Raw genomic sequence first — 144179 nt, 5'->3', positions numbered from 1 at the left:
GTTTCATAAAGACCAACCCAAAGCCTACGGTCTTTACTGTGTCTTTGTTGTGCCTTACAAATACAAACAATCTGATTTATTCTTCTGCTATTAAAGTATTTTTTTAATTCTAATTTCATGCAATATGATACTATTTAAGAGCATTTATTACTAGTTCCAATTATGAGGTGAGAAATATTTTTTTAAGTACATTCATGTAGTAAGAATGCAAAGATGTTGGTCTGTGGCACCAAACGGAAGAAAATGGACTGAAACAAGGGAAGACTACTTGGACATATACTGTAAATGTTTGGAGGCTTTTACTACCCAGTTTTCTCTCACATTTCTCACAACTCGTTAGATTGTAACAAACTAGAGACACATCTGAATGTAGTAGAAACGACCATTGAAAATTAAGTGGGAGGGGGAGACATTTATCAAACTGTATTATTTAATATGTACTACACTTATGAAGTATTTCCTCAAAGGCTTTTTTTGTGTAGATTATGTACATAAGAGTTTATCTGAAATAGGATGTCGATTGTGAAGATACATTTAGTCATGTTGCAATGAAATTACTAAACAATGTAAAGAAAATGTTTTTGGATTGTAATGTATGACTTTACCCCCTCACATTTACTTGTGAATAAGTCTTTAATATTTAAAGAGAATTACCTTCAGTATATTTAGTTATCTTTGCCTTGTTGACAACACTTTACCCACATGGCATATTCAATAGTGAAACACATTAACTTAGTTTGTAACCAAATGTACACATTGTTGATTTATATTTTACGTTTTTGAACAAAGGAAACTATTTTGATCTTTGTATACCTTTCTACCTACTTTTTATGCTTTTTTTTGTCACTGGAGACATATAGTGTATATATATTCAACAGTGCACTCACTTTTAGTGTATGTCTACTGTTTCTTACTCGAAGATTGAAATGTGAACTATACTGAGATGGCACAGATTGAACATGTCTTCATAAAAACTGATTGTGATGCTCTAAAGAGATTTTTAATTGTATTAGTCAGTATCACCAACTAACACTTTTTTGTTGTCTCAAATGGCATCCTATTTCCTATGTAGTGTACTACTTTTGACCAGAGCCCAATAGGGCTCTGGTCAAAAGTAGTGCACTATGTAGGAAATAAGGTGGCATTTGGGACTCAGTGGACAAACTTATGTAATGGGTTGAAACGAAAAGAGAACCCTCCTTCCCATCAGGATATTCCAGGCGTCTGTGTATTTCTGCTGCTTGAAAAATGTATCCTATTTAGGAGGCCATAGAAAACTCATTCAGCAAATAACTTCCTTCCTGGTTAGTGTCTGACTCAGGGCTTAATTGGGCAGCCAGAGAGGGTCAAGAGGGTTCTCTCTCACTCACGCTACAACACTCACATCAATAGGCCAACTGCTCCAGTTCTCAACCGTAGTGCACAGAGTACTCGGCTCTATTGTCCCTGTGGAGGCTCTATCCCTCCTAGGTACGCTTGATGGGACAAACAACATGCCACTGCGAAAAAATGCGTAACAGAGACCATGTCCTCTCTCCATTCAGAAGATACCTGCACATTTGCATCCCCATAACTCCCATCGGGATATTCTTGGGCTTTTTAGTATCGTTGCCTTTTCCTGCTGCCTGCAAACATTTCCCCTTTTAGAAGGAGACCATAGGAAGCTCATGTTCAGCAAATGACTTCCTTCCTGGTTAGTATCGGACAAGGCATAATAAGGCAGCCAGAAAGGGTCGTGCAGTACTAGATGACTGGAGCTCAGAAGCCAGGAGGTCAGGCAGTCTTATGCAATGCCTGTCATCATATCAAGTACAAAGTGTTCCATACCCCCACTGAGCTACTGTTCTGTTCCAGTCTCACAGGCCCTGTTTATGGACATATTTTTTTCAAACTACAGCAGGAAAGAAAGGATGGATAAGAATATAGAATAAAGGGCGCCTTCAGTCTTCTTTGAGAGAGCGTGTTGTATGACCGCTGGTGGAGTGTGTTGGGGAAATAGTTTCTTCTGATCATTTTATCAGCATCTGGAGGATATGGGAAAACATAATTGTTTTTCCGCTGCTGCATATATACACACACAAAAATGACAACCAAATAACCGAATCCTTTCTCGGTCTCATTCTCTTTTGCTCTCACACCTACGCACCCAGCTGAGAGGAACACTGAAACACAAATAGAACCCCCGCAACCCCAGCTGCCTTGGTTTTCTTTTGACCCTGGGGCTCGACTGGAGGTTCAACCACACGACCGAATGTGGTCAAAAAGCACTGACCTCCACAAAAGGACCACACCACGACCTCAGAGTGACAGTGACATTTGGCCCATCAAATTAAGCTTCCTTCAAGGGTCCTTCAAATTCTCTCCATCTCCCAACATCTGGTCATTTTAACTCCACTGCTAAATCAGAGTTTTCCAAACAGTTCCAGACCATTAACTAAAGAATACACATCCACCATCCTTCCATCTGCCTTTTCAGGCTTTCAACTTACTCTTGAAAGTTGCAATAATAGAATGCACAGGGTGCATTTTCAAAATTGGGAAGTGCATGAGGAGTTTTCCTCGTCATGTTGGTCATGGCAGACCTTAGAGATGATTTATTAATGTCCAGATCAACTGCCCACTTGCCACAGATGTCAGTTCAATGTCTATTTTTGATTTAATTTGTTAACTAATGTGAATTTAATGTGAAATCAACAAAAATTACACAATGACATTGGATTTAGGTTCAAAGTTGGGTGAAAAAAATATGAAATTCCCAAACTCCCAAGTGGCTCAGCGGTCTAAGGCACTGCATCTTAGTGCTTAGAGGAGTCGTTTTGGTCAATTTCCTCAACAGATGATCAGATCTATATAATTATCAAACATATATTAGTAATGGAAAGTAAACACAGACTCTTTAAGTATTAAAAATCTCCTTTAGTAATACAATTGTAGGCAGAAGTTGGTACAGAGTACAGTATATGATAGCTCTCCCCAGGTTCTGCAAAATGTCTAAGAGATCCTGTAACATATAGCCTCCCCAGTCCTCCTTGTGTGACTTTCCCTGGCAACAAATTATTATTATTTTTTCTCCTAAAGAGGAGACCTTACAGTTTATTCACTACAATTTATTAACCCTTTAAAAGGTATAAGGCCTTGGTTTAACCCCTTCAGTCACTACAGACACTGGTTCTATCCCGGGCTGTATCACAGTGTCATCTGGGTTTGGCTGGGATAGGCCTTCATTATAAAATAAGAATTTGTTTTTAACTGACTTGCCTAGTTAAATAAAACATTTATAAAAAGTTTTCCATGTTGATTCGACATCATCACATGTAATTTCTTTGTTGAAATAGCGTGGAAACAGCGTTTATTAAACCAGTTTTTGCCCAGTGGGTAGCCCGTATCTACCCCCAAGCCATAAGACTGCAAAATAGCTACCCGGACTATCTGCATTGAACTCTTTTGACTCATCACATACACTGCTGCTACTGTTTATCTCTCATGTTGCCTAGTCAATTTACCCCTAACTATATGTACATACCGTGCATTTTCACATTTTGTTACGTTACAATCTTATTCTAAAATTGATTAAATGATTGTTTTCTCCATCAATCTACACACAATACCCCATAATGACAAAGCAAAAACAGTTTGTATAAACAAAAACAAAATATCACATTTACATAAGTATTAAGACCCTTTACTCAGTACTTTGTTGAAGCACCTTTGGCAGCGATTACAGCCATATCTTCTTGGGTATGACACTACAAACTTGGCACAGCTGTATTTGGGGAGTTTCTCTCATTCGTCTCTGCAGATCCTCTCAAGGTTTGATGGGAAGCATCACTGCACAGCTATTTTCAGGTCTTTCCAGAGATGTTAGATAGGGTTAAAGTCCAGGCTCTGGCTGGGCCACTCAAGGACATTCAGAGACACTCCTGCATTCTCTTGGCTGTGTGCTTAGGGTTGTTGTCCTGTTGGAAGGTGAACCTTCCTCCCAGTCTGCTCTGGAGCAGGTTTTCATTAAGGTTCTCTCTGTACTATTATCCGTTCATCTTTCCCTCAATCATGACTAGTCACCCAGTCCCTGCCGCTGAAAAACATCCCCAGAGCATGATGCTGCCACCACCATGGTTCATCGTAGGGATGGTGCCAGGTTTCCTTCAGACGTGATGCTTGGCATCTGGCCAAAAAGTTCAATCTTGGTTTCTGTTAGAGGAATTCTAAATTCCTATATGTTTTGTAGCCAAAACCAAATTCACACTATTTCATGATAAGTTGTAAATTTATCATTTGCATGAAATAGAAAGGGACCAGTCTTAAAAACAAGTTCAGCATTTATTCTTGATGAGTACTGACCCAAAATACAAAGAACATTACATTTTAAAGAGAGAACATAAAGTGACGTCATCAGTTTCTCACACTCTCTCCGATCCACACAATAGCGCAGTGTCTTCAGGTCTGGAGATCGTCTTCTACTCCCCTCATAAAACAAACATTCCAATCTGTCTAAAAGATATACTCTTCACTAATGGAACATCAAACAAACATTTTTATCTGTCTAAAGAGATATGCCATCCCTCTCCCTTAAACCCGCAAGGTACAGACAATTAATTAATTTTACTTACAAAGTCACCCAGTAAAATACTACTTGAGTGAAAGTCTAAAATAATTTGGTTTAAAATATACTTAAGTATCAAAAGTAAATGTAATTTCAAAAATATAGTATAAATAATTTAAAATTCCTTATATTAAGCAAACCAGACGGCACAATTTTCTTGTTTATTTATTTAAGAATAGTCAGGGGCACACTCCAACACTCCAACCGTCTGGCCACTCTACCATAAAGGCCTGATTGCAGCACTCCACCAGAGATGGTTGTCCTTCTGGAAAGTTCTCCCATCTCCACAGAGGAGCTATGGAGCTCTGTCAGCGTGACCATCAGGTTCTTGGTCACCTCCCTCACAAAGGCCCTTCTCCCATGTTCGCTTAGTTTGGCCAGACAGCCAGCTCTTGGAAGAGTCTTGGTGGTTCCAAACTTCTTCCATTTAAGAATGGTGGCGGCCACTGTGTTCTTGGGGACCTTCAATGCCTACACAATCCTGTCTCTGCACTCTAAGGACAATTCCTTCAACCTCATGGCTTTGTTTTTACTCTGACATGCACTGTTAACTGTGTGACCTTATATAGACAGGTGTGTGCCTTTCCAAATCATGTCCAATCAATTGAATATTCCACATGTAGACTCCAATCAGGTCCAGTCAGTTACTACATGATTCCATATGTGTTATTTCATAGTTTTGATGTCTTCACTATTATTCTACAATGCAGAAAATAGTACAAATAAAGAAAAACCCTTGAATGAGTAGGTGTTCTAAAACTTCTGACCGGTAGTGTACCTGCATACATGTGACGCCTGCTGGACAACGAAGCATGGGCGGTAAAGACAACAATAATAAGAACAGGTCACACACATGCACACACTAACTACACACACATGCACACACTAACTAACACCCCACAAACCCCATCAATATCATGTAGAAATCTACTGAGATGACTGCAAAAAAGACAACATGGAACGTGCCACCACTAACTTTAGGTGTGGGAGAAATTGGATTGCAGAGCCTAAAATACACTGTATCCACACACCAAGCATCACATACTTCAAATCAAATTGTATTTGTCACATGCGCCAAATACAATAGACCTTACAGTGAAATGCTTACTTGCAAGCTCTTACAAAATATATTTAATATATTTTATTTTTTTGTATTTTTTTAATCTAACAAATTGTCACACCCTGATCTATTTCACCTGTCTTTGTCATTATCTCCATCCACCTCCAGGTGTCACCTGTTTTCCCCATTAGTCCCTGGGTACTTATTCCAGTGTTTCCTGTTGCCAGTTCAACCATAAGGTTGTTCTGTGTTCCTGCTTTTCCTCCTGGTTTTGACCTTTGCCTGCCTTGACTCTGACCCTGCCTGCCTGACCCTTCTGCCTGCCACTCTGTACCTCCTGGACTCTGACCTTATGATCTTTTGCCTGTCCACAACTATTTACTTGCCTGCCCCTTGGATTATAATACATATCAGAGACTCAAACCATCTGCCTCCCGTGTCTGAACCTGGGTCTCGCCCTGTGCCCTTAACTAATTTAAAGAGCAGCAGTAAAATTACTTACATATGTCTCTTGGCGGAGGGAACGCAACACCCTGCTACAACTCAACTCCCAGTGGAGTGAAAAAGGTATGTGATTATAGGTGCAGGGACAACAGAGGCAGAGAAAATTACCGTTTACAGGGATTTAAAAAAATTCCTAACACGGTATTGTGGGGAAAAGGAGCTGGACGGAACCAAAGCAAAGAAAGTAAAAGTCAGAGCCCCTCTCCTACCTTACCTGCCTACCCACTACTTACCTAATCTTTTAGCACCTGGCACGCTAACCAAAATACAGGGGGTGATCCACCTAGGTCTTACCTAGTGTGTATAGACCGAGTAAATACTACAGGATATGTATGCCCCCAGGCCTCTTGCCTAAACACTCCCAAGGTTTGTTCCCCTTCCCCCCGGGGAACAAATAAAACTGAATAATTAATGTATTGGCATACACATACCTCAGGAGTAGCAGCTACAAAATACTTTCAACAAACACTTTCATGGACTAACAACCAATACAAGACATCAAAGAAGCTCTCTCTTCCTGAAAAAGGAACACTGGCTTTTATTGAGGAGTTGGTAATTGAAGACAGCTGTTTCCCCTGACGAGAGGGAGGGTTCAGAGCTCCAATCATTGATGGGGCCGACCAATCAGCTGCTTGAGGAATCCAGGATTCCATTTCCTGAAATACACACACACATACAAACCCACAACAACACAGAAACTGGGGAACGTAACAATAACAATAGTGAGGCTATATACAGGGGGTACTGGTACAGAGACCAATGTGCTAGGGCACCAGTTAGTCGAGGTAATATGTACATGTAGGTAGAGTTATTAAAGCGACTGCATAGACAGAGAGTCGCAACAGCTTAAAAGAGGAGGGGCAATGCAACTCGTTTGGGTAGCCATTAGATTAGATGTTCAGGAGTCTTATGGCTTAGGGGTAGAAGCTGTTTAGAAGCTTCTTGGACCTAGACTTGGCGCTCCGGTACCATGCGGTAGCAAAGAGAACAGGTGGCTGGAGTCTTTGACAAATGTTAGGGCCTTTCTCTGACACCACCAGAGGTCCTGGATGGCAGGAAGCTTGGCCCCAGTGATGTACTGGGCAGTACGCACTACCCACTGTAGTGCCTTGCGGTCGGAGGCTGAGCAGTTCCCATACCAGGCAGTGATGCAACCAGGATGCTCTCAATGGTGCAGGTGTAGAACTTTTTGAGGCTCTGAGGACCAGGAAGGAGACGCCTTCTGTCTCCTGGAGATTAACGTACTTTGGTGCGAAAAGTGCAAATAAATACCAGAACAACAGCAAAGGACCTTGTGAAGATGCTGGAGGAAACAGGTACAAAAATATCTATATCCACAGTAAAACGAGTCCTATATCGACATAACCTGAAAGGCCGCTCATCAAGGAAGAAGCCACTGCTCCAAAACCGCCATAAAAAAGCAAGACTACGGTTAGCAACTGCACATGGGGACAAAGTTCGTACTTTTTGGAGAAATGTCCTCTGGTCTGATGAAACAAAAATAGAACTGTTTGGCCATAATGACCATCGTTATGTTTGGAGGAAAAAGGGGGAGACTTGCAAGCTGAAGAACATCATCCCAACCGTGAAGAACGTGGGTGGCAGCATCTCGTTCTGGGAGTGCTTAGCTGCAGGAGGGACTGGTGCACTTCACAAAATAGATAGGCATTATGAGGGAGGAAAATTATGCGGATAATTAGCAACAATGACGACTGGGGAAAAAACCAAAGGGAGTGACATATAGGCAGGTAATCTGGGAGGTGATGAAGTCCAGGTAAGTGTCATTATGCGTGTAATGCTGGTGACAGGTGTGCGCCCTAACGAGCAGCCTGGTGACCTAGAGGCCAGACAGGGAGCACACGTGACAGACACTCTGACATTGCTTGTGCTAATATTTACATATTTCTTTATTCCATACTCTTACTTTTGGATTTTTGTATTGTTGTGAATTGTTAGATACTACTGCACTGTTGGAGCTAGGAACACAAGCATTTCGCTACACCCACAATAACATCTGCTAAAATATGTGTATGTGACCAATAAAATTTGATTTTATTTGAAAAACAGATATTACCCCTGGTAATTTGGTTATTTACACTGCTGAGAGCACACATTCACCTGCTATCTGAGAGTCTTCATAGGTCATAGTATTTTATTTTTGTGTTCCAACTGTACTTTCAGCAATGGAAATGGTTGAAGACTTTCCCTCCTCTCCATCCGTCCATCTTTCCTTCCACCCACCCACCACTCTCTCTCTCTCTCTCTCATGCTCTTTCTCTCTCTCGCTCCCTTGCACTCTCTCTCCCCCTTCTCTCCCTCTTTCTCTTCAGCAGGAGGCCCTCAGACATATGTGGGAAGAGGTTTTAATGATGTGTCCATGTGATGTCCATTCCCGTGCAACTGGCCCCAATAGCATTTCACAGAGAAAACGGTTTAGACCTGTGTCCCAAATGCCACCCCATTTCCTATATAGTGCACTACTTTTGACTAGAGTCCTATAGGCCAGGGTAAAAGTTTGTGCACAACATAGAGCCATTTGGGACACAAATTTGATGTAAAAATATAATCAGAGTGAATAGCTGGTTCTTACAGCTCTTCCCTCCATGCTCACCTTCCCCCCCTCCCCCATTCTGCACCCAATCATCAATAAGGTCTATTATTACCATATACCCATGTGACTGCAGGTTAATGCCATTAACCATATAGAATACAATTCTAATTTACTTTCTCATTACTAACCCATAATAATGGTAAGATGGTCCTATACGAAGTAGTTGACTGTAATTTAACCGTCTTAGGCTTGATTTCTCTAAAGACAAAAGTCCTCCACCCTAAATCATAATAGCACATGGCCCATCAAACGTTTTTGGACATAAAAAACTCCTTAAAAGCAAAGCTTGTGCTGCAATGTGACATAAAGTGCGGCAGGGTAGCCTAGTGGTTAGAGCGTTGGACTAGTAACCGGAAGGTTGCGAGTTCAAACCCCCGAGCTGACAAGGTACAAATCTGTCGTTCTGCCCCTGAACAGGCAGTTAACCCTCTGTTCCCAGGCCGTCATTGAAAATAAGAATTTGTTCTTAACTGACTTGCCTGGTTAAATAAAGGTAAAAAAAAAAAAAAAAAAAAAAAAATTCACGAACCTGTAGGGATCCTCAATGCAATATAACGTAATGTAAACTTATGTTCGTTTTTTTTTATTGTACAGTGCCTTGCGAAAGTATTCGGCCCCCTTGAACTTTGCGACCTTTTGCCACATTTCAGGCTTCAAACATAAAGATATAAAACTGTATTTTTTTGTGAAGAATCAACAACAAGTGGGACACAATCATGAAGTGGAACGACATTTATTGGATATTTCAAACCTTTTTAACAAATCAAAAACTGAAAAATTGGGCGTGCAAAATTATTCAGCCCCCTTAAGTTAATACTTTGTAGCGCCACCTTTTGCTGCGATTACAGCTGTAAGTCGCTTGGGGTATGTCTCTATCAGTTTTGCACATCGAGAGACTGAAATTTTTTCCCATTCCTCCTTGCAAAACAGCTCGAGCTCAGTGAGGTTGGATGAAGAGCATTTGTGAACAGCAGTTTTCAGTTCTTTCCACAGATTCTCGATTGGATTCAGGTCTGGACTTTGACTTGGCCATTCTAAAACCTGGATATGTTTATTTTTGAACCATTCCATTGTAGATTTTGCTTTATGTTTTGGATCATTGTCTTGTTGGAAGACAAATCTCCGTCCCAGTCTCAGGTCTTTTGCAGACTCCATCAGGTTTTCTTCCAGAATGGTCCTGTATTTGGCTCCATCCATCTTCCCATCAATTTTAACCATCTTCCCTGTCCCTGCTGAAGAAAAGCAGGCCCAAACCATGATGCTGCCACCCCCATGTTTGACAGTGGTGATGGTGTGTTCAGGGTGATGAGCTGTGTTGCTTTTACGCCAAACATAACGTTTTGCATTGTTGCCAAAAAGTTCAATTTTGGTTTAATCTGACCAGAGCACCTTCTTCCACATGTTTGGTGTGTCTCCCAGGTGGCTTGTGGCAAACTTTAAACAACACTTTTTATGGATATCTTTAAGAAATGGCTTTCTTCTTGCCACTCTTCCATAAAGGCCAGATTTGTGCAATATACGACTGATTGTTGTCCTATGGACAGAGTCTCCCACCTCAGCTGTAGATCTCTGCAGTTCATCCAGAGTGATCATGGGCCTCTTGGCTGCATCTCTGATCAGTCTTCTCCTTGTATGAGCTGAAAGTTTAGAGGGACGGCCAGGTCTTGGTAGATTTGCAGTGGTCTGATACTCCTTCCATTTCAATATTATCGCTTGCACAGTGCTCCTTGGGATGTTTAAAGCTTGGGAAATCTTTTTGTATCCAAATCCGGCTTTAAACTTCTTCACAACAGTATCTCGGATCTGCCTGGTGTGTTCCTTGTTCTTCATGATGCTCTCTGCGCTTTTAACGGACCTCTGAGACTATCACAGTGCAGGTGCATTTATACGGAGACTTGATTACACACAGGTGGATTGTATTTATCATCATTAGTCATTTAGGTCAACATTGGATCATTCAGAGATCATTACTGAACTTCTGGAGAGAGTTTACTGCACTGAAAGTAAGCTCGAGCTGTTTTGCAAGGAGGAATGGGAAAAAAATTCAGTCTCTCGATGTGCAAAACTGATAGAGACATACCCCAAGCGACTTACAGCTGTAATCGCAGCAAAAGGTGGCGCTACAAAGTATTAACTTAAGGGGGCTGAATAATTTTGCACGCCCAATTTTTCAGTTTTTGATTTGTTAAAAAAGTTTGAAATATCCAATAAATGTCGTTCCACTTCATGATTGTGTCCCACTTGTTGTTGATTCTTCACAAAAAAATACAGTTTTATATCTTTATGTTTGAAGCCTGAAATGTGGCAAAAGGTCGCAAAGTTCAAGGGGGCCGAATACTTTCGCAAGGCACTGTATGTGGTACATTTTCACAACTCTTACTACAAAACTTAAAATAGATCATCAAAAGCCAGTTGTTTCAAAACTCTAAGCACATTCTCAATTAGTCAATTTTTATGATGATAATAAAATATAACTGTTTGTGCAGTCAGCAAGTTTTTCGCATTGCAAATGATATTTCAACAAACTCTCTCGCATTGTTGTATACATTAGCTGTTACTACTGCTGTAGCTGATTCTGCCATTTAAATGAGCTCCCAAAGGTATTGTTTGCTGACTTACCTGGCAAAAATATGGAAATATTTTATTTCTATTCCCTTCACATAGTTCAGATAGATTTCCGGAGAGGTTTGTTCTCCTGACTGCAAACATATCACGTCATTTAATTTTTTTTTAACCTTTATTTAACGAGTCAGTTAAGAACAAATTCGTATTTACAATGACAGCCTACCCCAGCTAAGCCGGGACGACGCTGTAATTACGTCCAGATGTGATACAGCCTGGATTCAAACCAGGTACTGTAGTGACGCCTCTTGCATTGAGATGCAGTGCCTTAGACCACTACACCACTCGGGAGCCCTAAATGTCATCCTGTTCAATATTCTAAGGCCAGTAAGTTCATATCAACATTCAAAATGCCGTTTATCAAAAGAATGCCTCTGGACAGATAGTGTGGGGATAGAAGGGATATGTGTGTGTGTGTGTGTTCAGTGCCTCAGGAGTTACTCACTCCATTGGGCGGCAGGTGTGACACCATTAGTGGTTAAGAGTGTTGGGTCACTAACCAAAAGGTCGCTGGTTTGAATCCCCAAGCCGACTCGGTGAACAATCTGTCGATGTGACCTTGAGCATGGCGTCACCATTTCACCACATGGATTCACCACTTTGTTCAGAGGCGTTACCTTTTGTCCTCATCAAACTTTGATTGCACATTGCCCGAATACCCTTACACTAACATACTCTATTATATGGTTATTATAGGCTTGTTATTTGTACTTTCAGCAGTGATTGTTAAGTGGTAACCATTCCTCAGGTCAAAATGGTTTATTCTATGGAATACTTTAAAGGTGATCAGCTACAGTGTATCAGTAATGTTACGGAACCCGTACTCCTAAAGGATGTTTACCTAAAGAGAGTAATTTTACCTAATGCCATAGTCTATCATACAGGAAATGTTCTCCACACACACACACTTCTTGGCAACTGGCCAGACTTTGACACTTCCGTGTCTGTATCTATGTATCTGTGTGTATGTGGGTGTGTGTGTGCACGCACTTACTCAATAATATTGTGCTGCCTCTGTTTTATGATGTTAACAGCCCGATCGGGCTCAGTGTGTCCCAGTGCATAGCTCTTTTATGAGCCATAGCCAGGTTTTTATGGTCATGCCAACGATAACAGCATAATCAGCTCACGCTGCTGAACATAGTGAAAACACACTCCTCAGGGCATGTTTACTGAGGAGTATCAACATTAGGCTATGGGAAAAACACAGGAATGACAGATCTCAGATCAGCTTCATTAATGAGTAGTCCCATCATAAAGCTACTGCAAACAATGGCATGATGGATCACAGATTAACTTTATGTAATCCATACATAACATGATGATATATGACATGACTTATGACATAACATGATGACATATGACACATCAGTGTAGTGCTGTATGGGTCCGAATAGTATTTATTTTCTTTCAAATACTTTGAACTTTTGATTGAGCCATTCAGCAGTGCCACATGGGGTTTTTCTATTGGGACTATTTCATTGGTTCCATTGTGAACACAGGCTCATACACACTACAACATAATACACTCTTGGGGTCCTTCATTGACCTTGTGGTAAGTCTGTGGGGATGGACCAGAGCCATGAGGCAGACATTCCTAGGTATAAACTATGTAATAGATTTGCTACGCTGTGTGTTTGCTCAAAATAACTTGATATCTGCTTGTTTTGATGCTATTTACACTGCTGCCTTCCCATTACCAACAGGTCAAAAGACCAAAAACATTCAGATTAAGGCTGGGGAAACAATTTCATGATCTCAAATACTGCGTGTTTCCCTACGAATTACCTGCTCACAGAATGGGGGCTCTGATCAAATCCCTTTCAACCGGATCAACAAAACTTGATGCAGAAAACCCAAACTCCCCCCACCTTCCTCTCTCTGCTTGGCCTTTGCATCCCGCTGCTTCCTATTTAAGTTTCCCTGTGACCCCTGACCTTTGAAGCGGTCTTCTGTCGGCCCGGAATCCTTTGGCACCCAGCCCAATCCTATTATCCGGGGTGGCTGAGAGCCTTGTAAGTCTCACCCAACAAGCCACCGACACTGCTCCCTCAATGTACTGTAGCTACACACACACAAGTCCCAGTATGACCCCCTGTTAGTAGTGGATGTGACACTGCTCACAGGATGGGTTGTGCTGTTTGCGTGTCCAGTCTCCCAGTAAACTGCCGCCTGGAACATGCCAGGCACCAGGCTAAAGCTTAGAGTACACAGTACTGAGTAGACAGAGACATACATTTTCAGGGGCTTAATGGCACGCAACACGACTGTAGCCAAATCTAGCAGAGAAGCCTAAAGTAAAGCTGCTGTACCCAAACTCGAATCAAAGCTACCCAAACAAGGCTAAAGCCGGGGGCTCCCTAAAGTTTGGCACAGCTGTAAGACAAGTTCAAAGTGACATGGAGGACTGTCTTGACAGAGAGAGATCTCAATAATGTAAAGTTATTTATTCTCCCTGGCAGTGTCCCAAATTACACTCTATTTCCTACAGATGTAGGATCTTAATTTGAGCTAGTTTGCAATAGCAGGAAAATAATCCTGCAGTAACAAGAAATGTGAATTATAATTAATGGATACTTTTTTGTTAGGGCAAAAAAGTTAGACATTTTAAAGTGGAAATTTCAACATTTAAAAGCCTTTTTAAATCTTGAACACACTGCAAGTTTGCATTTCCTGCTGTATAGGAAAATTCTCCACAACAAAAGAGTGATCAAATTAAGATCCTACATCTGTATATAGTGCACTACTTGTGACCAGAGCCATAGTGATTCTGGTCAAAAGTAGTGCACTTCATATGGAATAGCATGCCATTTGGGACGCCATTTGGGACTATTTGATTTCTGTAATCTGCGCTGATTTGAAAGGTCTTTATCCAGATGTCTTCTCAGATCAGTGTAAATTAAGAAAAGGAGAGGAAATAACTCTACATTTTTGAGATGTACGGTAGAGTGTAGAGTAGTTTCCTCCATTTCTTTATCTACATCAGGTACCCCATGTCTGTTCAGCTCTCCACTTAGGGGAGAACAATATCATCCATCCTTCTCATTATATATCACTCATCCTCTCCTACTCTAGAAGTTTGCTCTTCACGGATTAATCACTGAACAGGTTTTAACTGTAGCGGGCAGACAGCGTGTATGGCCTGGTATGGGCAAGCGGTTTGCTGATGTCAACGTTGTGAACAGAGTGCCCCATGGTGGCGGTGGGGATATGGTACGGGCAGGCATAAGCTACGAGCAACAAATACAATTTAATTTTATCATTGGCAATTTGAATGCACAGAGATATCTAGATGAGATCCTGAGGCCCAATGTTGTGCTATTCATCTGCCGCCACCTCATGTTTCAGCATGACAATGCACAGCCCCATGTCGCAAGGATCTGTACACAATTCCTGGAAGCTGTACACAATGTCCTAGTTCTTCCATGGCTTGCATACTCACCAGACAATGTCACCCAATTTTAGCATGTTTGGTATGCTCTGGATCGACATGTACGGCAGCATGTTCCAAAAATGTAATTAGCATAATAAACATATTCCCATCAAATTCCGTCTGTTTAAACTAGAGATATCTGTTTTTTGCATGGCTCAATCCACCACATCTACCAATGGCGACCTTCCAGATCTGCGGTGGAAGGTGGCCGAGATACAGCGGTGTTTGTCAGACCATGAGACATCTAAAAAAATCGCTTTTCTCACGAAAAGAGCTCTTGCGTCCACAAATGGTTTAATATGACCACTCTAAGATGAGACTCTCACGAACTCTATGGTTTTCTCCGTTCTGCTCTACGACGCCCACAAGAGTCACGGGACTCGCCTGAAGTCGGTACCCCCGATCTGCCAACTTCTGCCTGTTGCGTCCGAACAGTTTGGCCTAAACACTAGTATGACCCCTCTGTGGAAAGGTGAGACTCTCACAAACACAAATAAGTACATGTTGTACAAGCCTCACAAGGCTAATCTGAAGGTAGCCTTCTCAACAGTGCTCAACAATGCTCAACAGTTTCCTGTGTGTATCAAGAATGGTCCACCACCCAAAGGACATCCAGCCAACTTGACACAACTGTGGTAAGCATTGACATGCTTTCGACACCTTGTAGAGTCCATGCCCGACGACTCAATATTAGGATTGTTTTTGTGGTAATTTATTTTTTATATCGTACAAATCGGTTATTCAATGGGGTTGTGTGGGCTAATAGCAGTAAGGCCAAATTCAGTGTTTCATCAAATAATCTTGTAATATATATTTTCTATACCTAAAGGGGTACTAGAATTCAAAATCTAACTTGCCCTTCTGCAGCCCAGGGTTTCCCTGATGGATCAGACACATGGAGAAGTCAAGTGCCAGTGAGTTCAGCAGTAAAGCTGCAGTAGCTGATTTACACCACACACACACACCACTGATTTACACAGTCTGTCTGTCTCTGTCTGTCTGTCACCACATTGCTTATGGTGGCTAGGTTTAGCTGAAGTTTGTAGTGGCTGTTTAAAAAACAGAATCCTGGATTACATTTATTCTTGAACAATAGACTACTATCAGGTTGAAGAACCATCTAACATCAAGTTGTAAAATACTGAACTATCCTTTAATGACTTACATAACCTTATGATATAACTCAAAGTGTTCCTATACCCTCATCATTTAAATACAGGCCATTGCTCTATGATTTACATGTGAGCATAGCAGATACTAGATAGGCCAGTCGCTACACACACCTAGTGTAAAGGGTATGGAACTAGATATATGCTTGCTTCCTGGTTGGGTTCTATGAATGGCTTGCTATGTTTGTTTACAGATTAACAGACTCTAAAGGTCTTTACCAACTAATTGGGTTGAGAAGCATGCCAAATGTTTCAGATTGGGACTACTGCGGACGAGCTCCCGGTAAAAGCTAAAGGTATGATCAGTTCCCAAATGTTTATTTAATTCCCAGAGACTAGGAGCTTCCCCATTGAGTTACTGATTATGCTAAACTAAGGTTTCCAGGTTGGCTTGTTTTTTAATTGATACACTGCAGTCACAGGTCACACTTGATTGGCCAGGTCTATGATAGATGTAAGAACTTAATAGATTTAACATTCATTCATTTGGAGATAGTTGCATTTCAGGTCTAGGGTGGCTAGACCATGTCTGCTATAACTAACTCACTGTGACAGATATCTTAACTGATGCATATTGCATAGGTAGATTGAAATAAAGTTTTCTAAAACAAGACATTTTCTGAGGGGAATATATGCCTTCAATGGCATTGAAACTGGAAAAGGAAAACCTGCACTCACGGAAGTCAAACAAACAGTTTCATTGTCCAATGCGTTGCCCCATCATGCTTATGTGATGAGTAAACTTGCCTGAGACTAGTATTAACTCCCCAAACTAATACCCAGGCTTTAGTAGTGATTTATGTAGTAATTTAAGTAGTAATGAGTGATACATTGGGATGCTTCACTACTGGTGAACACTATGTATTTACAATGTATTTCCATTCTCCCTTAATGACTACTGTGTAACTACTGAGCTTTTGGGTATATCCTAAAAACCTACAGGGCTATGAAAGAGAGGACTACAAAGGATGGAAGATTATTGCCAGCTAACTACTACTACTTTCTGTTTTGACTTCTTCTGTGGTCGCAAAAAGCTGGTAGCCTGGCCCTAGTGTAGCACCAAGTATTAAAAATCTCTACCTGATTACTACTGGAAACACTACTGTTTTCCTACTGAACACTACAAAACTCTACTTGTGTATCTTGAGTAGTGCATAAACTACACATTCACTACATAGTCACTACTGCTCAAACAGGTTTCGTGTAGTAATTCACAAGTATTTTTCATGAGTGGGGTCTATAGGGCTCTGTTCAAAAGTAGTGCGCTTGGGAATATGGTGCCATTTGGACACAGATATGGTATTTTTACCCCTTATACTTAAATGTTATACCTTTGTTTTTGTACCAGAGCCACCTTCTTGGCTAGGTCTCTAGTTTCCGGTTATAAATTAAGCCCCAGGATTACGCAATATGGGATACCTTCACAGTACATTGGATCATACTAATGTTATCATTAATTGGTGCAGGCTGTATCACAACCGGCCGTGATTGGGAGTCCCATAGGGCGGCGCACAACTGGCCCAGCCTCGTCCGGATTTGGCCGTCATTGTAAATAAGAATTTGTTCTTAACTGACTTGCCTAGTCAAATAAAGGTAAAATACAACATCAAAAAGCAGAACGGCTTGTTTTGAAGCAGAAGTGCTGGCTACCCACAAGGGGCCAGTCGTGTATAGCTGTAACGGACATTTTGGCGACCTTACTTGACCCTTTCTGCTGCTTTTGAGACATGGTTCGATCCCTCCTTGGGAAGGATTAAGTAAATAAAACATGAAACAATCCCAATACAGAAACTATTGGACACTCTATTATGTATTATTCTAATATGTAATCATTATAGAATATTAATGATAAACCTTTAAACTTCACTCTTCCTCCCCATCTCCAGATGACAAAACCTGCACACAGGCCAAGGGGTGCAGGTCTGCCGAATTCCTTCTGGCCACACATTGTATTCTGAGAAATAGGACATTGCTTTAACTGAGAATGTACTTTATTGCAGATATTTTCCTCAAATCAAATTCACCATACATTAAAATAAACAAGTTATTACAACTGATTTACATTGGGTCTAATGTGTGCATGAGGCATGTTTTTCAACTTTTTCAATGTTTTTCTACTTTTTCAAAAATTTCCTAAAACTACACATTAAGCAAGTATTTTACAATATTATCAATCACACTGATTTGATAGATAGTTTGAGTAATTATGTAGATATTGAGCATGGCTATGAGGGAGTAGATATCTCCAATCCTACAATAAAATGGAGCAAACATTAAACAAGTAATTACAACTTATTTACATTGTGGATGTGTGTGTGTGTGTGTGCATGTTTTATTTTTCCCTGTCAGACACCCTTCTCTGATAGGCCCAGTGTATGCACTTCTGGGTGAGGCTGTCAGGCAGTGGTGGAGAGATGCACAAAGTGACAGTAAGTATACAGCTCAACAACATGTCTGTGTGTACATCTAATAATTCTGAATTACCTGTATCCATCTGGGAATACCCAAAAGTTTCTCCTTTCACGGCCAGTGTAGAAGGCATTGGTGCAGCTGGTAAATTAACTACCACAGCAGAAGACAATTTTCTTAACATACAATAACTATACAACTATACAAAAGTCATAAACTGAATGAGTGTAAGGCCTAGATTCAATCAGATCAAGCGTTAACCGGCGATAGCCGACACCCGTATGTATAGCTGATGTCTTGGTGGTGTCGGAGGTGTAACTGCGTTGGATCTGTCAACTTGGTAAGAAGCAGCTCTTGATCATTGTCACAAACCCACACCCATCCTACTCGCGTTACAAGTTCAGAACGAGAAAATGTAACAATAGAAACAATGACGCTCAAATTCAAAATCATTCATCTAAATAATGAGGATTTCTATCAGCCTAATTGGGATGCAGATTACATCTTAAATTCCACTGTTCTAACTTGTAAATAGGGCTGCATGAGATTTCTGTTAATGCGACTCCATGCAGCCAACGGCAATGTCCGCTTAAGGTATAATGCCAGGAGCCGCTTGTTAATTTGCCAGCTCTAACACAGTTCCACCTCAGACACCGCCAAAACAACCGCTATGTGGATGTCGGCTAAAGCGGATGTGATTGAATAGAGCCCCAAGTGTGGGAGAGTGTGCATGTGTGTATACATTCATGTGATAATTACCTGTATCACCTGTTGTGGCCAGTGTAGCAGATGCAGGAGCAGACGACAGAGAGGAACAATTTTCTCAAATTAAAATAATTATACAACAAAACAGAGTGAGTGCGTGTGTATACGTGTGTTTGATAAGTACCTGGACCACATCACACTGCTTCAGGTCTACAAGCCTCTGGAAGTTCCAGCGTGCCACTCCAGGCCTGGAACAGCTTGGTGGAAAGACGGTTACCCGTCACCCACCGAGCAGGTTGGCAAAGCCTTGACTACACACTAACCTAAACAGAACAGACTATGGGAGGCGAACAGTAGTACATAGAGCCATGACTACATGGAACTCTATTCCACATCAAGTAACTCATGCAAAAAAAATTAGACTTAAAAAACAGATAAAAATACACCTTATGGAACAGCGGGGACTGTGAAGAGGCATGCATACACTGTGAAGAGACATGCATACACGCGATAACATACGCATACACACACATACACAAGGAGTTCGTGTTTATATATATATATATATATATGGTAGTAGAGTAGTGGCTTGAGGGCACACACTTAATGTGTTGTGAACATATTGTAATGTTTTTAAAATTGTATAACTGCCTTAATTTTGCAGGACCCGAAGAAGAGTAACTGCTGTCTTGGCAGCAGCTAATGGGGATCCACAATAAATACAATACCACAAATGAAATATGTTCATGTGTGTGTGTGTGTGTGTCTGGCAACCCATGCAGCAGACTTCTTTTTTGCAACTGCTCATCGTACTTACCCTTGCAATGTGATATGCGTGTGTGTTCTGTGTTGGTCAGGTGGACAAGGATGTGTCAACCTGACCACATCCTTATAGTAGGACACTCAGTGATTAGCTTTGGAACAAAACTAATCTCAACAGCGTACAATTATAAAGGATATCAAATATTCAGATCTGGATTGAGAGGTACGGTAAATTCAGGACATGAGCTCTAGGACCATGCATCGGGACAACCTGGCCTGACGACTCCTGGCTTTCCCTGTCTTCAGTCCACCTGGTCGTGCTGCTGATCCAGTCTCTGCTGTTTATGTCTGCAGCTATGGAACCCTGACCTGCTCAAGGCTCACCGGAGGTACTACCTTGTCCTAGACCCGCTGTTTGATCCTGCCTCTCTCTACCGGACCTACTGCCTCAACCTCTAAATGCTCAGCTATGAAGAGCCAACTGGCATTTACACCTGAGGTGCTGAACTATTGCACTCTATTATTTAACACTGCTGGTAATCTGTGAACGCTGAAACAGCTTTAAGAATAATCTGGCCTAAATGGCTGTACTCTTTTATAATCTCCACAAGCACAGACAGAAGAGGACTGGCCACCCCTCAGAGCCTGGTTCCTCTCTAGGTTTCTTCCTAGGTTCCTGCCTTTCTAGGGAGCTTTTCATAGCCACTGTGCTTCTACGTCTGCTTGCTTGATCTTTGGGGTTTTAACCTGGGTATCTGCTTAAGCGCTTTGTGACAACTGCTGATGTAAACGGGGCTTTATAAAATACATTTGATAGATTGTGTATATGCTTCTTTTCATGTCAGTAAATATGACATTGAGTTGTCTTACATTTCTTCAATAGGAAGTTGTACCTTAAGCCAACACCTTTTCCTGATCTTTCCTGCTGGGAACAGTTGGCTTCAGGTTTGGGAATGGAGGGCCTAGAGAATTGGAATATTAACAATAATTAGTGTCCACACTTAAGAATGAATGAAATTCAATATGGGGTAGCTGTGTACCCTCATCTGATAGAGAATTTATGTTATACTGTATGTCTATTTTCTTCTGAAAATCTGCCACCAAACCACACAATTCTATCTAGCGAGAGTGTACACAACCATTAGCTTATTTTACCATGTCAAAAACAACATCATTTTGTAAAGTATGAGGTTTCTGTGTTTTACATTGTAGCCATTACTATATATATGAGTGAATATTATCTGCTGTTGGTTTGTGTGGATGTATGTATGTGTTATGTAACATAGCTGACTTGAAACATTGTTAACAGTTTCAAGGCCATGGGCCTTTCTCATGATGGAAAAATACAGAATAACATAAAAACGGACACATACAGAACGTAGTGTAGCAAACCACAGACTGTTTTTGTTAGAACTCAAACTTAACAATAACAGAAACCAGATGTGATAACGGTATCTAGGGAATGAGCGCATAGATACTCGACACAGCAAGTTACATCTATCAACAGAAGCGCCAAGAGGCGGGGACCCGCCTGAGCGCCTGCAATAGGCTGAGCAAGTTTAAACCACGCCCAGTCTCTACTGTGATAGGCCAACAGACGGGTTGGAACTGTCTATCACAGTATAAAGAATACTGTTTACATGTCTTGTCAGTTCTCTGCTTGCCCTGCGAGGTGGGACAGAGAGCCCGTATATACGAAAATTGCATTTACCACTTATTGCTTAGCTAATAAAAAATACATAGTATACAATCGGTGACTCATTGTCATATTTATCCTGATACCAGATTCGAATTGACGCAACTCTAACAAAAGGGACCCAACGAAAAACAAAACAGTAGGAAGGCTATTGTTGCTGTATACTGTACCCTAACCCATCAACCAACTACTAGCTGGTCACAAGGCTACGTTGTTATAATTTAGGAATGTTGTACTGTAGCCTACTGCACCCCATATCAACCAACTAGTAGTGATTATATAGGCTATATTGTTGTCATTCAGTAATGCTATAACGGTACTGTCGCCTACTGTACATCACATTATTATCCACCTAGCTAGCTAGTAATAGTTTAGCTAGCTCCAAAGAAACAACCAATGAATGACAATAGTCTTTTTAACAAAACATCAATATATCTAGCTTGTCTGACTACATGTAAAACAACTTTACAGATGATTACAAAGTTTGAAAGCAAAGTTGACTTACCAGTATGCTGCTCTCTTTCGGGAACCTTCCAGGCATCCAGATATGAGGTTAGCTAGCGCTGCTAGCATTAGCTAGCTAACAGCGACAGCATGGTAGCCATGAAAATACCTATCGAGCAACAATGTCGAGGTCAAAAACGAAAGAAATTATGTTAAGCCATGCTACTGTTAGTGTTTAAATACTGGAGAGTTGAGACCAAATCACGGACGCTGGACAGAGTGGATTTCAGTTGTAACAAAAGACAGTTTTAATGAGTCAGAGATATCTTGTCCCGCAGTTTTACGTGCACGGACCTAGTTCACATAACTCGACAAGGAGCCAGGTGAAAAAGAGGCCTTATACTACGGTTACATTCATTTTTATACATAGAATAAAGTAGGTGGAGTCTTGTCGTTTCGGTCTTCTTGACTGGTCGGAGGGTTGGAGGCGGGCCTTGCTCTAGCCAGAGCGGACCCCATTGGTGCACAGCAAAAGTCCTTTGCTCTTGGGACCGGCCAGTTAGAGGGAGATGAGATGTGTGTTTATATAAGGAAGAGGGGGTCAGTCTTATGGCTGGGTGTATGTGTTCTTACGACGGAATGTCTTTGTTTATATGAGCTATGTGTATGAATATTTATATAACAAATCTCCCTCTTCACATCTATTAGACGTGAAAACTATAGTGCAATGGTGGTGGTTGCATTCGTGGTGCTTATAACCTTGTCTGGTGTGTATGGTGGGTCTGTAGGTGTAGTGCTACGTTTGGGACGGGAGTGATTGGAGGGAGTGATATCAGGAAAAGAGTTAGGGGCATGTGTAGGGGTTGGTGTACGTGATGTGGCAGGGTGAAATAGTTGTTCAATTAACCATGTGAAAGTCCTAGGGTTACTCCAAATATCAGTAGGAATATCACAAATAAGGGACCAGATATCCCCAGCCTCACCCAGAGAGGGAGAAATTTCCCTCTAACTGGGCGAGGTTCCCTTCTCAGGGGAGGCGGAGTTTGATGCCGCATCACCTGAGGAAGGAGTGTCTTCATTTGGAATCGAATTTAGGCCGCTCAAATCAGCTCTGACTTCAGTCAGTGTTCTAGAAGGAATTGGGGCTGGGGTGCAATGTGTAAGGCGGTGCCAAGGTGTGCCTGATTTACCTTTGACCTGGACTGAGTGTGAAGTAACCTCCTTCACTTCGTACGGTCCAGTCCACCTGGGTTCCAGCCACTTTCTCTTGTGGACTTTAACCCTCACCCAGTCACCAACCTTTACCTTCAGTAGTGGCGTGTCCCCCGGCAGCTCCCCCTCCTGGACCTTGTGAACCTGGGTAGAGAGTGCTGCAGAGAGAACCGTCAGTTTTTTCACATAATTAGACATTACAATTTGTTGTACATCAAGGGCGGGCATATGACCTCCCTCCCTTGGTGGACCATGCATGACTCTACCAGTCATTATCCCATGAGGCACACACTTTAGCTATCTTAGCTTTTGCTTTTGGTTTGACGTTCCACCAGATTTTGGGATTGGGGCCTGTACTTAGATCCAAATCTGTGGGTTATGCCAAATCTTTCTTCCACCTGTCTCAGGTGTTTGTTAAATGTGAGCCATTTGTCAAATTTGATTAGTCTTGTGATGCCATACCGGGGTATTAGTTTGGTTTGTAGCCACTCAAAGACTGACCTAGCATCCTCCCCTTTTGTTAGTATTGCCTCTACCCATTTGGAGAACCTATCTACTATAACTAGGAGATAGCGTTTGCCTTTAGATAAATTGTCGGGGCCCATGTCGGTGTAGTCTATACTAATGTCCTGAAAACATGCATTAGGTATTAAGTATGAGCCCATTGGTGTTCGATATGGTTTCTTTGGGTTGGGTCTGTCACAAACATTGCATTCGTCACAAAATAAATTATCGTCATAAAATAAGTCAGTCATATTTTTTATGTGAGGGTGCCACCAGATGTGCGAGGCCTTTTTGGAGGGTCTTTAGTTTGCCTTCGTGTGTGGGGCCATGTGTTTCTCATAAAAGTTCTGGGTCCATCAGTGTGGCCTGCTTCATGGGCATGGGCTGAGTCTGTATAGATATTCAGTCTTTCCTTTTCCTCTGATGAGGACCTGCGTCAATCCGATGATTTCAGCTAATTTGGCCGATGCTGGTTGAGGGATGATGGCTGATTGAAGGGTAACATGTGAACCGTCTGGGAGTTGCTGTTTCCTTCTTCTGCCGTGGGTGGTGGGCATTTTTATGGCCAGGGGATGGTGTTCCCAGTCATTCTCTGGAACTGCGGTTGGTTGTATGCGGGTTGCTGATGCATGGGTGTGGGTCCTGGTTGCTGATGTTCGTACTGTTGAGGTCTATTTCCACCCCTTTCCTTCCCATATGGACCTCTCGTAGAGTTCCACTGGCGTTGTTGTGGTGTGAGTGGGTATGGACACTCTCGTGAGTAGTGCCCTGGAGTTCTACAGTTGAAACAAACCCCTCCTCTTGGATGGCCTGGTATCCATTGCGGCTGGTATGCAAGTTGTGGTTGCGGGGGATACCAAGGCTGAGTAACTCCAGGTTGCCCCACTGGAGTAGGCCCCGGGTTGGCTGGTTGAGGACCGGCCTGCTGTTGAATCATCTGGGAGATAGTCTGGGCCACTATTTGAGAGATGTCTGTTTTGGTGCCTGTCTCCTTCGTTTCTTCCGCCACCATCTGTTTCTTAGGTTTTTCTCCTTGTTGTGCTTCCTTCAATTGGAGTTTCAGGAGTTGTACCTGGAGGGACTGCACCTGGCTCTCAGCACCCCCTCTTTCCTTGTTGTGCTGGGTCACATGGTGGTGCACATGCGTATTGAATTGGGTCAGAGGAAGTGCAATCAACCCTACCGTTCCTCTGAGTTTGGTTTTAACATCTCCAGGACACCCGTTGACCACCATTTCCTTCCACATGCTGAGTGTGGTATCAGTGTGATCGAATGGTTCTTCGTGGACCGATCTCCATGTGGTCTTAGCCCTGTCCAGGTATGCTGCAGGTTGCTCACCTGGGTTGATTGTAAAGGAGGATAAGGTGGCATGGTTTCTTTCTGTAGGGTATGCTCTCCGTAGAACTTCCCATAATCTGGTACGGAAGTGGTCTATGGGCAGTGTTGGGGCCCGCCATCCAAGGTCAGCTGCTGTCATGAGGGCCTCCATGGTTCCGTGGTCGGTGGCTCTTGCTAGAAGTGCTTTCATGTCTCCTAGGCAGAGTTGCAGGCCTGACGTAAGTGTCTGCAGTTGAAGTAGCCACGCTGAAGCTCCTCCATGTAGGCTAGGCATCTGTCCCATCAGTGTTGTTAAATCAGTCATTTTCCAGGGCTGGTACTCTACAGTGTGTGCATCACCTGGTGTCGGTCGCAGGGGGTACTGTCCTGCCATCTCCTGCTCTCGCTCTCTTCTATCAGCAATTCTGGAGGACCGACGGAGTGTTTCGGACCCCATTGATTCGGTAACTTTGGTTACTGTTCCTCTCATTATGCCTTCCACACGGTAGGCTCCCTCTCTGTTGTTATCTTGGTTAGCTATTAGCTCCCTGAGTTCCTTAGCTCGAGCTATTGATGATTTCAGCAGCTCCTGCATCTTAGTCACGTTTGGAGCTCCCATCGGAGCTGGGGTGAGCACCATGTCAATTTCTTCTTCGTTTTCGATATCCATGTTCTGATGACAGTCCTCCCTATCCGTCTGATAGAAGTGGTTTGAATCTAATCTTGTTTGTAGGTGTCCTCTGGTTTCAGAGGTGAGAGAGTTCACAGAGGAGCATTGCGGCCTCCGTTCCTGGGGGAGGTCTCCTGCTCCTGGAATCCCAGTTTCGAACTGTTCACATACCATATGGCCAGCCGTTATCCCCAGTGTAATTTCCCCTTTTAACTCCCCTTGGTCTATTCTCAGAACTGGAGCCTGTATTGTGGGAGGTGCCCTGGGCAGGAATGGGTTGTGTGACGGGCTCCGGTGATTTTGTCCCTTTGAGTATGGCGGGGGCTGAACTGCCTCCATTGTCAATTGTGGATATAGTGAGGGAGAAACGGCCACAGGGGGAGCCGTGGGGCAACATCCCCCGACGCCACAATAGCCACGCACATCATGTCTGGTGTGTTTTTGGGTAGCACCCTCCTACTCTCCTGTATGGCCCATGTACCTATCTTGAGCTCCCCCTTATCGTAAGATAAGTCAAATCAAACTGAAATAATTAACAGGCTGAACGTACATTTATGTGACTAACTAGCTAGCTAACTTTAGCTTGCTAACTCAGTGACCGGTGATGCACCTATTCCTGTTTACAGTGTGTGCATCCCTTCCCCTTCCCACGTCCTGCACGGAGAAGCCCCACTGAATCAACATGTGGCCAGAATTATATCACATCCGGGTTGGTTGACAATGCATGAGAAACTGTTTAGGGCCATCCCGGGCTGCCACCCGCGTGCGGGCCTTGTCCAGCGCGTCATCGACTGTGCCACCAAAGCATGCTCAAGTGACAAAGTCGAACTCCATCCTTTCAAAGAGCGCGTCCTCACACTAGACCATAGGACCCAGTCTTACAAGAACGCGGTCACTGGCCAAGAATGCAAGGTCTGATCCCTTCCAACACCAATATAATGAAACAGGCAGGAAACACATCTCGAACCCCTGACTGCCACAAAAGCCTGCTCAAGTGGCAGAGTCGAAAATCCATGTTCATAAACCAGGGTCGCTATAATATCTTTGACATTTCTAACTAGTTTTCATTTTGGAAGGCAGATATAGCGTTTTTATCAAAAGCAATCACGTTTACATTTGACAAAACAATCCTACTCATTACTCCACTTGCTATTTACTTCACGTTTAATTTGAGCCAACTTCGCCATGGGCTTTGAATAGGGCAAGTGGGAGGCGGTTCCAAAACGAATGCAAACAACTTTCACACACGCCAACTCGGGGCTCCCGGGCCAGAATAATTTAATCCCGTCTCTGAATCTGGCTCTGAGTTCCTCCCCTACGAATTCTAGAATGGAAAAACAGTCTAACCATTATGATTGGTCCCAGAAATCGATGGGCTGGGCCAGAGCCAGAGAACACACGTGGGTAAAGCAGTGGTTTGAAAATTTGTCACAGGCTTTTATGATCCGATCACTGGTTATTTAGTTTTATACAATGCTCCTTATTTTGACATAAAAACACTTCAATGATGGCAGTTTAAGACTGATCTATGTAGTGAACATAGAGCAGCGGAAGAATTCACTTTGATTCCTCAGGCAAATCTTTTAAGGAAAGCCTGTGATATCCTGGGTTGGCTGCGTAAGAGGGAGATGTTCTGTGACCTCATGTCCATGGTTGTGATGACTGGGACAAGTTCCAGTGTGTGTTGTAATGTGCTCAGTTGTTCTCAGTTCCCACCACAAATCCCAGAGGCCTGAAAAGGTATAGGGGGAAAAGTTTTTGGAAAGGGAGAAAATGTCAGTCAAAATGTAGAAATTCCACCCCTGGTCCTTGTATGTAACAGTGTCACACCCTGTTTCACTGTTTCACCTGTCTTTGTGATTGTCGCCACCCATCTCCAGGTGTCGCCAGTTTTCCTCATTAGTCCCTGGGTACTTATTCCTGTGTTCCCTGCTTGTCTGTTGCCAGTGTGTCTTGTTTGTCAAGTCAACTAGTGTGTGGTTTTCCATTCTCCTGCCTTTTCCCTTTGCTCTGTTTTGCTAGCACCCCCAAAATGTTGTTACATTTCTTGTGATGGAAAATCAAGTCAGAAATTTAAAAGTGGAAAATACAAACTTCAGAAGCATTTTTAAACCTCAAATACACTGCATTGCAGAACAGTTATCCTGCAACAGGGGGGTCAAATTAATATCTAACATCTGTAGATGATCTGGTGGAATGACAAGGAGATCACAGATATTGTGTGGAGGTCAATCTAAATTTAGTAGAAGAATGCTCTGCACTGTCTGGCTCTCACTGCCAGTAGAATAAAGCAAACACAGCAGGACTATCCACACCACTGGCGTACCTCACGCCCTCGCAATGTGGGCAGGACTATGAGCTCTTGGGGGCCCTCAACCCAATACTTTTTTTGAGGGGTTGGGGTCCAGGGGCGCTGTCCCCCAAGATAGCATATGAACACCTCATAAGCCATGTTCCTTGCTCAGACAATGCGAGCGGGCCTCGCAAAACTGTGGTACGCCACTGACACACGCACGCACACACACACACACTGTGTAAGGTGTGTATTTCATGAACTTACCCTGTCTCAGACCTGCCTGTTGTATAATGTTTACACTGCTGCAGATACAGATGGAGGCAGATTAAATAAAACCTACCTTGGCAACGTTGATGCACTATCTTTGTTTACACAACTACTGCCAGCAGCACATACCTATAGGTGTCTCATTCTGAGAACTGGGAGCCTACATCTGTGAGGCTTGGTATTTTTACCGTACTTAACACAATTTTGTACCAGGTCATATTTAAGCCACAAAAATGCTAAATTAAAATATGCCCCAAAGTAGACCCCAAAATGTCATTCTTATATGCTACTATGAAAATACTAATTTTTGTCTTAGGAGTTTTGTGTAAAGCCTGTGACTTTGTTTTGCGTAACTTGTCTGTGGCACTTGTTCTCCGCAACAGTTTAAATGAGGGATGGATCATCCATTACGGTTTCTGGGATATAATTACTGCAGCAAGTCCATATTCATAAAGCGTCTCAGAGTAGGAGTGCTGATCTAGGACTGATAAATACCTCCCCTGGTATTAGAACCATAACAGTCCCAGTAGAAGCTTACTTACAGTTAAGTCAAGATCCAAACATGTTCCATATCCAGCACCTCTGTGAAGAGTGAGCAGTACAAACCTGCCAGTCCCAGATGATACTACCCCCCCCCCCCATACCCCTTCAAATCCTATCCTGCATTCCCCCCTCACCCTGGAGTGAGCAGAAGCATGCCACGGCATCGGCAGCAGCAGCAGTAGCTGATGTCACTTGTTTACCATCTTCTAGGTCGGCGCTCACTCTACCTCGCTCTCTGACTGTGGCACATAGAGCACTGTTACGCAACCTCTGTTCTGAACCTGGCTAACTCTGCAGTCCTATGCTATGACTGACTGTGGATGTTAGTTTAGCTCAAGTCAGGCATCTGCTCCTGAGTGGCGCAGTGGTCTAAGACACTGCATCTCAGTACAAGAGGCATCACTGCAGTACCTGGTTTGAATCCAGGCTGCGTCACATCTGGCTGTGATTGGGAGACCCATAGGGTGGCGCACAATTGGCCCAGCGTTGTCAGGGTTTACGGGGTAGGCCATCATTGTAAATAAAAATGTGTTCTTAACTTACTTGCCTAGTTAAATAAAGGTTAAAATAAATAAATAAAAATAAAGGAGCCATGTCCCCCTATGATAAACCAACATTGTGTGTGTTCTCTGTCCTGCGGCTCCATCTATTCCTGGTTGGCTTCACTACTGCAGCTTCCTGGGTGGCTTCACCACTGTTGACTCAGGACTATGCTGCTCTCTCTCTCACACACACATGTAGGGGGAGAGGAGGCCCTCTAGTGGGCAAAGATTAATTAGCAAACCAGATAACCTGCTTCAGAGGTAGAAGTTGCCCCCGAAGCACAGATCTAGGATCAGATTGCACTACCCCGAATTCTTACCTTAACCATTAGGAGTATGAAACAATATCTGACTTTCTATCAGTGTCAGGGTACCAACGAGTGTCTCTGCATCAAATGCACACCCTATAATTATTATTATATTATAAAGAAATGGAGTGAAGCCCTGCTTGTGTAATCATAGATATATTGGTCACTGGTTGAACTACATTACCAGTCAGAAGTTTGGACACACTTACTCATTCAAGGGTTTTTCTTTCTTTTTTCTACATTGTATAATAATAATGAATACATCAAAACACATATGGAATCATGCCCCAGGGCAGTGATTGGGGACACTACCCTGTGTAGGGTGCTGTCTTTCGGATGGGACGTTAAACGGGTGTTCTGACTCTCTGAGGTCATTAAAGATCCCTTAACCATTAGGAGTATTAGGAGTAGGGGTGTTAACCCCGGTGTCCTGTCTAAATTCCCAATCTGGCCCTCAAACCATCACCGTCACCTAATAATCCCCAGTTTACAATTGGCTCATTCATCCCCTTCTCTCCCCTGTAACTATTCCCCGGTATGTTGCAGGTAAATGAGAACGTGTTCTCAGTCAATTTACCTGGTAAAATAATGAAGAAATAAAATTAAAATAAAATTAAGTAACCAAAAAAAGTGTTAAACAAATCAAGATATATTTTAGATTTTAGATTCTTCAAAGTAGCCACTCTTTGCCTTGATGACAGCTTTGCACACTCTTGAAATTCTCTCAACCAGCTTCACCTGGAATGCTTTTCCAACAGTCTTGAAGGAGTTCCCACGTATGTTGAGCACTTGTTGGCTGCTTTTCCTTCCCTCTGCAGTCCAACTCATCTCAAACCATCTCAATTGGGTTGAGGTCGGGTGATTGTGGAGGCCAGGTCATCTGATGCAGCACTCCATCAGTCTCCTTCTTGGTCAAATAGCTCTTACACAGCCTAGAGGTGTGTTGGGTCACTGTCCTGTTGAAAAAACAAATGATAGTCCCACACAAACCAGATGGGATGGCGTATCGCTGCAGAATGCTGTGGTAACCATGCTGGTTAAGTGTGCCTTGAATTCTAAATAAATCACTGACAGTGTCACCAGCAAAGCACCCCCACACCATCACACCTCCTCCTCCATGCTTCACCGTGGGATCCACACATGCGGAGATCATCCGTTCACCAACTCTGCATCTCACAAAGACACTCATCAGAGACAAAGACAGATTTCCACCAGTCTAATGTTCATTGCATGTGTTTCTTGGAAAAGCACGTATCTTCTTCTTATTGGTGTCCTTTAGTAGTGGTTTCTTTGCAGCAATTCAACCATGAAGGCCTGATTCACATAGTGTCCTCCGAATAGTTGAGATGTGTCTGTCACTTGAACTCTGTGAAGCATTTATTTGGGCTGCAATTTTTGAGGCTGGTAACTCTAATGAACTTATCCTCTGCAGCAGAGGTAACTTTCCATCTTTCTTTCCTGTGGCAGTCCTCACGAGAGCCAGTTTCATCATAGTACTTGATGGTTTTTGCGACTGCACTTGAATAAACTTTCAAAGTTCTTAATTCTCCTGATTGACTGACCATGTCTTAAAGTAGTGATAGACTGTCATTTCTCTTTGCTTATTTGAGCTGTTCTTGCCGTAATATGGGCTATCTTCTGTATACCCTCCTACCTTGCCACCACACAACTGATTGGCTCAAACACATTAAGAAGGAAAGAAATTCCACAAATTCACTTTTAACAAGGCACACCTGTTAATTGAAATTAATTTCAGGTGACTACCTCATGAAACTGGTTGAGAGAATGTCAAGAGTGTACAAAGCTGTCATCAAGGCAAAGGGTGGCTACTTTGAAGAATCTCAAATGTAAAATATATTTTGATTTGCTTAACACTTTTTTGGTTACTACATGATTCCATATGTGTTATTTCATAGTTTCATATCAAATCAAATGTTATTTGTCACATGCGCATAATACAACAGGGTGTCACACCCTGACCATAGTTTACTTTGTATATTTCTATGTTGTGGTTGGTCAGGGTGTGATCTGAGTGGGCATTCTATGTTTCATGTCTAGTTTGTCTAGTTCTATGTTCGGCCTGATATGGTTCTCAATCAGAGGCAGGTGTTCGTCATTGTCTCTGATTGGGAACCATATTTAGGTAGCCTGGGTTTCACTGTGTGTTTGTGGGTGATTGTTCCTGTTTTTGTGTTTGCACCAGACAGGGCTGTTTTGAGTTCTCACGTTTCTTGTTTTTTCGTTAGTTTGTTCATGTATAGTGTCGTCAATAAATTACAATGAACAACCACCACGCTGCGCTTTGGTCCGCCTCTACTTCACAAGAAGAGAATCGTTACAGAATCACCCACCACAACAGGACCAAGCGGTGTGGTAATGGGCAAAGGAAAAAGCAGCAGCAGGAGCAGCGCGAGGAGGTATGGACATGGGAGGACGAATTAGACGGTAAAGGACCTTGGGCTCAGCCAGGAGAGTATCGCCGCCCCAAGGAAGAACGGGAGGCGGCGAAAGCGGAGAGGCGCTGGTATGAGGAGGCAGCGCGGCGTCGTGGATGGAAGCCCGGGAGTCAGCCCCAAAAATTTCTTGGGGGGGGGCTAACAGGGAGTATGGCTACGCCAGGTAGGAGACCTGAGCCAACTTCCTGTGGTTACCGGTGGGCTAGAGAGACCGGGCAGGCACCGTGTTATGCTGTGGAGCGCACGGTGTCCCCAGTGCGGGTGCACAGCCCGGTGCGGTACATTCCAGCTCCGCGTATCGGCCGGGCTAGAGTGGGCATCGAGCCAAGTGCCATGAAGCCGGCTCTACGCATCTGGTCTCCAGTGCGTCTCCTTGGGCCGGCTTACATGGCACCAGCCTTGCGCACGGTGTCCCCGGTTCGCCTGCATAGCCCAGTGCGGGCTATTCCACCTCGCCGCACTGGCAGGGCGACCGGGATCATTCAACCGGGTAAGGTTGGGCAGGCTCGGTGCTCAAGAGCTCCAGTGCGCCTGCACGGCCCGGTCTATCCGTCACCACCTCCACACCCCAGCCCTCCGGTGGCAGCTCCCCGTACCAGGCTGTCTCTCCGGCCCATCCGTCCAGAGCCTTCCTCCTCTCCAGCGCTGCCGGAGTCTCCCGCCTCTCCGGCGCTACCAGAGCCTTCCTCCTCTCCAGCGCTGCCGGAGCCTCCCGTCTGTCCGGCGCCTCTGCCGGAGCCTCCCGCCTGTCCGGCGCCTCTGCCGGAGCCTCCCGCCTGTCCGGCGCCGCTGCCGGAGCCTCCCGCCTGTCCGGCGCCTCTGCCGGAGCCTCCCGCCTGTCCGGCGCCTCTGCCGGAGCCTCCCGCCTGTCCGGCGCCTCTGCCGGAGCCTCCCGCCTGGGAGCCTCCCGCCTGTCCGGCGCCTCTGCCGGAGCCTCCCGCCTGTCCGGCGCCTCTGCCGGAGCCTCCCGCCTGTCCGGCGCCTCTGCCGGAGCTTCCCGTCTGCCCGGCGCCATCGGAGCTTCCCGTCTGCCCAACGCCGCCAGCGCCGCCCGTCTGCCCAGCGCCGCCAGCGCCGCCCGTCTGCCCAGCGCCGCCAGCGCCGCCCGTCTGCCCAGCGCCGCCAGTGCCGCCCGTCTGCCCAGCGCCGCCAGTGCCGCCCGTCTGCCAGGAGCCGCCAATGCCGCCCGTCTGCCAGGGGCCGCCAGTGCCGCCAGTCAGCCAGGGGCCGCCAGTGCCGCCAGTCAGCCAGGGGCCGCCAGTGCCGCCAGTCAGCCAGGGGCCGCCAGTGCCGCCAGTCAGCCAGGGGCCGCCAGTGCCGCCAGTCAGCCCAGCGCCAGCGCCGCCAGTCAACCAGGGGCCGCCAGTGCCGCCAGTCAGCCAGGGGCCGCCAGTCAGCCAGGGGCCGCCAGTGCCGCCAGTCAGCCAGGGGCCGCTAGAGCCCCTCCGCCTGGAGCAGCTGTCCCTCTGTCCCGAGCAGCTGTCCCTCTGTCCCGAGCAGCTGTCCCTCTGTCCCGAGCAGCTGTCCCTCTGTCCCGAGCAGCTGTCCCTCTGTCCCGAGCTGTCTCTTAGGAGGGTCACCTATCTAGGGACGCTAAGGAGGTGGACAAAGACTATTATGGAGTGGGGTCCACGTCCAGCGCCAGAGCCGCCTCCGCGGACAGATGCCCACCCAGACCCTCCCCTATAGGTTCAGGTTTTGCGGCCGGAGTCCGCACCTTGGGGGGGGGGGGTACTGTCACACCCTGACCATAGTTTACTTTGTATATTTCTATGTTGTGGTTGGTCAGGGTGTGATCTGAGTGGGCATTCTATGTTTCATGTCTAGTTTGTCTAGTTCTATGTTCGGCCTGATATGGTTCTCAATCAGAGGCAGGTGTTCGTCATTGTCTCTGATTGGGAACCATATTTAGGTAGCCTGGGTTTCACTGTGTGTTTGTGGGTGATTGTTCCTGTTTTTGTGTTTGCACCAGACAGGGCTGTTTTGAGTTCTCACGTTTCTTGTTTTTTCGTTAGTTTGTTCATGTATAGTGTCGTCAATAAATTACAATGAACAACCACCACGCTGCGCTTTGGTCCGCCTCTACTTCACAAGAAGAGAATCGTTACACAGGGGTAGTAGACCGTACAGTGAAATTATTTCTTACAAGCCCTTAACCAACATTGCAGTTGTAAGAAAAATAAGTGTTAGGTAAAAAATAGTGAAGTAAAGAGCATTAAAGAGCAGCAGTAAAATAACAATAGCGAGGCTATATACAGCGGGTACCAGTACAGAGTCAGTGTGCGGGGGCACCTGTTAGTCGAGGTAATATGTACATGTAGGTAGCGTTAATGCGTTAATGTTAATGCATAGATAAAAAAACTGAGAGTAGCAGCAGCGTAAAAGAGAGGTGGGGGGGGGGTGGGGGGGGGCAATGCATATAGTCTGGGTAGCCATTTGATTAGCTGTTCAGGAGTCTTATGGCTTGGGGGTTGAAGCTGTTAAGAAGCCTTTTGGACCTAGACTTGGTTCTTAGGTACCGCTTGCCATGCAGTAGTAGAGAGAACCGTCTATGACTAGGGTGGCTGGAGTCTTTGACAATTTTTAGGGCTTTCCTCTGACACCACGTGGTATAGAGGTCCTGGATGGCAGGAAGCTTGGCCCCAGTGATGTACTGGGCCATACGCACTACCCTTTGTAGTACCTTGCAGTCGGAGGCTGAGCAGTTGCCATACCAGGCAGTGATGCAACCAGTCATGATGCTCATGATGGTGGAGCTGCATAACCTTTTGAGGCTCTGAGGACCCATGCCAAATATTAGTCTCCTGAAGGGGAATAGGCTCTGTCGTGCCCTCTTCACGACTGTCTTGATGTCTTCACTATTATTCTACAATGTAGAAAATGGCAACAAACCCCCCACCCCCCAAAACAAACCTTGAATGAGTAGATGCTTCCAAACTGTTTACTGGTACTGTGTATAGAATTCAAATACATGTAAAGAGTAAACAAGAACAAATGTTTTGCATGTGCACACAATCTTCCGTGTACAATCATTTTTTGGGTAACTTAAGCACCACAGTTCATATACATCTTTATCTTCATGTTTTGCTCGGTGCGGGGACTCTTGACCTCAAGTAAATCTGTTGGTTGATTGTAAGCCTATGTTGTGTGTTATATTCAGGGCAGGCAGGGCAGTGCACAGTGAGGAATTTGAATGAATTTCCAGACTATAGAGGGTAATACAGTCTTGAGGTGTGTGCGTGTGTTGCATACTGTGTCAGGACTTAAATTACTTAACCAATTTTTATGGACATTGGAACATGAGTTTGATCAAATTCAAAGCTATTATAGAGGTGTGTTTACAAAATGATTATTGCTTTATGATTATTTATCTGCATGTAACCAAAGGTATTGTGACCATGTACTGTATCTTCTTCAATGAATATGTATCAAAATTAGATGTTTTACAGAAACATTATTAAAATAAATGTTATCCTATCACCTTTATATATAAAAAAGGTGGACACATAATAAAGGACATTCTAATTAGCACTGCACTAATATCTCATTTATGCAACTCCTGCATACAGCTGTGAATTGACATATTTATTATTATTATTATTATTTATTTTTTTACATATGTCTGTTGCCCTCCCCTGACGCATTAAATAATTGTTTTACCCCAGGTACATTATGTCCCTTCTTTTGTTTCCGACTGAATGTTTTACGTGGCAGATTTTTGCTTTGTGAACAAGGAAGTGTTTTTTAGAAACTCAAGTAACAGTTAGTAAATAATAATCGAAAACCCCAATGGTTATGTTTTGAGACTGAGAAGAAGTAATCATGTAATTTGATACATTATTTGTTGAATTTGTAATCGTATCACACAACATGACAACATTAATTTATCTAACGTTAGTATCGAACAGCTGTGTCTATAGATTGCATGCTAACTAGCATAGCCTACTGAAGTGGCCCCAACTGCATTTCCATGCACCATTGCACAACCTCTGGCACAACAATGCTAGCTAGCTGTGCTTAGTAATCAAGTACTCAACTACTGTCTGGTTTATTTCAGGTTCGTCAGGAAATGTATGATGCAGTCATAACCCGGGCTTGTCACATGTTGCAGAGGAGGGATCCCCAAAGAGTTCAAGACACGAGTTGGCTGGTTGCTTTGAGGTAAGATAGGTAGCTAACTTGAGATGTTTTCAATAAATATTTAGGCTATGCATTGTTCAGTGTACATTCTCGCAAACTAGTTTCTAAACATGTGGCTGGTGTGATGGATAAGGTCATACGGCTCTCCACAAATACAACCCTACCACCACAGACTCTTTCTACCCGGCCTTGCGTCTCATAGTGCCCCCGTTCGAAAGGGAGCATATGGCCTATGGCATTAAAGAGAGCATGTCAGCCAAGCTCTACGTAGACATCTTGGGTCTCCCCAATAACAGACCGGAGGTCAACAATCTGTTGAATTACCGCACCCCCAACACATCTCAGGGTGAGGCTTATGGACTACTTTATGTTAAAGAAACACTGCACAAGCCAGGGCAACCTCACCATCAGAGAAGTCAATGACTTTCTGGACTTGGTGGCCATCAACAACGCCAGTAAGCAGAAGGACTTGGTGAAGAAGAGCCTTATCACAAAAAGTACGGCACTGGATCAGAACTGGCTTACCCGCATGATCCTGAAGGATATGAAGCTGGGGGTCAGCAAAGAGACCGTGCTCCAGGTGTTCCACTCAGATGCAGCCGAGCTCTACAATATCACCACAGACCTAAACAAGGTATGCCGGCAGCTCCACAACCCCTCTGTCCCTCAGCGAATTGTCCATTGGCCTGTTCTCTGCCTTCAAACCTACTGTATGCTGGCCGCCGTGGCCAACATGCACCAGGTGGAGAAGCAGATGGGCAATAGCACCTTATTCATAGAGACCAAGCTGGATGGAGAGCACATCCAGCTGCACAACGATGGCGACGTCTACAAATACTTCACACGGAACTCCTTCGAGTACACCCAGTAATTTGGTGCATCGCTGCTAGATGGCTCCCTGACGCCTTTAATCCACAATGTCTTCAAGCCCCATGTAGTCAACTGCATCCAGGATGGGGAGATCGTCTACAACCCCACCGCTGACACCTTCATGCAAAAAGGAAGCAAGTTTGACTTCAAGAGGCTAGTGGACGACTCCGAGCTGCAGACGTGCTTTTGCGTTTTCGATGTACTTCTTGTGAACGACCACAAGTTTGGCAACGAGATGTTGAAGGAGCGCCACAACAACCTTCAGACGGTCTCCACGTGGTTCTGAAAACAAAGGCCGAAACCATGCAAGAGGTGGTGAACTCCCCTCATTGAAGCCATTGACAACAGGGAGGAGGGCATCATGGTGAAAGATCCCTGATCCATCTACAAGCCCGATAAGTGAGGTGAGGGCTGGCTCAAGCCGGAGTACGTTGTTGGCTTGATGGATGAGTCCGACCTGTTGATTGTCGGAGGCTACTGGGGAAAAGGAAGGCGAGGTGGTGGTATGATGTCTCATTTACTTGTCGCGGTGGCCAAAGCTCTGAAGCCTGGAGAGAAACCCTCCTTCCACAAGCTCTGTCGCATCGAGTCTGGCTACACCATGAATGAGCTCTACGACTTGGGGCTGAAGCTGGCCAAGCACTGGAAAGTCTACCGGAAGAACGACCCTCCGGCCTCTTTCCTGTGTGGGAGGGAGAGACCGGAAGTCTATATTGACCCATGCAACTCGGTCATCATCCAGGTGAAGGCAGCAGAAATAGTCAATCGTGACATGTACAAAACCAACTGCACGCTACGCTTCCCCAGAATCGAGAAGATCCGGGAGGACAAAGAGTGGCACGAGTGCATGACTCTAGCTGAGCTCAATCAGTTTCACAACAAGCCGTCTGGGAAGTTGTTCTCGCGCCACCTCCGCATCAATGACAATGACGAGCCCGAAAAGAAGAAGCGAAAGGCACCGGCAGCAGCCAAGCCCAAGAAGTCTGTTGGCGTAATTGACCACTTCAAGTCCCAGGAACTATCTGACGTCATCAAGGAGACAAACATGTTTGAGGCCATGGAGGTCTGTGTTATGGACGGAATTAAGGCGCACCCCAAGGCGGAGCTAGAGAAAGCAGTGGCCCGATGTAGCGGTTTTGTGATCCAGAACCAGGGACCGGACACCTACTGTGTGATCGCCGCTGTGGAGAACACACATGTGAAGAACCTGATCTTTTCAGACCAGCGCGACGGGGTGTGGGCTGCCTGGCTGCTGGAGTGCCTTCACAGGAAGCAGGTGGTGCCATGGAAACTGTGTCACATGATACACATGTTGCCCTCCACCAAGGAATACGACTGCTACGGAGACAGCTACTTCGTGGACACGGACGAGCAGCAGCTGAGGGAAGTCTTCGGTCGGATTTGTAGCGTGGACACTTTGATGGCACAGTGCATCGCTAAGTTGGAGGAACGCTATAGCTAGGATGACCTCCCCACTAGCATGTTCAGACCTTTCAGGGTCTACCAGGACAGGTACGCAGACATAGGAGACCCTAAAAGCACCTGTCTGGACACACCTGTCTGGGCTCTGGAATTCCGCTTACACGGAGTTACAGTAGTGGAGAAGCTCGGGGTCCCTCATGTCATAGTGGTGGAGGAAACAAAAGTGTTGGCTTTAAGAACCCTCAGACGACTATTTACCAAACGGTTTAAGATTGTTAGAGAGTCATGGGTAACAGAGTCTACCAAAGCAGGGTTTTTGCGGAATGACAATGACTACCTAGTGTGATGGTTAAAGCCAATCCATTAAGTTATCTAATGCAAGCACTGGACACTCAGCACATTATGATTGACACATCTCTTTAGAGTGTAAATAAATGTTTGTTTTAAAGGGTTTTCTGAATCAGAAGGCAGCGGTATGCAGTGTTTTTCTACACATTTGAATATGGACAAAGGGAACTCAAGGATATAGTGTAGGCCTATATCTAATGGTGTATCTACTGTAATCGAGGTAAGCTATTTCAATGTCCTTACCAATGCAGACTATTGTGTTAAGATATTTAAAGACGGTCTATCCCATCGTTTCCCAAACTGACAGGGAGACATCAAGGGTTAAACATTTTGGTTTTTGCCCTAACACTATACAGCTGATTGAAATGATCAAAGCTTGATGACTAGTTGATTATTTCAATCAGCTGTGTAGTGCTAGGGCAAAAACCAAAACTGCAACCCTTGGGTTCCCGAGGACCGAGTCTATCCCCTAAACTATTTGTTACATTTAATGCAAATTATATTATACTGTATCTTAAAAAACAATATTTTCAATTCTCATGTTTTGGAACTAAAATAAATAATTTGAATAAATATGGGAATTGGTATTAGAAGATGGTCTTTATGTATTGTCCAGGTATCTACATATTTAAACAGTTGTTGTGATGTTAACTTCAGTAAATTAACTGACTTTGATGAAAGAAAAAGTGATTTTTATATATCTGTTAATTTGAGACAAAAAAAGAAGAAACCCGCACACTTATCTTCCTAGTAAGCTTTACGTAATCGGCCTCAAGGCATTCGTCAGAGCTGGTAATTAAATTACATCTATATGCAACAATTTCTACGATTTTACTGAGTTACAGTTCATAGAAGGAAATCAGTCAATTGAAATAAAGGCCCTAACCTATGGATTTCTCATGAGGTGATGGGGTGGATGAATGGCACGACAATGGGCCTCAGGATCTCGTCACTATATCTCTGCATTCAAATTGCCATTGTTAAATGCAATTGTGTTCGTTGTCTGTAGCTTATGCCTGCTCATACCATAACCATACTGTCACCATGGGGCACTCTGTTCTCAACGTTGACAGTTGACAGCAAACCGCTCGCCACACAATGTCGGCTGCAGGAATGAATTTCTCTACCATAACCCACCTCCAACATCATTTTAGAGACTTTGGCAGAACATCCAACCGGACACGTGGTCTGTGGTTGTGAGGCCGGTTGGATGTTCTACCAAAGTCTCTAAAATGATGTTGGAGGTGGGTTATGGTAGAGAAATTCATTCCTGCAGTCAGCATGCCAATAGCACGCTCCACCAAAACTTGAGGCATCAGTGGCATTGTGATGTGTGACAAAACGGCAGTTGTCTTTTATTGTCCCCAGCACAAGGTGCTGTGCCACCAGAGACTCTGGGTTCGCGCCCAGGCTCTGTCGCGACCGGGAAAGTGCTTTTGCTACTGCGAAAGGGGTACCCGGCTAGATGGTCGTCTTCTGCGTTACAACACCACCAAAAGCCACAGTACCAACGACAACAAAGGTGTAGTGATCATGCTGTTTAATCAGCTTATTGATATGCCAGTATAGATCTACAGTACCAGTCAAACGTTTGGACACACCTACTCATTCAAGGGCTTTTCTTTATTTGTACTATTTTCTACATTGTAGAATAATAGTGAAGACATGGTACTGTACATTACATGAAAAACAGCACACTAGTAAAGACAGACAATTGACCTTGAACAAAGTCAAGAATGGTCATCTGTCTTTGCTGGTGTACTGTTTTTTTCATGTTTGTACCTTACAATCCACCTCCAGTAGCCATGCCTGTTGAGTGAGAGGAGAAAGAGTGCATTGCCTTCCATGCTTTGAGTAGAGAGAATCAGTGAGCCGTGTGGGGTTCTTGAGAGAGATGGGCAAGCCACGGGAGTCCTCCAAAATAGGATCCTCCTGGGGCTCTCGGCAAAGATGTTCCCTCTCGAGAAAAGGTCACAGAGGTACCGTGGGACTGAATGTCTGTTGTTGTTCCCTTCCCAACCAGTCCCTGTTGAGTGTATGGATTTGTCTGAAATGGCACTCTATTCCATATAAAGTGTACTACTTTTGACCAGAACCCATAAGGCTCCAGTCAAAAGTAGTGCACTATGTAGGGAATAAGGTGCCATCTCAACCAAGTAAACAGTGTGGTTTAATTCAATTGAGTCTTAAGAGTTATTGGGGTCCACATTGACAGCAACCTGTGAACTAGTTGGAACATTTTATTTGAATAAGTGCCACATACAGTGCCTTCGGAAAGTATTCAGACCCCTTGACTTTTTCCACATTTTTAAAAAATATATTTTTTATTTATTTGACCCCTTTTTTTCTCCCCAATTTCGTGGTGTCCAATTGTTTTGTAGCTACTATCTTGTCTCATCGCTACAACTCCCGTACGGGCTCGGGAGAGACGAAGGTTTAAAGTCATTCGTCCTCCGATACATAACCCAACCAAGCCGCACTGCTTCTTAACACAGAGTGCATCCAACCCAGAAGCACCAATGTGTTGGAGGAAACACTGCACCTGGCAACCTTGGTTAGCAGGAGTCGCTGGTGCGCGATGAGTCAAGGATATCCCTACCTGCCAAGCCCTCCCTAACCCAGACGACGATGGGCCAATTGTGCGTCAGCTCAAGGAGCCCTCCCCAAGCCCTCCCTAACCCAGATGACGATGGGCCAATTGTGCAATTGTGCGTCGCCCCACGGACCTCCCGGTCGCGACAGAGCCTGGGCGCGAACCCAGAGTCTCTGGTGGCACAGCTGGCACTGTAGTACAGCGCCCTTAACCACTGCGCCACCCGGGAGGCCCTTTTTCCACATTTTGTTACGTTATAGCCTTATTCTAAAATGGATTAAATTGTGTTTCCCCCCCATCAATCTACACACAATACCCCATAATGACAAAGCAAAAAACAGGTTAACATTTTTGCCCTGTTGTCCTGTTGGAAGGTGAACCTTCGCCCCCAGTCTGTGGTCCTAAGCGCTCTGGAGCAGGTTTTCATTTCTGTACTTTGCTCCGTTCATTTTTTCCTCGATCCTGACTAGTCTCCCAGTCCCTGCCTCTGACAAAACATCCCCAAAGCATGATGCTGCTACCACCATGCTTCACCGTAGGGATGGTGCCAGGATTCCTCCAGACGTGACATTCAATCTTGGTATCATCAGACCAGAGAATATTGTTTCTCATGGTCTGAGAGTCTTTAGGTGCCGTATGGCAAACTCCAAGTGTGCTGTCATGCCTTTTACTGAGGAAAGGCTTCAGTCTGGCCACAATACCATGAAGGCCTGATTGGGGCAGTGCTGCAGAGATGGTTATCCTTCTGCAAGGTGTCGTGGCAGAATCAGAATTCTTTAGGTAACGTTTATAAATAAGATGTTTTATTTTCATAAGTATGCTTATGTGGGTAAAGTTACTTGGGCCCAGAGAGGGGAGAGGTCAGGTTAGTCTTATCTGTGAATGTGTCTGTAACTATTCCTAAACCATGTGAAGGGATGGTGTGATTAATGGGGAACAAGTTAGGTTGGCTCCACAATGTCTGTGTGCCAGTCACATCTCTCTGTAAGCTTGTCCAGGAGGGGGTGTATTTGATATATGCCATTGAATGGGGTAATGTTTTTGGTTCTAAGTGGTACCAAGAACGAGATAAGAGCTTTGGTTTAGGAGACCAAACTGAACAATAATTTATAGCCAATGCTGTCTGGCTATGGAATACTCCTTTTTCTGGTAAAAGGTTCTTTGTATAATGTTCCTAAGATCTGTTATTCGTCATGTGAGCTTTGATGGGTGTGTCTTGGCTATAAATGATACTAAGGACTGTTTTGTAAGCACTATCAGAGAATTCATTTATAGACACTGAATTGATCTGAGAGTCACAGGGCTATGGTGAAGCTCATATAATTAAAGATGGACTCTATGATAACTCTGACTTGTGTGTGGTTTGCTCTCTCATGATTTGGTAATACAGGAAATTTCCACGACAAAGGTTCTCCCATCTCCACGGAGGAACTCTAGAGCTCTGTCAGAGTGACCATCACGTTCTTGGTCGCTTCCCTGACCAAGGCACTTCTCTTCTCTCAGTTTGGCCGGATAGCCAGCTCTAGGAAGACTTCTTCCATTTAAAAAGGATGGAGGCCGCTGTATTCTTGGGGACCTTCATTGCTGCAGAAATGCTTTGGTACACCAGATCTGTGCCTCAACACAATCCTGTCTCGGAGCTCTACGGACAATTCCTTCGACCTTATGGCTTGGTTTTTGCTCTGACATGCACTGTCAACTGTGGGACCTTATATAGACAGGTGTGTGCCTTTCTAAATCATGTCCAATCAATTGAATGTACCACGGGTGGACTCTAATCAAGTTGTAGAAACATCTCAAGGATGATTAATGGAAACAGGAAGCACCTGAGCTCAATTTCGAGTCTCATAACAAAGGGTACTGAATACTTACAGTACCAGTCAAAAGTTTGGACACACCTAGTCATTCCAGGGTTTTTCCTTTATTTGTACTATTTTCTACATTGTAGAATAATAGTGAAGACATCAAAACTATGAAATAACACATTTGTAATCATGTAGTAACCAAAAAAGTGTTAAACAAATCAAAGGTTTTATGTTTGAGATTCTTCAAAGTAGACACCCTTTGCCTTGATGACAGCTTTGCACACTTTTGGCATTCTCTCATCCATATTCAGTCTTGAAGGAGTTCCCACATACAGTATGCTGAGCACTTGTAGGCTGAGTTTCTTTCACTCTGCTGTCCAACTCATCCCAAACCATCTCAATTGTGTTGAGGACGAGTGATTGTGAAGGCCAAGTCATCTTATACAGCACTCCATCACCCTCCTGCTTGGTCAAATAGCTCTTACACAGCCTGGATGTGTGTTGGGTCATTGTCATGTTGAAAAACAAATGATAGTCTCACTAAGCACAAACCAGATGTGATTGTATATTGCTGCAGAATTCTGTGGTAGCCATGCTGGTTAAGTGTGTTTTAGCAGGGTACTTCTGTAGGGTGACCTGATTTGTAGCTATGAACATCATTTTGTCAAACAGATTGTGAACTGAAAAATGTATGTTTGATTCTAGAGGAGGGACAATGAACATACAAATATTTGAGTTAGGGTGTAGGGGTAGATTTATGTAATCTTGTCTTCAGGAGATTTGACTATCTATTTACTTTATTTAGGCTGATTAGTGGAACGATTATCATTATTAACATTGGTCTAAAATAATCAACAATTAGTGTGCTTGTCAGCAAGATCACTACTGTTATTCTCCACACTTATTTTTTTATTCCACTTCTTCCCAATTTTGCCAGGGTAATCTGATATGCCTACTTGTGTCTTTGAAAATGTATTATATGAAGCTATATATTATTGCAGCCATTCATGGACAGTTTTGAATAAGTCATACAAAAAAGCTTGGCTATTAAATGCTCCAGGAATCAAATGTCATTTTTGACATTTTAATGTTGTGCACATGCTTGACAGAAATGGTAAGGGGACTCAACTCATAAACTCACATTTTGTCTATGTAGAGTAAGATGATGGCAAGGATCTTCAACTAATAGACATAAACCACCTGAATATTGATATTCATTCTATTTTTCTTGAAGGTTGGGTGATTTTGAGAAATTATTGTTATAGCAAGAACATTTTCAAACACCCAGCACTTGGGAAACATAGATCAGGGATGACCAACCCTCCTGGGGAGCAAGCAGGATTTTCTTCGAGACCTATTTGAAAGAGAGAGTTCACCCAAATTGCAAAATACAAAATGTTTGTGTCCTTACCTTGAAAGCAGTCTATGGAGAACGATACTGCAATCTTTGATTTGGTTACCCACTGCCATCAACCATTAATATTATTATTTCCTGTGCAAAGTCTTGGTGTAGTGATAACACACCCCTGCGCGTACAACTTTCCACCTGAGAGCAGGGATCCCTGCTTCCAACTTTCCCACTGTTTCTAGCATTTGCCTTTCTCCCCACTTCATTACTGTCTGAATAAAGTGTCAAACCTCCCAAAAAAAAGATGTTAAAGTTTCATCCCCCAAAAATCTCAGAGTAACAAAGTCGTAGAATTTTGAGTGTTCATTTAATGTTCAAAGTATCCTGAATACACACCTTATACATTTTCATAGAGTCTTCAGTTGAGTTTAAATGTGGCTGTAGCTGCATTTCGGAAGGTAACCACCCCGTTTTGCCCCCGTCCCACCCATGGGAGCCTCTTCCCTAAAGTCCAAAAATCTGTATCACATTCTGCGAGTGTGATTCTTTACGTCTACTTTATGCATGCCTTTTTTTGTCACCCAACCTTCACATTTCCCACTGTCAATTGTGAATGATAGTTTTTCAAGTTTTACAGGTGAAATGTCCATACAGCATCTGCATGCCAATCATTTGATTTCAGTCAATTTCATTGGAATATGCATTTACATTTTCTTGAGTTATGTACAGTGTGGTTTTGAAGTACAGTGTTGCTCTGAATTATGTACAGTGAGTGAATTTTAGAGTTGATGGTGTTAATACATTGTAACATACCTGTGTTATTTTACAATCAAAGAACATATTTTACCCAGTGTGTGTGCTGTTGTTTTTTGGCTGCATTAAAGACAAATTTGACCATTTGCAAATTCATCCTAAAATCTCATTAAAAAATAGGTGGTGTTTTTCCATCTTAAAGTAACGTTATACTATGCTATTATATTAGTTTCTGTTATGTACAGTGCCTTCAGAAAATATTCATACCTGAATTGAAAATGTATTAAATATATTTTCTTCTCCTACCCGTCTATACACAATACCCAAGTAAAAACATGTTTTTAGACATTTTTGCAAATTTCTTGAAAATTATGTATAGAAATATCGAATTTACATAAGTATTCACAACTCCTAGTGAATACTTTGTAGAAGCACCTTTGGCAGCAATTACAGCTGTGCGTCTTTCTGGGTAAGCCTCTAAGAGCTTTCCACACCTGGATTGTGCAACAATTGCCTATTATTCTTTGAAAAATTCTGTAAGCTCTGTGAAATTGGTTGTTGATCTAGCTTAATCTGACATATTTTGATGGGGAGTTTTTTATTATGTTACTGGGTGTCTTAATTGGACACAAATTAAAAGGAAATAACGACCAGAATTCCGAAGCCACAGAGGACACAGCCACACTTTGGTCTGAGAGACACTGTTGATCACCCGTACAGCCTTGCTATTCTTATCCTGGTCCTGAATGACCAAGTGCCTCCCATTTGTGGAGCCCTTCCTTGTTGACGTTACTCAGAGGCTGTGGGCCTTCCCGTTGTAGATGGAAAGAGGCTGGAAGGGCATCACACCCCGGAGCTGCAGGTTGGGAGTGCAGAGCTTCTTGAGCACTTTACTGAGGAAGTCTGGGTCTCTGACCTCCAGGTAAGTGAGGTGACAGAGGTACAGAGGGACGGGAACTCTTCGATCCAGTAGCTCAGGCAGCACGGGCTTCCGCTCCAGACAATCTCTGAACATGGACATGTTGGCCTCCAGGAGATACCAGCGGCTCCTCACAAACTCATTGCTAAGGACCAGCAGCACCTTCTGACTCTCCTGGTTTCAGTCGAACATGTTCTCCAGCACGGTACAGCTGGGGACAAAGGTCCTCTCATGGTAGCAGACCTGCATGCCGTAGGACTGTAGGACTGACCAGGGAGTGGGCCCAGCTCCAGTCAGTGCTTCTGTAGCTGAAGAAGATGTGTTAGCTTTCCCCCTCTCTCAAGCTGATGTTGCTCCTCATCCTCGCCAGCCTCAATTAAGTTGGTACATTAAAAATAGATAAGATAATTTAGATAATGTTTTTAGGATTACAATTATTTGTAAGATTCTTTAAATAAACAAAACCTATAATAACAGCTTTTTTAAAAAGGTATTCCTACAGTAAATAGAAAGAAGGTGAGAAGATCTGGTAATCTGCCCTGAAAATCAGTAAAACCTTTAATTATGTGTGAATAATAATCACATACATAGTACTACTGCATGTGTGTAAACTGTTAAAAAATATGACACCTGCCATTCTAACAATTGCTAAACTATCATGATTTGTATGAACCTCTATCAGGAAGGGCTTTAAAGGTGAACTACACCAGAGAGTAAGAGGAAAAGAGAGCAGTGTTGCCAACTTAGTGAATTTGTCGCTATATTTAGCGAGTATTCAGACCCCGCTAGCGACACAAAACATTTTCAAAAAATCGACTGGCGACAAATCTAGCAACTTTTTCTGGTGTTATTGGAGACTTTTGGAGACTCTGACTTGAAAGCAGGTATCGTTCTTACTCTTCTCAACGAGCAGTGGGTGCTGCGTGGGCCCCACCCCCATCCCAAAGCACTCACAGGCAGCCCAGTCCTCAGCAGTCCCTCCCAGATGCAGTCAGAGCAGGAGATGTTCCCCCCTCCGCATTCAGACTGCAAATGAATCGCGCATGCGGGAAGCCGCCGCTGGCTGATCCCGCCCTGGCTTACATTCAGGGCGGGATGTAAATGTAAAATGTTCTTTGTCTAAAATAAATAACTGCACAAAAATAAAGCACTGCATTTGACTTAAACAGCCTCAGTCACTTACTCACCTTGTCTGTGTGTGTGCCTCTCTGTGACATAAGCTAAACATCTAGCTGGCTAGCTCATCTTGTCTCAGTCTAAACTGTACACTCAAAAATACAGAAAGGAGTGGAAATCAAAACCTGAATTCAAAGGCTGGCTGAAGACGTTTATTGGAGATGATACACGGGCATACTGCCTGTATTGTAAGGCTGATTTCTAAGCCAAACTTAGTGATGTAAAAAAACACATGACAACTCATAAACATACTCAAAAGGCAAAGCCTTATAACAGTTCCACCCAAAACAAGCTGCCATTTATGGTTAAAAAATTTACTCTGCAAAAAAGGCTGAGGCCACCATGGCATGAGCTATCGCGGAACACTGTTCCATGCTGGCATGTGATTACACTGGAGAAGCATGTAGAGCTGCGTTCTCAGACTCCACTGTTGCTACCCACTTCAAAATGCACAGGACAAAGTGCACAGAAATGATTAATGGTGTTCTAGCACCATACTTTCTGAAATAGTTGGTCGCAGATGTGGGTGACCAGCGTTTCAGCCTCCTCCTCGATGAGTCCACGGATGTAAGTGTTTCTAAGTACCTGGGGGTTGTGATAAGGTACTTTAGTGACACCAAGCAGACAATTGTATCAACATTTCTGTGGTTTGTTGAGTTGGAGGGAGGAGATGCCAAATCTATAGCCCGTGCTGTTGTGGCTTTTCTTGAGAAGTGTTGTCTTAAAAAAGAGAAACTCCTGGTATAGGGACTGACAATGCCTCTGTTATGATGGGGATTAACGATGGGGTCCATAAAGCGCTGAGTGTGCCACTCTCTGCAGCTTGCTCATTTGTAGTTCTAAACATATTTAGGGTGTTTTTGTCACTTTTTGTCTCTCCCATGACCTTACTCCTCTCTCCTACAGCGTCCATCACAATTACAGTGCCTTGCGAAAGTATTCGGCCCCCTTGAACTTTGCGACCTTTTGCCACATTTCAGGCTTCAAACATAAATATATAAAACTGTATTTTTTTGTGACGAATCAACAACAAGTGGGACACAATCATGAAGTGGAACGACATTTATTGGATATTTAAAACTTTTTTAACAAATCAAAAACTGAAAAATTGGGCGTGCAAAATTATTCAGCCCCCTTAAGTTAATACTTTGTAGCGCCACCTTTTGCTGCGATTACAGCTGTAAGTCGCTTGGGGTATGTCTCTATCAGTTTTGCACATCGAGAGACTGAAATTTTTTCCCATTCCTCCTTGCAAAACAGCTCGAGCTCAGTGAGGTGTGATGGAGAGCATTTGTGAACAGCAGTTTTCAGTTCTTTCCACAGATTCTCGATTGGATTCAGGTCTGGACTTTGACTTGACCATTCTAACACCTGGATATGTTTATTTTTGAACCATTCCATTGTAGATTTTGCTTTATGTTTTGGATCATTGTCTTGTTGGAAGACAAATCTCCGTCCCAGTCTCAGGTCTTTTGCAGACTCCATCAGGTTTTCTTCCAGAATGGTCCTGTATTTGGCTCCATCCATCTTCCCATCAATTTTAACCATCTTCCCTGTCCCTGCTGAAGAAAAGCAGGCCCAAACCATGATGCTGCCACCACCATGTTTGACAGTGGGGATGGTGTGTTCAGCTGTGTTGCTTTTACGCCAAACACAACGTTTTGCATTGTTGCCAAAAAGTTCAATTTTGGTTTAATCTGACCAGAGCACCTTCTTCCACATGTTTGGTGTGTCTCCCAGGTGGCTTGTGGCAAACTTTAAACAACACTTTTTATGGATATCTTTAAGAAATGGCTTTCTTCTTGCCACCCTTCCATAAAGGCCAGATTTGTGCAATATACGACTGATTGTTGTCCTATGGACACAGTCTCCCACCTCAGCTGTAGATCTCTGCAGTTCATCCAGAGTGATCATGGGCCTCTTGGCTGCGTCTCTGATCAATCTTCTCCTTGTATGAGCTGAAAGTTTAGAGGGACGGCCAGGTCTTGGTAGATTTGCAGTGGTCTGATACTCCTTCCATTTCAATATTATCGCTTGCACAGTGCTCCTTGGGATGTTTAAAGCTTGGGAAATCTTTTTGTATCCAAATCCGGCTTTAAACTTCTTCACAACAGTATCTCGGATCTGCCTGGTGTGTTCCTTGTTCTTCATGATGCTCTCTGCGCTTTTAACGGACCTCTGAGACTATCACAGTGCAGGTGCATTTATACGGAGACTTGATTACACACATGTGGATTGTATTTATCATCATTAGTCATTTAGGTCAACATTGGATCATTCAGAGATCCTCACTGAACTTCTGGAGAGAGTTTGCTGCACTGAAAGTAAAGGGGCTGAATAATTTTGCACACCCAATTTTTCAGTTTTTGATTTGTTAAAAAAGTTTGAAATATCCAATAAATGCCGTTCCACTTCATGATTGTGTCCCACTTGTTGTTGATTCTTCACAAAAAAATACAGTTTTATATCTTTATGTTTGAAGCCTGAAATGTGGCAAAAGGTCGCAAAGTTCAAGGGGGCCGAATACTTTCGCAAGGCACTGTACATGCACATGGCCAATTATGCAAATTAGGTTATGACATCATTTAGCGACTTCTAGCAACTTTTAGGACAGCCAATAGCTACTTTCCTTACTGAGGAGTTGGCAACACTAAGAGAGAGGCCCATTGCTTCGCCTAGCAAGCAAGGAGTTTTGGTGTCGAATTTGGTCAACAAAAAAATGTCTGGCTTATTTGCTTCGTGAGGTTTATTTGATTGAATATGAGTTTCGTAATACTTAAGATGTTATGACTGTACTGTTATAAGTAGGACACATGACATCCCAACAACTTTGACTGCAGACACCGATTGCACATGTGTTTCTTCTGGTGCTCATTAAGAAATGCATCGGCCATTACTGAAGCACAAACAAGAGTTGTCTTTGGGGTGTGGTTTAATGTGGGTATTTCTTGGGTGTGTCTTTGCCATCACAGCAAACAAACAAGAGCAGTAGTGAGTAACTTAGTGATAGCGAGGTAAGCTAAGCTAGCTTTGCTATGGAGAAAAGTTTTGAAGTTGAGGACTTCTCCCCTCCTGAGTCTCAATATGGCATGTAGATACATTTATTAACAAAAAATCAATGGGTGTGTTTGTGTTACAAAGACATAACAGTGTCTGCTGGAAATAGGCTATCATATTGATTTGCTTATGAAGACAGTATGCCTACACTTTACCTAGCAAATTAAAATAAGTTGTGTGAAGAGTACAGCCACAGATGGAACAAGGAACATATCAATCCCTGGTACAACTTCAGCTGTCCCAGAACTGGAATGACATTCCATTCTATTTCTATGATCTATTCTATGCGTTTGGCTGTCTAACCACACACTGACATGCACAGCTCTCTGGGTGAGGTTCTGTTTTCAAGTCTCCAGTGGGTTATGAAGTCCCTTTCATCTATGGAATGTATCACAGGTTATGGATAGGTGCAGTCAGGTGGCACTCCATCCTGGATATGACAGAGTTTGCTTCAACCCATGGGTCCAGCAGAGATCAATAAATACAGGCAGGTGTGAGATGCAGGAAGATGGCATTCTTCTTATAGCACTCTGCAGCTACTGACCAAGATTCTTCCAGGAGGAAGTTTTGAATCGGTCAGTAGTCTTCAGAGTAATATGAGAAGAGTGAAACTGCTGAACTTATGTAGACATTCTAAACAGTGTTTTGATAACTTGCAAGTGTAATAGTTCCATGTAAAATAACGCAGTCACTATGCAACCAGCTATGTCATGCTTGCTGACAGTGCTTGGGATGAAAGAAGTGCAGGAGCTGTCTTTTTCTAAGTCTGTCCATTGGACTATGTTCACCGAAATTCATAAATTACATTATGCTAGTCATGTATACATTCATTGTTAAGGGTTCCTACACATTTTCCATGATTTCTTCATGCCTTTTAACCAAATGTTCATGAATATTATTGCAGCTTACAAGAAAAAGAAATCATTACTGACACTGGAAGGCTGATGTGTCTGCTCCCATGGCTTACCATCTCTAGCTGTTGTGCCCTTGATCAAGGCACTTAACGCCCCACAAAGTAGAACTGCACTGTTAGTCACATGTTGTCAACATGCAGAGGGTTGGCTTTTGATCCAGCCCTGAAACACCTTGATAAGTCTGCTTATCAAGGTCCTGTTGAGGAGCTGATGTTTAGCCTACAATGTGGTTAGACCAGGGCTTGAACAAAAGCATGCACAAGCATGCTGGAGGATGGTTGCCACTCTTGTTAGAAAATTGTGCGACATTACAACCATACTTTTGTCTTTATAAAATGATTACCTCATTCAATGAATCGGGGATCAAATCAATAATGTAGGCATCTTCAAAGCAAGGTACAGTGCCTTGCGAAAGTATTCGGCCCCCTTGAACTTTGCGACCTTTTGCCACATTTCAGGATTCAAACATAAAGATATAAAACTGTATTTTTTTGTGAAGAATCAACAACAAGTGGGACACAATCATGAAGTGGAACGACATTTATTGGATATTTCAAACTTTTTTAACAAATCAAAAACTGAAAAATTGGGCGTGCAAAATTATTCAGCCCCTTTACTTTCAGTGCAGCAAACTCTCTCCAGAAGTTCAGTGAGGATCTCTGAATGATCCAATGTTGACCTAAATGACTAATGATGATAAATACAATCCACCTGTGTGTAATCAAGTCTCCGTATAAATGCACCTGCACTGTGATAGTCTCAGAGGTACGTTAAAAGCGCAGAGAGCATCATGAAGAACAAGGAACACACCAGGCAGGTCCGAGATACTGTTGTGAAGAAGTTTAAAGCCGGATTTGGATACAAAAAGATATCCCAAGCTTCAAACATCCCAAGGAGCACTGTGCAAGCGATAATATTGAAATGGAAGGAGTATCAGACCACTGCAAATCTACCAAGACCTGGCCGTCCCTCTAAACTTTCAGCTCATACAAGGAGAAGATTGATCAGAGACGCAGCCAAGAGGCCCATGATCACTCTGGATGAACTGCAGAGATCTACAGCTGAGGTGGGAGACTGTGTCCATAGGACAACAATCAGTCGTATATTGCACAAATCTGGCCTTTATGGAAGGGTGGCAAGAAGAAAGCCATTTCTTAAAGATATCCATAAAAAGTGTTGTTTAAAGTTTGCCACAAGCCACCTGGGAGACACACCAAACATGTGGAAGAAGGTGCTCTGGTCAGATTAAACCAAAATTGAACTTTTTGGCAACAATGCAAAACGTTATGTTTGGCGTAAAAGCAACACAGCTGAACACACCATCCCCACTGTCAAACATGGTGGTGGCAGCATCATGGTTTGGGCCTGCTTTTCTTCAGCAGGGACAGGGAAGATGGTTAAAATTGATGGGAAGATGGATGGAGTCAAATACAGGACCATTCTGGAAGAAAACCTGATGGAGTCTGCAAAAGACCTGAGACTGGGACGGAGATTTGTCTTCCAACAAGACAATGATCCAAAACATAAAGCAAAATCTACAATGGAATGGTTCAAAAATAAACATATCCAGGTGTTAGAATGGCCAAGTCAAAGTCCAGACCTGAATCCAATCGAGAATCTGTGGAAAGAACTGAAAACTGCTGTTCACAAATGCTCTCCATCACACCTCACTGAGCTCGAGCTGTTTTGCAAGGAGGAATGGGAAAAAATGTCAGTCTCTCGATGTGCAAAACTGATAGAGACATACCCCAAGCGACTTACAGCTGTAATCGCAGCAAAAGGTGGCGCTACAAAGTATTAACTTAAGGGGGCTGAATAATTTTGCACGCCCAATTTTTCAGTTTTTGATTTGTTAAAAAAGTTTTAAATATCCAATAAATGTCGTTCCACTTCATGATTGTGTCCCACTTGTTGTTGATTCGTCACAAAAAAATACAGTTTTATATCTTTATGTTTGAAGCCTGAAATGTGGCAAAAGGTCGCAAAGTTCAAGGGGGCCGAATACTTTCGCAAGGCACTGTATCTAACTAGACATGTTTATATGTAAGGCTCAAATATGAATGTTTCAGGGAAGATCTATGCACAGAAAGTTATTTGTCAATCAGGCTATTGTTGGAATATTTGTAACACTGTCGCAATTACATAGCTACTGTTTAATAGAGGGAAATTCCAGCTTTCCAATGGTGCAGATTTATTTAGGCTACCTAGTGCCAGTGGAAAGGTGACAATGACATTAATGCTTATTTAGCTATAGTTAACTAGCGAGATAACTGCAACAAGTTATGTTTTGAATTTGCTATCTATTTAGTCTGTCTGTCATTATTTTATACCAGCAGCTGGAATGTTGTGCTCTCTCTCCTTGGGCAATGGCCCCCTCTAGCACACAAGCAGCACACAGACACACTGAAGGGATATTCCGATAATGGCTGATATGCAGATTTTAAGTGGTTGATAAAATGTAAACGTGTACATTGTACATTTCCAATGTTTTTAATAAGGGATTTACCATCACCAAATGGACAGGCTGAAATCAACACCAACGAGCGATTGGACAGTGTCCATTACACATATGCTATATTGTCAGTGTGAACATGCTCTTTTGCAAGTTGACAAGGTCCATTGCCAATGTACAGTCGGAAGTTTACATACACTTAGGTTGGAGTCATAAATTCCAGAAAACGATGTCATGGCTTTAGAAGCTTCTGATAGGCTAACTGACATCATTTGAGTCAATTGGAGGTGTACCTGTGGATGTATTTCAAGGCCTATCTTCAAACGCAGTGCCTCTTTGCTTGACATCATGCGAAAATCTAAAGAAATAAGCCAAGACCCCAGACAAAAATTGTAAACCTCCACAAGTCTGGTTCATCCTTGGGAGCAATTTCTAAACGCCTGAAGGTATCATGTTCATCTATACAAACAATAGCATGCAAGTATAAACACCATGGGACCATACCGCTCAGGAAGGAGACGCGTACTGTCTCCAAGGGATGAACGTACTTTGGTGCGAAAAGTGCAAATCAATCCCAGAAAAACAGCAAAGGACCTTGTGAAGATGCTGGAGGAAACAGGTACAAAAGTATCCATAGTCAAACGTGTCCAATATCGACATATCCTAAAAGGCCGCTCAGCAAGGAAGAAGCCACTGCTCCAAAACCGCCATAAAAAAGCCAGACTACGGTTTCCAACTGCACATGGGGACAAAGATCGTACTTTTTGGAGAAATGTCATCTGGTCTGATGAAACAAAAATGTATCTGTATGGCCACAATGACCCGTGTTATGTTTGGAGGAAAAAGGGGGAGGCTTGCAAGCTGAAGAACACCATCCCAACCGTGAAGCACAGGAGTGGCAGCATCATGTTGTGTGGGGGCTTTGCTGCAGGAGGGACTGGTACACTTTATACAATAGATGGCATCATGAGGAAAGAAAATTATGTCGATATATTGAAGCAACATCTCAAGACATCAGTTAAAGCTTGGTCACAAATAGGTCTTTCAAATGGACAATGACCCCAAGCATACTTCCAAAGTTGTGGAAAAATGGCTTAAGGACAACAATGTCAAGGTATTGGAGTGGCCATCACAAAGCCCTGACCTCAATTCTATAGAAAACTTGTGAAAAGAACTGAAAATGCATATGCGAGCAAGGAGGCCTACAAACCTGATTCAATTACACTAGCTCTGTCAGGCGGAATGGGCCAAAATTCACCCAACTCATTGTGGGAAGCTTGTGGAAGGCTACCCGAAACGTTTGACTCAAGTTAAACAATTTAAAGGCAATGCTACTAAATACTAATTGAGTATATACAAACTTCTGACTACTGGGAATGTGATGAAAGATATAAAAGCTGAAATAAATCATTCTCTCTACTATTATTCTGACATTTCACTATCTTAAAATAAAGTGGTGATCATAACTGACCGACCACTGTTGTGTCGCCTGCAAACTTAATGATTGTGTTGGAATCATGCCTGGCCATGCAGTCATAGGTGAACAGGGAGTACAAGAGGGGACTGAGCACGAACCCCTGATCCAGTTGCAGAGGAAGGTGTTTAGTCCCAGCTTAGTGATGAGCTTTGAGGGTGCTATGGTGTTGAATGCTGAGCTGTAGTCAATGAATAGCATTCTTACATAGGTGTTCCTTTTGTCCAGGTGGGAAATGGCAGTGTGGAGTGCAATAGAGATAGGGATCATCTGTGGATCTGTTTGGGCGGTATGCAAATTGGAGTGGATCTAGGCTTTCTGGGATAATGGTGTTGATGTGAGCCATGACCAACCTTTCAAAGCACTTTATGTCTACAGACGTGATCACTACAGTTCTGTAGTCATTTAGGCAGGTTGCCTTAGTGTTCCTGGGCACAGGGACTATGGTGGTCTGCCTGAAACATGTTGGTATTACAGACTCAGACAGGTTGAACATTTCAGTAAAGACACTTGCCAGTTGGCCATCGCATGCTCGGAGTACACGTCCTGGTAATCCGTCTGGCCCTGCAGCTCTGTGAATGTTGACCTGTTTAACGGTCTGACTCACATCGGCTACAGAGAGCGTGATCACACAGTCGTCCGGAATAGTTGATACTCTCATCAGTGGCAGAGCCCCACCTTTTTTGAGCACCACATTTTTAGGTAAAAATGTTATTTTTAAGTATAAATGTTATTTGGTATTAACACATGTCACAAATCAGTTTGCAAACAATGTAAAACTTTTTTTTAAATCGCAAACAAATTGCTTTCTTGAGCAATGCAGCTCCAAATGCAGATGTTTCAGCCTAGCTCAGTGCTTTCTGTGGTGGTGGGGCTAGCCTGCATAAAATGCAGAGCGTTGCGCCAGATTGGCTCAGTTTTCTGTTTCTTATGGGACAGTACGTCGTCGCCAATTCTAAGCTTAAGGCTCAAAAATGTTAGCCCCTTGGGTTCTGCCATAGAGTTATATTAGAAGTGCCGATCCAAGAAGACTCAAGGTCTGGCCACAGATAGAACGACATCAAATCATGTTATATCTACAATACCTTTGATTGGAGTGATCATGTCCATGTCTTACTTTCAAAGTCTTAGCTAGCAGTCGTCATCAGTTGTCATCAAGTTGACAATCTACTGGCAAATCCTTTTTAATCCTTGTCATATGAAGATAAATAATGAAGAGAAATTATAGATAAAACGTATCTGTGCTCATCGGCCATTGTACATAAAGATTACACAAGTTGGAAATCGCAAATTTAACAATGAGTCATTTGGAGGGAATAAGTGCCTAACTGCAAGCATTGCAAAGAAACCACTAATGTTAGCCTGCTATTCAAAAGAGTGGCTCTGTGGAGTTTCCACCATAAATCCAGAGAATGCCAGACTTAGACAAAATTTGCCCACAAAGGGTCGCTGCGCCACCTTCACACGGTGAGTCCCAAAAAATATAATGTATGCTGCTGCATCAATGATGTATTATGCAAGGGAGAAATGTATAATGTAGCTAAGAAAGTAATACTAAGTGTATATTGTGTAGTAAGCTGTTAGTAGCTTATGTGCCTCACTAATGCAATATTGTACACACATCGCTTGTGGCCCGGTGTGTGCTTGTTTGGCAACTATTTTGTACAGCTTTGACAGTGCTACTGATAGTATTGGTCGTGCTTGGCTTGCACATTCTATGATAGAATTGTGTAATTTCACGTGTCAAATTAAAAGCTTATTTAACGCGTCAAATAGCGTTATGTGACTTGTATCTTTTTTGACACGTAAAGACCCAAATGGCGTTCAATGTGCCTCACCATAATAATTTGGTCTATTTTCACCTCTTATTTTTGCTTACGGTTCTAACTTGGTGGTGCACAAATGGTCCATAACCTGTTTTAGAGAAATGTAATCATCAAATATTGTAAGACCTTTCATTGTCTGTTTATCTGCTCCATTCATTTATCCTGCGGTTTTAACTTAAACGGCCCATGTTCTGAATTCTGTCGCTGTACATTTCAAAAGTGCTGAACAAATAGTCATATTGACAACGTCCGTCTTCACTTGCTCACTAAGTCTTAATCGAAAGTATGGATTGCCTCTTATCCCCTTATGCCATAGTTTGTACATCTCAATTGTCAGTAGAATCCACATTTGTTTAAGCAAGTCTGCCATATCAGCTATGTTTTTTTAAAGGCAGTAAATGAGGCTGAATTAACTCTTTCGATGCCAGACAAGGCTCCGCTGAAAGCCAGGTGTAGCAGTGGTAAGCTCTTGGGACTCTGCTGTTGGGACAGCTTTATGTAGGCCCTAACAGTTTGTGGGCACCATTTGTCACTGTCGTAGTGCAACTAATGTATTTTTTTAGTGTTGTGTTGTGCAAAAGAGCAGGGATGTCGGAGATGCATGTTTTAATCAGACAGATACAAACTACGCTCTCGATACTGAGAACTTGTGCAAACGCACGGAGGAACAAACACAGTTCCGACACTCAAATACCCATGCGTAACCGTGAAAACAACAAACTGTAAATACAATCGAGCACAATACACAAGTCTAATCCCGCACAAACTAAGGCAGGCAACAGGTTACCCTTATACACACAGATATTAACGCAAATGAAACCAGGTGTGAAAAAGAATCACAGACAAAACAAACAGAAAAGGAAAAAGGGATCAGTAGTGGCTAGTAAATCGGCGACGCCGACCGCGGAGCGCCTCCCGAACAGGGAGAGGAGTTACCTTCGGTAGAAGTCGTGACAGGCCACTTCTTTATTTACCGAGTCACTGGTGCTTCCTGCTTTAGTAGTTGCTTGTTGTTGCTTGTAAGCAGGAATCAGGAGGATATAATTATGGTCAGATTTGCCAAATGGAGGGCGAAGGGAGAGCTTTGTACGTGTCTCTGTGTGTGGAGTAAAGGTGGTCTAGAGTTTTTTTTCCTCTGGTTGCACATTTAACATGCTGGTAGAAATAAGGTTAAACGGATTTAAGTTTCCCTGCATTAAAGTCCCCGGCCACTAGGAGCTCCGTGTGGACTTAGTGCTAGCATCGGTTTATGGTAGTAAATAGACAGATACGAAAAATATAGATGAAAACTCTCTTGGTATATAGTGTGGTTTACAGCTTATCCTGAGATTACTCTATCTCAGGCGAGCAAAACCTTGAGACTTCCTTAATGTAAGATTTCGTGCAGCAGCTGTTGTTTACAAAAATACACAGACCGCTACCCCTTGTCTTAATGGTTGCAGCTGTTCTATCTTGCCGATACAGTGTAAACCCCGGCAGCTGTATTTTAACCATGTAATGGGTGTGTGTTGGTGGCAGGGAAGTCAGGCGCAGGAGAACGAACTTGGTAAAAACGGAGTTGTTTAATAAATGCTGATAAAACTCCAAAAACAAAAATTTACAAAATAACAAAAGTGGGTACAAAACCCGTCACACACCAACATAATACATGCACATCACATACAATCAAACAATGTCTGACAAGGACATGAGGGGAAACAGAGGGTTAAATACACAACATGTAATTGATGGGATTGGAACCAGGTGTGAAGGAAGACAAGACAAAACCAATGAAAAATGGATCAGTGATGGCTAGAAGGCCGGTGACGTCGACCGCCGAACACCGCCCGAAGAAGGAGAGGGACCGACTTCGACGAAGTCGTGACAAACTATGTCGTCGTTCAGCCACTACTTGGCGAAGCATAAAATATTACATTATTTATTTTACTTTTACCCCTTTTTCTCCCCAATTTTCATTGTATCTAATTGGTAGTTACAGTCTTGTCTAATCACTGCAACTCCTGTACAGACTCGGGAGAGGCGAAGGTTGAGAGCCATGCGTCGTCTGAAACATGACCCAACCAAGCCACACTGCTTCTTGACACAATGTCTACTTAATCCCAGAATCCAGCCACACCAATGTGTCAGAGGAAACACCGTACACCTGGTGACTGTGTCAGCATGCATGCGCCCGGCCTCCACAGGAGTCGCTAGAGCATGATGGGACAAGGACATTCCTGCCTGCCAAACCCTCTCCTAATCCAGATGACACTAGGCCAATTGTTCGCCACCCAATGGGTCTCCCGGTCCCAGCCAGCTGCAACAGAGCCTGGACTCAAACCAGGATCTCTAGTGGCACAACTGCAATGCAGTGCCTTAGACAACTGCGCCAGTAGGGAGGCCTCAGATATTATACTTTCTAAGGTGCCGTTGGTAGGATATTCGTGATCGTAGCTTGTCTATTTTGTTATCCAATGTTTGTACGTTAGCTAATAGGACTGATGGTAGAGGCACATTACCCACTCACCATCAGATAAGGCACCCATTACCTATGTCCCCAATATCTCTGTCTCTTTCTAATGCGAATGACGGGGATGAGGGCATTGCCAGGTGTCTGAAGTAAATCCTTTGCGTCAGACTCGTTAAAGAAAAAAATCTTCATCCAGTACGAGGTGAGTAATCGCTGTCCTGATATCCAGAAGCTCTTTTCAGTCATAAGAGACGGTGACAGAAACATTATATATAAAATAAGTTACAAATAACGCGAAAAAACACACAAAATAGCTCAATTGGTTAAGAGCCCGTAAAACGGAAGTCATCTACCTTCTGCGCCATTCAACTTTAACATATCAGCTAACCACATCATATGATATAGCAATCTGATGCCTAATTGTGCAGTCAATGACGTGGAGCACAAACATTGGTTGATGAAATGCAACGCCTGCAATATAGTTGGGGGAAACGCCACCAAAAGCTTAATCATTAGAAAACATTTTCCCCCACTATACCCCATACTTGATTCAGAACTGATACTTAAGAATGTAGAATTTTATTAATGAGATCAACAAGAAAAAGACAATATTGCAAAAATGATCAAACATTAGTATATGATACATCAAAAAGACACCACACAACAAACTACCAATAGCAGGTGTTTCTCATAAGCAATGAAGTAGTAGCCTGCCTTTCTACTCCATATGGTGTGTGTGTGTGTGTGTGTGCCTGCTCTATTATCAATAATTGTTTCCTGGAATGCATCTATGTTTGCATAACCAATTCTGTGTAAATCCTGAAAATCTTCAAACCGTCCCTCCTGTTAACCCGCCATGTCAAGTGTGTTTGCGTGTCATTGTCTTTGCATGCATACTGTATGTGTGTATGCATGTGGTCATTGGATTTGTGTATATACAGTATGTGCGTATACATTAGTGTTTGATTGTGTTTCTGTGGTGTATTTGAGTTTCTGAGTGTTTATATTACTTTCTGCTGCATATATGCCTTTGTGTGTGTGTGTGTGTGTGTGTGTGTGTGTGTGTGTGTGTGTGAGAGAGAGAGATTTATAAAGAAGGAAATTCAATAAGACAGACAGAAATAAATATTTTTTTTTTCTCTATCAGCAAACCTCTGATCAACTTATCAGTCTGTATCATCTACACTACACTCTACTGTATATAGCACAGCTTTCAGACCAGCTACCTATCAGACAACTGGGCCCATATTCTTAAAGCATCTCATAGTAAGAGTGCTGATGTAGCTTCAGTTTGAACTTTTGATCACAATGAAAAAGATCACATGGACAAGGGGGACCTGATCCTTGATCAGCACTCCCACTCTGAGAAGCTAAATATAACCCCTGACCTCAGTTCAGTTTCTCGTCTGTGGCCAATTGTCTATAGATTGCAGTCATCAATGGCAAGGACTCAAAGTGATGCAGAATAATTCCAAATGCATGATGGGGTGTTACTTTCCACTGACGTTCTCTCATGCTTTCCTTTGGGTCAACCGGGTATTTACAAAGGATCCGTGAAGGAGTAGTAAAGACATTTGTATGGAGAATAGAGAAGGAACTAACAAGTATTCTACAGGAGAGAAGGAAGAGAAGCTGAAATTAGTTCAAGGAGCTTTGTTGCCAGGAATCTTTACCAAAGCTCATCTAGCTATTCACCTGTTTTATGCAATCTATACCACTCTGGATCGTCAGTTATTTAACTGTTTAAATGAGAAAGAAAAACTTTTGTTTGGTTTTTAAATGGTGTGTTTCAAATGTATCTTTGCTTTTATTGCAGTGTATAGGCTATACTATTTGTTTTGTATTTGAAGGACTGTTGCAAGATAAGCCTGTGGGATAAAAGAGAAACAAACAAAAAACAAGGTCCACAGCCAAACAAACCACACAATACATGATCAGTGTCCTTGGATTCAATCCTGAACCCATGTCACCCTGAATGATTGATTGTGCCATGAATAAATGTTATATTGTTGTTATATAAACGTTATAATGATTGTATAATGACATGCACCTGATGAACATGTCAGGCATAGCAAATGAAAGGAGTGTGGGTATGTTTCTTTCTTTTGACCTTGATGGAAGTATTCACATGGCCATAATTCAGTAATAATTCCAAAATAATGCATGCATGCTATACATACAGAACACACATCAACCCCTATGGGTCAGATCAGACTAAGTGTATTTTTTTTGTATTCAACTCCACTAGTGGGGGAACCCTTACAGAAATGAAATCATTCCCGGGTTTCAGGATCATGGACAGCTATCACTCGAACGCTATGGCTGCGTTTTGTGACTGATGCTAAATATTTCATATTCAATTTTGTCATCTGTTAGGCTACTTGTCGAGTCCACATTATTTCCTATCATCTGTTTTAGCTTTCAGAGTAGCTGGATGGCAACTGATGCTGCACCTTCTGAAAACAGACCCTCCAGGTGCGTCAGAATGGAACGGTCGCAGCTCTAAAGATGTCGCGCACGATACAAAAAAGTGTTTCAAGAAGAACATGATGATGGCAACTAACCCAGGACCAAGATGACAGTGGACATCAAAATACAACTTCTCAGGCATTTTGCCGCCTAGCAGACACGGAAGCGAAAATCACTGGGCTGACATAGAACCCAGCCTTCATCCGAGAGCCACGACCGGCGGATTCAAGTCGAACGTAAATGCAGGTTGCCGTAAAACGGGTCCACGCAAAGGACCAGTGCTAAGCGCAGGCTAGAGGAGAGGAGGGGGAAGCGAGACATGTTGCTACAGAAAACTAGCATCTTCATCGGAGAGCCATGGAGAACGCGGCCCCATCAAATCACGGTTTAATCTCCTCCAACATATTACTTGAATGTGAATTACAGATAATCGCGGTGGTAAACCAGCAGCACTACCTACGACCCAACATTTAAGAGGTGAAAAACGCAAATTAGACCCCAAGTCAATGAATGTTGCGGCAGAGAATCCCCCACGGTGGTGTCGGCCGGTGAAGAAGCGCGTTCCCAAAATATGACCTGGGGTGCTTGGACGTGTCTGCAGCAAGAAGACGGCTTCAAAATCTGGCTAGAACCCCGCGAGAACGAAAAGCCATTCGCCGACTCAGAGAGGGCCCAGAGATGGCGACTGTCCTTGGCTTCACTCTTGTTTCTAACCATTCTGCTCTCTGATCACTTATGGTTCTGCGCCGAGGCGAAATTGACAAGGACCCGTGATAAGTTTGCATTGACGGACATGGGAGTTTACCCGTCTGCAAACCCCATCCCATCATCCAGCCTCCATTTAGCACACAGCAGCCTCAGAGAAAACGAATATGCTATTTTTATAGGGAATTCTACCAAATCTTTGTGGCGACTTGAAACTTGCCACCACGATAGTTTATCTAAAAACTGCTTTACTTTTGATGACGCCGATCATTTGTGCAAGGACCTTTCGGAAAAAGAACGGACCCGGACAGTAAATATAAGTGATTTGTACCTTTCATTTTGTAATTCTTATTCTCTTTTGGATTTGTTTTACGGGTCTACGAGTCCGGACAATTTGAACTGCAGTTTTGACGTGCTTATTGATGGCGATGTGGCGAGGTGCAGCCTGTGCGTCCAGGCGTACCAGCGCTACGACCAACACGCCCTGGAGAAATATGAGGAATTTGAGCTTATGACTCAGAAATATGAAACGGATGCATATTCAGTGAGAACATGCATGGATGAATGCAAGGTAGGCTGACGGGAATCAACCCCAATCTGTTGATTTTTGCTAAATAGATACAGTTTGGTCCCATACAGTCGTCAATCGTCATGGTAACGGATGGCAGATTCAAGGAGATCCTCTGCTCTCTTATCAGAAGGTTCAAGCAGGATGAGAAGCATATGGCCTTGTACTCTAAGGTCTTTCATGTGTGTGCCTTTGGTTGCTTTTCCACCAATTGAGGAGTTTTAAATCGGTTGTGGAATGGAGAAAGGGCCAGGCCTTTAGGTGTCATAACTTTGCTTCCACAGGCTTGACAATATCACCAGAAGTAGGCTATTATTTCCAAGCAAATATCAGCCATCTTTACATGTTAATTCTTTCTGTAAATTATGATATTTTATTTTAGTGCTAGGCTAGTATGTGACAAAGACTACAGTAGCTGCTACTATTTTCCTATTCCTATTGTGGTGCGCATGCGGTGTAGCGGCCACTCGGTGCCAGGTGTTCCGCCATGGCCACCCCACTCCACATTGAGTACATTTCAACAACGTTATTAGGGCACCGGTGGCTTCCATGCCTAATCCGCTGGAATGGGCTTCCCCCGTCTCATTTGGCACTGCTTGCTCGTTATTCGCCCGCTGTAGCCCAGGGCAGCATTTTTTTCAGTCGTAAACTCGACAATGGCGTTGACACAGAATTACGACAGCTGCTCTCTTTTTATCACATAATTTCCACCTCAAATATGATCATGTGGCCTGGAGGAAGCTTCGACCCTGTAGTTTTGTTTTACACTACACCGACTGGTTGGTGAAGAGCCATTAAAAAAGAGGCCTATGTTCCAGTGTGCCCTTGCCATCTCTATTCGGCAATCGTATGCAACATTCACGAGTAGCCTGCTTGGAAAATATAGTTTATTCTGCATTCAGGGTTTTTGGTGTCAGATATCCTGTGCTCTTATAGGTTCAGTATAGAATTGTTGTATATTTTCTATTTGATTCTTTAAAATCCGCCACTATGGACTCGGATGAGAGCTGTCCATGGTTCTGAAATCAATCTATAGAAAACCGCAGCTCCAAGCGAATGGCAGCCATGCAGTCAGTATTCATAAACCAGTTAGTGAAAACAAACAATAAACAAACAAAACATGGTATGAGGTCGAGTTGCTCCTAGACACGATCTTCAGTCAATTTTGCATTTCTCCAACTAATGGTTAAGGCTAGGATTGGGGCACCACCTGAAGTGCTCAATGAACACAGGTGTTTGTAAACCCTACACGAGTCATGATAATAGTGTGTGTGTGTGTGGTGCTGAAAGACAGCTCCCAGCCTCCCACCAATAGGCCAGGAATCACTGTGGTGAGGATGCAGTAATAGCCACACAATTTTTTCACAATTTTGTCAGGATACTTTTGGCAGGATGCTTTCATCCATGTGGAGCTTATTGTGGTTCGATAATGATGAGATAACAAAACAAAAACATTGGCCTACATGCTCATATTTGTTTGATAATTCTCAAGGGATATCTCCATCACTACGAAAGATTTGTTTTCTGTCTTATCAGTATTTTCAGTTGATTTGTTAATTTTTTCTTTTGACTTTCATCCTCTATTTCTGTCTATCTGTCTCATCCTCTCCTCCAGTACTCCCTCCATCCCTGGTTTTGACAGGCAGATGATGGATGTTGAGGGCATCACTGTAAACCCCAAAGCATGTTTTACTCAAATACGTCTATTAAGTTGTACTCAAAGTCAATGAAAAGTCATTATTACTTAAAATGTTAATGTGGCACTGACTCGAAACTAAATGAGAAGTCCCACCAACATTTTTTTTAAAGATACAGAATGATAACAAACTAACAAACTAACTTTTTTTCCCAGCATGTTGATTTTATATAATTGTTTTTAATATCTGTGTTTTGGCATGTACATTGAGTGATTGATTGATTCAATGTTATGCTACACAAAATACTTTTTGTAAACGAATCCAATTATTTAATTTTAGCCTTCGCAGTCATTATGAATGCAGGTTGCGGGTGAATACAAATCTCAACTGTTGGATAGCCTAATGCAGGCTAGATTCCAATAGGAATTATCAAAGCCAGCATAATGGCATTTACAATTAGTGTTTCAATATTCTAGTAATTTTCCCAGGTTTTCCAGAAATCCTGGTTGGAAGATTACTGGAAAAAATGTTTGAGAAAGTTTGGGAAATTTTGCAACCCTACTTGCAGGCCTGATGTGGCCTGTAAAACTATGAGTTTCAGGCCACTGTATAACGCCTTTCGGTATATGTAATGGTTAAATTATAATGATAATATTCACCTAGGAACTCAGTTGGGGAAGGACTGAAAATGTATGAATTCAACAACCATCTCTCAGTCATTAACAAATACAGTCATCGGTGGTAACTATACAATTCAATCGAAAAGATAAGGCACACTGGGAAATCATTGGAGGCGTGGCTTAGTGGGGGCAGTCAACTAATAATATACCTTACAAACAAAAATGCATTTGTATTACTCACATGAAGGTAGTACTGCTCACTTCAGCTATTTAAGTTTCTTAACTTATTTTTAGGTAGTCGGTTTACTCAAAATGTTTGAGTAGCCAGAACTTCTCCGGTTTTAAAGTGTTGGATGTGTTGTTATTAACTTTGCAATACAGCGGGCTCCAAAATTACTGGCACACCTGACTTGCAATGCACAAACAATACTTAAAAAACATAAACAATATCATTATAGAGATAATCAAAAAAATACCAGCACGTGAGAAATACTGTACTTTATTAATGTTTTAATGGAACCCACCAACATTTTTTAAAAAAAATTAAAAATCAATGTCCTCCAAATCAAGGTTTCACAATGAACATCTGAACAATGAACAAATATAACAAATTAAACCAGGAATTAAATTCCACTTATTTAAGTTTATCTAAGTCTTAAGGAACTATATTGAGCCATTACATTCTGTTTCACTAGGGTTTAAAAACGCATGAAATATCCCTTTGTCATCCAACACCATGAAGAAAACAAAAGAACTGGCAGTTCAAAATAGACAGATGGTCATAGACCTTCATAAATCTGGTAATGGCTACAAGAAGATCCACAAACGATTGAATATACCACTGAGCACCGTCAGGGCAATTAATAGAAAATTCTAATGATATGGAACAGTTGAAAACCTCACGTGTAGAAGAAGATGCAAATGCATTTTGCTCCCAGGATAGGGAGGACACAGACGCAAGTGCTTGGAGTTTGCCAAACGTTATTTAAATTATGACTGGAAGAAGGTGCTCTGGTCAGAGGAGACCAAAATTGAATGTTTTGGTCGGATACAGCATCAGCATGTTTGCCGTCGAAACAGAGATGCATACAAGGAGAGGCACCTCTTACCCAGGGTGAAATATGGTGGTGGGTCAGTGATGTTTTGGGGCTGTTTTAATTCCAGAGGTCCAGGGGCACTGGTTAAGATTGATGGCATAATGAATTCCACCAAGTGTCAGGCAATTTTGGCTGACAATCTGGTTGCTTCTGCCAGAAGGCTGGGACTTGGACATAGGTGGACTTTCCAACAAGACAATGACCCGAAACATACCTCAAGATCCACACAGAAATGGTTCTGTGACAACAAAGTCAATGTTCTGGCATGGCCATCTCAGTCGCCGGACCTCAATCCAATCGAAAACCTGTGGGCTGAGTTGAAGAGGACAGTTGATAAGAGCAAACCCAAGAATGTGAAGGATCTTGAAAGGATCTGCATAGAGGAATGGTCCAAAATCCCTCCAAATGTGTTCCTTAACCTGGTCAAACATTACAAGAAAAGACTCTATGCTGTTATCCTTGCCAGAGGTGGTTACACTAAGTAAAAAACGAGGAGTGCCAATAATCATGAAACCTTGATTTTGGTGAAATGTATTTTGTATTAAATAATTGTATGATTTTGGTTGGTTGGTTCCATTGAAACATTAATAAAGTACAGTATTTCTCACATGTTGGTATTTTGAGTTTATCTCTATAATTATATTGTTTATATTTTTTAAAGTATTGTTTGTGCATTGCCAGTAACTTTGCATCCCAAATGGCACCCTATTCCCTAAATCAATCAATCAATCAATCAAAATGCATTTATAAAGCCCGTTTTACATCAGCCGATGTCACGAATCAAAATCAAATCAAATCAAATTGATTCATATAGCCCTTCGTACATCAGCTGATATCTCAAAGTGCTGTACAGAAACCCAGCCTAAAACCCCAAACAGCAAGCAATGAAGGTGTAGAAGCACGGTGGCTAGGAACAACTCCCTAGAAAGGCCAAAACCTAGGAAGAAACCAAGAGAGGAACCAGGCTATGTGGGGTGGCCAGTCCTCTTCTGGCTGTGCCGGGTGGAGATTATAACAGAACATGGCCAAGATGTTCAAATGTTCATAAATGACCAGCATGGTCGAATAATAATAAGGCAGAACAGTTGAAACTGGAGCAGCAGCACGGTCAGGTGGACTGAGTAATATTATTACAAAGTACAAAGCCCTCAAAAGTAGTGCACTAAATAGGGAATAGGGCGATTTGTGTGTTGTTTCTCTCTTTAACTACATGCTTTTGCCATCGAGTCACTATGTTAGCCTGGCCCTATATCGGTTTGTGCTGACTTGCCAACTCCTATCGTCAATGTTTGGTGTGACAGTGAGAATAGGAGTTGACAAGATAGCGCAAACAGATCTGGGACCAGGCTAGAGTGGCAATGCGTCACAATATAGTGTGCCTGATGTAGTGCGTTCGGTTGGCCAAATAACTTCTGTCACAAGGTCAGGTTCACAGAGAGGTCACACTTCAGTTATATGGAAACATCTGGACATAGATACTTGTGGTCCTGTGTGGCTCAGTTGGTAGAGCATGGCACTTGTGGGTGTGTCTGTGTGTGTGTTTAAGTGGGGTCTGGTGGCACTTTACATTGGTAGATGGGCCCCTAGTAATGGCTGGAACGGAATTAATGGAATGGTGTTAGCCATTACTATGAGCCGTCCTTCCCTCACCACAAGTGAGTGAGTGATCCCTCTGCCCCCCCCACACACTTTCTAAATGTAATCCGTTACATTTACAGTGCCTTGCGAAAGTATTCGGCACCCTTGAACTTTGCGACCTTTTGCCACATTTCAGGCTTCAAACATAAAGATATAAAACTGTATTTTTTTGTGAAGAATCAACAACAAGTGGGACACAATCATGAAGTGGAACGACATTTATTGGATATTTCAAACTTTTGTAACAAATCAAAAACTGAAAAATTGGGCGTGCAAAATTATTCAGCCCCCTTAAGTTAATACTTTGTAGCGCCACCTTTTGCTGCGATTACAGCTGTAAGTCGCTTGGGGTATGTCTCTATCAGTTTTGCACATCGAGAGACTGAAATTTTTTCCCATTCCTCCTTGCAAAACAGCTCGAGCTCAGTGAGGTTGGATGGAGAGCATTTGTGAACAGCAGTTTTCAGTTCTTTCCACAGATTCTCGATTGGATTCAGGTCTGGACTTTGACTTGGCCATTCTAACACCTGGACATGTTTATTTTTGAACCATTCCATTGTAGATTTTGCTTTATGTTTTGGATCATTGTCTTGTTGGAAGACAAATCTCCGTCCCAGTCTCAGGTCTTTTGCAGACTCCATCAGGTTTTCTTCCAGAATGGTCCTGTATTTGGCTCCATCCATCTTCCCATAAATTTTAACCATCTTCCCTGTCCCTGCTGAAGAAAAGCAGGCCCAAACCATGATGCTGCCACCACCATGTTTGACAGTGGGGATGGTGTGTTCAGAGTGTGAGCTGTGTTGCTTTTACGCCAAACATAACGTTTTGCATTGTTGCCAAAAAGTTCAATTTTGGTTTCATCTGACCAGAGCACCTTCTTCCACATGTTTGGTGTGTCTCCCAGGTGGCTTGTGGCAAACTTTAAACTACACTTTTTATGGATATCTTTAAGAAATGGCTTTCTTCTTGCCACCCTTCCATAAAGGCCAGATTTGTGCAATATACGACTGATTGTTGTCCTATGGACAGAGTCTCCCACCTCAGCTGTAGATCTCTGCAGTTCATCCAGAGTGATCATGGGCCTCTTGGCTGCGTCTCTGATCAATCTTCTCCTTGTATGAGCTGAAAGTTTAGAGGGACGGCCAGGTCTTGGTAGATTTGCAGTGGTCTGATACTCCTTCCATTTCAATATTATCGCTTGCTGAGTGGCCTTTCAGGTTATGTCGATATAGGACTCGTTTTACTGTGGATATAGATAGTTTTGTACCCATTTCCTCCAGCATCCTTTGCTATATATATAGTGTGTATATATATATATATATATATATATCTTTTTTTTATCAGAATGAATTTGATTGAGCAATTTAAGCCTTACATTTATTCCATAGGCTTGCACCCGCACTATGCAGCTGTTGAAAGAGCACATTTTTCACTGGCTGTCCACTGGTTTCAAAAACAATGAATGATAGGCAGGTTAAACTTCTTGAATTCAACCATTATTAGGTTCAAATACACATTTCGTTTTGTGAACAGCCATTCACAACAACCACAATCCGTGAGGCACAGATAGATAAATGAGAGAGCAGCAGTGTGATTCACATCAATGCGTTTTGTAGATATCAATAATAAGTGATATCCATATTGCCGTAGACAACACTCTGCTGTCATCCTTACCTCCAAGCATTTATTCAAGATGGATAATCATTGGATGCCGACAGTAGTCGCACCATTGGAAGACATAGCTTTGACTGTAGCCTACAAAAGCCTGTTCCTGCTCTTTTCTCGCCATCCATCAAACACATTTGGTTTGTCATCATAGCGGTCTCTGACTTGTGGTCAGACTCGCTCAGCTGGAACAAACTTGCGCCTTTTTTCAATGCTGATTTGAATGTAATTGAGAAAACAGAGAAGTGTCAAATATTTTTTTTCCGGAAACATCCTTTCTGAATTTAAAACTAATCTTCGAAGTAATTAACTAGTTTTTCAAAAGTATCTGTAATCTGATTACAATATTTTTGCTGTTAACATTAACCCAGCAAAGGAATGTGTGTGTGTGTGCGCGTGTGTTGATTGAGCGGGACAGAACTGGTGCTGAGAGGTGAAGGGTGACGTGAAACTTTCTCGTTCATTCAAACACACACATACAAATGCTCTCTCGCACGCACGCACACGCTCGCTCGCTCACTCACTCACGGGTAGGTTGTTTAGCAACTGAAGCGGTGTGCTCAACCGTGGAGCAAAACAGGCAGGGTTGGTTAAGAATCAAAGGATTGTTGACAACATGTAAACTATATTTCTCCCCCAAATATTTATTGAAAACATAAATACCTTTGCACAATAAGCAGTTGTTGTCTCTCAAATACATTTTTACAATTGTTGGTTAGCTAGCTAGCTTAAGTTTAATCACTATCGGGAAATTATGGTCTTTAGTACCACTTTGTAGGAGGTTTTTTTTATACTGCAAAGAAACTGTGGTGGAGGGTTTATGAGTGGCATTTCTGCATGTCAAATGTCTGTTTTTGTGTGTGTCTATATACTGTTTGTTTATTAATAACACTTTCACACTTACCATCTCAATTTGAAAGTCTATGCCGACGCCGTGGTTTATTGTCTACAATAAATATTTCATAATGACCTTGTTAGTGTCAGGATTACAGAAACATACTAAGATCAAAACCTATGCTGTGTTTTAGCATCTACACCAATTCTACTGTTGCGTTTTTTTCAGACCAGGTGTGATCTTAGGTCTATGGCCCTGTACACACTCAAGTTTTACCACTGATCTACAACTCATTTGACACAAAGGTTGTGATACAACAGATATTTCTGTGATACAATGGAGAGTTTGTCTGCACAAAAATATTTATAGAACTATTGGAGGTGTCTTCACAATGCTTGTGTAAATAGTTTTGTGCAGAGAAGATCTTCGTTGTATCATAACCATTTGGTCAAATGTGTTGTACATCAGTTGTACAACTTGAGTGTGAACGGGGCCTATAAGAGTCAGTAGGCAACTTGACCTCACAGTTTCACTTTGGGATTTGATGTAACGTCGATTTTTGACCCATTAATTCTGCGTGGTTACAGGGTTAAAATGTCACGGTTTTCTTCCTGGGAAGGAGAGGCGGACCAAAACGCAGCGTGGTTATAGTTCATGGTTCTTTAATAAGAAAACTCAAACATGAACAAACTACAAAACAATAAAAGTGAAAACCGAAACATCTGGTGCAGTAAACACAAAGACAGGAAACAATCACCCACAAAATACCCAAAGAATATGGCTGCCTAAATATGGTTCCCAATCAGAGACAACAATAAACACCTGCCTCTGATTGAGAACCAATCTAGGCAACCATAGACTTATCTAGACACCTAAACTGAACACAACCCCATAAATCTACAAAAACCCCTAGACAAGACAAAAACACATAAATCACCCATATCACACCCTGGCCTAACCAAAATAATAAAGAAAACAAAGATAACTAAGGCCAGGGCGTGACATAAAACAGAAACAACTCAAAGGGTTAAGTTTAGGTATTAATTCCAAATGGTTAAGGTTAGGGCTATGGTTTGGGGAAAGCATCAAATTAAATAAAAAATACATATAGTATCATCAAGTGCTCTCCCTGCTTGCTAGACAATTGTGAACTGCCATGGCGCAGTGGTTTATGGAGCATCATCTGGCTCTGTGAGTTTGAGCCCAGTGCTGTGCCATAATGTCTTTGTTTTTATGGTTTGCGCCGAGGACGGCGTATATCGAAGTCCTCAGGATAGAAATTGACGTGTGTTTCTAGTGACCAGCCTGTAATAGGAGCCATATAGCTACAGTTAGGTTCCCAGGGCTGAGGGCTGGCTCCTGAATCGACTGGCCACTAATTGAGTCAGCATGTCAGCACTGCTACAGGTCACCGTGACTCTGGGCTTCCCCCTCCCTCTCTCCCCCTCGCTGCCGTGGGAGTTTGACCTTGTAACCTAGGAAATATTGATTTTAAATCCCCAAGGGTCTCTCTCTCTCCCCCCTCCTTCTCTCGTTCTGTTTCTCGACCTGACCGCTAAAATTCTCTCCACTAGTGAGAGTGGGTGAGAGATTGAAACCTAATGATACCTTTACAGAATTCACCTCACCTCACTGTGTGTGTGTGCACGTGGGTACACCTTCCCAGAATCTCCTCTCCAGTGTGTGTGCTCTGTTGTGTGTGTGATCCCAAACCTAACCCCATCCTTAGGAAATTGAATGACATAGTCTAAGATTCATTGTCTTGTTCTATATCCCTAAGCGTGGTAATCTCAATGAAGGGAGCCTGGCGATGGAACAGCATTGTGGCTGTGTGTGTGTCTCCTAGGATGTTAAGGCTCTCCTCTCCTCTCCTCTCCTCTCCTCTCCTCTCCTCTCCTCTCCTCTCCTCTCCTCTCCTCTCCTCTCCTCTCCTCTGTGTGTGTGTGTTGTGCTATACTACGTGCTGTGGGTACACCCTGCCAGACACCCTTGACAGGGGCCTGGCAGCTCCCCATTCATCACTCACCCACACCGTGGTGGGCGCCATCACTCGCTCCCTCCCTCATTTCCTCCCCCCATCCCTGAATGAGATACAGCCCCATTCAATCACAGCAACAGTATGTTTATTTTTCTAAACGAGCGAGGAAAGAGGGAGAGAGAGACGGTATGTTTCTGTGTATGTGTGTGTAAAGAGAGGGAAAGGCAGGGAGAGAGAAAGAATGAGGGAGCGAGGGAAAAATATAGATTATGAATGTGTTTGTGTGTGAGATATATTATTATATTATAGAGGAGAGAAAAAATAGTCTGTGTGTTTGGGGGAGAGAGAGAGAGAGACAGAACAACAGCCACAGGAAACTGTGATGAATTGAGAGGGAAACTCAGGAGGAGGAGGAGTAGAAGGACTTGACAGGTGTCTCCCTCGAGGGGGGCGACTTAGTGAAAGGCAATGAATGATGTCTCAAGATATGTGTGTGTGTGTGTGTGTGTGTGTGGTTGTGTAGGATTACAACAGGAAATAAATGTGACTAAAGGAAGTTATGTATTGGGTAGTAGTATCTTCATTGTCAGTGTGGTGTACTGTATAAGGTACAGTGGCTTTGGAAAGTATTCAGACCCCTTGAATTTTTCCACATTTTGTTACGTTACAGCCTTATTCTAAAATGGATCAAATCCCAAAAGGATTCTTAACAGCTTGTACCCCCAAGCCATTAAGACTCCTGAACATCTAATCAAATGGCTACCCAGACTATTTGCATTGCCCCCTTTATTTTACACTGCTGCTACTGTCTGTCTATGTATAGTCACTTTAACTCTACCTACATGTACATATTACCTCAATTACCTGGACTAACCGGTGCTCCCGCACATTGACTCTGTACCGGTACCCCCTGTATATAGCCTTGCTATTGTGATTTTACTGCTGCTCTTTAATTACTTGTTCCTTTTATTTAAAAAATTGTATTTAACACTTATTTTTCTTAGAACTGCATTGTTGGTTAAGGGCTTGTAAGTAAGCATTTCACTGTAAGGTGACTGTTGTATTAGGCGCATGTGACAAATAAAATTAGAATTGATTTGATTTGATATTTAGCCCCTTTGTTATGAGACTCGAAATTGTGCTCAAGTGCATCCTCTTTCCATTGATCATCCTTGAGATGTTTCAACAACATGATTGGAGTCCACCTGTAGTTAATTCAATAGATTGGACAAGATTTGGAAAGGCACACACCTGTCTACATAAGGTCCCACAGTTGACAGTGCATGTTAGAGCAAAAACCAAGTCATAAGGTCGAAGGAATTGAGCTTAGAGCACCGAGACAGGATTGTGTTGAGGCACAGATCTGGGGAAGGGTACCAAAACATTTCTGCAGCATTGAAGGTCCCCAAGAACACAGTGGCCTTCATCACTCTTAAATGGAAGAAGTTTGGAAAGAGCTGGCTGACTGGCCAATCTGAGAAATCGGGGGAGAAGGGCCTTGGTCAGCGAGGTGACCAAGAACGTGATGGTCGCTCTGACAGAGCTCTAGAGTTCCTCTGTGGAGATGGGAGAACCTTACAGAAGGACAACCATCTCTGCAGCACTCCCCCAATCAGACCTTTATGGTAGAGTGGCCAGACGGAAACCACCCCTCAGTAAAAGGCACACGATAGCTCGCCATGAGAAACAAGATTCTCTGGTCTAATGAAACAAAGATTGAACTCTTTGGCCTGAATGCCAAGCTTTACCTGGCTTATAAAATACTTATTTTGCACCATAATTTGCAAATAAATTCATTAGAAATCATACAATGTGACTTTCTGGATTTTTTTTCTCATTTTGTCTGTCATAGTTGAAGTGTACCTATGATGAAAATTACAGGCCTCTCTCATATTTTTAAGTGGGAGAACTTGGCTGACTAAATGCTTTTTTGCTCCACTGTATGACCACTCTATGGAAATATGAGACTTATGAACATGGTGTTTTCCCTTTTACCCTCACGACCCCTACAAGTGTCACAGGACTCGTCTGAAGGTAACCCATACAAATTAATGGAAGTATGGATGTAGTTTTGTGCCACCAAAAATAAGGGGTTAAATGTGTCCAGAAAAACTAAAATATTTCCTGTTCTTTCTTATATCTCCGAGACATAGTACAGACACTTCAAAACCTTATTCATTATTATGTATTTTATTATTGTCTTTTTTGCCATTTATTAATGTGTAATTAAATACATTTCTATGGGCTACAGTAGTAAAGGCCAAATGTAATATTTAAAAAAATACAAATAAATACAATTAAAAAGATACATAAAGGTTTCCTTGAATTCAAAATCAAATGGCTAAATGATCCATGGTATGATCATCTTACAACCATTCCACACAATAGCTTAGTAGAACCCCCCCCCCCCCCCCCCCCCCGACATCATGAATGGCCATAAATGGAACATTATGTTATATAACCATCAACCGTTAGCTTACCTTGTAACACCGATGTGTCATGACTGTTTGTGTGGGCATGACTGTGTGTGTGCATGTTCATGATGACTGTTTGTGTGTGTGTGTGTGTGTGTGTGTGTGTGTGTGTGGGGGGGGGGTTCTACCTGTTTGTTGCCCCTTCTTGAAATTGGATCTGCAATTTGGAGGGCATTACGAATGAGTATTAGCAGTGAGAGTGAGAGTGGGAGAGAGATGGCAAGAGAGAAAATGCAAATAAATTTCTAATTATGTTCATGAATGGAGGGGTCTCTGTTTCACAGGTGCGCACAGGGGCCTTTGTGTCTCTCATTAGCGCCAATGCTATCGTCTTCTAGGGCCTGGCAGGAGGAGCAGTGAGCTGTCTCTCTTTCTTTGCTCCCACTTTCTCTCTCCATCTCTCTCTGGTTCTCTCAAATAAATACTGTTAAAAACAACCCAGTTTGGGTAAATATTGGACAGAACACACATTGGGTTATTTTTACCATGCCAGTTGGGTCACTTAGTTGGATTATTGAGCAATGCGTATCCTACGAAACAGGTTTGAGGAGGTAGTGAGGTAACTTTGGTCAACTCTGAGTTCAACTCGGGATAACCGGTCATATGAAAGTGGCAAACCTTTTAGCCAGCTAAAATTCTAGGGCAACGAATCCTTCAGACCTACCCTGCTCTGGGGCAGGCTAACTCACAGCTAACTCAACTACCCTGAATTAAATCTGACGTGTATTCATGGCTATCAAGGGAAGCCAGGCTTCTCCAAAGAATGTACAAAACCCCCCCTAAAAAATACAATTTATCTTTCACGTGTCCTTCAGTATGCAAGAGGCATCTTGCCCTAGAAAACGTCCAAGCAAACTAAACAGTAGCCCTGTGTGTCAGTTTGTGTAGCGTATAAATCTGATGCTTTCTGGTTAGAAAGAGTATGACATTCTTCCCGCCCATACCATTAAATGCATGGGAACCCAGCGAGCATTTGGCTTCCCTTGATAGAAACAAATATAAAATAATAGCCAATCAGCTGTCGTAACTCTCCTGTGACGATCTAAAGGATCAGGTTACAGTGGGTCCGCTCTACACCGTGCTCTCTCTCATAGAGGGGGAGAGCGGAAAGTCAGCTGTTTTATGGTCGGTCATAAAATACGCTGCCTCTGTGCTCTGTAGTGTTCGAGGTTGGAATGTAAACTGTGGTACACAATGAAACCCTTGGACATAAGAAGTTGTAATAATTAAACAATGTTTATATTTTTGAGAATGTGGGAGTAATCTGTGGGCATTTAAGGGACATTTCGAGTGTGTTTCATTTGGTGATCTCATGAAGTACAGGAAACACATAACTGTATCTCTTGAAGTGTACATTTCCCAGCTGTCAGGTTTACATCAAAATATTGTGAAATGTATGTGATTAAACATGACAGATTTGTGAAAAGATATAATGTGATGTCAACCCACATTTTCTCATTTAGAAGGTTTTCATATAAAGTTATCCAAAGCAATGGCCACGTCGACGTGAGCATAGACATTACATCAGCGTCATGGACCGCCCTTTTCTCAGAAGTGCATTAAACCCACTTCCTACAAAATGTACATTAAGTCAGAGAACGCCGGGACGGAGTCCCCACATTGGAATGGCTACAATTCTATAGACCATTAGACCAGAAAATATGTAGCTGATGCTAGATGTTGAAATGGTTAAGAACTACAATTCTATAGGCCATGGAGACCATACGGCTGTAGTTTTGGCTACACGGCTGGAAATGGTTAACCTCTCTTGGGTAGGGGGCAGTATTTTCACGTCCGGATGAAAAGCGTGCCCAAAGTAAACTGTCTGTTACTCAGGCCCAGAAGCTAGAATGTGCATAGAGTTGGTAGATTTGGATAGAAAACACTCTAAAGTTTCTAAAACTGTTAAAATAATGTCTGTGAGTATAACACAACTTACATGGCAGGCGAAACCCCGAGGACAAACCATCCACCACCAAAGAAACTCAGCCTACCACTATTTTCAATGGCTGTCACTTTTATTATAAGGCGAAGTCCTCCCAGATTCCAGTTCCTTGGGCTTCCACTAGATGTCAAGTCTTTAGAAAGAGTTTCAGGCTGTTTTTTGGAAAAATGAGCCAGAAATTGTAGTTACCCTAGGGTGGCTCCCATTTTGGCTGTAGTGTTTCCAAGCGCGTCAATGAGAACGTGTTCTTTGTTGTTTATCTCCGGTAAAGAAAATAACGATTCTCCGTCTTAAATTGTATTGTTTATTTACTTATTAGGGTACGCAAGGTTTGATTCTAAACGCTGTTTGACTTGTTTGGAAAAGTTTATTAGTAACATTTGGGATTCCTTTTGTGTGCATTTTGATGGAGGGAAACTGGGTGGATTATTGACTGAAGCGCGCCAGCTAAACTGAGTTTTTATGGATATAAAGAAGGACATTATCGAACAAAAGGACCATTTGTGATGTAACTGGGACCTTTTGGAGTGCCAACAGAAGAAAATCATCAAAGGTAAGGCATTTTTTATATCGCTATTTCTGACTTTCGTGTCGCACCTGCCTGGTTGAAATATGTTTTTCATGGTTTTGTATGCGGGGCGCTGTCCTCAGATAATCGCATGGTGTGCTTTCGCCGTAAAGCCGCACAGCAGCTGGATTAACAAGAAGTTAAGCTTTATTTTGATGTATTACTCTTGTGATTTTATGAAAGTTAAATATCTATAATTCTGTAGTTTGAATTTCGCGCTCTCCAATTTCACCGGATGTTGGCCAGATGGGACGCTACCGCTAAACTCTGAGAATATGGATCACTACAGAATAAGAGCAAGTCCTAGACATATAATTACTAGTCTGCAGCTGGAAATTACATAAATCTAGTACGAGAATACCAACAACCGCAGAAGCATTTATTCTATGCAACTGTCACACCCTAAACTGTTTCACCTGTCTTTGTCATTATCTCCACCCACCTCCAGGTGTCACCTGTTTTCCTCATTTGTCCCTGGGTACTTATTCCTGTGTTCCCTGCTTGTCTGTTGCCAGTTTGTTTTGTTGTCAAGTCAACCAGCGTGTTATTCCATTCTCCTGCTTTTTCCTTCTCTCTGTTTTTGCTAGTCCTCCCGGTTGTGACCCTTGCCTGTCTGAACTCTGAACCCACCTGCCTGACCTTTCTGCCTGCCCTGACCTTGAGCCTGCTTGCCACTCTATACCTCCTGGACTCTGACCTGTTTTTGCTCTTTTGCCTGTCCAGGACCATTCACTTGCCTACCCCTTGGTTGTAATACATTTCAGAGACTCTAACCATCTGCATCTGGGTCTCGCCTTGTGCCCTTACATCAGGTTGTGGCGAAATCTGCACAGAGCCTTCACCGTGCACTGCCACTTTAAGAGCGCATGAGCAGTAAGGAAGGAGGAAATGAAGAGAGCTCATTCAGGTCTTTGGGGCTCTTTGGTGGCGCGACAGTTTGATTGTGTGTGCTGTGCTGCAGAAGTTTTGTTTGTTTTCAGCGTGTGTAGTTTATAGAGTATTTAACTCAATCATCGGTGTAATCGCTCTAGGTCGTGGTTGTTTTCGTTTGGGACCACGCCCGTTATGGATCGCATGGATTAGTAGCAACATTGTTGCGAAGCTTTAACATACAAACCAACAAACCATCGGACAGTCAGACAGTACACCTGCATGCCTGAAGACCACAGCTAAGATCTCTCTTGTTCTCTTTCTCTTTTTCTCTTCCCTCTATCGTTCCAGTGCTTTACCCTGCAACAGACTCTCTATTTTTCCAATGCACTTCCCATTGAAGTTCATTAGAGCTGGACTATTATTGCCCTGCCAGAAGTATTTGGACATTTTAGTTAAAAGGGAAGTTGCTTGCAAGTTGTGTATTGTTATGTGAACTGTATTGAGGTGTACTAATGACATGTGGCCGAGAAGACTGTGGACATTTTTAAGGCCTTTGTTGTGTCGATGAACACCCCCCACATTCATACCCTCTGCACTCATCCACTAGAAAATAATACAGATTTTTGCAAATCCTATGTTGATGACTGGGTTCGTTCTTGTATGAAGTTGCTGTTGAATTGCTCTGCCATTATTAGTATTATTGTATGAGGTATTCTTGTTTGGGTTACCCCTGTGCTGTGATGTGGGTTTTATATGGTGTGTATTATTTTTTCTCTCCACTGGCTATCTGGTAAACAGGCTACCCTCTAGGCAGTCTCTTCTGCTGATGTGTGTGGGTCTGGTAGTGGTACTCTCTCTATTCTACTCTTTTCCTTTCCGCATGGTTAATACCTGCCTGGCGCCCGAACAAAATCTTTCTTTACCCCTCTCTAATAAATTCCGCTACAAGGTGTACAGATGTTTTTGCTATTTCTATTACAACAGCCACTATCCAGAGTCTCTGAGCAAGCGACAACTACGAAAGACATTGTGACTTCTGGGGAAGTTAACCAGAGACTCTGATGAACTGACTCTCCAGCAGACGGACCGCCAATTCCAACACTCGTAATGACTGTCCCTTAATTAAGTGTCCACGGACCATTCCCACATTCTCAAAAGTAGAAACATTGTTTAGTTCTCCCAATTTGGGGATTAGGAGTTTTGAACAAAGAGAAGCACTTTGTTCTGCTGGACTCTCCCTCAATACTGCATGGCAGTTTCTATCAGGTGTTTATGATCATTGTAAAACCTGACGTGGGAGCCACGATATGCACCCAAAAGGCCACATCTTGACACCAATATCTACTGTTTGTTTGTTATATATTTCTGGGATTATTTAGTTAGTTAGGAAAATAATTAAGCCAAGTTGTATATCGCTGATTCATCATTTAGGGTAGGGTTCAAGCAGATATCCAAGGGTTTGTGACGTTCAGTAATGAGAGCTGATGAGATACTAATGATACGTTAATAGAAGACTAATCGATAAGATATGAAAAAGAGTCGATTCGGGAAATAGAGAATTGATAAACATTTTCCTGTGGTGCCCTGACTTCCTAGTTAATTAAAGTTTACATGATTAGTTTAATCACGTATTAATAATTACACATAGAAAATGTATTTGATAAAATAAGTCTTCACATTTAATGATAGTCACAGACACGACACAGCTTTGAGCTAAACTATGCGAGCTCAGCTGTGAATGCTCCTAGTCCACTATAATAAAGTGTTAATGGAAGGCAGTTTGAATTTAGCTTCAGACCAATCAAACTTGAATTGTTGCATCTTTGTTGTGTTGTTGGCCTCCAAAGGCTAGCTAGGTAGCTAAAACCGTCCCTTTCCTAAATTAGACATGGATGGAGATAAGGATTTGGACTTGAGGTTTTATGTAATTCTCCGTACTGGCCAATGATTATAATAGTGATTCTGATCCAACCATAAATTCATACATTGCGACCCTGGCCTGATAGGAAGGACGTTCAACATGTAGCTGAATGTCATTAGCTAATGTTAACTAGCTGGCCTGGTGGGAGTTTGGCTAGCAAGCAAGTATTTTAGCCAGGTAGCCTAGAACAACAAAAACTAAAAGCATGTACTGTATGACAGAGTCATAGGCAGTTTAGGCAACATGAAAGAGAAGGATGGCATTTGTGTTTCTCTACAACTAGGGTGAATCAACATGCTTTTTCTACACACACACACACATGCATACACACACAAATCAGTCACATGGACAGTCACATCATATTTACCTAACGTGATTGGACTAAATAGTTATTGGTATCTTTTAGTTGTCACTGTATCAGACTATTCACAGGTGATTAGATGATGTTGAAGTTGAAATGGTACTGGAATAGTGGAGGCAGCTTCCGTTTTCTTTGAAACTTGCGGTAACTCTACGTGGTTCTAAATCAATAGTTGTTCAGAAACATTACCTTGCTTGACCATGCTATAGGTCATGTAACTGCTTGTTACATGCATTTTGTAGACTTCACGGGACAGATGTTATTCTCCGGTTTTGTAATGAAACAAATGTATGGTTGAATTTATTCTGCCACTGTGACTTCTTATTGTCTTGGGCCTTAGGCCTACAGATCACGCTGTCAAGGCATATGAACTAACAGGTTATAAAGCAAACAAAGCAATTATCACAACACACAGGTTGTTATATGGATTTTTTTCTGGATTTGCTTCACCAGTGATTTTACCCACGCACTGTTACTGCTAAGCCACGAGTTGAGGACCAATGAAATCAGATTCCCTCCCTCTTGCAAAGATTGCATCATCATCATACCCTTCATTTGAGAAAGACGACAGTTAATATTTTATTAACCAAATGTTAATTTGTTTTACATTTTTTTTATGTTAAAATATCACATTACAAATTTAGTAATGGCATAATGCATTTTAAACTTCACACACTTTTGTACGACTTAATACAATTATTTTATCAACAGGAGTGGGATTGATAAGCACACCAAAGCACAACAAAGTCAGCATTAACGATAAGTAATAAAGACATCATTTCAGAAAGCCTAGCTTTCTGAATTTGAAAAATAACTTTTCTTTCTTTTTGATTTTGGCACAAATGAAAAGGTGGCAGTGACTTGTCCATGGATTGATGTTTTAGCATTGTCTCAATGAAGAGTTTGGCATTCAACTAGCCATGTGTGAACAGTATGCACAGTTACAAGCCCGCCAGAGTTAGTGGCAGGCGGACGAGCAATATCCACATTATCGGAACAAATGAAGCCTGAGCTGGAATGTGAAGCTAACTGAAGTTGGTTAGCTGTAGAAAACCCTGAGTAGATCTACAATGAACAAAAATATAAGCGCAACATGTGAAGTGTTGGTCCATGTTTCATGAGCTGAAATAAAAGGTCCTATTTGCACAAAAAAACTATTTCTGTCAAATTTTGTGCACAAATTTATTTACTTCTGTGTTCGTGAGCATTTCTCTTTCCCAATATAATCCATCCACTTAACATGTGTGGCATATCAAGAAGCTGATTAAACAGCAAAATCATTCTACAGATGCACCTTGTGTTGGGGACAATAAAAGGTCACTCTAAAATGAGCAGTTTTGTCACACAACATAATGCCACAGACCCCTCAAGTTTTGAGGGAGTGTGCAATTGCAGGAATGTCAACCAGAGCTGTTGCCCGAGAATTGAATGTTCATTTCTCTACCATAAGCCATTTCATTGTCGTTTTAGAGAATTTGGCAGTATGTCCAAATGGCCTCACAACCGCAGACCACATGTAACCACACCAGCCCAGGACTTCCACATCCGTCTTCTTCATCTGCGGGATTGTCTGAGATCTGGACAGCTGGACAGCTGATGAAACTGGGTTTGCACAACCCAAATAATTTCTGCACAAGCTATCAGAAACCGTCTCAGGGAAGCTCATCTAAGTGCTCATCATCCTCACCAGGGTCTTGACCTGACTCCAGGTACGAACCTGACTTCAGTGGGTAAAATGCTCACATCCGATGACCACTGGCACTCTGGAGAAGTGTGCTCTTCTTGGATGAATCCCGGTTCCTACTGGGCAGATGGCAGACAGTGTGTATGGAATCGTGTGGGCGACGCGGTTTGCTGATGTCAAGGTTGTTAACTTCTCTAGGGTAGGGGGCAGCATTGGGAATTTTGGATGAAAAGCGTGCCCAAATTAAACTGCCTGCTACTCAGCCATAAAAGCTAGAATATGCATTTTATTACTAGATTTGGATAGAAAACACTCTGACGTTTCTAAAACTGTTTGAATGATGTCTGTGAGTATAACAGAACTCATATGGCAGGCAAAAACCTGAGAAGAAATCCAACCAGGAAGTGGGAAATCTGAGGTTTGTAGTTTTTCAACTCTTGGCCTGTCAATTACAGTGTCAATGGGGTCATATTGCATTTCTTAAGGCTTCCACTAGATGTCAACAGTCTTTAGAACCTTGTTTGATGCTTCTACTGTGAAGTGGGGGCGAATGAGAGGGGAATGAGTCAGAGGTCTGCCAGAGAGCCATGAGCTGGCCACGCTCGTTCACGTGATCGTTAGCTTGCGTTCCATTGCAATTCTACAGACAAAGGAATTTTCCGGTTGGAACATTATTGAAGATTTATGTTAAAAACATCCTAAAGATTGATTCTATACTTCGTTTGACATGTTTCTACGGACTGTAACGGAACATTTGGACTTTTCGTCTGCTCCCAGTGATCGCACGTCATGGATTTGTGAACTCAAGGTGCGAACAACAAGGAGGTATTTGGACATAAATTATGGACTTTATCGAACTAAACAAACATTTATTGTGGAACTGGGATTCCTGGGAGTGCATTCTGATGAAGATCATCAAAGGTAAGTGAATATTTCTAATGCTATTTCTGACTTCTGTTGACTCCAACATGGCGGATATCTGTTTGGCTTGATTTGTTGTCTGAGCGCTGTACTCAGATTATTGCATGGTTTGCTTTTTCCGTAAAGTAAAAAAAAAATCTGACACAGCGGTTGCAATAAGGAGAAGTGGATCTAAAATTCAATGCACAAAACAGTTGAATCTTTTAGAAATGTTTGTTATGACTATTTCTGTAAATTGATGTGGCTCTCTGCAAAATCACCAGATGTTTTGGAACTACTGAGCATAACGCGCCAATGTAAACTCAGATATGTGGATATAAATATGAACTTTACCAAACAAAACACATGTATTGTGTAACATGAAGTCCTATGACTGTCATCTGATGAAGATCATCAAAGGTTAGTCATTAATGTTATCTCTATTTCTGCTTTTTGTGACTCCTCTTTTTGGCTGGAAAAATGGCTGTGTTTTTCTGTGACTTGGCTCTGACATAACATAATCGTTTGGTGTACTTTTGTCGTAAAGCCTTTTTGAAATATGACACTGTGGCTGGATTTACAACAAGTGTATCTTTAAAATGGTGTAAAATACTTGTGTTTGAGGAATTTTAATTATGGGATTTCTGTTGTTTTGAATTTGGCTCCCTGCAGTTTCACTAGCTGTTGACGAGGTGAGACGTTAGAGTACGAGGTGGGACCCATCTCGTACCCTAGAGAGGTTAACAGAGTGCCCCATGTTGGCGGTGGGGTTATGGTATGGGCAGGCATAAGCTACAGACAACAAACATAAAATCTGCATTTTATCGATGGGAATTTGAAAGCACAGAGATAGCATGTTCCAGTTCCCGGCAATATCCAGCAATTTCGCACAGCTATTGAAGAGTTGTGGGACATCATTCCAAAGTACACAATCAACATCATGATCAACTCTATGTAAAGGAGATGTGTCGTGCTGCGTGAGGTAAATCATGGTCACACCAGATATTGACTGGTTTCTGATCCACTCATCTGCCTTTTGTGCATTGTTCTCAAGGGCTGACCATGTTCGGTGTTAATTCATTTCAGGTACACACTTGAAGCTTTTGGGGAGAGGATATTTTGGCCGCTTTCCCGATCCTCAATAATTTTACAGACATATAAATCGCATTGTCTGAGCCAGAATGGCCGATAAGGGCAGGAGCCTATCTACTGTTTCTGTAACATGATGCAACTTGACCTACAAGTAGACTCCTGCCCTGAACAGGACGCTAGTTTTTCCCAGGGTATTTCCAGAAGTTTGCACTTGCACACTCTCCTTCATATATTGAAAAGAAACTGACTTGTGAAAGCAAAGTGAGTTTCCAATATTGTTAAACCCATGTGGAGAAAGTGTGCTAATCATACAACCAGAATCCCTCAAGCAAACTGGAAAAGAGTAGATAACCTTAGATTTCCCTAGATTTTAAGTACACAGGTTGTGGGCTGGTATGATTCATTACACTATGGCTCAATTCAATCGGTAGCACAGAAGATCAGAGTTATAGGACGATTTACATTTAAAGGTAATGTTTCCATGTTAGGTTAGTATTGTGGAGTAACTTCAATGTTGTTGATTCATCATCAGCTTTCTCCTATCACAGCCATTAAACTCTGTAACTGTTTTAAAGTCACCATTGGCCTCATGGTGAAATTCCTTTGCGGTTTCCTCCCTCTCCGGCAACTGAGTTAGGAAGGACGCCTGTATCTTTATAGTGACTGGGTGTATTGATACACCCACCACTCTTCAGGTTGATACAGTCATACTTTTGACACTTAGGTTCTGTGTCCATTTTGTTTCTCTTGAAACATGATCCCTGTGAGAGGCCATGTACAAAACTGATGTACAATATATTCGACACAATGTTTGTGATATACAGTAGCTGAGTTTCTTTCAAAATGTTATGCAGCCAAACCTGTTTTATCTCATAAATATCAGTATATTGTCTTGTTACTTCAATGTTGTATTAACTAAAAAACAATAAAAAATGTGTTGTATCACAACCATTGTGTCAAATGTGATGTACATCAGTTGTACAGCCTGAGTATGTATGGGGCCAGAGAGTGACTAGTCACCCTGCATGAGAGAGGCAAACACATTTTTCGTACGTTTTAGAGGGTCATATCTTGGGGCAAAATGCAACTATAAATCAGTGGCAATGGTTGTTATATAACTCGTAACCATTCTTAGAATTGTCTAACAAAGGTCATTAAACTTTGGACAGTGGCCAGCATTGGGCTATTAAAGAGCTTCCAGATTGTCATGCATTTGTGTAGATTTGTCTGTATGCTCAGTAATAAACTGTAGGCTATTACTAAGGGAAGGCATATATTCTCAGTCTTTCTATGTTTCTTCATTGATCAAACTGCTGTATAAACATATGCTGTGTGTGTGTTTGTGAGATAATTTGACTTTAAACACACCTTTACAACCACATGTTATGTTGTGTGTGTGTGTGTGTGTGTGTATACATACTGTATATGTGTGTGTATGTATGTAAGTGTACAGTAAGTGTGTGTGTGTTGATGAAAGTCTCCCTTCCTTCCACTTGCATCTTGATATCCACTATGTCTCTAGCTCTCTATCCACAGTCAAGTCCCTCACTCCACTGACATATTCAATTCAATTAGCATGCTGGCTTGGCCATGTCATCATCCTTGCCATTTTAATCATCCTGATGGGATGCATGCAGCTTAGCCAAGAGTGCCCTCTAAGGCTGCATCCCACATAGAACCTTATTCCATATACAGTGGACTATTTTTAACTAAGACCCATAAAGCTCTGGTCAAAAGTAGTGCACTATGTAAATAATTGGGTGCTTTGGGACACAACCTAACTCATCCCTACCAGAGAGCAGATGCTAACCTACACTAAGGTGTTCAATGCAATTCTGCATAATGGCTGCATACGCTCCAGATGTCTACAGTTCTGGCTTAGCTTCCAAACAAACCAAATCAAATTTTATTGGTCGAGTACAAATATTTTGCAGATGTTATCATGGGTGTAGCGAAATGCTGTAAAAGGTCTGGGTGTAGCTGGTGCAGAGGAGTCAGGCGCAGGACAGCAGAGATGAGTAATAAAAGTAACTTTACTCAAAATTACCAAATACATGTAGTAATACCAAGCCCACACAAAAAGACCGAAATACATAAAACAAACATGGACAAAAACCATGGGGAAAACAGAGGGTTAAATATTGAACACGTAATTGGGGAATTGAAACCAGGTATGTAAAACAAAGACAAAACAAATGGAAAATGAAAAGTGGATCGGCGATGGCTAGAAGGCCGGTGACATCGGCAGCCGAATGCCGCCTGACTTCGGTGGAAGTCATGACAAATGCTTAAGTTCCTAGCTCCAACAGTGCAATAATATCTAACAATACAAAATAATACACACAAATTAAGAAAGGAATTATGAAATATAGAAATTTTAGAATGAGCAATATCAGAATCCGGAATATAAATATACACTGAGTATATCAAACATTGGGAACACCCTCCTGAGTTTTTTTCAGTAGATTACCCTTCTGGGGGTACCTTTGAATCATAATCCTTAGGATTCATATGTATAATGCACTTCCTTAGTTTAACAATACTTTGCCGGCATTGGCTCTGTACCAAAAAGCATCCGCTAACTCTAACATTTTAAATTCCATTATATCCCAACTTTTAAAAGGAATAAGCATACGCAACCTTCCCGGTCAGTCCACCATCACGGATGTTACAGTTGCGGATTTTCTCGTTGCTGATATAGAACAGTCTTTCCTTATATTTTCACCCTATGAAATATTTTTCCTGAGGAGTCAGGGGCACCTTCCCAATGGGCCTCGTAGCCCGTGAACAAGCTATACCCCTTTGTGATAACCCTCAGTTTGGGACACACCACCTTGCGAAACACATGCCGGTCTTCAAGCCTGTAGTCCACTCCTAAGGTCTGGTCTGTATATTCTTCTCCTTCGGCTATGGTATAGAGTTTCACTCTACAGGCCGGGTAATCAAACATATACCCCCATAGTTGTCCATTAGACATCAACACTTGATCCTTCAGCACAGTTGCAGACGGTATTTGGGTTCTATACAAATTTAGAAAACGCCTTTTTGGCACATCGTATATTGATGCTTTATACTCTTCCCTTTCTCTGTTTTATCCGGGGTCCTGCTTCCGATGTTAAAGGTCATCACGTGCATGTCAGTAATTAAAAAATCCATGTTTTATTTATTTCTTCTTTAGAGTGTTCTGTGGTTTAGCTCTCTTGAGGTTTCTTGGCACTCGTAGTGTTCACAGATCTTACTTATACTCTGGCTGACCTACCCCGGAAATTACTGTTTCATATACAAGATCCCTAAACAGCAGAGCTGTAAGTTCACTTCAACATTGCCCTATTCTTTCAAATGTTCAAACACCTTCCACAGTTCAACAAGGTCACTACACGTCAATCATCATGACAGCTTTAGTGCAAACACAGGCTTTACTTCAAAGGAACAGCTGCACTATCAGGTTACATGAACACTCACTCGATAGCATGAGAACTTCCGGACAGGATGTACATATATGGGAATAACCACGTGACACATAACATTCCTCATCAATCACTTTTTGACACATGCCGAATACTGTATTCTCTCTTACCTGGATTCACCGGGTCAGTCTATGTCATGGAAAGAGCAGGTGTTCAGACCCTTAATTTTTTCCCACATTTTGGTATGTTACAGAGCTATTTTAAAATGGATTAAATAAAAAATGTTCCTCATAAATCTACACACAATACCCCATAATGACAAAGTGAAAACAGTTGTTTAGAAATTATGGCTATATTCTTAAAAATAAAAAACAGAAATAACTTACATAAGTATTCAGACCCTTTGCTATGAGACATGAAATTGAGCTCAGGTACATCCTGTTTCCATTGATCATCATTGAGATGTTTCTACAACTTGATGGGAATCCACCTTTGGTAAATTCAATTGATTGTACATGATTTGGAAAGGTACACACCTGTCTATCTAAGGTCCCACAGTTGGCAGTGCATGTCAGAGCAAAAATGAAGCCATGAGGTTGAAGGGAATTTTCCGTAGAGCTCCGAGACAGGATTGTGTTGAGGCACATATCTGGGGAAGGGTACCAAAACATTTCTGCAGCATTGAAGGTCCCACAAGAACACAGTTGCCTCCATCATTCTTAAATGGAAGACGTTTGGAACCACCAAGACTCTTCCTAGAGCTGGCCGCCCAGGCAAACTGAGCAATAGAAGGAGAAGGGCCTTGGTCAGGGAGTTGGTCAGGGAGCACCGGAGTTCCTCTGTGGAGATGGGAGAACCTTCCAGAAGGACAAACATCTCTGCAGCACTTCACCAAAGCCACTCCTCGGTAAAAAGCACATGACAGCCTGCATGTAGTTTGCCAAAAGGCACCTAAAGGACTCTCAGACCATGAAAAACAAGATTCTCTGGTCTGATGAAACCAAGATTGAACTCTTTGGCCTGAATGCCAAGTGTCACATCTGGAGGAAACCTGGCTAACATCCCTACAGTGCAGCATGGTGGTTGCAGCATCATGGTGTGGGGATGTTTTTCAGCGGTAGAGACTGGGAAACTAGTTAGGATAGAGGGAAAGATGAACGGAGCAAAGTACCAAGAGATCCTTGATGAAAACCTGCTCCCTTGCGCTCAGGACCTGACTGGAGCAATTGTTCACCTTCCAACAGGACAATAACCCTAAGCACACAGCCAAGACAATTCAGGAGTGGCTTTGGGACAAGTCTCTGAATGTAATTGAGTGGACTAGCCAGAGCCGGATCAAACATCTCTGGAGAGACCTGAAAATAGCTGTGCAGTGACGCTCCCCATCCAACCTGACAGAGCTTGAGAGGATTTGCGGAAAAAAATGGGAGAAGCTCCCCTTATACAGGTGTGCCAAGCTTGTCGCGTCATACCAAAGAAGACTCAAGGCTGTAATCGATGCCAAATGTGCTTCAACAAAGTACTGAGTAAAAAGTCGGAATACTTACACTACCGGTCAAACGTTTTAGAACATTCACTCATTCATGGGTTTTTATTTGTATTATTTTCTAAATTGTAGAATTATAGTGTAGATATCAAAGCTATGAAATAACACATATGGAATCATGTAGTAACCAAAAAAGTGTTAAACAAATCAAAATATATTTTATATTTGAGATTCTTTTAATAGCCACCCTTTGCCTTGACAGGTTTGCACACTCTTGGCATTCTCTCAACCAGCTTCACCTGGAATGCTTTTTCAACAGTCTTGAAGGAGTTCCCACATATGCTGAGCAGTTGTTCGCTGCTTTTCCTTCACTCTGTGGTCCGACTCATCCCAAACCATCTCAATTTGGTTGAGGTTGGGGGATTGTGGAGGCCAGGTCATCTCTCCATCACTATCCGTCTTGGTAAAATAGCCCTTACACAGGCTGGAGGTGTGTTGGATCATTTTCCCGTTGAAAAACCAATGATAGTCCCACTAAGCGCAAACCAGATGGGATGGCGTATCGCTGCAGAATGTTGCAGTAGCCATGCTGGTTACGTGTGCCTTGAATTCACAATAAATCACAGACAGTGTCACCAGCAAAGCACCCCGACACCATCACTCCTCCTCCATGCTTTATGGTGATAAATACACATGCAGAGAACATCCGTTCGTTCACTCACACCGTGTCTCACAAAGACACAGCGGTTGGAACCAAAAATCTTGAATTTGGACAGACCAAATAACTAATTTCCACCTGTCTAATGTCCATTGCTCGTGTTTCTTGGCCCAAGCAGGTCTCTTCTTATTATTGGTGTCCTTTAGTAGTGGTTTCCTTGCAGCAATTTGACCATGCAGGCCTGATTCACACAGTCTCCTCTGAACAGTCTGTCTGTTACTTGAACTCTGTGAAGCATTTATTTGGGATGCAATTTCTGAGGCTCGTAACTCTAATGAACTTATCCTCTGTAGCAGAGGTAACTCTGGGTCTTCCATTCCTGTGGCGGACCTCATGAGAGCCAGTTTCATCATAGTGCTTGATGTTTTTTGTGACTGCACTTGAAGAAAAGTTCTTGACATTTTCTGTATTGACTGACCGTCATGTCTTAAAGTAATGATGGACTGTCATTTCTCTTTGTTTCTTTGAGTTGTTCTTGCCATAATATGGACTTTGTCTTCCTACCCTCCTACCTTGGCACAACACAACTGATTGGCTCAAACGCATTAAGAAGGAAATAAATTCCACAAATTAACTTTTAAGAAGGCACGCCTGTTAATTGTAATGCATTCAAGGTGACTACCTCATGAACTGGTTGAGAGAATGCCAAGAGTGCAAAGCTGTCGCCAAGACAAACGGTGAGTATTTGAAGAATCTCAAATATAAAATATATTTTGATTTGTTTAACGCTTTTTTGGTTACTACATGATTCTATATGTGTTATATTTATTTTTATATATTTTTTATTTCACCTTTGTTTAACCAGGTAGGCCAGTTGAGAACAAGTTCTCATTTACAACTGCGACCTGGCCAAGATAAAGCAAAGCAGTGTGACAAAAACCACAACACAGAGAAAACACAATAGAAAAATCTATGTACATTGAAATGTATTATTTCATAGTTTTGATGTAGAAAATAGTAGAAAATAAAGAAAAACCATTGAATGAGTAGGTGTTCTAAAACTTTTGACCGGTAGTGTATGTAAATATAATATTTCCATTTGTATTTATAATAAATTAGCAAAAACGTGTAAAAACCTGTTTTTGCTTTGTAAATTATGGGGTATTCTGTGTAGATTGATTAGGGAAAAATACAATTTAATCAATTTCAGAATAAGTCTACAGTAAATTAAATTAATTCCCCATAGCCAGCAACTTTCTTAGTGCAAAGGTTGCATGTTCAGATCTCATCACGGACAACATTAGCATTTTAGCTAACTTTGCAACTACTTCCAATTATAAAGCCCCTTTGGAAGATCTGAATTCTTTCCAAATGCACTGTACATACCAAGGTCAATGGCTGTTCTAAAGCACGAAGCAACACGGAGTGCCTGTATACAGTCCTTAGCTGTGGTATATTGGCCATAAGCCACAAACCCCAAATGTGCCTTATTGCTATTATAAACTGGTTACCAACCAATTAGCATTCAGGGTTTGAACCACTCAGTTTATAATACAGTATATACTGTACATATGAAGTGGGTGAAACAGTATGTAAACATGATTAAAGTGACCAGTGTTCAATGACTATATACATAGGGCAGAAGTCTCCAAGGTGCAGGGTTGAGTAACGCTGGTAGCTGGCTAGAAAGAGTTAATACAATTGAGGGCAGGGTACTGGGTGGAGGCAAGCTAGTGGTGACTATTTAACAGTCTGATGACCTGGAGATTAAAGCTGTTTTTCAGTCTCTGTCCCAGTTTTGATGCACCTGTACTGTCTCCGCCTTCTAGATGGTAGCCGGGTGAACAGGTCGTGGCTCGGGTGGCTTTGTTCCTTGATACTCCTCTTGACCTTCCTGTGACACCAGATGTTGTAGATGTCCTTGAGGGCAGGCAGTGTGCCCCCGGTGATGCATTGGACTGACCGCACCACCCTCTGGAGAGTTGCAATGGTGCAATTGCCATACCAGGCTATGATACATTCCTACAGGATGCTCTCAATGGTGAATCTGTCGAAGATACACCATTGTACTGAGGACTGTGAAGCAGCATGTCACTGCTATACTAATCTGGATTTATCTATGAACAGTTTTTAACTGAGTAGTTGCCCGAAAATGTAATGCTAAATTCTCCACCATAGGCTGCCTCCAACAACGTTTTAGGGAATTTGGCAATACGTTCAACTGGCCTCACAACTGCAGACCAGCCCAGGACAACAACATATGGTGTTGCTGAGTTGTATTTATGTCTGCAATAAATCCCTTTTGTAGGGAAATCATTATTTTGATTGGCTGGGCCTGGCTGTCGGGTTATGTGAAATCGATAGATTAGAGCCTAATGAATTTATTTCAATTGATTTATTTCCTTATATGAACTTTAACTCAGTTAAAACATTTAAATTGTTGCATTTCTTTCTTAGTCTACATGGACCCTGATAAAAAATACTATAGAGGCCTCCCGAGTGGCGCAGCGGTCTAAGGCACTGCATCGCAATGCTAGCGGCATCACTACAGACCCGGGTTTGATCCCAGGCTGTGTCACAACCGGCCGTGACCGTGAGTTTTATAGGGCGGCGCACAATTGGCCTAGCTTTGTCCAGGTTACGGGATGGTTTGTCCGGGGGAGATTTACTTGGCTCATTGCGCTCTAGCGACTTCTTGTGGTGGGCCAGGCACCTGCAGCCTGACTGATCGTCAGTTGAACAGTGTTTCCTCCGACTCAATGGTCTGGCTGGCTTCCGGGTTTAAGCGGGTGGGTGTTAAGGAGTGCGGTTTGGCGGTTCATGTTTCAGAGGACTCATGACTCGACCTTTGCCTCTCCCGAGGCCGTTGTGGAGTTGTAGCGATGAGACAAGATCGTAATTAGAATTGGGGATAAAAAACTAAAACAAAATATATAGTGTACTATAAATTCATTTGGATTTTCATACGATCAACATACTATCTGTTGATAAGTAACTGCTTGCTAAGGTTACGGTTAGGGTTAGGTTTAGAATACGGGTTAAGGTTTGGGCTAGGACTAGGGTAAGGCTTAGTTGATAGTTAGTTGAAATGTTGCTGATAGTCCGTAGATAGTCTGTAGTGCATCTACATATGGACTATCCAAATAAAGTGTTACCTAAAGGAAAAAATATTCCATTTGGAACACAGGCTACCATGTGGAGTTCAGTAAGTCTGTTTTGACTCTGCATTATGTTTCAATTGTCAACCATTTGAATGTTACTCTCTGTTATAGGCAGCCTATCACATGAGGTGCCGGGACCGGTAATCAACAAGTAAGTGACATCAGGAGGATTGATAGGATACTTCCTGTGAAGGCTATTGCAGCCTAAAGTCTAAGAGAGGAAGCCTGTAAGGTCGCCACTGGTCCAAAGGAATATTCCCTTATATTGAAATGATCGACTGTATGTGCTTGTAGTTAAGTCATGGGAATGTGTCTAACAGCATACGTTCAGTTCATTGTCATTGGACTAATTCAAGCAGACTTTTCAGTATTTATTGTACAGTATAGCCTTAGGAGTATGAACAATGGTGTTAAACTGTAACATCAAGACCAGGACTCATCCTGTAAATCACCATAGACTGGCATGCAAATGTCACACAACAACATTTAACCTGTGTTTGTACGGATGGGTTTGTGAGCTAATGGTGCAAAATAACTCTTATTACAGTTTTTTTCGATTGCTAAACGACAGTGGGCAGCTGGACAACTGGAGTCACAAGTGCAAAACTCTAACTACAGTCTGCACTACCAACAGTCACCTGAGCTAAACAGTTCACATCACCTGCAAAACTCATTCCAACACAACTCTTAACACATGGCTCAAAACACGCTCAGTGCAGCCAAACACTATGCACAACCCTCACTGAGATAACACACACTGTCACTCAGAACACACTGAGAGTAAAAACACTAGCATCAAACACCAATACAGAAAATACAAACTTTTCATCTTTACAGTTTGAACAATTTCAGTCAATTCATACAAAGTAATATTTTCTTCAAAGAAAAGAGTGACATTCTTTCAAATGATTTATTAAAATTTTTAGAACATAACAATTCTTTAAGGTAAATGAAAATTAGCAGTTTGCTTCAATAGTCTGTAGTAATTTACGGAATTACAGTAATGAGAAAAAAAGGTAGAAACTAAAAGTACATAATGTAATTCGAACAAATAATTGAGGGGCTAATCCTGCCTCTCTCTAGCATCAGGCCACAGGTTTTCTTCAACACCACATCTAATGTTTTCTCTTGCCATGCACCTGGGGAAGAACCTTCTGGAGTGCCTTATCCATCCCTGGCAGTCCTCTGGACTCGTGTCCTCACATCCGGCACGCATGGCTTCCAAAAGAGACATTTGGTCATGTGGGTGGTGACCAAACACTTTCCACCCCCAGGCAGAGAAAAACTCCTCTATTGGGTTGAGGAAGGGTGAATATGCCAGCAGGTACAAAACCATAAATCTGTGATGTGCTGCAAACCAATCTGTGACAGCTGCAGAGTGGTGAAAAGCAACGTTATCGCAAACTATGACAAAAACTTGGGGGTTTCTTACTGGCTCCCCCTGTTCTGCTGGCACTAGCTGAGCATAGAGCTGTTCTAGGAAAGCTATAAGCATTTCTGTGTTGTATTGGCCAATGAGTGGTGTGTTGAGAAGCAAACCATCATTGGCCATTGCAGCACACATGGTGATATTTCCCCCCCTTTGGCCTGGAACCTCCACAGTGGCCCTTTGACCTAAAACATTCCTTCCTCTGCGCCGTGTTTTGGCAAGGTTAAATCCAGCTTCATCGATAAATACAAATGAATGTGGTCTTTCCAGTGCTTCCACCTCCATTACTCTCTGAAAAACAGTAAGTGCACAGTTTTACTGTAGAAATGCTAGTGTTTTTTTTACTGTAAATATTTTGTATAGCTGTGTACGTAACCTCAGACGTCTTACCTGGACATATTGGTATCTTTGCTCTTTTACCCGTTCACTGTTTCTCTCGAACGGTACAGTGTATAACTGTTTCATTGTAACTTGGTGTTTCTTTAGGACTCAAGCAATAGTTGTTGTGCTGACAGAATTAACATTTTCAAATATATCATTATCAGCCAGCACTCTATCTTGAATCTCCCGCAGTTTTATTGCATTGTTGACAACAACCATGTCAACAATAGCATTTTCCTGCGCATCTGAAAATATTTTTCCTCTTCCCCCAGTTGGGGGCAGCCTTTGGGTCCTGTTGTAAAAATATATTTTACAGTCTAACTTACTGTAATATATATCTGTGTAAATATTCTATAATTGCAATACAAAATAGATTCCTGTAATGTTTTCATTTACTGTAAGGATGTAACTCTCACCTGTTTGCATGATGGAAAATTTGCATTACAGATGCCACTGTGGATCTTTGCAGATTGGGTTGCACCCTCAACCCTGCCTCTCTCAATGAGAGACCATGGTTCACGACATGGTCTATAAGTGTAGCCCTTATTTCATCTGAAATAACAGTCTGTCTTCTTTGTCTTCCTCCACGCATCCGCCCTCTCCCTGCCACCCTTCTCCCTCCATGAACCCATCTTCCTTGTTCCATTTCCAAAATGAATCTTTCTGAGCTCTACCTATATATACTGTAATATGTGTGTGTGTTCACTAACAAGTCTAAAACAAGACACCTGCTTAGCCTTTCAGCTGAAATTGCAATCAGCAGTGTTTGAAAGGCACAAGGCTGAAATCTATTCCGTTTTGAATGTGTGGTTCACAGTGTTGACAGCAGTGTGTTAGCATTTGAACAAAGTGCTGTAAATCCACAGTGTTGTGCAGGTTGTGGTTAAAGTCATGGGATAAGTGTGTAGAGTTTTGAAAACTGTGTTCAAGCAATGAAAAACGAACTAGAGTTTGGTCCACATGAACTGCTGCTGTGCAGACTGTAGTTAGAGTTTTGCACATGTGACTCCAGTTGTGTCCACTGTCGATTAGCAATCGAAAAAAACTGTAAGACTAGTTGGTCAAGGTCTTAAAACTGCTATTAAGGCCTACGTTGAGTCCACCTCTGAGATTTACACTAAGCACCTGCAGTACTTTTGATCATTGTGGCCTAATATGATGTACCTCCAACGCTTTGAAATCGGATACTTCCAATCAATCAATCAATCAATCAATTAAATGTATTTATAAAGCCCCTTTACGTCAGCAGATATCAATGACTCCTCGTACCTCTGCTTCACAATCAAAGGTGTTTATAGAATCCCTCTCGACCTTTACATCCAACTTCTCTGTCTGCAGTGCGAAAACTGTGTGTGTGTGTGTGTGTGTATGTATGTGTGTGTGTATTACTTAGCTGTGGCTGATTTCCTGTGTGTATTCTGTAAAATAGTTGTCTAGGGTCTTTTTACCTTATAGATCTTTGTATGTCATGTGATGGTTCAAGACCTGTATGCACAAAGCGTCTCAGAATAGGAGTGCTAATCTAGGACCAGTACTTGGGCATATGTATGTTTACTGTATAAGAGACCTGCAGTAGTGCTAATAGTAGGTGTCTGCCTTAAAGCGGAAAAGAAAAGAGGTGTGTGTCTTTCTTATCCATTGTTGGTACATTTACTATCATTAAGGGCTCTTACCATTGTGCAATGGAAGGGTAAATTAGACTAGCACAGAGGGACACTACTCATGCTAACCTCGCTCACAGCACCATTTCCTCTTCATCTCCCTGTTTGTGGCAATAGAAGCCTGTGTGACATACATGACACTGACTTTTGATAGTGTACGATCATCTGCTTATGATATTTGTTTATGTTCATCTGTACAGCATTAGAGGAGCTCATCTATGTGTTTGTGTGTGTATGTTTGTGTGTGTGCATGTCTCACACATCCCACTCACACATTCATACGTGTGTGTGTGCCTTCGTGTGTGTGTGTGTGTGCGTGTGTGTGTGTTTGCGAGTGTTTCTCACACACCCCCACAAATGACCCTGCTATGATGCCTCTCTGCGGTGCTTGAGGATGTTGACCTTGGCAAGGCTTTGACCCAGTGAGCCTGGCAGCCTAGAACTCCATGGCAGGCTTTTATGAATGAACAACTGTGACTGGAATTTTAATGTAGCATCCGAAGCTAAACCCAGTGCTGCAATGAACAACCTAGCACAACACAGACATAAGTCGAATCTGCTTCTCCACAGATCAATGCCAAAGGAGGGAGTACATGGAAGTCAAATTATACAGTCCAGCTGTTAACAAAATGGTTTTGTGTTCAGATATTTACTGTAGGGTATTGTAAGGTAAACAACCCATCTGTATTTTACAATCCTGTTCATAATTTTTTTTTGAAACGCATTCTGGCACTTTTTTATTTGGAGTCATAATCAGTGCTTACCATATAGACACGAACTGTGGCAGTTACCACATACGTCATGTATTTGAGGTGTTTCATCGGTCTGTATTTTGTAGACCTTAAGCATTTAACATATCTGTTGACATCAGCCTCTCTACTCTGCAGATTGCAGGGCTGGTTTTCTAGGCACATGGTGTGTGTAGGACTGGGGGGTTGCTGCTGTGTTTTCTTTGTGATGCTGGTCACGTGCAGGCTCTCTACAGAGACCCAACAGGGAGGCCTCGACTGTCGCTCACTCACTGGGGCTCCCCCCGTATTGACTGGTTCAAACCAAGGTTTCCTGTCTGCAACCAAACCATTTAAGCCCACTGAGCTAAAGCCTAGACATTAGCTCGGGGAGTTAATGTGAGTCTTCAGGTCTCAATAGAGGGTACTCATCAAGTGAACATGGTTCAACCTCTGTTATACTTTATCTGCCTTTGACCTCCTTTGCAAAGAGCCATCTGGGTCACGACACCAAAGTGAGCGACTGGGTTTCAAAGATTGGTCTACTCTACCTTCTGAGCCAGTATAGTAGTACAAACAGTCTGATCTTGTGCTTGATGTCCCAGCTCTCTCCCCTCTCATTAGCCTTGCTGACCGGCAGAGAGTGGTGTGTTTGCGTTGGCCTGTCTAGAGCCCAGTTTATACCTGGCTTGAACATGCGTCCGTTGTCCAGATCTTGTCCAAATTCTGATTGTACCCACATCTGTCGACAGGTGTAGGCAATCAAAAGACTAATTTTGATCTGATTGTGATGAGATCTTCCTGACCACCTCCGATAGTTGAAGACGCATCTTGTACAAATATCCTTGAAGTGCAAATTAATCCGTACAACGAAAGCATATACATTTGTCCAGTATCAAGATTGTCCGACCCTAAAAAAATGTATGCACACCGGCCAGTTGATTGAAGTGCCTACTGGCACTTTGGACCAATGCCACATTACAATCCAGCTCAAAAGGAACTTAAATAGTCCTTCATATTGTAGCCTATATCATATTGGACAATTGCCTCGCTCATGCTCACAGAAAGCTATGCGCCTTTACGCATCAGATTAGACATCTTCTGCACTTCATTGATAGCTGTAAAATGCTCAGACTCAGAATGAAATAGAAAATAAATACTAATGGAAATGGAAAAGGACTGCATGATTATACCAATGTATTATGTTCATATCTGATATAGCAACTGAATTAGACTGTTCACCACTCGCCCACCATTCATAGGTGCCCAAAACCAGCTTCTCCCATTGATTCCCACCGGTGAGGTACTTTTTCTTAATGGCAGGAATCTCCCCTATTCTCAGAGTCATAGGCTGCATCTCAAATGGTACCCCATTCCCTATATAGTGCACTATTTTTGACCAGGGCCCATAGGGTGGTGCACCATAGGGAATAGGGTGCCTATTGGGAATGCAGCCATGCTATTATTGTAGGCTGAAGGTAATAAACGGCATGGTTGTTAGTCTGGACTGAGTTCAGGATGAGGAAAACGTTGCAGACATTTAAGAAACTGTGCTGTTTTGAATGACATGTTGAGGAACATTGTAAGTATGGCAATAGACAAAGATTTGTAATTATGAAATTATGGCAATAGACCAAGAATTTGGGGCTCTGGAGTGAATGGCTGACCGATTAAATGCAGCGCTCAGGTGGATGAATAGCAAGCTCACTCAGGATCTTTACAAAGCAGACATGAGATGAATGGCATGAGTGATGTCGGGGCTGTTTGAAAGCGTTAAAGGGGCAATCTGTTAACCACAAAAGTGGCAGGGGTGGGTGCACTTTGTTGTTGTTTTGAATCCCAGATTGACCATTTACTGTAAGTGCTGGAGAGTCATTGTGCACAGTCGTGACATGTCTGTAGTCTGTGACTGTGAGGAGCGAGTGGAAAACGGATGTAAAAGGGAATGGCAGAGAAGGCTGCTAGTGTTAGTGGTGAATTCCGCCTCTTTGGAGAAATGCTGAGACACATTTTGACTTCCTCATACAGGGAGGCAACGGAGAAATGTGTCAAGGGAAATGATTAATTGACCTTACCTGTCAGCTACCTGTACTTGCAACATGGAATGCCATTGTCTACCTGTTAGAACATTAGCCCACACAGCTCAAAAATCTAAAGATATTGTCAAAGACTCCTGCTAAAAGGTCAACGTGAGGATACCCCACTGACACTCTCTCTCTCTCTCTCTCTGCTCTACATTTGAGCTGCTCTCTGGTTGGTGAATGGGTTTTATGATCAAATATAAAAAGTCAACAGATGACTGGTGACATGACAGTCTTGTGATTGACAGTAGGGGCTTGACCTCCTGGCTGTCTCCCTCAGCTCTGAGAACCACTCTTTGGTTGTTGTGATGTAACACTTTTGGCACTGCTGAAGTCAAATCTAGGATCAGTTCCCATTCCCCCAATCCTAACCTTAACCATTAGTGTGGAAAATACAAAACTGACCCAAAATTAGCATCTGGAGGCAACTTCACCCTATACCCCTGGCACTGGTCATAGACGGGGTTGCCCTTCACCCACACTCCACCTTGTGAGAAGTCACTCGGTAGTTAGTTGGTGGGACAGTAACCGGAAAAGGTTGGGAACCACTGACTTACAGTAAGCATGTATCCAAAATGAAGTTGCTGGGGTCTTTTTTACACTGCTTTACTAAAACTCAATTGGCCAATAGAGTACTGTAATTTGCATATCAGATGCTTTTATCCAAAGTGACAACAGTAAGTCCATACATTTTCACCCCAGTGGGAATCAAACCCACATCCATGGTGTTGCTAGTGCCATTTACTTAAAACGGAGACACAAAGGACCATTTACAATACTTTAGTGTAAAAAATAATACATGATTGTGGAAGAGGTATTCAATGATCACACCTTTGACCAGATATGCGTTAGACAAGATGAAAATTAGATTTTCAGTCAATTTTGATGGGTAGTGCAAGTGAATAGCCTAATGTGAAAATAGTGAAAATGTACTGTAATTTACAGTACTGTAGCATATTATTTTCAGCACTTAAAAGGGTAATTCTGAAACAGGTAGGACTGTCTTTCATGTTTTTGCTAATGGTTTAACTGATTGTTAAAACTACTAAGTTGAGAATGTATCATTATGTTGTGTTTTGGTGATTAAACCAATATTTTCATTATATTTCACAGTAAACTTATATTTTGGATCAATGGTTGTGTGGCGAAAGATGTATCCCAACAAAATTAATTGCACAATGAAAGATTTTGAATATCATAAAATAAAATAAAATTTAAACTATGCAAGTCAGTTAATTCAGAACAAATTCTTATTTACAATAACGGCCTAGGAACAGTGGGTTAACTGCCTTGTTCAGGGACAGAACCACATAATTTTACCTTGTCAGCTTGGGGATTCAATCTAGCAACCTTTCGGTAACTGGTCCAATGCTCTAACCACTAGGCTACCTGCCACCCCTAGATGCCATCAAGATGTTATTGCAAAAATGTTGGCATTTATTGTGACATGGTCTGGTTGTGTACTGGTTGCAGAAAGATGCAATTTTTTTGCGAAAATACATAAACGTTTTTACATGGTTGTAATCACACCCACCTGATATACAGTATGTGCCTTTTGGTGTATTCAACCAACTGCATTTCACATTGTTCCGTGCACTCGTTTTTTGCTGACTGCCACATTTCCTCTGTTCCATTCATTTCTTCTCCATCAGTCAGGCAGACGACAGGCATGTGAAAGGAGCGGAGGCTGAATGAGAGTGTTAAACAGAATAGGGAAAGAAAGGTTGCTTTTGAAGAGACGGTGGTGGTCAAGGCACCTCAGCTCTAGGAGCTGTCACTCAAAGGCAGCGGGCTTCCTTTGAAGTGTGGTTCTCTGTAGGAAAAGGACCCAACTCTGTTGACCGCGTTTTTACTGATGGAGACCCGTATTTTGTTTGGAAGAGACAGATTTAAAAGGAGATCAAAAAAAATATCCCATTTCTTTATGGAAGAGAGAAGAAGGAGGAATGTCAAGTTGTCTTTTCCAGAGAAGAGCAGCACTTGCTCAGCTGATGGTGTTCTGTTCAATGGACTGTTTTTCAATCAGATTATTTTTTATCATTTATATACGTAGGTGGATCCCATTGAGATTAAACCTACATTGTATTACAAGAGAGACCTGTTCCCAAAAGACAGCAATCAAGACACTACAGTAAAATAACAATATGATTTACTGCCATTATTACTTCAGTATCCCTCAACGATTTATCCCTCCACAGATGTGCATGGTTGCAGGGTGTACATTTCCTCTCACTTCATGATGTAATGCTGAAATTAGTTATGAAGGCCAAGTTCCAGGCTGACTAAATTGTAGACTCATGCCAGATCTCACAATCCCTACATATGTGTTTAAAATCACACAATATAGCAATCTGGTGCCCGATTGCGTAGACAATGATGTGACACAACCAATGGTCAAATCAAATCAAATTTACACATGGTTAGCAGATGTTAATGCGAGTGTAGCGAAATGCTTGTGCTTCTAGTTCCGACAATGCAGTAGTAACCAACGAGTAATCTAACCTAATACAGTGCCTTGCGAAAGTATTCGGCCCCCTTGAACTTTGCGACCTTTTGCCACATTTCAGGCTTCAAACATAAAGATATAAAACTGTATTTTTTTGTGAAGAATCAACAACAAGTGGGACACAATCATGAAGTGGAATGACATTTATTGGATATTTCAAACTTTTTTAACAAATCAAAAACTGAAAAATTGGGTGTGCAAAATTATTCAGCCCCCTTAAGTTAATAATTTGTAGCGCCACCTTTTGCTGCGATTACAGCTGTAAGTCGCTTGGGGTATGTCTCTATCAGTTTTGCACATCGAGAGACTGACATTTTTCCCATTCCTCCTTGCAAAACAGCTCGAGCTCAGTGAGGTTGGATGGAGAGCATTTGTGAACAGCAGTTTTCAGTTCTTTCCACAGATTCTCGATTGGATTCAGGTCTGGACTTTGACTTGGCCATTCTAACACCTGGATATGTTTATTTTTGAACCATTCCATTGTAGATTTTGCTTTATTTTTTGGATCATTGTCTTGTTGGAAGACAAATCTCCGTCCCAGTCTCAGGTCTTTTGCAGACTCCATCAGGTTTTCTTCCAGAATGGTCCTGTATTTGGCTCCATCCATCTTCCCATCAATTTTAACCATCTTCCCTGTCCCTGCTGAAGAAAAGCAGGCCCAAACCATGATGCTGCCACCACCATGTTTGACAGTGGGGATGGTGTGTTCAGCTGTGTTGCTTTTACGCCAAACATAACGTTTTGCATTGTTGCCAAAAAGTTCAATTTTGGTTTAATCTGACCAGAGCACCTTCTTCCACATGTTTGGTGTGTCTCCCAGGTGGCTTGTGGCAAACTTTAAACAACACTTTTTATGGATATCTTTAAGAAATGGCTTTCTTCTTGCCACTCTTCCATAAAGGCCAGATTTGTGCAATATACGACTGATTGTTGTCCTATGGACAGAGTCTCCCACCTCAGCTGTAGATCTCTGCAGTTCATCCAGAGTGATCATGGGCCTCTTGGCTGCATCTCTGATCAGTCTTCTCCTTGTATGAGCTGAAAGTTTAGAGGGATGGCCAGGTCTTGGTAGATTTGCAGTGGTCTGATACTCCTTCCATTTCAATATTATCGCTTGCACAGTGCTCCTTGGGATGTTTAAAGCTTGGGAAATCTTTTTGTATCCAAATCCGGCTTTAAACTTCTTCACAACAGTATCTCGGATCTGCCTGGTGTGTTCCTTGTTCTTCATGATGCTCTCTGCGCTTTTAACGGACCTCTGAGACTATCACAGTGCAGGTGCATTTATATGGAGACTTGATTACACACATGTGGATTGTATTTATCATCATTAGTCATTTAGGTCAACATTGGATCATTCAGAGATCCTCACTGAACTTCTGGAGAGAGTTTGCTGCACTGAAAGTAAAGGGGCTGAATAATTTTGCACGCCCAATTTTTCAGTTTTTGATTTGTTAAAAAAGTTTGAAATATCCAATAAATGTTGTTCCACTTCATGATTGTGTCCCACTTGTTGTTGATTCTTCACAAAAAAATACAGTTTTATATCTTTATGTTTGAAGCCTGAAATGTGGCAAAAGGTCGCAAAGTTCAAGGGGGCCGAATACTTTCGCAAGGCACTGTAATTCCAAAACTACTACCTTATACACACAAGTGTAAAGGGATAAAGAATATGTACATAAAGATATATGAATGAGTGATGGTACAGAACGGCATAGGCAAGATGCAGTAGATGGTATCGAGTACAGCTTATACATATGAGATGAGTAATGTATGGTATGTAAACAAAGTGGCATAGTTTAAAGTGGCTAGTGATACATGTATTACATAAAGATGCAGTAGATGATATAGAGTACAGTGCATACATATACACATGAGATGAGTAATGTAGGGTATGTAAACATTATATTAAGTAGCATTGTTTAAAGTGGCTAGTGATATATTTTTACATCAATTTCCATCAATTCCCATTATTAAAGTGGCTGGAGTTGAGTCAGTGTGTTGGCAGCAGCCACTCAATGTTAGTGGTGGCTGTTTAACAGTCTGATGGCCTTGAGATAGAAGCTGTTTTTCAGTCTCTCAGTCCCTGCTTTGATGCAGCTGAACTGACCTCGCCTTCTGGATGATAGAGGGGTGAACAGGCAGTGGCTCGTGTGGTTGTTGTCCTTGATGATCTTTATGGCCTTCCTGTGACATCGGGTGGTGTAAGTGTCCTAGAGGTTAGGTAGTTTGCCCCCCCTGGTGATGCGTTGTGCAGACCTCACTACCCTCTGGAGAGCCTTACGGTTGTGGGCGGAGCAGTTGCCGTACCAGGCGGTGATACAGCCCGACAGGATGCTCTCGATTGTGCATCTGTAGTTTGTGAGTGCTTTTGGTGACAAGCCGAATTTCTTCAGCCTCCTGAGGTTGAAGAGGCGCTGCTGCGCCTTCTTCACGACGCTGTCTGTGTGGGTGGACCAATTCAGATTTTCCGTGATGTGTACGCCGAGGAACTTAAAACTTACTACCCTCTCCACTACTGTCCCGTCGATGTGGATAGGGGGGTGCTCCCTCTGCTGTTTCCTGAACTCCACAATCATCTCCTTAGTTTTGTTGACGTTGAGTGTGAGGTTATTTTCCTGACACCACACTCCGAGGGCCCTCACCTCCTCCCTGTAGGCCGTCTTGTCGTTGTTGGTAATCAAGCCTACCACTGTAGTGTCGTCCGCAAACTTGATGATTGAGTTGGAGGCAAGCGTGGCCACGCAGTCGTGGGTGAACAGGGAGTACAGGAGAAGGCTTAGAAAGCACCCTTGTGGGGCCCCAGTGTTGAGGATCAGCGGGGTGGAGATGTTGTTACCTACCCTCACCACCTGGGCGTGGCCTGTCAGGAAGTCCAGTACCCAGTTGCACAGGGCGGGGTCGAGACCCAGGGTCTCGAGCTTGATGACGAGTTTGGAGGGTACTATAGTGTTAAATGCTGAGCTGTAGTCGATGAACAGCATTCTCACATAGGTATTCATCTTGTCCAGATGGGTTAGGGCAGTTTGCAGTGTGGTTGCGATTGCGTTGTCTGTGGACCTATTTGGGCGGTAAGCAAATTGGAGTGGGTCTAGTGTGTCAGGTAGGGTGGAGGTGATATGGTCCTTGACTAGTCTCTCAAAGCACTCATGATGACGGAAGTGAGTGGTCGTTTAGCTCAGTTACCTTAGCTTTCTTGGGAACAGGAACAATGGTGGCCATCTTGAAGCATGTGGGAACAGCAGACTGGGATAAGGATTGATTGAATATATCCGTAAACACACCAGCCAGCTGGTCTGCGCATGCTCTGAGGATGCCGTCTGGGCCTGCAGCCTTGCGAGGGTTAACACGTTTAAATGTTTTATTCACATCTGCTGCAGTGAAGGAGAGTCCGCATGTTTTGGTTGCGGGCTGTGTCAGTGGCACTGTATTGTCCTCAAAGTGGGCAAAAAAGTTATTTAGTCTGTTTGGGAGCAAGACATCCTGGTCCGCGATGGGGTTGGTTTTCTTTTTATAATCCGTGATTGACTGTAGACCCTGCCACATACCTCTTGTGTCTGAGCCGTTGAATTGCGACTCTACTTTGTCTCTATACTGACACTTAGCTTGTTTGATTGCCATGTGGAGGGAATAGCTGCTCTGTTTGTGTTCGGTCATGTTTCCGGTCACCTTGCCCTGGTTAAAAGCAGTGGTTCGAACTTTCAGTTTCACACGAATGCTGCCATCAATCTACAGTTTCTGGTCGATGCAATGTAATGTCTGCAATGAATTCCAGCTGGTATGTGTGTGTGTACGCATGCGCGCGTGTTCCCTGTAATAACAGAGAAAGACAGCACATTTACACTGACTGATCTAATCTGTCTGAGAAGTCTGTTTCCTGCAGCCATACACAACTCAATTCCCCCTCAGACACATTTCTCTTTCCACGCACAGACAGTCATACAGACACAGCTTGGATGCACACACACACACACACACACACACACACACACACACACAGCTCACCTACAAAGTCAAACATACTGTATATTGTTTTCTCTATTGCCTTTTCAACATATAGCGCCTTCAATAAGTATTCAAACCTCGTGACTTTTTTTCCATTTTGAAAATGGATTAAATGTAGATTGTTTGACACTGGCCTACACACAAAACCCCATAATGTCAAAGTGGTATAATGTTTTTATTTTTACAAATGAATACAAAAATGAAATATAAGTATAAGTATTCAACCCCTTTGTTATGGCAAGCCATAATACAGTATGTTCAGGAGTTACCGTCTCACCGTGGAGGTATTTGACAGCCTTGAGGTTAGCCTAGCATCTTGCGACATCGAGAGAGAATTGCTTGGGGAAGATTAACGAGTTCATGTTTCCATGGGATATCGGGTTACTGCTAAGGAGTATCGTCTGCATTTATAGCTGTGCTTGCTGTGGACCTTGTGAGGAAACCTGCACGGAACTGCTATACTTTGCTGCGGGAATATCTTCAAGTCGTGAGTAACCACAACGGTGGGGTGCTTCTGAACTTTATGTCTGTCGTAATATTTTTTTGGACCTCCAACGCGCGCCAACGGGTTAAGCAAGCTTGAAATGATTTGGGCATGGGTTGTGCACGACTCATTGGGGTTTATTTTTATTTTTTTCTTCTGATGTGGTGCATTGAGAATGTAATAATACAAAATCAAATCAAATCAAATGTATTTATATAGCCCTTCGTACATCAGCTGATATCTCAAAGTGCTGTACAGAAACCCAGCCTAAAACCCCAAACAGCAAGCAATGCAGGTGTAGAAGCACGGTGGCTAGGAAAAACTACCTAGAAAGGCCAAAACCTAGGAAGAAACCTAGAGAGGAACCAGGCTATGTGGGGTGGCCAGTCTTCTTCTGGCTGTGCCGGGTGGAGATTATAACAGAACATGGCCAAGATGTTCAAATGTTCATAAATGACCAGCATGGTCGAATAATAATAAGGCAGAACAGTTGAAACTGGAGCAGCAGCACGGCCAGGTGGACTGGGGACAGCAAGGAGTCATCATGTCAGGTAGTCCTGGGGCATGGTCCTAGGGCTCAGGTCCTCCGAGAGAGAGAAAGAAAGAGAGGAGAGAATTAGAGAACGCACACTTAGATTCACACAGGACACCGAATAGGACAGGAGAAGTACTCCAGATATAACAAACTGACCCTAGCCCCCCGACACATAAACTACTGCAGCATAAATACTGGAGGCTGAGACAGGAGGGGTCAGAGAACACCCCCGGACAGGGCCAAACAGGAAGGATATAACCCCACCCACTTTGCCAAAGCACAGCCCCCACACCACTAGAGGGATATCTTCAACCACCAACTTACCATCCTGAGACAAGGCTGAGTATAGCCCACATAGACCTCCGCCACGGCACAACCCAAGGGGGGTGGGGGGGCGCCAACCCAGACAGGATGACCACATCAGTGAATCAACCCACTCAGGTGACGTACCCCCTCCAAGGACGGCATGAGAGAGCCCCAGTAAGCCAGTGACTCAGCCCCTGTAATAGGGTTAGAGGCAGAGAATCCCAGTGGAAAGAGGGGAACCGGCCAGGCAGAGACAGCAAGGGCGGTTCGTTGCTCCAGAGCCATTCCGTTCACCTTCCCACTCCTGGGCCAGACTACACTCAATCATATGACCCACTGAAGAGATGAGTCTTCAGTAAAGACTTAAAGGTTGAGACCGAGTTTGCGTCTCTGACATGGGTAGGCAGACCATTCCATAAAAATGGAGCTCTATAGGAGAAAGCCCTGCCTCCAGCTGTTTGCTTAGAAATTCTAGGGACAATTAGGAGGCCTGCGTCTTGTGACCGTAGCGTACGTGTAGGTATGTACGGCAGGACCAAATCAGAGAGATAGGTAGGAGCAAGCCCATGTAATGCTTTGTAGGTTAGCAGTAAAACCTTGAAATCAGCCCTTGCTTTGATAGGAAGCCAGTGTAGAGAGGCTAGCACTGGAGTAATATGATCATATTTTTTGGTTCTAGTCAAGATTCTAGCAGCTGTATTTAGCACTAACTGAAGTTTATTTAGTGCTTTATCCGGGTAGCCGGAAAGTAGAGCATTGCAGTAGTCTAACCTAGAAGTGACAAAAGCATGGATTCATTTTTCTACATCATTTTTGGACAGAAAGTTTCAGATTTTTGCAATGTTACGTAGATGGAAAAAAGCTGTCCTTGAAATGGTCTTGATATGTTCTTCAAAAGAGAGATCAGGGTCCAGAGTAACACCGAGGTCCTTCACAGTTTTATTTGAGACGACTGTACAACCATTAAGATTAATTGTCAGATTCAACAGAATATCTCTTTGTTTCTTGGGACCTAGAACAAGCATCTCTGTTTTGTCCGAGTTTAAAAGTAGAAAGTTTGCAGCCATCCACTTCCTTATGTCTGAAACACATGCTTCTAGCAAGGGCAATTTTGGGGCTTCACCATGTTTCATTGAAATGTACAGCTGTGTGTCATCCGCATAGCAGTGAAAATTAACATTATGTTTTCGAATAATATCCCCAAGAGGTAAAATATATAGTGAAAACAATAGTGGTCCTAAAACAGAACCTTGAGGAACACCGAAATTGACAGTTGATTTGTCAGAGGACAAACTGATATCTTTCCGACAGATAAGATCTAAACCAGGCCAGAACTTGTCCGTGTAGACCAATTTGAGTTTTCCAATCTCTCCAAAAGAATGTGGTGATCGATGGTATCAAAAGCAGCACTAAGGTCTAGGAGCACGAGGACAGATGCAGAGCCTCGGTCCGATGCCATTAAAATGTAATTTACCACCTTCACAAGTGCCGTCTCAGTGCTATGATGGGATCTAAAACCAGACTGAAGCATTTCGTATACATTGTTTGTCTTCAGGAAGGCAGTGAGTTGTTGCGCAACAGCCTTTTCTAAAAATTTTGAGAGGAATGGAAGATTCGATATAGGCCGATAGTTTTTTATATTTTCTGGGTCAAGGTTTGGCTTTTTCAAGAGAGGCTTTATTACTGCCACTTTTAGTGAGTTTGGTACACATCCGGTGGATAGAGAGCCGTTTATTATGTTCAACATAGGAGGGCCAAGCACAGGAAGCAGCTCTTTCAGTAGTTTAGTTGGAATAGGGTCCAGTATGCAGCTTGAAGGTTTAGAGGCCATGATTATTTTCATCATTGTGTCAAGAGATATAGTACTAAAACACTTGAGCGTCTCTCTTGATCCTAGGTCCTGGCAGAGTTGTGCAGACTCAGGACAACTGAGCTTTGAAGGAATACGCAGATTTAAGGAAGAGTCCGTAATTTGCTTTCTAATAATCATAATCTTTTCCTCAAAGAAGTTCATGAATTTATCACTGCTAAAGTGAAAGTCATCCTCTCTTGGGGAATGCTGCTTATTAGTTAGCTTTGCGACAGTATCAAAAAGGAATTTCGGATTGTTCTTATTTTCCTGAATTAAGTTAGAAAAATAGGATGATCGAGCAGCAGTAAGGGCTCTTCGGTACTGCACAGTACTGTCTTTCCAAGCTAGTCGGAAGACTTCCAGTTTGGTGTGGCGCCATTTCCGTTCCAATTTTCTGGAAGCTTGCTTCAGAGCTCAGGTATTTTCTGTGTACCAGGGAGCTTGTTTCTTATGAGAAATGTTTTTAGTTTTTAGGGGTGCAACTGCATCTAGGGTATTGCGCAAGGTTAAATTGAGTTACTCAGTTAGGTGGTTAACTGATTTTTGTCCTCTGGCGTCCTTGGGTAGACAGAGGGAATCTGGAAGGACATCAAGGAATCTTTGTGTTGTCTGTGAATTTATAGCACGACTTTTGATGATCCTTGGTTGGGGTCTGAGCAGATTATTTGTTGCAATTGCAAACGTAATAAAATGGTGGTCCGATAGTCCAGGATTATGAGGAAAAACATTAAGATCCACAACATTTATTCCATGGGACAAAACTAGGTCCAGCGTATGACTGTGACAGTGAGTGGGTCCAGAGACATGTTGGACAAAACCCACTGAGTCGATGATGGCTCCGAAAGCCTTTTGGAGTGGGTCTGTGGACTTTTCCATGTGAATATTGAAGTCACCTAAGATCAGAACATTATCTGCTATGACAACAAGGTCCGATAGGAATTCAGGGAACTCAGTGAGGAACGCTGTATATGGCCCAGGAGGCCTGTAAATAGTAGCTATAAAAAGTGATTCAGTAGGCTGCATAGATTTCATGACTAGAAGCTCAAAAGACGAAAACTTCATTTTTTTTTTTTGTAAATTGAAATTTGCTATCGTAAATGTTAGCAACACCTCCGCATTTGCGGGATGCACGGGGGATATGGTCACTAGTGTAGCCAGGAGCTGAGGCCTCATTTAACACAGTAAATTCATCAGGCTTAAGCCATGTTTCAGTCAAGCCAATCACATCAAGATTATGATCAGTGATTAGTTCATTGACTATAATTGCCTTTGAAGTAAGGGATCTAACATTAAGTAGCCCTATTTTGAGATGTGAGGTATCATGATCTCTTTCAATAATGACAGGAATGGAGGTGGTCTTTATCCTAGTGAGATTGCTAAGGCGAACACCGGCATGTTTAGTTTTGCCCAACCTAGGTCGAGGCACAGACACGGTCTCAATGGTGATAGCTGAGCTGACTACACTGACTGTGCTAGTGGCAGACTCCACTATGCTGGCAGGCTGGCTAACAGCCTGCTGCCTGGCCTGCACCCTATTTCATTGTGGAGCTAGAGGAGTTAGAGCCCTGTCTATGTTGGTAGATAAAATGAGAGCACCCCTCCAGCTAGGATGGAGTCCCTCACTCCTCAGCAGGTCAGGCTTGGTCCTGTTTGTGGGTGAGTCCCAGAAAGAGGGCCAATTATCTATTGAAAGTTTCTGTCGGCTGAATGAGCAACACTGGTTGAGCGTTCCTACAGCGTTTCCTTCCAGAAACCGTGAGAAAGTTGTCCAGCTGCGGGGACTGTGCCAGGGGATTTATACTACTATCTGTACTTACTGGTGGCACAGACGCTGTTTCATCCTTTCCTACACTGAAATTACCCTTGCCTAGCGATTGCGTCTGAAGCTGGGCTTGTAGCACAGCTATCCTCGCCATAAGGCGAGTACAGCGACTGCAATTAGAAGGCATCATGTTAATGTTACTACTTAGCTTCGGCTGTTGGAGGTCCTGACGAATCGTGTCCAGATAAAGCGTCCGGAGTGAAAAAGTTGAGGAAAAAAAAACAAAATTATAAATGGTAATTAAAAAGTAAAAAACGTAAATTTGTCTGGTAGCAAAACAGGTTGGCAACAAAACTCGAAAACAAGTCTGCAAGTTGTGACCGGAAATGACGACAAGCCTCTCAGAAATGATGATACACATCTTGAACCTTATGTATGTTGCCTTGGTGGAGTCATTTACTGTTTCGATTTAATTTAATGCATGGGAAAGCATATTCTTATACAATAACAAAAATCTAAAATCATTCTATCTGAAGTTAATACCGTAGTTGTCATCACCCTAGATAGTTTACAATAGGGATTGTTATTGGAGATGTGCTTCTCACCTAACATCCAATGCGGTTGAGATATTCTACGTAAGGTAATATCGTGAGAGTCAAATTCGAGCCTGGTGAGAGGGTTACAGGTACAAATAAAAAAACAGACATTGAATACCCCTTTGAGCATGGTGAAGTTATTAATTACACTTTGGATGGTGCATCAATACACCTAGTCACTACAGAGGAAGGAAACCACTCAGGGATTTCACCATGAGCCCAATGGTGACTTTAAAACAGTTACAGAGTTTAATGGTAGGATAGGATGATAGGATAGGAGATGGATAGGATAGGATAGGAGAAAACTGATGATGGATCAACAACATTGTAGTTACTCCACAATTCTAACCTAAATGACAGAGTGAAAAGAAGGAAGCCTATATAGAATACAAATATTCAAAAACATGCCTCCTGTTTGCCAAAGTAATACTGCCAAAAATGTGGCAAAGCAATTCAATTTTGTCCTGAATACAAAGTGTAATGTTTTGGGCAAATGCAATACCACACATTACTGAGTACCACTCTCCGTATTTTCAAGCGTAGTGGTGGCTGCATCATGTTATGGGTGTGCTTGCAATTGTGAAAGACTGTGGAGTATTTTCAGGATAAAAAAGAAGTTGAATGGAGCTAAGCACAGGCAAAATCCTAGAGGAAAACCTGGTTCAGTTTGCTTTCCACCAGACAATAACCTAAAACACAAGGCCAAATCTACGCTGGACTTACTTACCAAGAAGACCGTGATTGTACATGGCCTATTTACAGTTTTGACTTAAATCTACTTGAAAATCTATGGCAAGACCTGAAATGGTTGTCTAGCAATGATCAACAACCAATTTGACAGAGCTTGAAGAATTTTGAAAAGAATAATGGGCAAATGTTGTAGAATCCAGGTGTGGAAAGCTCTTGGAGACTTTTCCAGAAACACTCATAGCTGTAATCGCTGCCCAAACTGCTTCTACAAAGTATTGACTTGAGTGTGAATACTTACTAAAATAGGTAAATTAGATATCTCTGTATTTCATTTTCAATACATTTGCAAAAAAATTCAAAAAACACATTTTCACTTCGTCAATATGGGATATTGTATGTAGATGTGTGAGAAAAAAATAAATTTAATCCATATTGAATTCAGGTTGTAACACAACAAAATGGGGAATAAGTCAAGGGGTATGAATAATTTCTGAAGGCACTGTAAGCCTATTCATCACGTAATTTATACCTCATTCAGATGACTTGAACTACTTTGGACCAGGGCCCAGTGCATTATATGCAGATGTATGATCTTCGTTTGAACCAGCAATAGGATATGTAAATTATTATGTGGATGATAATTAATGGACATGTGTTGTAGGGGTTGATCTGTGTTGTAGGGGCAATGTCAAGTCTGACATTTTAAAGTGGAAATTACAAACTTTAGAAGCCTTTTTAAACCTTGAATGCGCTACACATTTGCATTTCCTGCCGTGCAGGAAATTTCTGAGCAACAAAAGAGTGATCAAATTAAGATCTTGCATCTGTAGAGAATAGTTTGTCATTTGTGATGCACTATATCTTTCCTCCAGTGAAAGCTCCAGTGGGCTTCCAGGATGTGTAGACTGAGGAGATGGGGGAGGGGAGCATGAACAGGGCAGGATGTGCCAGTACATCACTGGGGCTAAGCTTCCTGCCATCCAGGACCTCTACACCAGGCGGTGTTAGAGGAAGGCCCTAAGAATTGTCAAAGATCCCAGCCACCCCAGTCATAGACTGTTCTCTCTACTACTGCATGGCAAGCGGTACCGGAGTGCCAAGTCTAGGACAAAAAGGCTTCTCAACAGTTTTTACCCCCAAGTCATAAGACTCCTGAAAAGGTAATCAAATGGCTACTCTGACTATTTGCATTGTGTGCACCCCCCCAACCCCTCTTTTTACGCTGCTGCTACTCTCTGTTTATCATATATTCATAGTCACTTTAACTATACCTACATGTACATGCTACCTCAATCAGCCTGACTAACCGGTGTCTGTATGTAGCCTCGCTACTTTTATAGCCTCGTTACTGTATATAGCCTGTCTTCTTACTGTTGTTTTATTTGTTTACCTACCTATTGTTCACCTAATACCTTTTTTGCACCAATGGTTACAGCCTTTAAGTAAGCATTTCACTGTAAGGTCTACTACACCTGTTGTATTCAGCGCACGTGACAAATCAACTTTGATTTGATTTGACAAGGACAGGTCAAGCCAACAGAGAGGAGAGAGGCACTTCATGACTGCGCCATAATGAAAGTCATCCTGACAATAAACGACAATGTGATTAATATTTTGTTTTTTGTTTTTTTTGTGGCGGGTGGCATTACCTCGAAGGAGCCGATAGATTTAATGCTAGCAGCGTGTGGCAGGGAATTTTGGCTGGCGCCCCAAATCAGGGGCATATGCTTTGCTTTGCTACACCACCCCACAGCCACAGACTGAAGAGAAGCGCATCTGAATCAGTTGTGCCTCATTTGGCGGATAAATGGACTTGCCACGATGAAGTACATGCCTCAGCTTGATGGAGAGATAATTACAAACATACGTGCTATGCTGCCCAATCCAAAATCAGCCCCTAGCTCCTAGGCAGTGGTGTAATGTGGAGAGAATTGTATGGGTATAGGCAATATGGAAGTAGTTCCACCTTGCTATCTGATAGGTTAGGTATATTTTCAAATAAAATAAAATGTTATTTGTCACATGCACCGAATACATATTGCTCATGTCTATCCAGTCCTCACAGATCTACATACGTGGTTAGGGGATATAGGGATATGGGGTCAGGGGTTAATTTGGGATTGCATGTTACTGTGATGTTAGGATGGGGAATGGCGATGATGTACTGTATAGCAGATCACAGCTTTTGACTCGTTCTTTATTTATACCAGGCAACAGATTTGGGCCTAATTTCTATAAAAACTAGCTCAATCCTTTACTTGCTGAACTGTGAGCACCAACTCAGCCAACTTACCCAGAGCTAAACTTCATTCCACAGTTAGCATAGCATTAGCCAGTGCCTTGCAACAGTCAATTTGCATTAGTATTATCTAGCTCATCAAACTAATACGATACCTTTGTGTCATTGGGTAATCTAATCGTTTTATTGGATTCTGCATCACTGCCTCTATTCTCTAGCTTGTATTACCCAGTTTTTGTAGGATTTCACTTCAACATGTTCTTATACGTAGGCCTATAGTCCATAGCTTAGCCTTGCACAGCCGCCTAACAAATCATAATTACCAATGTTATAAAGCCAGACTCTGTTGTGTAGTAATTGTCTTCTATTCAAACACTTTTAGTCAAAAGATGAGGACCAACATGTTACGTTGACATTTTGTATAGCATATTCCACAATAGTATTCATGGCATTCACACAATAGAATCAGTGTGCAACTCAATTCAACTGTCAGTGTGCAACTCAATTCCCTTCCCCTGATGTGGTGTGCACCCTTCCTCTCTTTTCTCTCAGAGAAGAACAGAACAGAAAAGGAGAGGAGGAAGAGCAGCATTGCATGCGAAATGATCTCAGGGATACACGTTAGGTCCAGGCGCAAAGGAGAGGAAGGCATGCACGTGAGATGGAGACGAGTGAGAGAAAGAGGTAGAGAGAGAGAGAGAGAGTCATCAGTTCTTCTTTATAATCTAAATGCAAATGTGTGGAGTACAGAAAAATATTATCTCAAACACTTGTCTACTATTGTGTAGTGTTTGCGTCCTGTGTGTGTGTGTGTGTGTGTTCGTCATTGATCAAACTGGTTTTCAACACAATGGATTGCCTGTGTGAGAGAGTTTGAGTTTAAACAACTTTACAACCACATGTTGTGTTGTGTGTAAATACACTGAGTATAAAAACATTAAGAACACTTTCCATGACATAGACCGACCAGGTGAATCCAGGTGAAAGCTATGATCTCTTATTGATATCACTTGTTAAATCCACTTCAATCAGTGTAGATGAAGGGGAGGAGACAGGTTAAAACTTCTTATGGCTGGGGGCAGTATTGAGTAGCTTGGATGAATAAGGTGCCCAAAGTAAACGGCCTGCTCCTCAGTCTCAGTTGCTAATATATGCATATTATTATTATTATTATTGGATAGAAAACACTCTGAAGTTTCTAAAACTGTTTGAATGATGTCTGTGAGTATAACAAAACTCATATGGCAGGCAAAAACCTGAGGAGAAATCAAAACCGGACGTAAGAAATCTGAGGTTGGTATGTATTCAACACACTTCCCATTGAAATCCCCTTGAGATATTAACCGTCTATAGAAATTTGAATGAGGCTTCTACTGTGCTGTGGGACTGAATGACAGCAGAATGAATCAGGTGTCTGGTAGTCAGCCATTTCCTGGTTATGCACATTTCACATTATAGCGACCTGTGTTCCATGGCTCCTCAAGACACAAAGGAATACTCCGGTTGGAACTTTATTGAAGACTAATGATAAAAACATCCTAATGATTGATTCTGTACTTAGTTTGAAATGTTTCTTCGACCTGTAATATAACATTTTGAAGTTTTTGTCCGACGTAACGCTGACCAGAATGAGCCTTTGGATATGTATACCAAACGCACTAACAAAAGTAGCTAATTCTACATGAATAACGGACATTATCGAACAAATCAAGCATTTATTGTGGACCTGGGATTCATAGGAGTGCATTCTGATGAAGATCATCAAAGGTAAGGGAATATTTAGCATGTAATTTATGGTTTATGTTGACTACAACATGGCGGCTATTTTGACTTGATTGTTCTGAGCTCCGTAAAGTGTTTTTGAAATCTGACACAGCGGTTGCATTAACTTCTTGACGCTACCCATCCAGTTAGCGGGATCATTTTCGTCAGCAACCGCTGAATAGCATAGCGACACAGTCAAATAATATTACAAAAAAATATTCATATTCATGAAATCACAAGTGCAATATTGCAAAACACACCTTAGCCTTTTGTTAATCCACCTGTCGTCTCAGATTTTGAAATTATGCTTTACAGCGAAAGCAATCCAAGCGTTTGTGTAAGTTTATCGATAGCATAACATTATGTACACTAAGCATTAAGTAGCTAGGTCACGAAAATCAGAAAAGCAATCAAATTAATCATTTACCTTTGATGATCTTCAGATGTTTTCACTAACGAGACTCCCAGTTACACAACAAATGTTTCTTTTGTTCCATAAAGATTATTTTTATACCCAAAATACCTTTGTTTGTTTGTCGCGATATGTTCAGAAATCCACAGGAAAGAGCGGTCACGACAACGCAGACATATATTCCAAATAATATCCATAATGTCCACAGAAACATGTCAAACGTTTTTTATAATCAATCCTCAGGTTGTTTTTAAAATATATATTCGATAATATATCATCGGGTGTGTAGGTTTTTCAATAACACCGGGAGAAACAATGGCTGCTTTACACTGTAGCGCAAAACTGACTCTGAGAGCCCCCACCTACCCACTTACGCAATGTGATCTTTCACGCTCAGTTTTCAAAATAAAAGCCTGAAACAGTGTCTAAAGACTGTTGACACCTTAGGGAAGCCATAGAAAAGGGAATCTGGTTGATATCCCTTTAAATGGAGAATAGGCATGCATAGGAACAGAGAGGTTTCAAAATAAGAGGCACTTCCTGATTGGATTTTCCTCAGGTTTTCACCAGCAATATCAGTTCTGTTATACTCACAGACAATATTTTTTACAGTTTTGGAAACTTTAGAGTGTTTTCTATCCTAATCTGTCAATTATATGCATATTCTAGTTTCTGGGGCTGAGGCAGTTTCAAATAGGCAGTTTCAAATGGGTACGTTTTTTAGCCAAAAACGAAAATACTGCTACACGCAAAAGGTTAATTACAGGCATATCTATAATTCCATGTGTATAACTTGTATTATCATCTACATTTATGATGAGTATTTCTGTTGAATTGATGCGGCTATGCAAAATCAGTGGATGTTTTTTATATAAATATGAACTTTATCAAACAAAAGATACATGTATTGTGTAATATGAAGTCCTATGAGTGTCATCTGATGAAGGTCAAAGGTTAGTGATTCATTTTTTCTCTATTTGTGCTTTTTGTGACTCCTCTTTGGCTGGGAAAATGGCTGTGTTTTTCTGTGGCTTGGTGGTGATCTAACATAATCGTTTGTGCTGCTTTCGCCGTAAAGCCTATTTGAAATCGGACACTGTGGTGGGATTAACAACAAGACTACGTTTAAAACGGTATAAGATGCATGTATGTTTGAGGAATTTTAATTCTGAGATTTCTGTTGTTTCGAATTTGGCGCCCTGCACTTTCATTGGCTGTTGTCATATCATCCCGTTAACGGGATTGCAGCCCAAAGAGGTTTTATAAGGAAGGATTTTTAACCTCTTTGATGTAAATCCCCTGTTTAGGTAACCTGCGCGGTTCTGGTACTGGTCCCCGACCGACTTTTTCATTTATAAATCGATCTATGTACACCGTAGATCGAAATCTGACACAACTTCTACCTTTAATTCACCCTTCTGACTGTCCATCAAGTCCTGGCTGAACCCTACTTCATAGCCTCTAACAACACATATAGAATATAGAATCGCTGTAGCACATTTAGAGATCGATTTTTAGCCAGTATTCTAAAATTAAATTATGTTTGTCATAGATGGACGAGATTAATTTGAGATGAAAGGCTAGTCTCTATGAGACGTTCACATCAATGGGGGCAGATGTTTTGATCAAGAGAGACCTTTAAAAAGTATGGACATTTTCTGAAACACTTAATATACAAATATGTATTTTACAGTTATAAGGAAGGTGAAATCTTATAGTTAGTCGTTTAATAAATTAATTATACAAATGTTTAGGAAATATTGACGCAATTTCAAACCATATACAGTTTTGTTGCATAGGAAATACATCATATAAAATATTTCATATTTTCATATTTGTATCATATTTGTACTGTGAACTGTACTTGAGCTTGTGTCCTCAAAATTGACTACATCTCAGCAATTTATAACTATCTTACAGGAAAGGTGAGATTTGAGCCTTTCTTAGAGTACTAGTTATTGTTTATGGCCCTCTCATGGTAAATAATTACTTTTAGGTAATTATTTTAGGTACATTTGAAGCCTTGAGACATTTGACTCATGGATTATTATGTATGGGTGCCGTTCAGAGGGTGAATGGGCAAGACAACATTTAAGTGCCTTTGAATGGGGTTTGTATCAAGAACTGCAACCCTTCTGGCTTTTCACACTCAACAGTGTGTATAAAGAATGGTCCACCAACCAAAGGACATCCAGCCAACTTGACACAACTGTGGGAAGCATTGGAGTCAACATAGGCCAGCACCCCTGTGGAACACTTTCAACACATTGTAGAGTCCATGCCTCGCTGAATTGAGGCTGTTCTGAGGGGAAAAGGGTGGGGGGTGCAACTCAATATATGTGTATGTGTTTGTATATGTACATATGGACAAAGGTATGTGGACACCTGCTCGTCAAACATCTCATTCCAAAATCATTGGCAATAATATGGTGTTGGTCCCCCCCTTTGCTGCTAGAACAGCCTCCACTCTTCTGGGAAGGCTTTCCACTAGATGTTGGAACATTGCTGTTTGGGATGAAGTGGGGTATTGTGTAAATTGATGAGGGATAAAACAATTGTAATACATTTTAGAATAAGGCTGCAACGTAACAATTTTTTTTTAAAGTCAAGGGGTCTGAATACTTTCCAAATGCAGTGTATAGTGTATCAGTTCGTGTGTGTGTGCATAGCTTAAAATAGGAACTTCACTTGCAAGGAACATTGGCCATGTTTTACCCCCCCTTTCTTTCTCTCCCTCTCTCTGGCAGTTCAAGCAGTGGAAATAGTGACTAATCCCATCTGGATCCTGATTGGTCAGACTTTGTATTGGTAAAGGTGATGGTCATCAATGCTTGGAAAAGTTTCCTTGAAGCGATACTGAAACCCATTGAAGGCACTAGGCTACTCACGCCATTATGCAATCACACACACAGGTGCACCGCCAGAGTTATTTGTCCACATAATGAATGGGAACCCTATAACTATAATTCTATGGGAAAATCCCCTCAGATCATGGCAATTTGACTGCACCCTCATGGGTACACTTATGGCTGCTGGTCCACCGATCAACCACCCACGTATTTCTATGCTGGGAACATGACCGAGGTGTTGTCTTTGGCATTGCAAGACCATGGGAATATAAGGTTCTATCTGCGCAAAGCATAGTTCTGAGATATTGAGCATCAAAGTTTTCACATCCAAGATCTCAGAACAGTTTTTTTGTAAATTCTTTCATAACCCATAAAAGTTCTCATGTTAAAGATACCAAAATTGCATTTCTAAATCTTTATTTTTTTAGGGGGGTGCAATCGCAGATAGAACATAAGGTTAGAACAAACTTATCACATTTGATTGATTACTAGCAATTGAAAACTCAAGTTATGTGCATACGCCAGACCACCCCCTTCAATCCCTGAAATGTCAATCTGGGTTCAAGCCGTAAGGGTCTATATTTTTTATTATTATTTAAATTTCAATGGAAAGGTACAGACATTTAATGGTGAAATAAAGAGAAAACCCTCCATTCTTTCTAATGTCATCATCAAATATATTAATTAATGTTCATCACACATTTGTTAAAGCGATAGTTCCTGAAAATTACAAATATATTATATCCTATGGATAAGTAGCAACATTCCTAAAGCTTAGCACTGGATGAGTAAACTGATATATTTTTGTGGTCTCTGCCACACAAAGAAACAGACACCTCACAAGTCCTCAACTGGAAGCTTCATTAAATAGTACCCGCAAAACACCAGTCTCAACGTCAACAGTGAGGCAGAGTTCCTCTGTCCATTGTCTGTGTTCTTTTGCCCATCTTAATATTTTATTTTTATTGGCCAATCTGAGATATTACTTTTTCTTTGCAACTCTGCCTAGAAGGCCAGCATCCCGGAGTCGCTCGCCTCTTCACTGTTTTTCACTATTTTTACGGATACTATTTAATGAAGCTGCCAGTTGAGGACTTGTGAGGCGTTTGTTTCTCAAACTAAACACTATAATGTTCTTGTCCTCTTGCTCAGTTGTGCACCGGGGCCTCTCACTCCTCTTTCTATTCTGGTTAGGGCCAGTTTGCGCTGTTCTATGAAGGGAGTAGTACACAACGTTGTACGAGATTTTCAGTTTCTTGGCAATTATTTTAAACCCTACCACCCAACCCCTAATTTGAGTAAACTAATGGACAACAACACTTAGGCTTGTACTTCCAGCTTATACATACCATATACATTTTAGGGACACAGTGTATTTGTAGTCCCATCCTTCAGCTACCCTCAACATGACGTGTAACCACACCAGCCCAGGACCTCCATATCCGGCTTCTTCACCTGCAGGATCATCTGAGACCAGCCACTCAGACAGGTGATGAAACTTTGGGTTTGCGCAACCAAAGAATTTCTGCGCAAGAAACCATCAGAAACCGTCTCGTCGTCCTCACCGGGGTCTTGACCTGACTGCAATCTGGCGTCGTAACCGACTACAGTGGGCAAATGGTCACCTTCAATGGCCACTGGCACGCTGGAGAAGTGTGTTCTTCACGGATGAATCACGTTATCAACTGCGCCGGGCGAGCGGTTTGCTGATACCAACGTTGTGAACAGAAAACCCATGGAGGAAGTGGGGTGATATGGGCTGGCATAAGCTTTGCACAATGAACACAATTGCATTTTATCGATGGGCAGTTTGAATGCACAGTGATACCATGACAAGATCCAGAGGCCCATTGTCATGTGGCAGCATGTAGTGTTGTGCCAGTAACCGAAAGGTTGCTGGATCGAATCCCCAATCTGACAAGATGAAAATCTGCTGTTCTGCCCCTGAACAAGACAGTTAACCCACTGTTCCAGGGTAGTCTATCGTTGTAAATAATTTGTTCTTAACTGACTTGCCTAGTTAAATTAAGGTTACACATGCCATTCCTCCACCGCCCTCACCTCATGTTTCAGAATGGTAATGCATGGCCCCATGTCGCAAGGATCTGTACACAGTTCCTAGAAACTGAAAATGTCCCATGTTATTCAATGGCCTGCACACTCACCATATATATCACCCATTGAGCATGTCTGGGATGCCCTGGATCTACATGTACAACAGTGTGTTCCAGTTCCCACCAATATCCAGCAACTTCACACAGCCATTGAAGAGGAGTGTGACAATATACCACAGGGCACAATCAACAACCTGATCAACTCTATGCGAAGGAGATGTGTTGCACTGCATGAGGAAAATGGTGTTCACTCCAGATAATGACTTGTTTTCTGATCCACGCCCCAACCTTTTTTTCAAAGGTATCTATGACCAACAGATGCATATCTGTATTCCCAGTTATCCACACCCATAGATTAGGTCCTAATGAATTCATTTCAACTGACTGATTTCCTTATATGAACTGTAACGCAGTAAAATCTTTGAAATTGTTGCATTTATTCATCTGATGATATTGAGGAGTTTACCACATCAGCCACCGGCTTCATTAATAACTGCATCGACAACAACATCCCCACAGTGACCGTACATACATATCGCAACCAGAAGACATGGATTACAGGAAATATCCGCAGTGATCTAAAGGTTAGAGCTGCTGCTTTCAAGAATCAGGACATTAATCCTGACGCTTATAAGAAATCCCGCTACGACCTCTAAGCTTGCTTCGATGCAAGCAACACTAAACCATGCACGAGAACACCAGGTGTTCTTGATGAGTAAGATCTTTAAACAGGTCAACATTCACAAGGCCAAATACTTATTTTCCACCATAATTTGCAAATAAATTCATTAACAATCCTACAATGTGATTTTCTGGATTTTTTTCAAATTTTGTCTGTCATAGTTGAAGTGTACCTATGATGAAAATTACAGGCCTCTCTCATCTTTTTAAGTGGGAGAACTTGCACAATTGGTGGCTGTCTAAATACTTTTTTGCCACACTGTATATAGCCAAGTCATAGTTAATCATTGTGGTGTATTTGTTGTTACTTTTATTCTTATGTGTTATTACTTGTCTTTTATTTATCTATTTTCCTTTCCTCTGCATTGTTGTTGTCTACACCTGTTGTTACAAAGCATGTGATGAATACAATTGTGACCTGGTAGGGCTACTCGTGATTTCGCTTCAGGCTGAAGGTTCCATCTCAAATCAAATCATTTAATGGTGAAATAAAGAGAAAACCCTCCATTCTTTCTAATGACATCATCAAATATATTAATTAATGTTCATCACACATTTGTTAAAGCGATAGTTCCTGAAAATTACAAATATATTATATCCTATGGATAAGTAGCAACATTCCTAAAGCTTAGCACTGGATGAGTAAACTGATATATTTTTGTGGTCTCTGCCACACAAAGAAACAGACACCTCACAAGTCCTCAACTGGAAGCTTCATTAAATAGTACCCGCAAAACACCAGTCTCAACGTCAACAGTGAGGCAGAGTTCCTCTGTCCATTGTCTGTGTTCTTTTGCCCATCTTAATATTTTATTTTTATTGGCCAATCTGAGATATTACTTTTTCTTTGCAACTCTGCCTAGAAGGCCAGCATCCCGGAGTCGCTCGCCTCTTCACTGTTTTTCACTATTTTTACGGATACTATTTAATGAAGCTGCCAGTTGAGGACTTGTGAGGCGTTTGTTTCTCAAACTAAACACTATAATGTTCTTGTCCTCTTGCTCAGTTGTGCACCGGGGCCTCTCACTCCTCTTTCTATTCTGGTTAGGGCCAGTTTGCGCTGTTCTATGAAGGGAGTAGTACACAACGTTGTACGAGATTTTCAGTTTCTTGGCAATTATTTTAAACCCTACCACCCAACCCCTAATTTGAGTAAACTAATGGACAACAACACTTAGGCTTGTACTTCCAGCTTATACATACCATATACATTTTAGGGACACAGTGTATTTGTAGTCCCATCCTTCAGCTACCCTCAACATGACGTGTAACCACACCAGCCCAGGACCTCCATATCCGGCTTCTTCACCTGCAGGATCATCTGAGACCAGCCACTCAGACAGGTGATGAAACTTTGGGTTTGCGCAACCAAAGAATTTCTGCGCAAGAAACCATCAGAAACCGTCTCGTCGTCCTCACCGGGGTCTTGACCTGACTGCAATCTGGCGTCGTAACCGACTACAGTGGGCAAATGGTCACCTTCAATGGCCACTGGCACGCTGGAGAAGTGTGTTCTTCACGGATGAATCACGTTATCAACTGCGCCGGGCGAGCGGTTTGCTGATACCAACGTTGTGAACAGAAAACCCATGGAGGAAGTGGGGTGATATGGGCTGGCATAAGCTTTGCACAATGAACACAATTGCATTTTATCGATGGGCAGTTTGAATGCACAGTGATACCATGACAAGATCCAGAGGCCCATTGTCATGTGGCAGCATGTAGTGTTGTGCCAGTAACCGAAAGGTTGCTGGATCGAATCCCCAATCTGACAAGATGAAAATCTGCTGTTCTGCCCCTGAACAAGACAGTTAACCCACTGTTCCAGGGTAGTCTATCGTTGTAAATAATTTGTTCTTAACTGACTTGCCTAGTTAAATTAAGGTTACACATGCCATTCCTCCACCGCCCTCACCTCATGTTTCAGAATGGTAATGCATGGCCCCATGTCGCAAGGATCTGTACACAGTTCCTAGAAACTGAAAATGTCCCATGTTATTCAATGGCCTGCACACTCACCATATATATCACCCATTGAGCATGTCTGGGATGCCCTGGATCTACATGTACAACAGTGTGTTCCAGTTCCCACCAATATCCAGCAACTTCACACAGCCATTGAAGAGGAGTGTGACAATATACCACAGGGCACAATCAACAACCTGATCAACTCTATGCGAAGGAGATGTGTTGCACTGCATGAGGAAAATGGTGTTCACTCCAGATAATGACTTGTTTTCTGATCCACGCCCCAACCTTTTTTTCAAAGGTATCTATGACCAACAGATGCATATCTGTATTCCCAGTTATCCACACCCATAGATTAGGTCCTAATGAATTCATTTCAACTGACTGATTTCCTTATATGAACTGTAACGCAGTAAAATCTTTGAAATTGTTGCATTTATTCATCTGATGATATTGAGGAGTTTACCACATCAGCCACCGGCTTCATTAATAACTGCATCGACAACAACATCCCCACAGTGACCGTACATACATATCGCAACCAGAAGACATGGATTACAGGAAATATCCGCAGTGATCTAAAGGTTAGAGCTGCTGCTTTCAAGAATCAGGACATTAATCCTGACGCTTATAAGAAATCCCGCTACGACCTCTAAGCTTGCTTCGATGCAAGCAACACTAAACCATGCACGAGAACACCAGGTGTTCTTGATGAGTAAGATCTTTAAACAGGTCAACATTCACAAGGCCAAATACTTATTTTCCACCATAATTTGCAAATAAATTCATTAACAATCCTACAATGTGATTTTCTGGATTTTTTTCAAATTTTGTCTGTCATAGTTGAAGTGTACCTATGATGAAAATTACAGGCCTCTCTCATCTTTTTAAGTGGGAGAACTTGCACAATTGGTGGCTGTCTAAATACTTTTTTGCCACACTGTATATAGCCAAGTCATAGTTAATCATTGTGGTGTATTTGTTGTTACTTTTATTCTTATGTGTTATTACTTGTCTTTTATTTATCTATTTTCCTTTCCTCTGCATTGTTGTTGTCTACACCTGTTGTTACAAAGCATGTGATGAATACAATTGTGACCTGGTAGGGCTACTCGTGATTTCGCTTCAGGCTGAAGGTTCCATCTCAAATCAAATCATTTAATGGTGAAATAAAGAGAAAACCCTCCATTCTTTCTAATGACATCATCAAATATATTAATTAATGTTCATCACACATTTGTTAAAGCGATAGTTCCTGAAAATTACAAATATATTATATCCTATGGATAAGTAGCAACATTCCTAAAGCTTAGCACTGGATGAGTAAACTGATATATTTTTGTGGTCTCTGCCACACAAAGAAACAGACACCTCACAAGTCCTCAACTGGAAGCTTCATTAAATAGTACCCGCAAAACACCAGTCTCAACGTCAACAGTGAGGCAGAGTTCCTCTGTCCATTGTCTGTGTTCTTTTGCCCATCTTAATATTTTATTTTTATTGGCCAATCTGAGATATTACTTTTTCTTTGCAACTCTGCCTAGAAGGCCAGCATCCCGGAGTCGCTCGCCTCTTCACTGTTTTTCACTATTTTTACGGATACTATTTAATGAAGCTGCCAGTTGAGGACTTGTGAGGCGTTTGTTTCTCAAACTAAACACTATAATGTTCTTGTCCTCTTGCTCAGTTGTGCACCGGGGCCTCTCACTCCTCTTTCTATTCTGGTTAGGGCCAGTTTGCGCTGTTCTATGAAGGGAGTAGTACACAACGTTGTACGAGATTTTCAGTTTCTTGGCAATTATTTTAAACCCTACCACCCAACCCCTAATTTGAGTAAACTAATGGACAACAACACTTAGGCTTGTACTTCCAGCTTATACATACCATATACATTTTAGGGACACAGTGTATTTTTAGTCCCATCCTTCAGCTACCCTCAACATGACGTGTAACCACACCAGCCCAGGACCTCCATATCCGGCTTCTTCACCTGCAGGATCATCTGAGACCAGCCACTCAGACAGGTGATGAAACTTTGGGTTTGCGCAACCAAAGAATTTCTGCGCAAGAAACCATCAGAAACCGTCTCGTCGTCCTCACCGGGGTCTTGACCTGACTGCAATCTGGCGTCGTAACCGACTACAGTGGGCAAATGGTCACCTTCAATGGCCACTGGCACGCTGGAGAAGTGTGTTCTTCACGGATGAATCACGTTATCAACTGCGCCGGGCGAGCGGTTTGCTGATACCAACGTTGTGAACAGAAAACCCATGGAGGAAGTGGGGTGATATGGGCTGGCATAAGCTTTGCACAATGAACACAATTGCATTTTATCGATGGGCAGTTTGAATGCACAGTGATACCATGACAAGATCCAGAGGCCCATTGTCATGTGGCAGCATGTAGTGTTGTGCCAGTAACCGAAAGGTTGCTGGATCGAATCCCCAATCTGACAAGATGAAAATCTGCTGTTCTGCCCCTGAACAAGACAGTTAACCCACTGTTCCAGGGTAGTCTATCGTTGTAAATAATTTGTTCTTAACTGACTTGCCTAGTTAAATTAAGGTTACACATGCCATTCCTCCACCGCCCTCACCTCATGTTTCAGAATGATAATGCATGGCCCCATGTCGCAAGGATCTGTACACAGTTCCTAGAAACTGAAAATGTCCCATGTTATTCAATGGCCTGCACACTCACCATATATATCACCCATTGAGCATGTCTGGGATGCCCTGGATCTACATGTACAACAGTGTGTTCCAGTTCCCACCAATATCCAGCAACTTCACACAGCCATTGAAGAGGAGTGTGACAATATACCACAGGGCACAATCAACAACCTGATCAACTCTATGCGAAGGAGATGTGTTGCACTGCATGAGGAAAATGGTGTTCACTCCAGATAATGACTTGTTTTCTGATCCACGCCCCAACCTTTTTTTCAAAGGTATCTATGACCAACAGATGCATATCTGTATTCCCAGTTATCCACACCCATAGATTAGGTCCTAATGAATTCATTTCAACTGACTGATTTCCTTATATGAACTGTAACGCAGTAAAATCTTTGAAATTGTTGCATTTATTCATCTGATGATATTGAGGAGTTTACCACATCAGCCACCGGCTTCATTAATAACTGCATCGACAACAACATCCCCACAGTGACCGTACATACATATCGCAACCAGAAGACATGGATTACAGGAAATATCCGCAGTGATCTAAAGGTTAGAGCTGCTGCTTTCAAGAATCAGGACATTAATCCTGACGCTTATAAGAAATCCCGCTACGACCTCTAAGCTTGCTTCGATGCAAGCAACACTAAACCATGCACGAGAACACCAGGTGTTCTTGATGAGTAAGATCTTTAAACAGGTCAACATTCACAAGGCCAAATACTTATTTTCCACCATAATTTGCAAATAAATTCATTAACAATCCTACAATGTGATTTTCTGGATTTTTTTCAAATTTTGTCTGTCATAGTTGAAGTGTACCTATGATGAAAATTACAGGCCTCTCTCATCTTTTTAAGTGGGAGAACTTGCACAATTGGTGGCTGTCTAAATACTTTTTTGCCACACTGTATATAGCCAAGTCATAGTTAATCATTGTGGTGTATTTGTTGTTACTTTTATTCTTATGTGTTATTACTTGTCTTTTATTTATCTATTTTCCTTTCCTCTGCATTGTTGTTGTCTACACCTGTTGTTACAAAGCATGTGATGAATACAATTGTGACCTGGTAGGGCTACTCGTGATTTCGCTTCAGGCTGAAGGTTCCATCTCAAATCAAATCATTTAATGGTGAAATAAAGAGAAAACCCTCCATTCTTTCTAATGACATCATCAAATATATTAATTAATGTTCATCACACATTTGTTAAAGCGATAGTTCCTGAAAATTACAAATATATTATATCCTATGGATAAGTAGCAACATTCCTAAAGCTTAGCACTGGATGAGTAAACTGATATATTTTTGTGGTCTCTGCCACACAAAGAAACAGACACCTCACAAGTCCTCAACTGGAAGCTTCATTAAATAGTACCCGCAAAACACCAGTCTCAACGTCAACAGTGAGGCAGAGTTCCTCTGTCCATTGTCTGTGTTCTTTTGCCCATCTTAATATTTTATTTTTATTGGCCAATCTGAGATATTACTTTTTCTTTGCAACTCTGCCTAGAAGGCCAGCATCCCGGAGTCGCTCGCCTCTTCACTGTTTTTCACTATTTTTACGGATACTATTTAATGAAGCTGCCAGTTGAGGACTTGTGAGGCGTTTGTTTCTCAAACTAAACACTATAATGTTCTTGTCCTCTTGCTCAGTTGTGCACCGGGGCCTCTCACTCCTCTTTCTATTCTGGTTAGGGCCAGTTTGCGCTGTTCTATGAAGGGAGTAGTACACAACGTTGTACGAGATTTTCAGTTTCTTGGCAATTATTTTAAACCCTACCACCCAACCCCTAATTTGAGTAAACTAATGGACAACAACACTTAGGCTTGTACTTCCAGCTTATACATACCATATACATTTTAGGGACACAGTGTATTTTTAGTCCCATCCTTCAGCTACCCTCAACATGACGTGTAACCACACCAGCCCAGGACCTCCATATCCGGCTTCTTCACCTGCAGGATCATCTGAGACCAGCCACTCAGACAGGTGATGAAACTTTGGGTTTGCGCAACCAAAGAATTTCTGCGCAAGAAACCATCAGAAACCGTCTCGTCGTCCTCACCGGGGTCTTGACCTGACTGCAATCTGGCGTCGTAACCGACTACAGTGGGCAAATGGTCACCTTCAATGGCCACTGGCACGCTGGAGAAGTGTGTTCTTCACGGATGAATCACGTTATCAACTGCGCCGGGCGAGCGGTTTGCTGATACCAACGTTGTGAACAGAAAACCCATGGAGGAAGTGGGGTGATATGGGCTGGCATAAGCTTTGCACAATGAACACAATTGCATTTTATCGATGGGCAGTTTGAATGCACAGTGATACCATGACAAGATCCAGAGGCCCATTGTCATGTGGCAGCATGTAGTGTTGTGCCAGTAACCGAAAGGTTGCTGGATCGAATCCCCAATCTGACAAGATGAAAATCTGCTGTTCTGCCCCTGAACAAGACAGTTAACCCACTGTTCCAGGGTAGTCTATCGTTGTAAATAATTTGTTCTTAACTGACTTGCCTAGTTAAATTAAGGTTACACATGCCATTCCTCCACCGCCCTCACCTCATGTTTCAGAATGATAATGCATGGCCCCATGTCGCAAGGATCTGTACACAGTTCCTAGAAACTGAAAATGTCCCATGTTATTCAATGGCCTGCACACTCACCATATATATCACCCATTGAGCATGTCTGGGATGCCCTGGATCTACATGTACAACAGTGTGTTCCAGTTCCCACCAATATCCAGCAACTTCACACAGCCATTGAAGAGGAGTGTGACAATATACCACAGGGCACAATCAACAACCTGATCAACTCTATGCGAAGGAGATGTGTTGCACTGCATGAGGAAAATGGTGTTCACTCCAGATAATGACTTGTTTTCTGATCCACGCCCCAACCTTTTTTTCAAAGGTATCTATGACCAACAGATGCATATCTGTATTCCCAGTTATCCACACCCATAGATTAGGTCCTAATGAATTCATTTCAACTGACTGATTTCCTTATATGAACTGTAACGCAGTAAAATCTTTGAAATTGTTGCATTTATTCATCTGATGATATTGAGGAGTTTACCACATCAGCCACCGGCTTCATTAATAACTGCATCGACAACAACATCCCCACAGTGACCGTACATACATATCGCAACCAGAAGACATGGATTACAGGAAATATCCGCAGTGATCTAAAGGTTAGAGCTGCTGCTTTCAAGAATCAGGACATTAATCCTGACGCTTATAAGAAATCCCGCTACGACCTCTAAGCTTGCTTCGATGCAAGCAACACTAAACCATGCACGAGAACACCAGGTGTTCTTGATGAGTAAGATCTTTAAACAGGTCAACATTCACAAGGCCAAATACTTATTTTCCACCATAATTTGCAAATAAATTCATTAACAATCCTACAATGTGATTTTCTGGATTTTTTTCAAATTTTGTCTGTCATAGTTGAAGTGTACCTATGATGAAAATTACAGGCCTCTCTCATCTTTTTAAGTGGGAGAACTTGCACAATTGGTGGCTGTCTAAATACTTTTTTGCCACACTGTATATAGCCAAGTCATAGTTAATCATTGTGGTGTATTTGTTGTTACTTTTATTCTTATGTGTTATTACTTGTCTTTTATTTATCTATTTTCCTTTCCTCTGCATTGTTGTTGTCTACACCTGTTGTTACAAAGCATGTGATGAATACAATTGTGACCTGGTAGGGCTACTCGTGATTTCGCTTCAGGCTGAAGGTTCCATCTCAAATCAAATCAAATCAAATCAAATCAAAAAATCTGCTCTTTGGGTTAGGTACTTGCAACCAGTAAAACTGCCCTGGTCTTGGCACTTGATCTCCAGGAGGCAATGGGTGGGGGTTGTTTTATATTTGGTAGGTCAGAACAAATCCAAAGGGCAGCTCACCATACTCAGAAGGCACATACTGTTGCTCTGAGTTTGAGGCCAACAAGGTTTACATCTGGCAGTTGCTTCCAATTGCAGCAAGGTTTTGCAGGATGTTTCTTGCAAACTCTTTACTGGGTAATGGTGTAGGGGCTGGACAATAGAGGTTTGTCAAAATCCACTCACAAGTCCTCTGGGGACCTTGTTGGCAGGTGCATTGTCTTTCTTTGGTGGCTTTACTTTCAATATTTGAACTGTATTTACAGGTTTTTACTGCAGACCTGACGTATGCGTGGGAATGTGCCATGTTTGAGGCAAGGATGTTTTGCTCTCTTTTGGTGGTACAGATGTGTAGCCCATTTTAATGTAAAGCTATGGTGTACAGTAAACTGACGACATGGTTGCACTTTTCCTGGCCCTCTTTGCAGTTCCATTTAGTCTCCATGATGAATGGACTTTCAGGGGAGAAATTTTCCTGGAAATAAGTAAAAATAGAATTGAGTTAGACAAGTCAACCTAATATTTATTTTAATACACCATAAGGGACACAGAAATAAGAACATAATAATGATAATGATTGTCCATACAATTCTATAAGCTATAACAAAGCAGAATCCAAAAGAAGAACAATGCAAAAAAGGCTACTTAGCTGAAATGTTTGATTATTGCATAGATTTTAGGGTTTTCAGTAGTGCTAGGTTTAAAAAACAAAAAACATTTTATTGTAACTGGTAGGGCCAAAATTATTCAATTTGGGTCTATTAAATCTATTTGAAGATCCATAATCAATTTACATTTCAGCAGGGCGTTTAGCATGCAGATTTGAAATAATGTTGCTGAATATAAAGTTGATGTCATTTCTGCTACATTTTTGAGTGACTATTGATTATTTTAGTATTACATTTTTCTGGATTCAAATTCAAATGGGAATTGGGTAGGTTTTTACATACATGCAGTACCTTCTATATGTGGATTCCGTGGTTCATGGCATCCCAGCACACGACTAGAATGCATACCACCACACTTGCAAGTAGAAATTGCCATACTCAATTGACAACCCCGCTTACCTAACTGACCAGCAAACGATCTGAATTATGTACGGAGTCTCATTCTTTCGCATTGAGCGAAAGGACCTCGCCCTCACATTACACCTGCCTGCCTCACTCCTCCTGACTGTGAAACCATTGGACAAGTCAAGATGACAAGCACAACCACAACAACAACAGTGAACATCAACTACTGAACTACAAAGGTTGTATGTTGTACCTGTACCAGGTTGTACCTGTACCAGGTTGTACCTGAAAGTATTCAGTAATATTTACCAATGAAGTTATGTTAGCATATCAACTTTACACCTTTTTCAATCTACAACGTTACATTAGCTATAGCCAGCTAGCTAGCTACTGAGCTCTAGCAACAAACTGGCTGCAAAAACACTTAACGTAAACTCACCCCATTCCGTACAAATGTGCGCAACCGCAACATTCAAACGAGGCCACAAAGAAAACTGATGGGATTGTAGCGACTGTGTTGACGGCAAAATCGTGGGTGTGAACTAGGTTTCTATTCAAGCGTTGATCAACATGGTAATGGCTCTATAGTATTGAAGAAAAGTTGAAAAAACTGACCCTCCATTACATCTTGATGTGTCATGTCGTAACGTACAGCACGCATAAAGCAACTATTTATGTCTTACAATCTCTCTCCACCAGGTGTAGCACTTCTCTCATCCTTTAAAAACAAGAAATGGACAGTGACGGGGGTAAGGGGGGATACCTAATCATTTCTTTTGGCATCATTGCATGCGATCATCATTCTCAAAGCCGCTGTTTACTTGTAAGATCACTTCTGCACCACCCTAAAAACCCGATTCAAATTCGACACAAACCTTCAAATAGGTATGTAATGACACATTATATAAACTCTTTATAGTGTTTTATTTATATCTGTCCAACTTAAGGTGATAGTTGGACAGATCGAGTCAAAAAAAGCAATTTTCCCACACAACTCTCCTCACTCTCCTTCTCACTATCACGCATTAGTTTCGCTTCCCCACACGCCATTTTTAAAAAGATCCGACGGGGCTCATTGCCTACTTGAATTATGCAGAAACGGGCAGGATTTAGGTCATGTAATTGATATTGTTGGAAAGGGGAGAAATTGTGCTTTACAATGGTATTGACATTACAGTTGATCTGGAAGTATTACGTTTTTGGGGCGCTAAAATAAGGGCAATTGTACGGACCAAGGCGATGTACGAGTTTACGTGAGTTTACGTTATATACATAATCTTACCTTGTACATTGTGAATGTAACTCCCGATTAATTTACTGTAACCTTTTAGTTGGACTGCCTTGGGCAGTCTGACATCTTCATCTGCTCATATATCGATATAAGTCGATGTTATAGCCGGCAACAGTTGTAACTATGTGCACGTGACATTAAAACTTCAAACTTGTAAAATGAGAAGTCCACACAATTGTGGTTTTGACTTCTGGGGTTCTCCCCTAGGATTTCCCACCTCAGCCTTGCTTTCGTTTCAAAATAACGGCTGCGGGACTAAAACGTATGGCTTTAAGCTATATTACCATCATAATATAGTAATACATGGAATTTAGCAGACACTTTTCTCCAAAGCGACTTACAGTCAAGTGTGCATACATTTTGTTGGTCCCAGGAATCAAACCCACTATCCTGGCGTTGCAAGTGGCATGCTCTACCTAATGGGCTACACAGGACCACCATCAAATGGCCATAATAATTGAATGACACACAATATCTGGTTCAGGACTCCAGCCCTGTAGGTTCCTGTGATTCACCAATATTAGCTTTACACTTTTTCAAACACAAAATAAGAAATAAATGGACTACCTTAAATGAAGAATGGTACCACAATGGTACTGCCCATGATGTCACAGATGCCATAATGGCACAGGAACTCTATGAACACTACAGACAGTTTTGTGGCAGGCCTGGCCGAAGCTGTTCATGATGCTGAAATGGACAGTGCCGCTTTAGAGTCGGTCTGGTGGAAGTCTAATGTAACCTGATAGATGCTGTCCGTGGTGCTGAAACAGTGATGTCCTTGGGAAAACTGGTGTATATTTATTCACAGTTAAAACAGACATAGCTTTATCTAACCGTGTTCCTGCGGGTGTGTGTGAATAGATGAGGGTGTGTGAATAGATGAGTGAGTGTGTGTGTGCGCTTGTGCATGTGCTTCTCATTCAAATGCAGCTTGTGCTCAAAACCCCCTATGTTTGGTAATGTAAAGGAGTGCTGTACCGTTTACGTCACAGATGGAGAATGAGTGGTGATTATGTTTTCTTCTCTGGTAAACTATTCTTTATCTCTTTTATGAGCTAGAGTTGTGTTCAGGTTACTCCAGTGCCAAATTCAGCATGGCACAATGTTATGGAATGTTCAGTTATGCATGCGATCATCACATTATGAGAACAGACATGCCTCTCATACAGTATATTTAGGGTAAGGAATAATGCCTGCTTTATTTGTGGCATTTCTATCTGCAACATTTAGTGTTTTGCACACTCCTGAACATGACAAATATCATTGCACCAGTTGTTAATCACTTGCCTTTTTCCACTCTTTGTTGTTTATCCTCTGAATGGAGCTTGGCCATGCTGAAGCCATTGGAAAAAGTGGCACTTAAATTCTGACCTTGGCTCTCAGCCAATGATGCGGGCCGTTCGGGTCGATATCATCATTATCGCTGTTTAGCATGCTCAAAGACTAATTTACACTATAACTCCTAGGAAACTTTGACCTTTACTATTGTGTGGGCTTAGATATACCAATCCACTGAAACACAAATTAAACAGTCTGATTACCAGCAATGACGAGAGGGAGGAGGTGAGGGCCCTGGAGGATTGGTGCCAGGAAAATAACCTCACTCTCAACGTCAACAAAACGAAGTCGCTGATCTTGGACTTTGCATGCTGCTTTACTCATTTCATATACTTTATTCTACTGTATTTTAGTCAATGCCACTCCAACATTCCTTTATACATTTCTTAATTCCATTATTTTATTTATTTTTAATATTTCAAATGTTCACCTTTATTTAACTAGGCAAGTCAGTTTAGAAAAATTCTTATTTACAATGACGGCCTACCCCGGATGACACTGGGCCAGTCATGCGCTGCCCTATGGGACTCCCAATCAGGGCTGGATGTGATACTTTTAGATGTTTGTGTATTGTTGTGAATTGTTAGATACTACTGCACTTTTGGAACTAGGAACACAAGCATTTCGCTACACCTGCAACAACATCTGCTAAATATGTGTATGTGATTTCATTTTTTTTAATAGTCAATTCCTGATAGGTACATTATGCATTTTTGTGTGAAGGTGGTGTCGTCTACTGGGAGAAAGGGAGATTGCACTGGGGGATGGGGGCCATTAATTTGTTTAAGGGCAGAGTCGGTTGTACAGTACATTGGCATTAGCAGCACTATGAAAGGTCTTGTGTGGCTCAGTTGGTAGTGAATGGTAATTGTAATGCCAGGGTTGTGGGTTCAATTCCCGCTGGGACTACCAATATGAAAATGTATTTATGTACTATTGTAAATGTCATACTTTATGGGGCAGAGAACCTCATCCTGAGGATCAATTAGGAAGAGACATTCTCCTCTGCTGGTTGTATATAGGTAATGGCAGCAAGAGTAGGAGTGCTGAAGAACTGAAAGCTTTATGAACACAGGCCCAGGTGATTCCAAATACAATGTACTGAACAGTAATTAGTAGAATCATTGAATTCAAAAATTATTTTCTTCCTTTCTTTAGATTCTGATACTGCATAATTTGACATTTTAAAGTGATATGGCAACAACCCCACCCAGCCTTCCTTGGGTTGTAAAATTCTGGTAACTTTCCAAAAAATGTCCCAGTTTTCCATAAGAAGGATTGCCATAAGCTACTTCCTGCTTTTTCCTTCCTAATACCAATCATCTCCAACCAGTATTATGGGAAAACTGGGAAAATGTGGGAAAGTTACAGGAATTTTGTAACTCTATACCTTCTGCTATTCTTTTCATATTGTTTTCATATACTCCTTTTAGGTATCATGTAAGTATGAAAGTAGTATAAGAGGAAGGAAATAAGTACAAGTAGTATAAGAGGAACCTTGTCTCTGTATTTACCAAAATAGCTCAACAATGGCACACTGCCACAACTCCTTGTTCTCCTCGAGATACTTTAAATAAAAGCACTCCTAATTACAACAAATATGATTTAGTCACATGTCATGGGTGGATTACATTGACAATTGATGATTGGCATCTGGTTGTCTTTTAAACAGTTATGTATCTCTAACACTAATCAATTTATAAGGCTGAATCACATCAAATGGGATTTTGCAAGATCTGTGAGAAATTGTTAAATATCTGTTTCTGAAAAATTCCTATAGTTTTTTCTGGAAATATGTGTACTGAAAAATCTCTAGTTTTGAAGATAGGATGGATGTTATTTAATAACATTCAGAGCCAAACAGAAGACAACTGAGATCTTTGTTTTTGAACAGACATAGCTTAGTCTTGATGTCAAAGTAATAGTTTGCTTATTTATGATGTGCTAAAAGTTAACTTCCCCTTTAAGTTGTTTGAATTTACATATGGGTTTGATTTGGTTTAACTAACTTCTATCTTCTACCTCTCAGGCTGCCTACAAACCGTGGCTGTGTGCACAGTATTTCCCCACCACACAGAGGCATTGTAGAAGGACAGTACCTTGTCTCCAGTACTGCCTTGAGGTTCAGCAGAGGTGTCCCTTCATACTACCGGACAACGACGATCTCATCCACGGAGGAAGCCCCAGCTTCATATGTACAGGTGGGTGTGGTGGTATGGACTGATCAATCAATCAGTCAGTCAATCAATCAAGTGTGATTTGTATTCACAGCTTATACGGGTGGTCGTATATCCACTCTAGGGCTATGCTGTTTACCTGAGATGCACCATGGATCTAGGATAGATGGGCTTGGGTCAATTAATTTTGAAATGTACTAATTGTAGGAATTTATTTGCACTCCTATGTCCACTGACAGGAATTTAGATGGTATTGTATGTTGCAGGATATATTTAATTGTGCTCTTGTGCCCCTGATGATCCCTTGTAAAATTACTTTTCAGTGGTATCGATAAAGTTGTATGGTTTTGAACTCTGGTACTCAAGCCAATAATGTCCTTGTCACTAGCGACATCTAGTGGACATATAAGGCAGTGTTAGTAAAATCAATGACACTTCCCTCTGTGTAAAGTGTATTGCTGAGACAGTCACTGTGATGGGGTACAACTCCAGAGTAGTATTTTAATATTCCACAGTGATCAAGACAGAACCAAAATAACATGACCTGCCCTGTCCTGATTTGATATCAGTGGGGTGCTCTGTCATTTCCTCCCCCAGCCCCAAAAACGTTAAGTATTTCAATACCGTAATTAGAGCTGCCTTTGATATCTTTGTATTACTTGTGCATCAGCGATTAAATGGTAGGCTTTGCCTTTTGAGATCCCCATTTTCTGATACTCATTTGATGAGATTAGAGAGATTACACAAGTCGTGACATCAAATCAAATGACATTTTATTGGTCACATACACATGGTTAGCAGATGTTATTGCGAGTGTAGCGAAATTCTTCCGCTTCTAGTTCCGACAGTGCAGTAATATCAAGCAAGTAATCTAACAATTCCACAACAACTACCTAATACACACAAATCTAAGGGATGGAATACGAATATAGAATTATATGGATCGGCATAGGCAAGATGCAATAGATGGTATAAAAATAGTATATACAGTTGAAGATGGAAGTTTACATACACCTTAGCCAAATACATTTAAACTCAGTTTTCCCAATTCCTGACATTTAATCCCATTCCCTGTCATAGGTCAGTTAGGATCACCACTTTATTTTAAGAATGTGAAATGTCAGAATAATAGTAGAGAGAATGATTTATTTCAGCTTTTATTTCTTTCATCACATTCCCAGTGCGTCAGAAGTTTACATACACTCAATTAGTATTTGGTAGCATTTCCTTTAAATTGTTTAACTTGGGTCAAACATTTTGGGTAGCTTTCCACAAGCTTCCCACAGTTAGTTGGGTGAATTTTGGCCCATTCCTCCTGACAGAGCTTGTGTAACTGAGTCAGGTTTGTAAGCCTCCTTGCTCGCACACTCTTTTTCAGTTTTGCCACAAATTGTCAAGGCTTTGTGATGGCCACTCCAATACCTTAACTTTGTTGTCCTTAAGCCATTTTGCCACAACTTTGGAAGTATGCTTGGGGTCATTGTCCATTTGGAAGACCCATTTGCAACCAAGGTTTAACGTCCTGATTGATGTCTCTAGATGTTGCTTCAATATATCCACATAATTTTCCTCCCTCAATGCCATCTATTTTGTGAAGTGCACCAGTCCCTCCTGCAGCAAAGCACCCCACAACATGATTCTGCCACCCCCCTGCTTCACGGTTGTGATAGTGTTCTTCAGCTTGCAAGCTTCCCCCTTTTTCCTCCAAACATAAAGATGTGGCCAAACAGTTATATTTTTGTTTCATCAGACCAGAGGACATTTCTCCGAAAAGAACAATCTGTGTCCCCATGTGCATTTGCAAACCTTAGTCTGGCTTTTTTTATGGTGGTTTTGGAGCAGTGGCTTCTTCCTTGCTGAGCTGCCTTTCAGGATATGTCGATATAGGACTTGTTTTACTGTGGATTTAGATACTTTTGTATCTGTGTCCTCCAGCATCTTCACAAAGTCCTTTGCTGCTGTTCTGGGATTGATTTGCACCTTTTGCACCAAAGTACGTTTATCTCTACGAGACATAATGTGTCTCCTTCCTGAGCAGTATGACAGCTGCGTGGTCTCATGGTGTTTATACTTGCGTACTATTGTTTGTACAGATGAACGTGGTACCTTCAGGCATTTGGAAATTGCTCCCAAGGATGAACCAGTCTTGTGGAGGTCTACAATTGTTTTTCTTGAGGTCTTGGCTGATTTCTTTTGATTTTCCCATGATTTCAAGCAAAGAGGCACTGAGTTTGAAGATAAACCTTGAAATACATCCACATGTACACCTCCAATTGACTGAAATGATGTCAATTAGCCTATCAGAAGCTTCTAAAGCCATGACTTAATTTTCTGGAACTTTCCAAGCTGTTTAAAGGCACAGTCAACTTAGTGTATGTAAACTTCTGACCCACCAGAATGATATAGTGAATTATAAGTGAATTAATCTGTCTGTAAACAATTGCTGGAAAAATGACTTGTGTCATGCACAAAATAGATGTCCTACCGACTTGTCCAAAACTATAGTTTGTTATTAACAAGAGATTTGTGGAGTGGTTGAAAAATTAGTTTTTTTTTTACTCCAATCTAAGTGTATGTAAACTTCCGACTTCAACTGTACATATGGGATGAGTAATTCAAAATATGTACAAATTATTACATTGGCATTGTTAAAGTGACTAGTGATCTATCTATAAGTCTGTATGTAGACAGCAGCCTCTCTGTGTTAGTGACAGCTGTTTAACAGTCTGATGGCCTTGAGGTTGAAAAATAGCTTCTGTCTCTCGGTCTCAGCTTTGATGCACCTGTACTAATCTCGCCTTCCAGATGGTTTCAGGGTGAACAGGCAGTGGCTTGGGTGGTTGTTGTCCTTGATGATCTTTTTGTCCTTCCTGTGACATCGGGCGCTGTAGGGGTCCTGGAGGGCAGTGGTGTAGATTATATTTACCGTGCTGCAGTATGGAGTCGCTGTCACTTACGTCTTTTTTAATTTAGAGTTCAATAAAGGATCATTAATGTTAGGTTATGATACTGATAGTTTATTCATATGAAGACTGGGATAAACGTGCATACTGACTGGTATTCATGCACATGGTCATCTGTCTTTTTTTTGGTGATACATTTCAGCAAAACACTGCAATACCACACTGCAAGTAAGGCTGGAACTAGGCTGGGTCATTTATTTAGCTTATTGTGGGTCATCTGAATGAATGAATACACTTTATTGGTATTGGGGAAATTGGGTTTGTCATCATCATCAGACACAGGCATGGATGATACAGACACACAGGGATGCATGAGAGGGATGCACAGAGACATGAGCATCTATGGCTTATATCAGTGTTTACCCACTACTCTCTTCGTCCCCCACAGGGCTACTCGGGAGCCATGGGCAGCCCAACAGCCAGGCAGAGTGTTGCGACGTTCGGTGGGACTCTAAACCGGACAACCGTTCTCGTGGGACGCTGAAAAGGACTCCAACTCCCTCCTGCCATCACCAACAGGGGGCATCGACATCAGTCACCTCGGCCGCCACACCCACCAGACAGTGCAGCAGTAGCGGCCGGCTGAAGCTGTGCATGCTGGTCTTTGTTCTTCTGCACACCGTAGTCACCATTACCACCGCATCCCACAATTCCTCTGGGGTCGTCGGTGTGGCAGCCATTTTCCCCCTGGAGGAAAGCTCCTCCAGTGAGGAATAATGGAAAAAATTTGCAAAAAAACCTCAATGTTTTATTTGGGAATGAGTGAGTTGCAAAACCGGTTCTGACCAGTTCTGGCTCTCTGTTCAGAAAGAACCCTGGAAGGTCCCTGGTATATGCTGTCGAAGCCTCTTTGGGCCACAGGAAGTGAGAGCAATTTACCGGGAGCAAAGGATGCTGGGCATTGTAGTCATGTGGTGAGGCGACGACGTGGGTGGGGCCAACACATCTCAGACCAAAAGATCAATATCATATCACCGTGTCAATCTAAACCTGAGTTCACCTTTTCAGTCTCTTGTTTCTTCAGGATGTACTATATTGTTTTTTCTCCTCCTGGTTCAGTTGTTTGTGGAGTTTGTTGGAATGTGAGTGGGTTGTCTTAGAACACATAAGAGGCAGAGAATATTGAAAAAGGTATCACCAACCTGTGTGTTTTTATCCACCCCTCTCTTAACCAGTAACATTTAGCTGCTCCTGGATATGCTAACAATATTCTTAACTCAAACACTCACAAACAGAAAGAGTAAACACTTATTGATCCCCCCTGTCCTGGTGGATACATAGAACATTTCAGTCATATCAGGGTTCTCTCATGGCATTACATATAACTCTAATACAGAGCCAGTGAAGAGCAGGTGTAGTATACCTTTCTACACTGTTTTGCCGACCTGAACCGTATTGTGCTCACTTGGATTATTCTCCTTACACGGTTGCATGTAACCAGGCCAGTGAAGTACAGTACAGCTCAGCTCATTTTAGTTCGGCTCAGTAGTGTGAATAGGGTAGCAGTGGAGGTCTTGTCACTTGGATTCAAAATATTCCCACCGATGGACTTCAGTGTACTTCCGAGTTCATATTATTTGAGCCAATAATTTTCTCTCTCATTATCCTGTGTCCGTGCGTTTGCATGTGATGGGCCCAAAGGGGACGTCAGATTTACGAAGCTCAATTTACCTCAAATTAAGTGACCTCTTGGCTTAGATTGACTTTTTCTAAAGCAGTACATCCAAGAACCGTATGTTTGGCTTTTATATTTGACTCATATATTTCTCAATATAAGGCTCTGGTACATCTGGTACATTACAGCCAGTTCACTTCACACAGTGGGAGAGGTGTAACAAGACCTGGGTTCAAATAGTAGTTGTTCTCTTTGAAATATTTTAGCTGTACTCGATTGAGCTTGCCTGGCGCAATGTAACCAATGGGATTGTCCCAAAAGTATAACTGAAAATCTTTCCCATCTCCAGACAAGCTCAATCAAATGCTCAACACAATTGACAGAAAACTGACACAATTTTACATACCCTCTACAATCATACCCTCTCCTGTGTGTCTCTATTTGACCTTATTGACCTCATTGTGACCAAGATAATCACCTTGTATCTTTACACAGAGCTAAGGCCTTAGCTAGTAGGCGTTTGTGTGAAGGTAAGGAGTTCTCAAGGGCTGGCTCTACATACTGCATTTCCTTCCGTTGGTGTGACTGCTGCTAACCGGTACTCATTGATATGGCACATTTGGGAAGAAATCTGATAGGCTCCTTATGCTTTCACCTTTGACCTTGACATCCCTGTCTTATCCTTCCCGTTCAACTGAGTAGCGCATATTATGGCACCTTTGTTTTTTCTACACGTACATATAATCGGTACTGCCGGAATAACTCTGAAGTCAACCGTACTCGGGCATGAAGACATCAATCGATTAAGGTGACATTTCCTCAAGACCCTGATCTTGGGTCAGTTCTGCATTTGACCCACTAATGGTAGGTGTTAGAATTGTAGGAGGGAAACTGATCCTAGATCTTTACCTAGGGAAAACTTCACCCTGAAAGTCTATGTGTTTTAGCCTTTTCACATTATTTTCCCCTTAGGTTCTCGTAACAGTTGATTTTCTCACAGACACTCATCGAGGTGAACTGTTCTTTGTAGCAATCAATGAACAACATTACTTTATTGTTTCCCTCACCTTTACTTTATTCCCCCAAAAGACAGCAGCGGATGTACCCCTCTCTGTAGAAATAATCTCCCACAAACTCCCCCAAACATTCATGATCTGAACCTTGTGGATCTATGCAGATGTCCTACCCTTGTCTGGCCCCGTACATACTCAAGTTGCACAACTGATGTACAACACATTTGGCACAATGGTTGTGATACAACTGATGTTTTTGTGATTCAACAGAGAGTTTGTCTGCACAATGGTTGTGTAATTATTTTTCTGGAAAAAAAATACAATGTTGAATGACATGTTATGCCATATGCATTGTACTTCAGTTGAACAACTGGAGTGTTTACTGGTGTAAATATGTCCTAGAGAAGTGAGATATTCAAGATGTCCACCTCTTGGAGATTTCTGTTTTTGTATTTAGGGGAAGCTTCTTGTGTTTGTTTTTCTTGTTTTTGGTTACATTTTCTGTTAATGGTCTCACTTCAAACAAACTACAACTTGTAAAGGCTTTATAAGCATCTACAGTTTGTAGTACTTATGAGTACTTTATGTATGCTTTATAAAGCCTTTTAATGTTGTACCTTGTTAAGAACTGTCTACAGCATTGTATGTCAGATCAGTAGGAAAGAGAAGATTGGGAAAAGGTGTGATAGGTGTGTGCAAGGAAAATAATGAAGAAAAAGAAAATTGTAAAAAAAAATTACACAGATTCCTTATCTTACTATTGTCATATTATCATACGATAGATGCTTTAGTGCAATTATCTTTTCTTTTTCTACAAAAGAGTTTGATGAAATAATTTATAATGCGTCTCGAAAGTCATCATCTTTTTTGAACATAAGAGAAATGCAGCCACATTTATTAACATTTTGTTCAAAATAAATAAAACTATGTTAAATATGATTGTTGACTGCTTCTTTTGGATTGTAGTTTATTTCGTACCATTGACCACAGTTACCTGACTATAGGCCTATAGCCAGACCAATTAAATTTGGCCAACATTCTGTGGTAAGTGGGCAATCTGGGATTCAAACAATAACAACAACAAAGAGGTCACCCGACACTTTTTTGGTAAACAAGTAAACTTCCAGGGCCAGTTTTACTCTGCATCTGCAACAGGTGCAGGGTTAACAAATAAATGTATTTGCCACATGCGCCGAATACAACAACTGTAGATTTCACCGTGAAATGCTTATTTACAAGCCCTTAACCAATATTTACCAAGGCTAGTCTAAAATAAAAAATAGTCAAAAGTAACACAATAAGAATAACAATAATAAGACATACATACAGGGGGGCACCGCTAAGGGTGCAGGGGTATAGGCTAGTTGATATAATCTGAACATGTAGGTGGGGGTGAAGTGACTATGCATAGGTAACAAACAAACACTGAGTAGCAGTGTAGAAGAGGTGGGGTCAATATAAATTGTCCAGTGGCGATTTTTATTTAACCAGGTAGGTTAAATTGGTTAACCAGGTAGGCAAGTTGAGAACAAGTTCTCATTTACAATTGCGACCTGGCCAAGATAAAGCAAAGCAGTTCGATACATACAACGACACAGAGTTACACATGGAGTAAAACAAACATACAGTCAATAATACAGTATAAACAAGTCTATATACGATGTGAGCAAATGAGGTGAGATAAGGGAGGTAAAGGCAAAAAGGCCATGGTGGCAAAGTA

The 144179-nt window shown here is 42.1% G+C and overlaps 2 protein-coding genes and 1 pseudogene across 3 annotated transcripts in view; all 3 read left to right on the top strand.

Moving 5' to 3' along the window:
• Positions 1-1214, top strand: part of LOC110495980 (insulin receptor substrate 2) — a 21594-nt gene extending 20380 nt beyond the window's left edge. The window contains exon 3 of the mRNA XM_036952479.2: positions 1-1214. This exon is cut by the window's left edge and continues 633 nt beyond it. The gene's annotated coding sequence lies outside the window, so the exon portion shown is untranslated.
• Positions 1215-31664: 30450 nt separating this feature from the next.
• LOC110496790 (DNA ligase 4-like) lies at positions 31665-38941 on the top strand (annotated as a pseudogene). Its single transcript, XR_016488179.1, has 2 exons — positions 31665-33001; positions 36407-38941. The product of XR_016488179.1 is annotated as a DNA ligase 4-like (transcript).
• Positions 38942-62134: 23193 nt separating this feature from the next.
• Positions 62135-143393, top strand: LOC110495979 (NALCN channel auxiliary factor 1-like). Its single transcript, XM_021571549.3, has 3 exons — positions 62135-63424; positions 136721-136892; positions 140220-143393. The coding sequence occupies exons 1-3, from the start codon at positions 62720-62722 to the stop codon at positions 140546-140548; spliced, it is 1206 nt and encodes a 401-aa protein (XP_021427224.2). The 5' UTR covers positions 62135-62719; the 3' UTR covers positions 140549-143393.
• Positions 143394-144179: the final 786 nt, after the last annotated feature.

Source organism: Oncorhynchus mykiss, chromosome 18 (genome assembly GCF_057628025.1).
Source record: "Oncorhynchus mykiss isolate SJ-2025 chromosome 18, ASM5762802v1, whole genome shotgun sequence".
Lineage (NCBI taxonomy): Eukaryota > Metazoa > Chordata > Actinopteri > Salmoniformes > Salmonidae > Oncorhynchus > Oncorhynchus mykiss.
This window is presented reverse-complemented; position numbering and strand designations above follow the sequence as displayed.

Bases quoted from the DNA above. Each gene is read 5' to 3' on its own strand.
- LOC110495979 (XM_021571549.3), top strand. From the start codon at position 62,720: ATGACCTGGGGTGCTTGGACGTGTCTGCAGCAAGAAGACGGCTTCAAA. The intron at 63,425-136,720 runs GTAGGCTGACGG...TCTACCTCTCAG, and splicing joins CATGCATGGATGAATGCAAG to GCTGCCTACAAACCGTGGCT. The intron at 136,893-140,219 runs GTGGGTGTGGTG...CGTCCCCCACAG, and splicing joins CCCCAGCTTCATATGTACAG to GGCTACTCGGGAGCCATGGG.